The sequence below is a fragment of the Martes martes genome (genome assembly GCF_963455335.1).
Source record: "Martes martes genome assembly, chromosome: 1".
Lineage (NCBI taxonomy): Eukaryota > Metazoa > Chordata > Mammalia > Carnivora > Mustelidae > Martes > Martes martes.
In genome coordinates, this window is record NC_137888.1 from 209,704,171 (window position 1) to 209,840,762 (window position 136,592).

At 53.5% G+C, this 136,592-nt stretch overlaps 8 protein-coding genes across 20 annotated transcripts in view; 5 read left to right on the forward strand and 3 right to left on the reverse strand.

Moving 5' to 3' along the window:
- Positions 1-4,241: 4,241 nt before the first annotated feature.
- Positions 4,242-32,488, reverse strand: ILF3 (interleukin enhancer binding factor 3). 6 transcript variants are annotated; one of them, XM_080823426.1, is made up of 20 exons: positions 32,278-32,488; positions 19,862-19,960; positions 19,276-19,505; positions 18,941-19,118; positions 16,845-16,992; positions 15,318-15,409; positions 14,833-14,928; positions 14,029-14,140; positions 13,511-13,608; positions 12,831-12,942; positions 12,612-12,722; positions 12,105-12,304; positions 11,564-11,731; positions 11,005-11,127; positions 10,746-10,922; positions 10,495-10,648; positions 10,293-10,346; positions 6,558-6,923; positions 5,542-5,670; positions 4,242-4,921 (listed from the first exon to the last, which is right to left on the reverse strand). In XM_080823426.1, the coding sequence occupies exons 2-20, from the start codon at positions 19,862-19,864 to the stop codon at positions 4,785-4,787; spliced, it is 2,688 nt and encodes an 895-aa protein (XP_080679552.1). In that variant the 5' UTR covers positions 19,865-19,960; positions 32,278-32,488; the 3' UTR covers positions 4,242-4,784. The 6 variants fall into 6 exon arrangements, with proteins under 6 accessions (XP_080679552.1, XP_080679551.1, XP_080679550.1 ...); XM_080823425.1 differs by having other exon boundaries at positions 11,005-11,130; XM_080823424.1 differs by having other exon boundaries at positions 11,005-11,142.
- Positions 32,489-43,448: 10,960 nt separating this feature from the next.
- SLC44A2 (solute carrier family 44 member 2 (CTL2 blood group)) lies at positions 43,449-70,219 on the reverse strand. Of its 5 annotated transcripts, XM_080827874.1 has the most exons (23): positions 56,932-57,148; positions 56,367-56,415; positions 54,590-54,663; positions 54,388-54,472; positions 53,761-53,845; positions 53,454-53,564; positions 53,316-53,376; positions 53,092-53,215; positions 52,886-52,969; positions 52,666-52,778; positions 49,932-50,063; positions 49,737-49,836; positions 49,557-49,649; positions 49,286-49,370; positions 48,436-48,698; positions 48,258-48,352; positions 47,480-47,583; positions 47,300-47,373; positions 47,141-47,211; positions 46,871-46,959; positions 45,651-45,735; positions 45,071-45,197; positions 44,154-44,804 (listed from the first exon to the last, which is right to left on the reverse strand). In XM_080827874.1, the coding sequence occupies exons 1-22, from the start codon at positions 56,966-56,968 to the stop codon at positions 45,076-45,078; spliced, it is 2,136 nt and encodes a 711-aa protein (XP_080684000.1). In that variant the 5' UTR covers positions 56,969-57,148; the 3' UTR covers positions 44,154-44,804; positions 45,071-45,075. The 5 variants fall into 5 exon arrangements, with proteins under 5 accessions (XP_080684001.1, XP_080684003.1, XP_080683999.1 ...); XM_080827875.1 differs by lacking the exon at positions 56,932-57,148 and adding an exon at positions 70,101-70,219 and having other exon boundaries at positions 43,449-45,197; XM_080827877.1 differs by lacking the exons at positions 45,071-45,197; positions 56,932-57,148 and adding an exon at positions 70,101-70,206 and having other exon boundaries at positions 43,449-44,804.
- An 8,396-nt stretch (positions 70,220-78,615) lies between these two features.
- AP1M2 (adaptor related protein complex 1 subunit mu 2) lies at positions 78,616-88,128 on the forward strand. 2 transcript variants are annotated; one of them, XM_080827019.1, is made up of 12 exons: positions 78,616-78,732; positions 79,846-80,002; positions 80,200-80,267; positions 81,381-81,511; positions 81,621-81,768; positions 81,859-81,985; positions 82,480-82,628; positions 82,709-82,780; positions 86,090-86,248; positions 86,815-86,940; positions 87,280-87,355; positions 87,733-88,128. In XM_080827019.1, exons 1-12 carry the CDS (start codon positions 78,691-78,693, stop codon positions 87,753-87,755), a joined length of 1,278 nt encoding a protein of 425 aa, XP_080683145.1. In that variant the 5' UTR covers positions 78,616-78,690; the 3' UTR covers positions 87,756-88,128. The 2 variants fall into 2 exon arrangements, with proteins under 2 accessions (XP_080683145.1, XP_080683146.1); XM_080827020.1 differs by having other exon boundaries at positions 82,486-82,628.
- Positions 88,129-89,469: 1,341 nt separating this feature from the next.
- CDKN2D (cyclin dependent kinase inhibitor 2D) lies at positions 89,470-92,048 on the forward strand. The gene is made up of 3 exons (XM_080827717.1): positions 89,470-89,611; positions 89,884-90,039; positions 91,079-92,048. Exons 2-3 carry the CDS (start codon positions 89,899-89,901, stop codon positions 91,436-91,438), a joined length of 501 nt encoding a protein of 166 aa, XP_080683843.1. The 5' UTR covers positions 89,470-89,611; positions 89,884-89,898; the 3' UTR covers positions 91,439-92,048.
- Positions 92,049-92,385: 337 nt separating this feature from the next.
- KRI1 (KRI1 homolog) lies at positions 92,386-100,746 on the forward strand. Of its 2 annotated transcripts, none has more exons than XM_080829725.1 (19): positions 92,386-92,632; positions 92,748-92,821; positions 93,601-93,706; positions 94,033-94,132; positions 94,398-94,452; positions 94,531-94,580; positions 94,876-94,972; positions 95,050-95,127; positions 95,391-95,524; positions 95,827-95,953; positions 96,067-96,162; positions 96,253-96,423; positions 97,384-97,459; positions 97,554-97,639; positions 97,731-97,857; positions 97,942-98,072; positions 98,926-98,990; positions 99,088-99,186; positions 99,811-100,746. In XM_080829725.1, the coding sequence occupies exons 1-19, from the start codon at positions 92,539-92,541 to the stop codon at positions 100,148-100,150; spliced, it is 2,106 nt and encodes a 701-aa protein (XP_080685851.1). In that variant the 5' UTR covers positions 92,386-92,538; the 3' UTR covers positions 100,151-100,746. The 2 variants fall into 2 exon arrangements, with proteins under 2 accessions (XP_080685851.1, XP_080685852.1); XM_080829726.1 differs by having other exon boundaries at positions 92,529-92,632; positions 94,534-94,580.
- Positions 100,376-106,676, reverse strand: ATG4D (autophagy related 4D cysteine peptidase). Its single transcript, XM_080829751.1, has 10 exons — positions 106,269-106,676; positions 105,635-105,718; positions 105,384-105,557; positions 104,817-105,093; positions 104,678-104,742; positions 102,810-102,940; positions 101,821-101,899; positions 101,677-101,753; positions 101,473-101,592; positions 100,376-100,940 (listed from the first exon to the last, which is right to left on the reverse strand). Exons 1-10 carry the CDS (start codon positions 106,498-106,500, stop codon positions 100,758-100,760), a joined length of 1,422 nt encoding a protein of 473 aa, XP_080685877.1. The 5' UTR covers positions 106,501-106,676; the 3' UTR covers positions 100,376-100,757.
- Positions 106,677-127,514: 20,838 nt separating this feature from the next.
- Positions 127,515-131,494, forward strand: S1PR5 (sphingosine-1-phosphate receptor 5). Its single transcript, XM_080820671.1, has 2 exons — positions 127,515-127,691; positions 129,396-131,494. Exons 1-2 carry the CDS (start codon positions 127,533-127,535, stop codon positions 130,608-130,610), a joined length of 1,374 nt encoding a protein of 457 aa, XP_080676797.1. The 5' UTR covers positions 127,515-127,532; the 3' UTR covers positions 130,611-131,494.
- A 4,876-nt stretch (positions 131,495-136,370) lies between these two features.
- Positions 136,371-136,592, forward strand: part of KEAP1 (kelch like ECH associated protein 1) — a 7,827-nt gene continuing 7,605 nt past the window's right edge. The window contains exon 1 of one of the 2 annotated variants that reach the window (XM_080806646.1): positions 136,371-136,592. This exon is cut by the window's right edge and continues 12 nt beyond it. The gene's annotated coding sequence lies outside the window, so the exon portion shown is untranslated. The other variant, XM_080806644.1, reaches the window with a different exon arrangement.

The following is a 136,592-nucleotide window of genomic DNA, read 5'->3' on the forward strand; positions in this document are numbered from 1 at the left end:
GGGAGTTGGGGATACCGAATACCCCTAACGTTGAGATACTGGAGCCCGGTGTTGGCAGTTGTCCCAGAAGGCTGGAGTGTGTGTTCTCTCCGGTTTATCCAGCCAGGGATGAAGGCTATCATTCCGTGATATTCTCACCCCCCACAGCCCAGTACCAAGTAGGCTGAGCTTAGCTGTCAGCTTCTTGGGAAACGCTGGGAAGGGCATGGGACCAGGACTTGCAAAAATGACTTCCGTGGCGTTTTAGGCTTTTCTGCTTGCCTCCCAACCACAGAACAGAGTGCCTGCAAACAGGGGCCCTCTACTTCTTGTGGCCCGAGGCAATGCAGTGTTCCTCTCTCTGAGCCTGTCTGCCCCATCTGGGGCATACAGGTGTCACCCCTCTCAGATCTGGGAGCAGTTTCCTCACTTAACCCAATGTCCTAAATCACCCTGAACCTCAGTTCAGATGCTCCACAACTCGAGTCTCTTTGGTGATCAGCTGGCCTGCATTCTCACCTCTCCCACACACCTATTCTCTGCCCAACAGCCAAAATGACTGTTCTGAGGCACGACTGAGCCTGGGTTCTCCAGAGCTCAGAATCTTTCCATGGCTCCCCACTTCCCTCAGGATAAACGTTAGAACTCCACTCCATGGCTGCCAAGGCCCCTGTAGTGGTTGCCCCCTCGGACACCAGCCACACTCCTTACCTTGCAACCGGAATGTCCCACCCACCTGACTTCAGCTATCTGAAGTCACTTCCCAACACACAGCTGAGCTTCCCCGTGCACCCCATAACCTGGGCTCACCCTCCCTCACACACCTTCTGGTTCCAATTTAACTGTCCTGTCCTTTGAAACACAGGAAGCCTTCCCTGACACTCCCTGCACAAGCTGGGCCAGGGCCCTCTTGGAGCCTGGAAGCTCCATGAGCGCAGGACCCAGGTTCATACTCGCAGCACCCCATACAGGACTAATACATACATGCCACCCAATAAATACATGTGGAGTGAATGAAACAATGAACACATGAAGTTTCCATTTATTCTGGGATGGGTTAGAATGAGCATCCAGGCCAAGAAGGCTCGCTGGTGTGTGGCCCACAGTCGTGTCCAGAAGTCTCAGGATCGGTTTGCAAAGGGCACAGACCGTATGGGGCTCGCACCTGCAGACTGAATCCTGAGGCTGAGCCCAGCTGCAAAAGGCCAGGCCGGGAGGACCAGGTCAGTCCTCCGGGGTGGGACAGGCCTTGCTGACTACCCAAGAATGGTCAGTGGTCAGAGGGACGTTTCCCTGCCGGAGTGGAAGCAACTGGGTGTCGACTTCCAGGCCGGACCGGACCCCAGACCACAGGGACACCACCAGGACCCTGGTGATTCTGCTCAGTGTAGAAAAGGTGGAAATCCTGAATCTGTGTCCCATTACTGCTTAGGGGCCCCTTTGGTCCCTAGGTCTCAACCACCCCCCACCTCCCCCGTGGGATCAGCTGAAAGTCCCTGCAAGGCCCTGCCCCTCTGATGACATCTCAGCCCCACCCCCCAACGTGTCCAGCTGTTCCCTCAGTCATGAGGCCTTTCTCCCTCCCTGCCGCCGAAGGCTCCCGGGCCCTCTGGGGTAGTGTCCAGTCCTGGGTCACTGACCCTCGTGGTCTATCCACCAAGTTAAGTACCCTACCCGGATCAGCTTGCCGAGTAAGCCTGTGGGCCAGTGGCTCTTCCTGCTGAGGCTCCTGGCGATCTCTGTTCATGACTGAAAGACGCAGGACACCCTCCTCCGGCAGCACGCAGGCTGAGACCTCTCTCGGTTGCCCGCCGTGTCCCTGGCCCAGGCGGCCCTGGAGAAGCACCTCAGTGAGAACCTCCTCCAGGCTGGCTTCCTGCGTGTGGAGGGCCACACGCCTGGAAAGGCCTCGGTCAGCTCTGAAGGAGTGCCACGCTGGCACCCAGGCCTCGTCCATGCTCAGTGTTGGCCACATTTTCCCGAACCCAGCTTCCGGGTACGACAGGTCTTGCGGGCTGCGTTAGTGTTGCTGGCCAGCTGCATCACAGTGCCATTAGCACCAACGAGGTCTCCAGTGAGGGTGCCAAGGGGTGTGTGCGCTTGTGAGCTGTCACCTTGGGACAGGTCCCCGCTGTGCTGACCACGTGATCCTGGCGGTGGCCGACAACCTCCTAGGGCTGTGCTGGCAGCACCGGGTAAAGCCTTCACCCAACTCTTTAGTGGGCTGGTGTCCCCCAAAAATGTACATCCATGTCCTAACTGCCGTTACCCATGACCGTGAAGGATCTCGGGATGTGCTCACCCTGGGTTAGGGTGGGGCTGAAATCCAGTGACCTGTGTCCTTGTAAGAGAGGAGATCTGAGACACGGAGGCTCACAGGGAGGTCCCGTGAGGGGGGCGGAGCCTGGAGTAAGGCTGTCAAGAGCAGAGGAATGCCCAAAGTCACCAGAAGCTGGCAGAAATACGGAAAGATCCTACTTCTCCCATACTGCTGTTCTTGGAAACGAATGTCGCTCAGGTCAACACAACTTGGCCCGCCTTGGGGAGTGCTCAGACCAGGCCCAGAGATCAAGATATGCATCCATCTGAGTCAAGCCACCCAGGGATCTGCCCTTTTTCACAAGAGCAACATGGCACCAAGTCACAGCTCCCTGAGACCTCCACCTTCAGATGGCCTGGGAGTTTTTCCCATGGTCTTGAGATTCCTGCCCTTGTGAAGGGCCAGTGTTCAGAAACTTCAGGAATGGCGGTGAGTGATCCATGCGGAGAACACAGGCCCACAGTTCGAAGGCATTTGGCAGGCGGGGCGGGGCTTCCCCCTCCGTGGGTTTTGGGTGGTACAGGCACCAACCACAGCCCACATCTCATTTCAACACAAGGTCCTACTCATCTCGAGGGGCTCTTTGTCCCAGCCCCTTGGAAGTGTCTAAGAGAGACGATGGGTCACAGATGTTGTCACATCTCATCAAATTCTGGGTGGGGACCACCTCTCAGGTCTACCTCGTCTCCACTAGTACACACACACACTCAAGGGATGCCAGCTTGCGGCAGGCCGACCCGGATGCTCGCGCTGCGGACCACCTCTCGGGCGGGCAACACATCATCCCTCCCTCTCCTCGAGCTGGACCACCCGGGTCTTCCTATGCTCCAGCGAAGGCAAAATTCTTCTCGTGTTTCCTTTTGTCTAGCGCAGAACACCTTCCTTTCACCTCTCCAAAGCAGAGCTTCATCCTTTGAAGGATCACTGGATTTTCTGACTCAGCAGAAGAGTTCTGAGGCAAAAAAACTTTGATCTTCTTCCAAAGCATATGGCTAACCAAGCACGAGAGGCCAAGGGACTCCTCAGGGTTCAGAATTCAAATGAGCCTGGTCTGAGAGACAGCAAAGACGGCAAAGAGAAGGGCCCCTGCAGAAGTGCAGCCCCAGGGCTCAGCCAAGAGGCTCTCCCGAGAAAGAGCTGAAGCCGAGGCAAAGGCAGTCAGGGCGCCAACCCGGGCCCCCTCCCCCGTCACAATCCAGCCAGAGCTGGAAAGCGCTGCTCTCACCGCAGGTTCCTCCACCTCCTCGTAGCTGACACTTCCGTAAAGAACGGTCAGTAGTATCCTTGGTCTCTGCCCACTGGGTGACTATGTCCCCCATACAAGGCAAAACTGCCTGGGAATGAAAAGAACCGCTCCAGGGAAACCTGCTGGAACGGGGCTGGGTCGCGACAAAGCCCCAACCACTCAGGCGCACTCTGAGCCTCTGGGCAGGGGCGGCACCAGGGAGGAAGGCGCGGCTGTCCGAGACACAGAACCACGCCATCCTGACGTAGAAGGTTCTGTGGCTGGGTTCCCCAGATCCTGGGGTGCTTTAGCCAAATTCAATCGGCCTTTTTCAGTCAGGTTACACATACCAAACCTAGGACATTTCATTCCATGGTGATTTGAAACTGCACTTAAAACGACACCAGAATTCACGGAGCAGAAAAGCAAGCATGCGGAATTGTGTGATCAAATCCCCGAACACCAGCGTGGGCCGCTCATAAGCCACTCTGCACACCACCAGGAGCCCCCTGGGACACCAGGAATACGAAGTCCCACGTAACCGGCTCGCTGGCCCCAGTCAACCTTGGACTACAGGCATCTAGAGGCCTGGAGCTGGACCTTTTGGTGACAGGGGACTCCCCTGCCACCCCTGCCCTGCCTTCCCGTGCTGGGAACAGTGGAGGAACCTGCCCTTCACACTGCTGGTGGGTCAGACACCCAGGCCTACGACAGGCACAGAGTTTCTTTTTCTTTATTTGTCTACATTCAGCTTAATTCAGATGTACTGCCTGAATGATCCAGACATACAAAAAAAACCCCACTCTTTCCCACTGGTTTTTAAAATAAAATCTTCACTTATAAAACTGAAACACTAAAGCATTAAAATACAGAAAGCTCGTTTAACTCACTTCACAAAAGCATTAACAGATGATGTATCCCTTCCGTAGCTATTTAAAGACAAACTGAGTTAACACGAACACCAATCGTAAATAGACAGAGGGATACGGAACTGCAAGAACTCAAAAAACTCTACTCGGACAAAGTTGTGATGGCAACTAACAAACCATTGAAGACACAGAAGTCCCAAACACGGCTAAATATGGGTCACAGGACGGGCCACGGGGGTGACCAGCTGCACCTCACGACACGGCAACGTGGACAGGTTGGGGCGGAGGGGGCCTGGAGGGGCCAGCTGACATGTTAACTGTGATGCATAAAACTGAATCTTACAACGAGGGGTAAGTGCAGAAGGTACAAATCTTCACCCCTCGGGGGGCTTTATCTATACTGGTAGTTCATGCTGTGGTCTGCGTTTCTGCCGTAGCCGCCCTGTGAGGACTGGTAGGAGCTGGGAGGGCCGCTGTAATTCTGGCCGGACCCCGGGGAGTTGTAGTTTGATTGTGACGAGTAGCCTCCTGGGGAAGAGAGGGGTGGGTTAGAGGTGAGGGGCACGGGGCCCGCCCTGCGAGCAGAGCTCAGGACCACGGCCAGCACCCGAACTGTGTTGTGTCCACATCGTGTCCATGGGTGAGACCACAGCAGGAAGCAATACGGGCACGGCCTCTCTCGCTCAGTGCCTTTCCTGAGTCATCGGGGCTGGCAGTCACCAACACCCTGTGAGGCAGCCACCGGACCTGGTTCGTAAGCAGCGGGGATCTGTCCTGTATAGACCGCGGCAGTGGGAGTAGTCTTTGGGGGCCGCCCAAGTCCAACGCTGTGCCTGAGGCCCCCAAACCAGAGACCACACAGCAGACTGTCTGGGCCTCAATGTTGCCAGCATTTTTCCATACAGGGCATTTTCCATAAGACCAGGGCAGCATCTGGACATCTGGCTTCTAAAAAGCCAAGAAGGGGGAGGTATGCCTAAGCCTGTGTGCCCGCGTCTCCCTTCCTGTTCCCCCACACAGAAGCCAGATGGCAGGTGCCACCACAGCCCCACCTACGCTACCCACCTGCCCACGCCAGGCAGTGCCCCTCATCACCAGACCTCCTCCCTCCACCCCCCGCACTGCACCACCTGCTGATCCAGGCCCACCTTGTTTGCCTTGGTATGAGGAGCCGCCCCCAGAACCGCCGCCGTAGCCCCCGTGTGACCCTGGGTTGTAGGACGACCCGCCTGAGCCGTAGCTGTTCCCGCCGCTCCGGCCTCCACTACCACTGTAGTCTGGGGGAGAGAAGATAGTGTGGTTAAGGAGCCTTGGCAAAGGCACAGCTGGGGGGTGGTCCAGGATTCTCGTACTATGGCCCAGGAAGTGGCAGGCCCTAGATTAAGACCACAGGCCTTTACAAATCTCCCTGTCCTGTCTGCTTCGTCTGGCACACACCAGTTGGACCGAGAACTGCCAACGGCCGGCTGTAGCCCTGCAAGGCCATCGTGCCCTGGGTCAACCCGCTCACCAAGCCTGGAGGCCCAGATGCATCCCGCCTTCCCACTTTCTCCTCCAACCCAAGCTTCCCAGCAAGTCAGGAACCACACAACAGCTCCCTTTCCTCCCACCCAGCTGTCACCAGGCACTCAGTGTCCCCTGGCCCCCACAAAGAGAGCACGGCTTCTTTAAAGTCCCTGGCCCGCCTGCAGACCAGTGTCCCATCACAGAAGACAAGCGCACACCTACGCCTTCCTAGCTCGGCCACCAGCTCAGCTGCGAACTGCCGGGGGCGTGGAGGAGGCAGAGGCCCAGGCAGAGTGGAAAAGTGACTTGGGCACCTTGGGGGCTGGAGACAACGCTGTCACCAGAGCCCATTCCTAGAGGTCCCCTCACAGCAGCTGGCCCAGACTCACGAACTCCACCCTCGTGCCCCAGCCTCAACCCACAGGCTTCCTTGGCAGAGGAGTCTCTGCTAGTCCCGCCTTCAGAGAAAGCGACAGGAAGGGAACGGCAAGGATCTGGGCCAGGGGAACTCTGCCTCCAGGATTTTCCTAAAGCCCGCCCGGCTTCCTTCCAGTCCCTCAGCAAGAGGTCAGGGCAACGGCTGGGCTTCCGCCACTCCACGGGATGCGCCGCTGGCCTGGACTGCGGCCAGGCCTCGGGGCCCTGGAAGCCAACTCACTGAATTTGCTCTCGTAGCTGTAGTCTGATCCGCCCCCGCCCCCGGGGGAGCTGTAGGAGTTCGAGTAGGAGGAGTAGTTGCCTTGTCCATGGTTATAGCCCTTCTGCTTGCCCTGTGGGGGGCCATAGTTGCCGTACTGGCCCTGGCTGTAGGACTGCTGCTGGCCTTGGTGGGACTGGTAGCCCGAGCCGTAGGAGGGCTTCTGCTGGCCCCCATGGGGCTGCTTCTTCCCAGCGTGTTTCGGGGGCACTGGTGAGTTGTAGTTGTCGCCTTGGTAGTAGGAGCCGTAGCCAGAGGAGCCACCACCGCCCCCGCCGCCGCCACCACCGGCATTCCCCGAATGCCCTCCGTTGCTGTAGAACTGACCTAAACAGGAAGGCAGCGGGTCAGGCGGAGGGTGGGGGACACAGGTTGGGGGGGGAGACAGGGAGGGTGGCAGCTGTGGGTCCTGAAGGCTGACCCACAAGCCCGCGGCCCGGGCCGGGGCGGAGGGACAGAGGCAGGAGAGTGAGGAGCTGCGGCTCCAGTCCTTCAAGCAGCCTGGTCTGGATGGGTCCAGCCTTCAGCGCCACTCCCCCAGCAGCTGATGACAACAATGGATCCTTGCCAAGCAGCGGCAGGACAGCGCGCCCACAGCAGCTTTCGCAGCGGATGTCAACATTACAATGAGATGAGCTCTGAGCGCGAGATGACATTCAAGACTAGCCGACTGTTACCCAAATGTCCCCAACGGTGACAGGGAAAGCAAAGCCCCAGAGAAGCAGCTGGCCACCCCCACCATCCCCCCTGCTGTGCTGGGAAAAGGTCTGCAGTCACAGGCCCGCGGGAACCCCGAGAGATGCTCTCTGACAAGGCCCCAGAAACTGGTGTCATTCCTGGATGAACAGCTGGTCTGACATGGCTCTTGGAGGAGTAAACGGAGAGTCGGTCAAGTGACCTGGGGTATCTCCCTGGTGTGACCTGCACAAACATAGGACTTAAGGAGAGATTCTCATGGCGGGAAAGGAGGCTGGCTAAGAAGCTGGGGTCTGAACATCCAAGCCAGGCCTCCAGCTACAGCCGCAGAAGGCCCCCCCAGAGGGCCCCTCTGTTCCCAGCACAGCTGCCAGGGGCAGGCGGACCGAGCGTGAATTGACAAGCGTGCAGGGAGGCCGCCACATTCTCAGACCCTGAAACTGAGAATGTCACAGCAAGACCCTCCCTCTGGCCCTACGTGTCGATCCCATCCCACGAGAACAGGTATGTCCTCACCCTGCCCCCACCAGACACTCAGGTGGGCCGATGGGGGATGGGTCAGCTAAGCAGAGGTGGGAGGAAGGGGAGGCCGGGCCACGTGAGGGCTCTCAAGCCCAGCAGAGCAATCCCCAGCGCTCACACGCGAGCAGTGGGGCTCCTGGCTCCTGGAGCAGGTAGGGGGGCCTGTGGGCACACCTTTGCTGGTTGGTGCCGCCTCTTGTCTACAGACAGCCCAGAGCTACCTGCTGTGCCCAGGGTGGGCGGGAGGGGGAGGGGACCCTCCCACACAGCCTGTCCTTCCTTCCCATGTTTAGTACCAAGGGTTCCCCCCGCCTTTTGGGTAGCGTGAATTTGGGAGTCATTGATTGCCTCCCACCTGCGGGAGATGTGCACCCCACACTGCCAGGTCTTGGGTTGCTGGAACAGTAATTTGGATAAAACTGATCTGTGACATCAGTTTATTCTCTTCAGGCGGCCTCCTCCACCCCTCCACCCGCCCCCATCACAACGCCAAAACACCAAGGAGAGAGACACAGTCCACAATGCAAGAGCGCACACATGCGAAGGCCTGGCAAGGGGGCTGGAGGACAGGAGGTCCGCCTCAGACCCCCTCTCAGAACCCCGCCACCTCAGCCGCCCCACGGCCTGAACTGAGCACCTCAGCGCCCCTCCTCAAGCACAGGAATGAATGAAGACGCCAAGTACTGAGGACTTGTTACTTTAACATGTATTGATTAAAAAAAAATAAAGGGAAGGAGAAGTTTTCAACGTCATTTCAGGATAACTATTTCCTGGTATAAAAAGACATTATTCTCAAACAATAACTTTCTAAAAAAAAAAAATACATCATGCAAAGTTTTAAAAAGTTTCACTGAATGTTTCAAACCTCTGGGAACAAATTATATAGTAACCGTTTTGACCATTTTTTGCCTGAAGAAACGCAAAATCTTGCAAGTCAACGCAAAGACAGGCTTTGCTGCACAGGACTGCTGCTGACCAGAGCCCAACCGCGCTCTTTCCAGAAGGGCCTGCCACTGGGAAAAGTTAGAAACCCCAGGCTGCACCCTAAGGTGAGAGGGCAGAAGATTCCAGGCCTCCTGGAATCTATCATAGCTGCACACCCAGCAGCATGGACCCTGTGAGGCTGGCTCCTCACTGGAGAATTGGGCTACGTATTAAGTCTTCCTGCTTAATTATTTTAAAGCCCCATTACAACAAATAAACTCTAGAATCCCATGCACTTGCAGCTGTGATTAGGACTTGCAAAATTCCACGTTCTCTCTCCCTTAAAGCCTGTCTGTTTCCTGCACTAATAATGGAAGCACAGTTTTGATACCTTTGAGAGTTCACCTCTAACTAAACCAGCCACAAAATACCGCACCCCCAAACAAGAACCCACCAGAGCATTTACAAAAGGCGGGAGAGGTTAACTTAGCACAATGTACAATTCCCAATGTTCCCAACGTTTTACAAGCTTATTTAAAAAAAGGAAGAAAAAAAAAAAAACCAGTTGCTCTGGATTCAGATGTGATAAAATCGTTTTCATTACTGTCAAAGGCATCAACCAGATGTGGGAATTTGTTAAAAGGTTAAAAATTCATACAAAACCTGCTGTAAATTAAGACAAAGGTAGATTAAAATGCATCATTATCTGTCTCTTAAATAAAGTAATGCTTTCCATAAAAAGCAAAGGTGGGCTTTTGCCTTGATGCTGACCAACGCTGACTCTAGAATTCTGTGCAATTCTGCACAAAAATGCGTTCTCTGAAAATTGCTTTCCACTTATTGTGAACTTCAATATGACCAAGTTCAAAGGCAAATCACGATAAAAACTGCCATTGTCTTAAATTCTGCAGGCTAAGAGTTTCAGACAAGCTGCGGTGACAAGCCACGGTTGAGAAACCCAGTGAAGCACAGGGGCACAGCACGGACACTTTGGGTTTTGGAGTTCGAGAAAATTGGAGTAAAAAGTTGATTTTGTGTGCAATACTTTTAGATGCTCTAGGAAGACCCAAAATCATGATAGCCGTAGCAGTCTGTGAAAAAGTCACCTACAAAAGGGGGAGACAGAGCAGAGAAAAAAAATTAGAATTCTTTTGAAAAATGGCACAGAGCGCCACATTTGAAATTCATGTTTTAGATTTCTCTGCTCCTGTAACCCCCCAATGAAGGCTCCTTCTCAAGACAAGAGCTGTGCACTGTCAGGAAAAGCATCATCACAGGACTGGTGCTTCACATGGCTTAAAGCAGAGAAATTTAAAATTCTGACTCTTAAGAAAATTTCAAAGCACACAAATACGTGTGTCAACATTTAAAGCACAAATTACACTTCTGCAGCACGGGGCTGGAGGACCGTCTGCTCTAATTACTGAGAAAAGCTGTGGGCCACTCCTCAACCTCGGGGAGGCTGCTGCGGGTGGGCCGCCCTCTCCTAACTCAGGCGTGGGAGCTGAGCTGTAGCTTCTCCCCAACCTCAGACAAAGAGAAACACACACTTACTGTAGCCTGCTGTCGCCGAGTTGCCTCCATACCCATAGCTGCCATACCCAGCGCCTGGAAAGGAACACACAGGGTCATGGGGGTGGCAGGTGAGTCTGCCCTGCCCCTGCCTCTCCCACCGTCTCGGCCCGACCCCCGGGGCCCCACGTGTTCCAGGGAGCCAGTGGGGTCCGCGGGGACAACACAAGGCCAGGGTCCTCACCAGCGTTCATGTAGCCTCCATGATTGGCGCCACCAAATCCTCTCCCTCGACCTCGACCTCGGATGTTCCCTCCTCTTCCCCGCCCTCGAAGGTTCGGGGGCGGGGGCACTTCATTGTGCATGGGGCCTCCCATGCCGAACCCAGGGTTATGTGGCTGCGGGGGAGAGAACAGAGACGAGCGGCGTTCACCTCGCACTCCGACTACAGGAGAACTCGGGCTAAAGCCAGAGACGGTGAGGCCGACCGCTTACCTTAGCAGCAAATTTCGGTCCCCCCCTGACGGGCACAGGGGCTCTCTTCTTCTTGTTGGCTTCCAGGGCGAGAGGAGCATCAGGGAACAGCTTTTCTAGTGCTGCAAGAGCGGCATATGCTTTTGCCACCTTTTTGTTCGAGCCAGCACCCTGAAATTTCTGTCCATCCACCTCGACCTGGGAAGAACAGGCACGTGTCAGGGTGGCCCCGCGCCTCCCCCCGGGGCAGGAGTTAACTCCTGGGGAGCTGGCTGCTCACCTCCATGACAAAGCGCTTGTCGTGGCTGCCCCCGGTCTCGGAGATGAGCTCGTACTTGAGGCCACGCCTCTTTTCGTTAAGTTCCATAACAGGGTTCTTGCCATGCTTGGTCAGGATCGGCCCCTGCTGTTTTACGTTCTCAGGGAAAACAGAAAAGAAAACCAAAAAACTCAGCTAAGGGCTTTCCGGCATGTGGAGGAGGACAGCTGCCCCCAGACACGACAGAGGCCCTCCAACCCACCTTCCCTCGCCTCCCAGCCTCCGGAAGTCATCGGAGGGTGTCCAGCAATGGGACCACCTCCCCCGGCACCCTATCTCTGGGGAATGGCCTGACTTCGGCTGAGGACCATCCCACTGCAGCCCCGGGGGCTAGGTCAGCATCGGCAGGGGCCCTCGTGGTGGCAGCTCAAAGGCTCACCCTCGGCTCCCTGTGCAGGCCCCTGGACTGGAAGCTACCGTTTTGGGGGAAGTAACGAGAACCAGCAACCACGCTGGCTCACAGGACACAGAGCTGCCCGCGGCATCCCGTTGGGCACGCCGGCCCCCACCACGTGCTCACCTCGGCGGTGGGATCGGAGGGGAAGGCAGTACTGGGGGTCGAAGCAGCTTCCACCACAGGCGGAGGGGCCACCACGGCCGGCTTTGCTTCCGTCTCTTCAGCGGAGTCCTCCCCCTTGCTAGAGTCTCTGCCTTCTGCGCCGGTAGGCAGGCCCATGTCCTGTAACACCTGCCGGAGGGACACCCGCGAGACTCCCCAGTTAGGGATGGGGACTCAAGCACCAGAGTCATCTACGCAGACCTCGTCCCATCCCCTGGATCCCGAACCAGCCATCGGAGGCTGCCCCTCACCCCCCAAATCCTTGACGCCCAGCTACATTCAGGGACTCTGCTGTCCACCACAATGATGAAGCTATCCTTCCACTTGTGACTTGGAAGACATTTAAAAACTACTCATCTCCATGTTCACACGCCCTCCCTAAGCCTGGTGTTGTCCACGCTGACAGTTTCTATGGCCCAGGATGGCTGGACAGGAGGCCTGATGCAGAAGCACTCGCTGCATGGAGAGCAAGCACACGGTGCTTGACCCCGCCCATGTTTACCTTAACAGCCACGTGCAGCTTGGCAGTCTTCTTGGACGGCCCAGAGGCCTCAAATGAGTTGCCATCCACCTCCACAGACATGGTAAAGATGGGGGCGTGGACCGGACCGGTCTGGGAAACCAGCTTATACTGCAATCCCGGCTTCAGCTGGTTGAGTCTCATGAGTGCGTTCATAGCTTGGGGAGGCTCTGCCTTCTCCTCTGCAGAGACAGAACACAGGGTTCCAGACCATCAGTCGGCGCTCCCCAGGGTGGGGGAAGGAATCACCCCGAACCCGCTACCGCGGCGTGTCACAGCACGGCGGCCTGGAAGCCTGCTCTGGCCACAGCCTCACCCGCGCTGCTCCCAGCACGTCCACCCCCACTTGCGTTCCAGACCCACACTATAGTCAGTCAAAGACGGCTGCCATATCCTGCCATAACTAAGGCAAAAAGCAAGCATCTCACCACTTTGGGACTCTTAATTGAGCCTGAAGACACGCTACGGACTAAAAACAAACACCAATACCTTTCTTCTGAATCTTCTTCTTCTTTTTGCTAGGAGACTTCTCCTCCCCATCTTCTTCCATCGGGCGTTTCATGGGCGTAATGGCATAGGTGGTGCTGGGGGGGATTTGAACTGAAGGGAGAGATCACGACAGAGAAGGCTGAGACTCCCTCCTGTGCTCCCGCCAGCAGATCACGCCAACACCAGCAGGCTGGGGCCAGGCCCCCGTGGTGAGCTTACCTGTGTAGTCCACTGGGTTTTCATTCTTTGGTTTCTTGGGCATCTTAGAAGGCAGAGGATCCATACCCAGAACTTTATGGAGCTGGCCAAATGCAGCAAGTCGCAGAGCATGCTGGAGAAGGGGAAGAGGACCTGACTCAGCCGCCCTGTGCTCCCCACCAAGGTGTGTGCGCTCGCTAATGCCTTCTGGAAGGGGTGGGAGCTGAGGGGATTGCTAACGGTCTCCCCTACAACAGCAAGGGGTCCCCCAACAGCCAGAGGAGGGCCTGACTGCCAGGGCCCAACCTTGCTGTGGGGGAAAGCCTGCCTGTGACCACCCCCCTCGAGAGGAATACAGGAGACCCCAACCTGGGGACTGGTTGCCACACGGAGCCACGTGGTGGGCCTGCAAGGGAAGGACCCTGGAGCAGGGCACACAGCAAATACATCTCCCCGCTGAACTCGGTGTCCAAAAATAGCACTCGAGCAGGCTGAGGGGACAGGAGACAACCACGCGTGGCGCCAAGGGAAAGAAGCAGCCCAGATTGGGGCGCCCTGTATCAGGCACAATCCCTTCTCCTTCGGTCCCCAACCTGAGCCTACGAGTCCAGTGGCTACCCTGAGAATACCCAGTAACGGAACTGGAAGCCAGTGATTACAGACTGGGTAAGGGCTCACGTTGGCAATGGCGATGACTATACCTGCGCACTCTGTGTGATATCTTCCCGTTGCTGTCTGTCTAGATGCCCAATAGCATCAGTGGCTTCTTTTTCACAAGGGTCATAAATGCCAGAACCATCTGAAGGCAGGAAACAAGGAAGATATGCAGAGGATTATCTTTTAGCATCTCGGAAGAGTTGTGCTGGCTGAGGGGACCAGGTGCGTTACCCCCCACGCCCCATCCACACCCAGCTCTGGAAAACACGCTGAGCTCGGTGACCCACTCGGCGTCCAGCCCGTGAGAGAAATAATTCACGTGTCTCAGAGCAAGGAGCTCGCGTGGGAGTGGGTCACCACCGCCCCGGATCCGCCCTGAGTCTCAGCTGCGGAGCCGGCACAGGGCTGGATATGATGGCGCAAGAGGGGAGTCGCATGCTTCGGCCCTAGGGGGACATGGGGCTGCTGCTGCCCTAACCCGGTCAGGGGAACCGCCAGGAAGTGGCCTCGGGGCCTCGATCCCTGTCCTTTCCCTGCAACCTGCAAAGCACAAGGCCCCAACCTGGCATCACGATCCCTGACGCCAGGCACTCCAGCACTCTCCGCAGGGCCTCGCCGGCACCCATTGGTCTGTTAGCTGTGCCGATGGATTTCTCACAGAGAAGCTCAAGGGGCTGAAAGGCAAGAGGGACAGTTAGCGCTGCTATCCAGGAAGTGATTGGCTGACGCTGAGGAGCTGTCACTGGGTATGTGTTTTTGCGGGGGGAAGGGGTGTCTAAGCCCTCCAATTTCACAAGTTGGGGGGGGTCACGCCCTCAAAGATCACAAGCTAAGGATGAACCAAAGTCAGGACAACTAGAACCCGGCTTGGTGACTTTTCCTTAAAAGGATGAACACTGACTCTGTCAGACTGTGTGAGCCAAGAGGCAAAGCAGAAACTGTTCCCTAGATACTTATGCATTTACTACGCAGTCACTTCAAAATATAAAAACCAATCTTAACTATGGGCTGTTGATAGGCAGCTGGCCAGAATTGGCCTATGGGCCCCATTATATCCCCGTCCACGAGCAGATATAAAAATGCTTCTTCACAGTAAATGCGCTACCTGGCTAGTGCCCTTTCCTAGGCTGAGCTACGCGTGTCCACCATGGCAGGCAGTGGGGGGTGGGGACGGACATCCTGGTCTAGCTCTCATCCCTCACCCGAGGTGTGGCACAAAGTAGTTCTCAATAAATGGCTAATAAGGGATGCAATGGCCACAGCCCAGAGGGCCACTCCGGCCCGGTTACTGTAACATATTCCTGGAATACGGGAGAAGTCTCCACACACACAAACCCCAAGTGGCCACAGCTATAAGATGCCTTACCCATCCTCTGAGGGGACCCCAGGTGGGCACGCGGGTACACAGGTCCCTCAGAACCCGGATGACAATGACACATGACTTCAGCCCGTTGGCTCTGGCCTAGAGAACAAAGCACAGGCTCTTTACACCAAGGAACCTCCCTTAAATACAAGGCAAACATGAAAAACACAAGTCTCAGGGTGCTACTTTGTCAAGGGTAAACGGTGAACGGTCAAGACCATCAAGTGTGTGGTCAGCAGCAGTTTCACCGTGTGGACAAGAACAATGTTACTCTTGGCACAAAGCAGCAGCAGCCCACCTACTCAGTCACAAGCCTCCTTTGGGGACGTCAAATTTGTCTAAGCGCGCTCCGTTAGCAACTGCACTCCAGCAGGTGCTAAGTTCGGCACAGCGGTCTTCAATGTTACCGAAACTTTATGGTGAAAGTTAGCCAAGTTAAAACTTAGGAATTCTCTACCAAAAGACAAATAGAAGAACAAAATGCAAACCTGGAACCACTTGGCGTGTCGGAGGGACGCCAAGGCAGCAAGGCATTTCTGCCTGTCCAGAACGTCCGGGGGATCGTTGACTGATAGCGTTTCTATTCATGGATGGAATAAGAAGACAAGGTACAGTTTGACCAAGGGGTTTCTGTCAGGTGGAAAGGGGATGTGGCAGCTTCCTAAAGGGCAGCTGAGGCTCCCAGAATCTCAAGTCATCTCCACCCTAGACCAGGGAAGGAGAAGCTAGAGTGCGTTTAACTCTGCCCTGAGGAGATCGTAAAAATCGGAGGCCCCTCCAAAAAAAAAACAAAAACAAAAACAGAAGTGGGAAGTTACTCTAAAAGGAATAATCCCATGGAGGGGAAGGGGACAGATAGGTGGATCCTATCTTCTAATAGACAATTACCTTGCTTCCTCCCCATGAGCTCCCAATAAATTAGCTATGCTAAAAATTTCAATAGCAAAAATCCCCCCCCAAAAAACAAAACAAAAACAAAACAAAAAAAACCCCAAAAACAAAAAAACCCCAAAAAATAAAAACAAAGCAAAAACCCCCAAAAACAAAAACAAAAACACCATAATAGGTGGGGGGAGTGGAAATGAACTCCCTCTCTGCTTCCCACAACGGCCATCCCCTGAGGCATCTGCAGCAAAGGGGACCACCTCCGCCCACCAGGCGGGACTGCCCTAGCCCCAGCCCTTGACAGAGAGAGTCCTGTTGGTCAAAGGTCCAGCGTCCCTAAATCGATAATTGGAATCAGGTATGAGAACCAAAGGTAATCAAAGAAGAGCAACAAGGGCGCAAGGTGTGAGCCTCTGCTGCAGCAGAACTGGGGCGCATCACCGCCGCCCCCCGCGTGTCAGGGGTTTGGATAAGGCCTGCGACCTCCGCTCTGCACTGCAAGAGCTCGGATTAAAAACAGTTTGCACGCAGAAGAGACACCGGAGGGGCCCTTGGTGGCCTCTGAATTACGAAAGCGTTATGAGCCTCTGAGATTTTCGGTTTTGCAAATCACACAACTGTTTACAACTTTATCCAAAACTCTGTACCGGCTCTTTGCATTCCAATCCCGGCAGCCGATTGAAGCGGCCCCTGGAGGCGGCCGAGCGAGGCGGCCCTCGGTTCTGCTGCAACACAAGCTGTCTGCACGACTCCAACGTGATGTTCATGCAGAAACCATCTGGTTGTCTTCCAGAATTTACAAGCCATATAAAATCACCAGGGACACACTTTTCCAAGGCCAGAGAACGCTCAACAGAAAAACCAAGTTAACACTGATGAGAACACTCAAGGATTCAGATAAAAAAAAAAACGGTGCAATCCTCTAAGAAAAGTGCTACTCACTTTTAGTGCAACTGTTTTGTCAAACTCCCAAGTGCTGAAACTGCACGGGAGACGGGGTCTCAGAGTACAGGTGGTCAAAGCTACACCGACAGCCTTTTAGCAAAGCAGTCTAAAACTGAATAGCACATTTGCCTGGTGAGGGCACACCAAGTTTCCACAGTCCTGCTGGCCTTTTTCAGCCTCCCTACCTCCGGCTAATACTTTCTCCATTTCTTCTCTGACAACGGGAGATGTCAGGTGGATGGTCAGGGACAATGGAGGCTCTTTTGTGTTTTTTATCACAATTGCAGCATCGTCAACAGACTGGAGTATTTCGTACTTGTCTTCTGTGACCGCCTACGAAAGAAAACGCAACTTTCAAACACACTTCCTCCCCAAGGCAGGCCATCGACAGCTCTGCCTCGCGGGTTACCCCAGCACATGTGGCAGCTTCTTGGGTGGAGACGGGACGGCGGTGCCTTCATCTAGGGGATCGGGACCTCCCTCCTGCCCACCAGGTCTCTGGCCATTTTCTGGGTACTCCAGAGCCGAGGGTGTGAATCCTCATTGTGTTGTGTGGGAGTTGTGTTAACTCTGGGCAAGTCACTTCACCTCATTGAGATACTGGTTTCTAATGTGTAAAATGGAATTCGTGACAAGACCGACACCACTAGGCTGCAGGCTCACACCGACACCGCGTGCAAACACAACCCCCAGCACAGAGGAACCCACTACTGGGGGCCGGGGGCAGCCATCAGTGTGGAAAGAGACGGTGTAGTAAGGGATTTGTGTCACAGGACGCACACACAGAAAAACATGTACTTGCGGCTAATGCGTGTGTCTATAAAACGATGTTCACCTGGCTTCTGCTTTCTCCTTTATACCAGCTTATGTGCCTTAATCATGAAAATTCAAACTATTACGGTTTTTGTGAGGGGAAATATGAAGGCACTAGCACGCTGAGGAGAGGACAAACGCAGACTGAAGAACCTGGGGTTTTTCTCCACCTCAGCACCAGGGAGCCCGTGGGCGACGGGGACAGCCTCTGCCCTGCGGACACTGAGCAGCCACCCCTGGCCCCCACCCAGCAGAGATCAGCAGCACCCCACTCCCCGGCTGCTGTGACAACCAAAACTGTCTCCAACTTGCCAAACATCCTCTGTGAGAGCCAAAATCACCCCAGTCAAAAACCACTAATCTGAATCAATAAAAATACACTCTATTTGCACCTTTCTTGAAAGACTTTACGAAAGAGAAAAGAGGTCTTTCCTTCGGAAACATTTATAACAATGCAATTTTCATCAACAAATATACTATTTATAGACATGGATTAAAATTAACACAAAAATGACCACCAAAACAGAAAAGTTAGGGCTTCATTCACCCAAAACCTGGCTCTCCAGAAGTACCTACTGTACTGCATTAGCTCCACACTCAATTCCGACCTCTATCCCAAATCCCAAGTTATCAGGCACATGGGGAAAAAAAAAAAAATCTATGTTTACATTTGAAAATGAACAGTGCCTTTCCCTAAGGAATTCCACTTCTTGGTTTTGTTTTGTTACTTATTCTTCTGCTAATCCTGTTGCTGAATCGAGGGTGAATGTGTCCCAAAGAGGCAGCACACGGTGGTGACGCATGGAGGTCCTGAAACCCCCGGACCCACAACCAGGGGTCCTGGGATCAACTACTCAGCTCCTCGCACCCCAGTGACATCTCCTGAAATACTCGGACAACAAAATCCCATCTTAAAGGATCATTACAAGGAGAAAACTTATAAACACATATAAATAAATACATATACGTAAGAACACCAACAGCACGCCTGGCCCAGAGTCTGGTATAGTAAATAGTAAATGCACAAGAAATGTTGAGGGTATTATTTATGCAACACTTTGGTAACAAAACACAGAAGCTGGTTTTTAAAAACCTCTTGTGTCCAGTTTTGGATCAGGGAGGAAGAGTTAATCATTGTACCTTCTACCCAACCCTCCGCATACCCGCCCATCCACCCCACTGGATGGAGCATGGACTTAGGGCTCCAGTCCGGTACGGCCCAGCACACAGTAGGCACCAAGTCTTTCCTGGCTGATAGCGTCTGGGCCCATGGTGGTCAGGTGCCGTCCCAGAACCTCAGCAGCCCTGCGGCATCCTGCTGTCACCTCCGGGCCAGGCGTGCGCAAGCACGTGTGAGGGGGGCTTTGCGGCGCGCCTCCCGATGCACGGCACAAGTGGGCCTCTCTTCTGTCCCGCCGTCCTCGACAAGCATGACCCGACCCCACCCTGGGGAGGCAGTCACACTCACAGCGAGCTGGATGGCCAGGTTGTCAGCCACCTTGTCCAAGAGGGCGGTCGTGGGCTTCTCCTTACAGAGCAGCACCAGCTCTAAATCCAAGTCCCCCTTGAGCAGCAGGCCCTTTGCCACGAGGCCCACGCGCATCACGCCGCGCAGGGTTCTGGTCATGTGCTCCGTCTTCTGCTCCCTGAGGGACACACAATGCATGCTCAGTGAGGGAGTCCACGCAGCCAGAACCCAGAGTCCCTGGAAAGGCTGGAGTTTCTTAGAAAAGGAGATGCTCACTCTGATGCTGGCCAATCTCTCTCGGAAGGCTCCCCACCCTCCCGAAACCTCACACGTACCCAGCCCCTTCTTTGGCCTCATCCTCCGGGGGCACGTCCACATTCTCAGACTCCGCATGCTCACTGCTGCCTTTCTCCTGTTCATCTATCCAGTCGGACACGGCCTTGAGCGCCCTCTCTGTGTGTGACACCATGTTCTGGACCGCCTCCAGCTCCTCTTGGGTCGGATAAACAGAAGAATGCTTTGCCATCACATGGCGATCGTCATTCACAAAAATTCGCATTGGACGCTGGAAATGTGAACACTCAGTTTAAAACCTTGCACAGACACCAAGCCCCCCTCCGGGTATCTTTCAGGCTGCCCAACTCAGAATTCTGCCTTATCACTTGTGTCAGAGCAGGCTGAGAAGCAGGACAACCAGATGGAACAGCTGTTCATTCCGGAGGCAGCTGAGAGGGGCCACACTCAACCTAATCTAAAACATTTGTATGTGTGTCTGTAACTGTATGCGTGTGAACTCTGACATGATGTAGTAGTATTTGTAATTCAAATAGTCTAATGAAAAAACAGGAGAATCAAATGCCTTGGGGAAATACCACATCTCTGAATATCATGAATAAAGAAGTATGATTAAAAAAAACTTACCATCTTTACTTCTTTTTTCTGTAGTGTCTGGAAATCAAATGTTTGCTTATCTTTTCAAATTGTGACAGATTTCCTTGGTGTTATCAATACTTCAACTATCTATAAGATCAGAAAATCTTTTTAGTTTCAAGTATTTCATAGATAGATGAATTTTAGCAGCCAGACACTGAACAGGATGAAGGACAGTGACGCAGCCACAGGAAGGGGCCCTGTTAACCCAGGAGGACACATTTTTATTCCAAGTAGTCACTGCTAAACTGAGGTACAAACAACGAATTATAAAATCCCGTAATCCCGTAAAAAAATCCCGTAAAATCCCGACTTCCCACCCACATCCAGTAAATTTCTATTTCATCTCCTTTCATCTTTTTTTAACGTAAAATATGCCAGTTTTTACAAATATAGACAAAAAAATCAAAAACCTATGAGCCTCCAATAAATGTTCAGCAAACTCTTGGTGCTTGAAGAAGAAAAAGAGAGGGGAGGAGCTCTGCTCTTTGAAGGTAATGAAACAGACGAAGGAAAGCAGGACACAGAAAGCCAGTTTCTGCACTGGAAAGACAAGAACCTTCTGCAACATCAGGTGGACCTGACCGTGGCTCCACGTGGCCACACCTGTGCGTTCCATTTTGGAGAGGCAGAGAGAACGCAAGTGCGCGACAGAAGTCCTCAGGACAAGCACAGCTGTAATTACCATCTCGGGCTCTAAATAACAGGCTGACTACAACCTACTCAATTCCCACTCTGTGCAAACAGTCTGGTCCACACTGAAATCTTCCAAATGAGTAAACAACAACAACAAAATCCATCAGAGTAATACACAACAGAAGAATGCACGCATCCCATCCAACCACACAACAGCCAGCAGCTTCAGTCTTGGTCAGTCACCAGCCAGGGCAGCAGGCCCCACTTGGAAAGGCACACATTTCAAGGACAAACCTGGACGTGATGGGCCAAAACAACAATGTCCCACAATGCTTCAGGACTACCTCACAACCTAACTGCAAATCTGCAGCTTTCAAAGCAGAACTATAAAGCTGAAAGGTGGAATTAGAGGGGGCTACAGACAAGCGGGGGTCAAAGGCTATGCTGTGGGAGGGCTGGGGAGAGGAGTGAATCTCTGGGCTCCGCTCTGGTCTCAGCTGTTCACTGCGCCCTTGATGAACCGCTTCTGCACACACCTAGGCTTGCCTGTCCAGCCACTAGCCCAGGTGGCCCTCAAGTTTCCTTGCAGCTTCCTTCTACACCTGTGACACAGATACGGCCCCTCTACCTTTGCAGGAGGAGTGAAAATTAAACAAGTCAACCTACAGAAAGCAAGCAGCACAAACCCCATGGACCCTTCACAACGGCACCAACTTCTTCCACCAACGAGATCTTCATTTGCCAGGTTGCCCTGGGAGGCTAAGCAGTGAGTGACACACAAAGTGCATCCCGTATGAAAAAGTTCCCATTCCTTCACTTAGGAACACGGATATCAAGGCTGTGTTCAAAAAGAATGTTTTATTGTTACGCATTATTTAAGATAAATTACGGTTGCAAGTACATTCCTGGTATTTGCTTTAAAACACCCCAGGGAGGCAGGCGGTAGAGATGGGGACGGAGATAAAATGGGACGATGCAGGGGCACCTGGGTGGCTCAGTGGGTTAAGCCTCTGCCTTCAGCTCAGGTCATGATCTCAGGATCCTGGGATCGAGCCCCACATTGGGCTCTCTGCTCAGCGGGGAGCCTGCTTCCCTCCCTCTCTCTGCCTGCCTCTCTGCCTACTTGTGATCTCTCTCTCTGTGTCAAATAAATAAATAAAATCTTGAAAAAAAAATGGGACGATGCAGTGCTGACAGCCGCTGAAGCTGGGAGACGGGTATGTTGGGATTCACTTGTGATGTCTGAAAACTGCCATTCTGGTTTTTTTTCCCTTTAACTGCAGAACGGACTTACGTATTCCTAAGAAAAGCGCAGCCATGGCAGGTCATCCAAAAATTCAACCAACACTCAGATACCCAGAATCTCAACCGAGAAGCAGACTCCGAGAAATCACAGCCCACTGGAGACACGGCCATGCCAGACGGCCCCCACTCCTGGCCACGTTGACGCCGGAACCACATCCCTCTGAGTAGCGAAGACTGATGCTCCAACCATGCTGATTTACTCAACACGTATTTAGCACGTACTTTCTCCACACGAGGCCCCGGGGTTGGCTTCCGGGACAGTGACAGACACGTCAGACAAGGGCCTTGCCCCCGCAGACCTGGCTGGCTGGCACAATGTAGAGAAGAAACTCCAGCTTTCCGAGCCCAACAAGGTGCCAGGAGCCAACATCTCACCACACACTTACCAGCTCTTTGTGCTATGCTCCGCCGCTGCCACGAACATCAAATGCGGAGACTTTAAAAACAACAGAACTTAAACCAAGGCTTCAGAAAGCTAAGAGTTTTTCATTCCAGGTTTTACAGACCTGATATTGTCTAACTTTCTAAAAGGAGCTCCCCAGAGAGATGGCTGATTCAGCACCTCACCCCGGAACTGTGGGAGCCTGGTCATTTGCCCATCAGAAAGCAAAGAAGCGGGGTGCCTGGGTGGCTCAGTTGTTTAGCACCTGCCTTCAGCCCAGGTCATGATCCCGGGCTTCTGGGATCGAGCCCCACATCAGGCTCCCCGCTCGACGGGAGACCTGCTTCTCCCTCTCCCACTCCTTCTCCTTGTGTTCCCTCTCTCTCGGTGTCAAATAAAAAATAAATACATTTTTAAAAAAGCAAGGAAGTGCCTGGACATTAACGCAAGTCCAAAGGACAAGGAGTTGACTTGTAAATGCTCCCATCAGCTACATTTGGAGCAATGGAATACAAAAGAAAAAAAAAGAAACATAAAATGCGGGGCGCCTGGGTGGCTCAGTGGGTTAAGCCTCTGCCTTTGGCTCGGGTCATGATCTCAGGGTCCTGGCATCGAGCCCCGCATACGGCTCTCTGCTCGGCGGGGAGCCTGCATCCCGTTCTCTCTCTGCCTGCCTCTCTGCCTACTTGTGGTCTCTCTCTGTCAAATAAATAAGTAAAATCTTTAAAAAAAAAAAAAAGAGGGGCGCCTGGGTGGCTCAGTGGTTTAAGCCTCTGCCTTCAGCTCAGGTCGTGATCTCAGGGTCCTGGGATCAAGCCCCGCATCGGGCTCTCTGCTCGGCAGGAGCCTGCTTCCCCCTCTCTTTGTCTGCCTCTCTGCCTAGCTCTGATTTCTCTCTGTCAAATAAAATTAAAAAAAAAATAAAAAAAAAAATAAAAAAAAAAAAGAAAGAAAGAAAGAAACATAAAATACTGCCATATATATGAAGTTCCAGAACAGCCAAACTGCTCAGCAGTTGCCCTGGACAGGTGGTGGCAGGGACACCTGGGAAGGGTGCTTTCAGAGTGATGGTCACAGTCTACATCTTGGTAGGGATGGAGCGTACACAGTGGTCAAAACTAAACGGTATAATGAAGATGTGTGCATTACTTAAAAAAAAAAAAAAAAGAAAACAACTGTAACTAAATACTGGACTCTAGTTAATACTTAGATAGAGACCGTAATTTTCGGCCACTCTGAAAGGCATCATAAGGATAAAGTGGATTATATGCCAGAGGCATCCAGCAGATGCATACATAAATAAACGTGAACTGAACGACGACCAGAACAGACAGATGTATGAGACAAAACCGGAGCCAAAGGTCCACGGCTGAACCTAGGCTATACCCACAGGCAGCTGCTCACTTTAAATCTGTCACCTCCAGTGTATATTTGAAAATTCTCATCCTAAAACATTATAAATATATAATCAAAACTGATTCCGCACCAAAAATGTACATAAAAGCTTGAGTCTGTAATAATACTTAATAAAAACCCCAGGGGCGCCTAGGTGGCTCAGTGGGTTAAAGCCACTGCCTTCGGCTCAGGTCGTGATCCCAGCGTCCTGGGATCGAGCCCCGTGTCGCGCTCTCTGCTCAGCAGGGAGCCTGCTTCCTCCCTTCTCTCTCTGCCTGCCTCTCTGCCTACTTGTGATCTGTCTGTCAAATAAATAAAATCTTTTAAAAAAATAAATAAAATAAAAATAAAAACCCCAGAACCTAACTTGCCACCACGGGAGGGGTCCATTCCAGCTCCCTACTCTGAAAACGGGGAAGAGGGACTGAAGCCCCCCCCACAGCTGAGGTGGGCATCGCAACTCAGAACTAACGCCGTCTGACAAAGAGAAACGGGGAGTAGAAGATCACTCTTCTACCAATGGGTAAAAAGATACTGTGTCACGGGACGCCTGGGTGGCTCAGTGGGTTAAGCGTCTGCCTTCAGCTCAGGTCATGATCCCAGGGTCCTGGGATCGAGCCCCACATCAGGCTCCCTGCTCACCGGGGAGTCTGCTTCTCCCTCTCCGTCTGCCTGCCACTCCCCCGCTTATGGGCACAGGCAATCGTTCTCTCTCTTTCAGGCAAATAGATAAATAAAATCTTAAAAAAAAAAAAAAAAGATTGTGTCAAAGGAAATGAGTCCATCGAAAGTACCTCACAGACAAATGCACCTGCCGTCCTGCATGTAGGCCTCCATGTGCCGCCTTCACCATTAAAACTCGAACGTGGGTGCGCGTCTGCTGCAGGCGGCTGCAGCCCCTGGTCTTCCTCTGCTCCAAGCGGCAGGCCCCAGAAGGAACCCTGAAGAGACCCACTGGGCTGTGGCTGGCCGTGACCACCACACCTGGCCCCCACCTGCGGAACATTCAGCCCCAGAGCCCTCCTCCTTTAGACCGGGCCTTGGTGGTGATGCCTCCTGACTCAGGGGCACAGAATTATGTGAGCTAAAAGAAACGCTGAAAACTGGAGACAATGCTCCTTTGCAGGCCAGCAAATCTGGTCTCCGTTGTCTCTATGAACCCGGATCCATCATCCCAGCCCGCTTTTTCAGAAGCCAGGTGCTCTTGTCTTGAATACCAGGGAATCCAACTCATTAACAGACATAGGGGTCTTCTGGGCAAGCAGAAACCTCCTTTCCAAGATTTTTAGCGAAGAACACTGTTGGCGAGAAGCCCCCAACACTCACCTACCCATAAGCAACACTCCACTGGCCCCTGCCAATCAAACTTTAAACAGAAGCCGCTCCTGCAACCACCTTTATGATTCAAAAATGGGGCATAAGGAAGCCCGATTTTTATCAGCCCAGCTTCTCTGAAAAGAAGCCAAAGCAAGGAACGGCTGGAGAGTGAAAATCCGGGGTTTTAAACATGAACTTTGTGTGGCTTGGGATGTCCTAACAGGGATCAGGTTTCTTTCTTCTCGAATCCAGCCCACTCACAGCATGTAGAGTTATGGAAGTTTAAACCACAAAACCTTTCTCTTGCAGTATGATGACCACCTCTTTGACCTCTTGCTAATTAGAATGTGACATATGTGGCACTTGCTGTTGGAAAAAGAAACACACCCACGTCAGCATGCGTGGATCAACAACCGTTTATAGAATGAATGGACAGGTGTAGTGGCAACACCCTCACAGGTACAGCCCCGCCTATCTTCCAGAGCTGATACCTCCTCTGCCAGTATACTTCCCCGAGTTCCTACTGCTATTCCAGAGACTCTGGGGGAACTGTCTTGAAACAGACGCTCCTCTAAGAGACTGAAGAATTAGGCTTTGACATGTGCAAGGATCCAAACTCCACACCCAACTGCCCCATCTCTGGAGCTGTCCTGTCCTGGCGTGTGAGGTGAAGTAATAGACATGTGCTCCTCTTTAGTGACCCTACAAAACTCTACAGACTGACATCATCAAGGACATGAAAAGTAACTTTAACAAAGCACTTCAGTCAAAAGACACCTATCTAGGGGCGCCTGGGTGGCTCAGTGGGTTAAAGCCTCTGCTTCGGCTCGGGTCATGATCTCAGGGTCCTGGGATCGAGCCCCACGTCGGGCTCTCTGCTCGGCGGGGATCCTGCTTCCTCCTCTCTCTCTCTGCCTGCCTCTCTGCCTACTTGTGATCTCTCTGTCAATTAATAAATAAAATATTTTAAAAAAAAAGACACCTATCTAAAACCTGGTTATGAATGCCACTCTGAAAGATTTTAAAATCCAGCACAGATCTAACACCTAGTACAGTGATTCCCAAATCTGTCTGCAATGGTATTTTTACTGATCCACAAGGAGATATAAAGTTAGGAATAAAGATTTTCACAAATATTTTCTATTTTAAAAAGCATGTCTTTCTTCCTCAAGAAAAGACGGACACGAGGTACACTAATTAATTACAAAGATATTTTCCTTGACTAAATAAAAAGTTGACAAATACAGATTTTTTCCCCTCAAAAGGTTTCTGGAACTACACTGGTGAGACCCCGGACTCTAGGGCCATTGGTACTGTACAGCATTCACGGATCTTGGGAGACAGAAGCCCCAGGTTTGTGCCCACCAGGGCTCTCCAACCTAGCACCTATGGGACCTTCCAGCAAATTACCTACCTATTCAGAGCTGGGTCAAACATGAGTCAAACATGGGTCAAACACTAGCTAACATAAGAGCTGCAAATAGTAAGGATAAAACGTGACTTTATGGAAAGATACTTCATCGATCATAAAACCGCAAATGCAATATATTAAAGGAGGAACTTCAACAACTCTTCGACGAGCCAACAGAAATGTTTTTCAAGTCTGCCTGTGAGAGGACCTGACAGTAAAGTGTGTACCATGACTCCAAGTGGGAACTGCCAAACCTCCTTTCCAACATCCTCTTCAAGAGGCAAGGGGGCAAAGTAAGTTTAGGAACTCTTCCACACCTGGCTGGGGAGGGGGACACCCCCCACCCTGGGCAACCCTTCCTTGTTGGATTTTTTTAAGTAGACTCTACACCCAGCGTGGAGCCCAACGCAGGACTTGAACTCATCACCCTGAGAGCAAGACCTGAGCAGAGATCAAGCGTCAGATGCTTAATCACCTGAGCCACCCAGGTGCTCCAGATTTTTAACTTGGCATGCAATCTGTTCACTTCCCCCAAAGCATCCCCCCCTCCAACCACTGGAAAGAAAACAAGACCATTCCTCAAAGGAAGTGATGTATACATGCAAATTCACAAACACGAATTATCTTAGTGGGTGAGGACAGCACTTTTCAGTTTTTAAAAATTTTATTTTATTTAAATTAATGTATACTGTATTACTAGTTTCAGTGATTCATCAGTTGCGCGTTAACGCCCCGTGCTCAGTACATCACGTGTCCTCATTAATGCCCATAGCACAGTTACCCCCTCCCTCTTCCAAGGGCCACCCTCTTTTAAATAAAACTTTTTTATTTTGAAGTAACTGTAGCTTCACATGCAGTTGTAAGAAATAACAGAGATCGGGGCGCCTGGGTGGCTCAGTGGGTTAAAGCCGCTGCCTTCGGCTCAGGTCATGATCCCAGCGTCCTGGGATCGAGCCCCGCATAGCCCCGCATCACATCGGGCTCTCTGCTCAGCAGGGAGCCTGCTTCCTCCCTTCTCTCTCTGCCTGCCTCTCTGCCTACTTGTGATCTGTCAAATAAATAAATAAAATCTTAAAAAAAAAAAAGAAATAACAGAGATCAAGTGTCCTCTGTAACCAGCCCCCACCCTCACCCCCTGCAATGGTAATATCTTGCAAACTACATAGTATAGTATCACAACCACAACAGACATGGATACAGTCAGACACAGGCCACTGCCAGCCCCACAAGGATCCCTCCTGTTGCAAGTGACTGGCCACACTCCCCTTCCACACACCCCATATGCCTAAACCTAAAAACCACTAATCCATTCACCAGTCCTATAATTTTGGCATTCCAAGAATGTTATGTATGTGGAATTGCGGAGCATGCAACCTTTCAGCATTGGCTTGTTTCATGCAACATAACTGCCTCAAGACTCATCCAAGTTTTGTTATCAACAGCTTGCTGCTTTTGGTTGGTGAATAGCATTCCTGAGTATGGAGGCACCACTGTTTAACCATTCACCCACTGAAAGGCATGGCTTCCCGCTCCTGGCTTCAAGAATAAAGTTACTATGAACATTTGTGTATACATTTTTATGTGAACATAAACATTCATTTCTTCGGGATAAATGCCCAAGAGTGAACTTGCTGGGTCATGTGGTAGTTGCCTATATGGTATTCCAAGAAACCGCCAAGTGTTTCTCCAGAGCCGAGATTTTAAAACAAATTCAAGTTAACTTCATCAAAATCAACTCAGTTCACCTTCTCTCCACTCCTGTCAGCTCACACATCTGCTCTGTGCTGCTCGGGTCACTGGTGAGCCCTCACCGGGCAGCCTTTATTCCTTCCTGCAGACATTCTGCACAGGTCACCCACAGGACAAATGCTTATTAAGGGCTGCTACGAGCCATGGGGCTGGGCTGGTTATTTCCACATTGTTAACATTTGGACTGCTTTTCTGAATTATGAGTACATAGCAAGGATTATTAACTAGGAAAAAACCTAAATGTACCAAGAAGAAGCCAACCTAACTTGCAACATTTTATTCTTTAAACACACATAGACTCAGGTAAGAAAAGGAATCCAAAGGAAGCAACAGAAAACCAAGTGGCCTGGATGATTATCCTAGTAAGACTGAGCTTGAACCAAAGTCCTAATGAAAACAGTAGGAAGGATGGCTGTTTGGGACGTTCAAGGAAAATTACAATGGATCTCAAATTGCAAACAGCATCACTTCTCACTAATCACCTAAGATTATAAAAATAATTTGGGGGGCGCCTGGGTAGCTCAGTGGGTTAAAGCCTCTGCCTTCAGCTCAGGTCATGATCCCAGGGTCCTGGGATCGAGCCCCGCATCGGGCTCTCTGCTCGGCAGGAAGCCTGCTTCCCTTTCTCTCTGCCTGCCTCTCTGCCTACTTGTGATCTCTATCAAATAAATAAATAAAATCTTAAAAAAAAAAAAAGAAAAAACTTAAATTTCAAATTTCAACTGGACATTGCTTTCTCGAGACATGTGAAAATAGCTGATGTTAAAAGTCGCTTCTAGGGGCGCCTGGGTGGCTCAGTGGTTTAAGCCTCTGCCTTCAGCTGGGGTCGTGGTCTCAGGGTCCTGGGATCCAGCCCCGCGTCGGGCTCTCTGCTCGGCGGGAGCCTGCTTCCCCCTCTCTCTGTCTGCCTCTCTGCCTAGCTCTGATTTCTCTCTGTCAAATAAATAAAATCTTTTAAAAAAAAAAGTCACTTCTAAATTTCCAATCACAATTTATAACGGGATCGCCTATAAAGTGCAACCTTGGGGCAATATCACAGGCATTTAATAGAGCATAAAATGGCAAGAAACAATTTTTAGAAATCGGTACATTGAAAAGGCTCCCTAACAAACACCTGTCCACCCCGCTTTCAATATTGTTTCTCTAATGCTGCTAGCGCCACAAGAAGTCAGCACCCACTTACCATAAGTAACAGAGCAGAGAGGGAAGCTGGTCATTTCAGACAGAACTGTCAAGTGCTGCAGCAGGAATGTGAAGGAATCTCATCCCTTCAGGGCCCCTAACCTGCTTCACTGTGTGTAGACTCCTGTCAAACCACTATCTGCCTTTAGTTTCAAACCCCTTCGCTGGAAATAGAAATCAAAATTTTTTCTCCCAGGACTTGGCTAAGATAAAAAGCACCCAATACGCATAGCCTGGAAAATCCTAACTCCCGGGGCTCCTGGGTGGTTCAGTGGGTTAGAGCCTCTGCCTTCAGCTCAGGTCACGATCCCAGGGTCCTGGGATTGAGCCCTGCTGAGCAGGGAGCCTGCTTCCACCCCCCCCCCCCCGCCTGCCTCTCTGCCTACTTGTGATCTCCGTCAAATAAGTAAATAAAATCTTTAAAAAAAAAAAATCTAACTCCCATGAAGGTTCAGTCAAAGCGATATTCAGATAAAATGTCATCCCTCTGTGAGACACACATACATTTAATACCAGATAGTGACATTTACAGTTCAAAACTGCACAAGGTTCATCAACTTACTGACAAAATGTAAAAGGAGGGCAAATCCAAGGAGGTATAAACCCAAGTTCCTTGGGTAAGGGAATTATTCCTCTGAGTCATAAAAGGTGAAATCAGGAGGAACTGGGGAGAAGGATGAGAGAGTTGATCCAGCCCAAAGAAAACTTTTTTCCTTTTTTAAAGATTTATTTATTTGAGAGAGAGAGAGAGAGAGAGAATGAACACACAAGCAAGAGAGCACAAGCAGGGGCAGTGGAGGAGGGAGGGAGAACCAGGCTCCCCATCCAGCAGGGACCCAGAATCACAACCTGAGCCGAAGACAGACACCCAACCAAGCCCCCACAGAAAACTCATAAAGAAAGCCTTTTTCAGAAAGTCATTTCCAAGCCCCACATCTTGCTACGGACAAGCCTACTGCTTACTCAAACAGAAGAGGCTTAAAGACTTACAGAAAGCTCTTTCCTCATTACTGACTCCACCTGTCCCTACCTGGAGAACTTAAGCAGGGGAGCATGGAAACGAGCGCCGAGTAAGTGACATCCACGTATCAGCAGCCACTCTTGACAATGTAGGTTTTTAACAGGAAGAATTTAAGAAAAGGAAGAAACAACCTTAGATTCCTCACTCTCTGTAATATGGGCCTCAAAAAACAAAAACAGAAACAAAAAGCCTCTAAAATATACTGGAAGAAGCTAAAGAAAGGAATGTCTGCCTAAAGGCACTAGACAAGTTCAATCAGGAAAAGATAAAAAGGGCAAGCGATTAGGTACCACTCCGCTCCAGAAAGAGTGTGATTCCCAGGCTTGCCCAAGCTCTAGGAGAGTAGGGAAACTCTGATACACCCGCACTCGGTGCTGGCAAGGCCAAGCCTGGCGCTAACTGCCAGCCTCCAATCAACTCCAAACACTAGGGCCTGCAGAGATTCCATTCACAAATCCCAGGGTTCAGGATCTGCTCACATGGCCAACAGACAGCTCAGTGGGAAAGACCCCAGGACTAGGGACAGTAGACCTGCCAGTACCCCGGCGCCTGTTTTTCTCTTTTCCAGCTGTTAATGAGTTTCTGGTTTCCCACACTTCATTCACAGCCTCACTGGCTGCTGTTACCTACATCCCACAAGACCACACACAAAGCATCACACACAAAGCATAGTGGCAGCAATGTGAGCAATCCACGGAGATTCCCAACCACAACTCTCTGAGAAGAAAAAAAAAAAAGAGTCTGCAGCCCTAAATTTGAGTCCTAACTCTGGGTGGCACCTTAGGTTTTCCTGTGGAACCCAAATCTGCCACCGGGCCACTCACTTTAAAGAGAGAATCCTAAGCAATCAGAAAAAGATTCAGACCACTGAAATACCTAAGTCCTGAAAAGGAAGGCTTCTCAGGGAAATGGGCACTCCCTTACTTATTCATCATGTCCCCTGAGCAGAATCCCAAGCAACGGGTCAATCAATTTTGGAAATACTGAGAAGAGATGGCTTATCTCCCCCCAAGTTCTGAACTGGGGGAGAGCATGCTGATCACTGTATATCCCAGATAATTCATCCAGGCGCAGTATTAACTGGGGCAGAACTTTAACTCAGTCCCTCAACTACTTGAGAAAATAACGTAGAAAATCGTTTTAGGCTCTCATGTTTGGGTCACAATCTTGCAAGTTTCAGCGTACCCAAGTTTCAGCGTACCCAAATATCGCACCAGATCACCATTTTGAGGAAGGATGCAAACCCTAAGCAATCTGGAGGAAATTCATCATCAGTGAAACACCTGAACTAAAGAAAGGGAAAACTTAAACCCACCGCCAAGAATGGGTCCTGATCGGGGGAGGCCTGGCTGACTACAGATTTGGGAACCCCATGCACCGACAAAGGCCTCCTAGGCAATCAGCGTGGGAACGGGGTTTCTGGGAGGAGGTCGGCGTCTCCACGCCATGTAAGGACAAAGGCGGCGACATTTCCCGCCTCGGGAACCTGGGACTCTCCTGGAACCCGGGACAGGGCTGGGACAAAGACTAAAAAGGAACGAGGAGGGGGGTCGCCCCTGCCGCGCCAGCCAGGATGCTACCGGCCAAGGGGGGTGTGTGCTCACGGCACGTGCGCGCGTGCGCGCGGGGCGCCGCAACAGACAAAGCCGGGCCCGGGGGACTCGGCGGCGGGGGGCCCGGTGCGCGCGCACCCCCCGCGCGAGGCGCCGCCGCCGGCCGAGGGGCCGCGAGGGGGGGCGGATGCGCGCGCACCGGGCCCTCGCCGCCGCCGCCGCCATTTTGTTTCCTCGGCACAATGGGGGAGAGTAACGGCCGAGCGCGGGAGCGAGACTGGCCAGGGAGGAATGAGACAAGCGGTGGGGCGAGGGAACCGGGCGTAGGCGGGGAGCGCGGGGCGCCTGAGGCCCTGTCACCGCGACCCCTCAGCCCGGCCCGCGCTGAGTGGGAGGACTAGCGGGGGGAGGGGCAGAGGCGGGAATGGGCCCCGCCGCCGCCACATTGACGCTTACCTTGTCGGCGTTCCCTTCCCCGACCGCAACCGCCGCCGCCGCCCTCCTGCCACAGCCCGCCGGGGTCTCCCCCCAAAAGCCACGCGGTGCGCACCGGGCTGCTGAGTCCAACTGCAATGGCGAGAAGAGGAGGAGGAGGAGCCGGGGCCGGGGGCGAGCGGGCGGGCGGGCGCGCGCCGGGGAGGTGCGGGCCACGTGATCGGCTGGAGCCCCGCCCCCTGCCGCCGCGTTGCCGCTTGACGCAGGCCAAGCCCCGGAGGGAGGGAGCGACGAAAAGAGATAAGGCGGGCTTCAGTCACGTGGCAGGAGCGCAGCCGTTGCGTTGTTGGTCACGTGGCATAGAAACGTTTACCTCTTTTCGAGACCTTGATCATGTGACAGTGGCATACGCAGAGGTTTCCTTGGCCACGTGACAAGGACTTCGGCCCGTCCCTTTGCTGTATTGGTAGGTCTGCATCATGTGATGTGGTCGCCGCTCTTTTTTTTTTTAAATGGCGATTTTTAAGCGGCATTACCACGTGACGGAGGTCGAGGGGCGGAGTCTCCCCTGCTGCGAGTTTATGCGCCTGCGCGGCTGCCATCTTACGCCAGTCGCTCAGTGTACGTTGGCGGAAACGGCTCGTAGAGCCCGGCACGTGAGTATCCTCAAAGTGGCCGGATTTCGGTCGCGGAGGTTCACCTTTATCCGAGGTTACCTGGCGCAGCTTCTTCCCCTCTCCCTGTATCTCTCGCTAGAGGCCGAGAAGACCCGAGATGCGCGTGTCAGCAACAGCCGGACAGATCTTGTTGCTGCCCCGGGACCGGCGCCGGTGAGCGTTACAGTTCCTTGGTCCTGCAAACCCCGCAGTGTAGCGTCTGGCCGCCCTGCCGGGCCCGGCGTCCAAAAGGCAGAGCCGAGCTGCTAGGGATCTTCTAGTTCTTTTACAGGTAGGGAGACTGAGGCCCAGCTGTAGGATTCACATCCCGCTCGTGGGAGAGCGGAGTCTGCGATCACACGCTCGGCCAGCCACAGCTCAGGGTTGTTAAGTAAAGGCACCAGGGACCGAGCGCCTTCTCTTTTCAAGCCCGTTGTTGTTGCTTCCTCCCGGCGTTTCGTGAGATCCCCGATGTACGTACAGTCTGCCTAAAGTCAGCCCCGCTCCCCTCCGGTGTCAGAATCAAGCTGGCGCTTGACAGGCGTCGTTACTAAGCACGTTGTCCTGTTCGAGGCTGTTGTTCAGAAACTGCCGGGACTTGGAACAAGGACTTACTGAAAAGGTTTCCTTCTTGAAAGTGAAAAGCCGTTCAAGAGTTATCGGCGTAGTAACCGATTTTCCTAGCAAAAATGTAGGATGTAAGCGCCTTTGTTAAGGATGCAAGACCCACTGTCTGCTCTGGGTTTGAGTCCCCTGATGTCACCAAAAACAGCCCACTTCTCTTGACCCCGCGTTTCCTTATCTACAAAATGGTAATGATTTTTCATTAAAGCACTTGGCACAATTCTGTGTGCAGAATAAATGCGTCAAAATGATAACTATTATTAAAAAGGTAAAATGTAAAAATGTTACAGAAATGGGTACATACTGTATCTACTGCTTTGCTTTTCTATTTACGTCTTATTTAGGGTTTTGAGCAGATAATCTGTTCACCTGATACAAAGTGTCAAATATTCAAGAGTGTGAGAGAACTATATCTGCCTCCGCTCCTTAGCAGCCAGTGTTAAGCTTTGTGTGTATCTCTACAGCGGTGTTCTATTCACGGAGAGGCTTAGATTTGTTATTTATCTTTGATGTTTTTCACACAAATGGTATACATTTTGCATCTTGCTTTTTTCTTCCCGTATTTGGAGATCTTTCCTAAATAGAGCTTGAGACTGAAGAAAGTTTTGGTTAAATTAAGGGGCAATGCATTCAGGTAGAATTGGTTAAAGTAAATTCAGATTGTTTACAGTCCTCATGAGGAGCAAGGTGATAACTGGCTTTAACCTGTTAAGAGACCAGCCGTTACCCACACTTCAGGGCACGGCTCAGCTGGGCGTAACTTGACTAAGCTAACAGCGCTACCAAGTGGCAGAACAAGGAAGGTTTCTAGTTTTCTGACTTCCCAAGTCCATAGATGGTTCTTGGGAGGGTCCAAAGATTAGATTTCTCAAGAACTTGCTTTTGAGGCTCTCAAGGCAGGCCCTGTCACGACAGCCCCAAACACAGAACGGAGTAGATAGGATCATGGTTATAACCAAAGGCTTTAGATCAAACTGCAGTCTTCACAGAGAGCCAAGGACAGCTTTGAAGTGTTTTTCAGTCTCAAGGCTTTGCTAAGTATGCACGAAATGAGTGCCGGGGAAGCTGGTGTGGTTCTGATTGTTAACCTGTTGGACTGGTGGCTCATCCAACCTCAATTTTGTAAATAAGAGCTGCTGGACGGCAGTTGAAGTGTCGAGGAAACCAGACTCCCTTAGATAGTGCGTTCTGGGGGCGCCTGGGTGGTGCCATCAGGTTTCTGACTCTTGGTTTCCACTCAGGCCATGATCTCATGGGTTTTGAGATCAGGCCTGGAGTCAGGCTCCACACTCCACGGGGAGTCTGCTTGAAAATTCCCTCCCTCTGTGCCTCTCCCAACTCTCACATGCATGTGCGTGCTCGTGCTCGCTCGCTCGCTCGCTCTCTCAAATAAGTAAAGTTAAAAAAAAAAAAAAAGTATTCTGCTGGAGCCACCCCAACCCCATCCACCAGGAGTGGCAGGATAAGTTTTCAGCCCCATCTTCTGACAAGCCACATCCATCCTGCTCCTTGTCTGTGTTCTCTCCTTGGTCACCATGCAAGATTGAAGTCCCAAGGTGCCACCTGTCCCCTCTTGTTCCTTCATCTCCACCCTGACCCAGCCTTCCACTACCGCCCTTGCCTTTCCACCACTACATGTTAACAACCGCTGTATGCACAACCATTCTCTGACTTCCCTGCCATGCCCTGTCATCTAGCTGTGCACCCCCTGTCCCCGCTACAGCCTCTCCCATCAACAGCTGGAGAGTAAGGTCTGTCCCCTCCTCTTGCAGTCCCTCTGCCTAGCCAGGTTCTGTCTTCATCAGGGACTTTAGTGTTCTCGTGAACATGGTGTCCATTGCTTGCCTTCCTCCTCCTTCCTGCATTTCAGCACCCCCACTCCCAGTCACACTGAGGAACTTTTCACTCTGAATCCTTTTTGACCCATGCCTGTTGCCTTCTTCCCCTTTCAGTGAAGTGGACATGGATGGATCACAGTGCTCTGGGGATCTTCCCTTCTTCCTTGCTCAATCTGGAGTTCAGTTGACGAGTCCCTGCTATCATACTCTGAAACTAGGCCCATGGCTTGGCCACAGTGATTGGCTTAGGGGTAAGGGACCCAAATCTAGTCAGGCAGGGCCACTGAGCCCCAGGCAAGGAACTTGGGCAAGAGAAGCTCTTGTTCCGATCTTGAAGCCAGGGAAATACCAGGGGAGGGGAGGGGAGGGGAGGGGAAGGGGGGGCAGGGAGTAGACCTTGATGAAAGAACTTGACAGAATGAAACCAACCAGAAGGCTCAGCTAAAGGTTGGAGCAAGAAGACAGCTTGGCGGGGTGCCTGGGTGGCTCAGCGGGTTAAAGCCTCTGCCTTCAGCTCAGGTCATGATCTCAGGGTCCTGGGATCGAGCCCCACATCGGGCTCTGCTTGGCGGGGAGCCTGCTTCCCCCTCTCTGTCTGTCTGCCTCTCTGCCTACTTGTGATCTCTCTCTCTCTTTGTCAAATAAATAAGTAAAATCTTAAAAAAAAAAAAATGGGCACCTGGGTGGCTCAGTGAGTTAAAGCCCCTGCCTTTGGCTAAGGTCGTGATCCCAGGGTCCTGAGATCGAGCCCCGCATTGGGCTCTCTGCTCAGCCGAAGGCCTGCTTCCCTTCCTCTCTGCCTACTTGTGATCTGTGTCTGTCAAATAAATAAATAAATCTTTAAAAAAGAAAAACAACACGGTGTTTTCTCCCAAAATTAAACAACATATCCAGCAACTCTGCTTCTGAGAATATGCCCCCCAGAAGTGCAAGCAGGGACTCAAGATGCTTACACACCCCTGCTCATAGCATGACTCACAGTAGCCAAAAGGTGGAAACAGAACCCAAGCATCTGTCAATGGAGGAACACACAAACAAGTTGCGATGTATGCAGACCATGGAATGTTAAATATTCAGCCCTAAAAGAGAAGGAAATTCTGACATATGCTATGATGCGGATGAACCTAGGGGATGTCATGTTAAATGAAATTAGCCAGACACATAAGGCTCAATACCATATGATTCCACTCCCGCAAGGTCTCTGGAAGAGTTAGATTCACAGAGGCAGGAAGTAGAAGGTGGGTGCTTATGAGTAGGGGAGTTTGTGATTAATGGGAATGGTTTTTGTTTGGGAAGAAGAAAATTCCTGGATGTGGAGGGTGGTGATGGTTGTACAAGGGTGAAGGTAAATGTCTCTGAGCTGCACACTTAACAGTGGTTGGGGTAGTAATTTTTATGTGTATTTTACAGCTGCTTATATGTTTTTTAAAGGTTTTGTTTGTGGGGCGCCTGGGTGGCTCAGTCGGATAAGCGTCTGCCTTTGGCTCAGTTCTTGATCTCGGGGTCCTGGGATTCCCTGCTCAGCAGGGCATCTGCTTTTCTCCCTTTTCGTCTGCACCCCCTCCCTGTTCATGCTAACATGCTCGTTCACTCTCTCTTTCTCTCTCTCAAAATAAATATTTATTTATTTGACGCAGAGAGAGATCACAAGTAGGCAGAGAGGCAGGCGGGGGGGTGGGGAAGCAGGCTCCCCGCTGATCAGAGAGCCCGATGCGGGGCTCGATCCCAGGACCCTGAGATCATGACTGGAGCCGAAGGCAGAGGCTTTAACCCACTGAGCCACCCAGGGGCCCCAAAATAAATATAATTTTATAAGTAAATGTATTGGGGCGCCTGGGTGGCTCAGTCATTTAAAGTGTCTGCCTTCAGCTCAGGTCATGATCCCAAGTCCTGGGATCAAGCCCCACATTGGGCTCCCTGCTCAGCGGGAAGCCTGCTTCTCCCTCTCCCACTCCCCCTGTTTGTGTTGTGTCTCTCTCTGTCAAATAAATAAAATCTTTTTTAAAAAAGTAAATATTTATTTTGAGTGAGCACACATGCTCGTGCACTTGTGAGCAGGGGGACGGGCAGAGGGAGAGGGAAAGAGAATCCCAAGCAGACTTCTTGCAAAGCGCAGAGCCCAATGCAGGGCTTGATCTCATGACCCTGAGATCGTGATCTGAGCCAAAACGCAAGAGTCCCGGGGCGCCTGGGTGGCTGAGTGGGTTAAGCCTTTGCCTTCGGTTCAGGTCATGATTTCAGGGCCCTGGGCTCGGGCCTGCATCAGACTCTCTGCTTCCCCACCCCCCCCCCGCCCCCCGCTTGCTGGTCTGCCTACTTGTGATCTCTCTCTCTCTCTGTCAAATAAATAAAATCTTTAACAAACAAAACCGAAGAGTCCAACACTCCACCAACTGAGCCACCCAGGCACCCCAGCAATATTTTACATTAAAAGAAGGAGATGGAGTGAACGTGGAGCCATATCATGGCCACATTAATTTGAGCCCCAGGACGTTTAAGACGTGGAGAGAAAAATTGGCACAGCCGCACAGCAATGCTGTCTTACGGACCAAGTGTATGTAGGAGCCCCAGCCACCTGGAGTTTATCATCTTCACCTGCCGGGGCCCTCTTGGCCATCCTCAGGTCCCTGCTGTTCTAGTTTTTGTTCTTGCTCTTGTCCCACAGAGCCGCTGGCCACCTGTGGCTTTGGCCTGCTGGGTCTCCATTCCCCCTTTGTTCTGGGAACCAAGGTTTTCCCTTGGGGAGCCACCTCGCACCCACTGTGTTCCCCACCGCCCAGCCTCTGCCTTGGATCTGGCTGATCAAAACCCCACTTCTATCCCGGTCCCATGATTGGGGGAGATACCGTGTTTCACCAGAACTGGCCAAAGACTGGGTTGCTTCAGGACTTGCCTCCAGTCATGAGAGAAAGAGAAGATCTTTCTGCTCCGGCAGCTGGACTGGGAGGGTGTGAGCCTGGGATATACAGTTTGTCCTTTCACAACTTCCTCCATTCTTTCAAGCATCCTGTCACCTCAGGGCCTTTGCACTGGCCATACCCACTGCCTGAAACACTCTCTTCCCTCAGGTATTCAGAGCTCCCTCCCTCACTTCTCTGTGCTCCAGCTGCCTTCACCACCATTTCTCCAACAGCACTGTCAGATTATCCTGCTTTATTTTTCTTCAGAGTGTCTATCGCTACTCATTACATATTTAGTTATTATCTGTCTCCCTTGCCAGAGAGTTAACTCAGACCAGGGAACATGGTTCTGGTTCACCCTGGCTTGGAGCACTCGATATAGTGAGTAAATGCATGATTGGGTCCCCCACCACACCTGGCCTCCACTGTGCCCAAGTCAGTCCAACCTCAGGGACAGCAGCCAAAGAGGAACTCCCCATTTCCTTTAAGGCACTTTTTTTTTTTCAATGAAGGTATAATACAATCATTTAAGCGTACATCTTGGTAAATGTTTACACATACATCTGTGCAACCACCACCCGAATCAAGATAAGGAACGTTGGGACTGCCCCCCACCCCCTACAACACCCAGGAATCTTCTTCCTGCTGTCCTGAGCCAATCCTTGTTACATCCCCAGGATTAGCTTTACCTGTTCCAGAACGTTAACAGAACTGGAAGACCTCTTCGTGTCTGTTAGTTGCCTGAACCACTTTGTTTCTTAAGTAGCCCACACGCCTGTGCCCGCACGCCTCCTCGCCTCCTCTCCGCTAGGGCAGCAGGCTCCCTCCCCTCGGCCTGGCCACGCCCCTTCAAGTATTCTGGATTGGTACCTCTCCGAGCTGCAAAAGGCAGAAGCCAATGCTGGTCAACCGGAGCCAGAAGAAAAAGCTTGCGTGTAGCCCGCTGGTGACACAGACCATCCGGGAGGATGGGAGGAGCTGGCCTTGAGTTGTGCAGCCCAGAGCTGCTGCTGGAGACACAGTTAACGAACCATCCCAGGGCCCTGCGCGCTCCGAGCTGACCTAGCTGGGGAGGCAGGTGATAATAAAGCAGCACAGCGGTGATGTGGGGCTGGGGCAGGTGCAATTTTGAGTCAGGCAGCACACAGTGAAGTCTTTCCAGGGAGCTGAGGGACTGAGGCCAAGCAGCTCGATGGGAGATGAGCATTCCACGCAGAGGGAACAGCCAGTACAAAGTCCCAGAGGTTGGCGGTGCTTGTGGAAGGAGCAGCAAAGAGGTCCGAGGGGCTGAAAGGGGGCCGGGATGGGAGGCGGGAGGAGGGCCATCCAAGAAAGGGTGGATAGGTCCTTCAGGGCCCTGGAGACCCACATGGAGACCTTGGCTTTCACCCCGAGTGCTTTGAAAGCTATGGGCGGGTTTTTGGACAGCAGAAAGCTAGCATGCCTCCCGCATCTCCCCCTGCACATACCCTCAAGCCCCTGCGTCTTTTTGTCAAGCCTGAACTAAACCCACCCTCTGCCTGCACCTCCCACCTTGTGGGTTTGGGGGAGAAAAAAACCCACAGCCCCAACATTGCTCATTCATGCAGTGTTCTCCCAATTTTCACACCTTATTACAGCTTCCAACATCACACGTTCTGCCCTCTGCTGACGTCCTTTCTTCCTGCACTAGAAAATAGTCGCTCCACTCAGTTGCTCCCACACTAAAGCCAGGAGCGCTTGTGCCCACACTTCCTGCCTTCAGCTCCAGATGCGGCTGCTCTCTGGCTCTCCCCTAAGTCCCCTAAATTCTTTTTTTTTTCCTTCTCCCTGGAGCTCAGACCTCACCTCTCTGGACACTTAACTCCCCAGGTGATCTCAGCCAGCCCCACGACCTCAAAGACCATCAAAACACTGACACTCCCGATTAAATGCCTCCAGCCTGGGATTCTCCTGTGAAATCCGGACACATCCAGCCACCTACATCACCACTTCCTTTGGAGACTTTGTATAAAGGAGTTCCAAAATACACCGACCTGCCCGGATCCCTTCAGTTCTGCTAGATCATCTCTTTGCCTGGGCTCTGTGGGCTTTTCCACAACGGCCTGCCCACCACCTCTTCTTCAGAGAACTACCCTGGGCTCGGGACCATGAGGCCAACACTGTCAAGAAGATCAGGCTGGGGCACACGGACACTTTGCCCCCGCACCCACGAGAGTCAGACGTACCTGGGATTGTAAGCTCCTGGGCCACCTTTAGTCCAGTTCAGGAGGCTCTGAGAAGTCACTTATCCTCTCCAGCTCCCTGCAGGCTCAGGTAGCAGGTGCCCTCCGCAGGACTCTGAGCTTGACCCCCCAGTCCTGTTTCCTCCTCCTTCCTCGAGTCCTCTCTCTTGCATGTGCAGTCAGATAAGTCGAGCTCCGTCTTCAAATGACGTGCGAAATCTGCACGCTTTTCATCATCTTCACCAAGACCACCTGAATCGTCCACCAGCAGCACATGCCCAGATCAGTGCAGTAACGTTTTTTTAAGTTTAAATTTTTTAAAGATTCCAGCATGCTCGAACACACATAAGCATGGGGGAGGGGCAGAGGGAGAAGCAAACTCCCCACCGAGCGGGGAGGCTACATGGGGCTCCATCCCAGAGCCCCAAGATCATGACCTGAGCTGAAGACAGATGCCCAACTGACAACTTTTTTTTTTTTTTTAAAGATTTTATTTATTTATTTGACAGAGACAGAGATCACAAGTAGGCAGAGAGGCAGGCAGAGAGAGAGGAGGAAGCAGGCTCCCCGCTGAGCAGAGAGCCCGATGCGGGGCTCGATCCCAGGACCCTGGAATCATGACCTGAGCCGAAGGCAGAGGCTTTAACCCACTGAGCCACCCAGGCGCCCCTCAACTGACAACTTTTTAAAAAAAAATCTTTTCTGGGGCGGGCGCCTGGGTGGCTCAGTGGGTTAAGCTTCCGCCTTCGGCTCAGGTCATGATCTCAGGGTCCTGGGATTGAGCCTGCTTCTCCCTCTTACACTCCCCTTGCTTCTGTTCCCTCTCTTGCTGTGTCTCTCTCCATCAAATAAAATCTAAAAACAAAAACAAGGGGGGCACCTGGCTGGCTCAGGCGTTAAGCGTCGTCTGCCTTCAGCTCAGGTCATGATCTCAGGGTCCTGGGATCGAGTCCCGCATCGGGCTCCCTGCTCAGCGGGGAGCCTGCTTCTCCCACTCCTACTCCCCCTGCTTGGGTTCTCTCTCTCTCTCTCTCTCTCTCTCTGTCAAATAAATAAATAAAATCTTAAAAAAAAAAAAAAAGGGCTGCCTTTGTGGCTCAGTGGGTTGGGGCCTCTGCCTTCGGCTCAGGTCATGTTCCCAGGGTCCTGGGATCGAGCCCTGAGTCTGGCTCTCTGCTCAGCAGGGAGCCTTCTTCCTCCTCCCTCTCTCTGCCTGCCTCTCTGCCTACTTGTGATCTCTGTCTGTCAAATAAATAAAATCTTTAAAAAATAAAAATAAAAACACCTTTTTTTAAAGTAGCCTCCACACCCAATCCAGGAGCTCGAACTCACGACCCTGAAACCAAGAGTCACAGGCTCTACTGACTCAGCCAGCCAGGCGCCCCTGTGGTAACCTCTTCACTGGTCTTCCTGCTTCTACTTGTGTATGGTACAGTCTCTGCACGCAGCAGCCGAAGAGTTTTGAGCGTGCATGGAAGACTGGAACTTAAACGCCGGCCTAGGCTGATACACCAGTAACAGTGGTTCGTACGGCACTTCGCCCAGGCCAGGCCCTGTGCCAAGCCCTTCGCAGTCATTCAGCTGTTCTGTGCCTGTACACGGAGGGCCTGCAGTGTACCACGCACTCCGTCCTGCTCTGGGATAAGGTGGTTAAAAAAAAAAAAAAAGGAAAAAAGAAAAAAAAGGCAGCCAGATCTGGATCCCCTCTGAGTTGACATGCTCGGTGGGGAGGCTGACAATTATGAAGTGAAAACACAAATACTTGCAGGTTATGACAAGTGCCCTGAGAAAAATAGTGTGATGTGTGGTCATCACCAAGAGGAGCCATTCTTCGATGAGCCCAGAAGGCTTCCTGGAGGAGGGGATCCCTGAGCTGAAAACCAAAGGCCAAGGAGCTAGCCGCACAAAGAGCCAGGTGGGGAGAATTTCAGGCACAAGGGGGAGCTGAAGGGGCAGGAGGGGCAGGACCTCGAGGGCCGCAGTGAAGACTTCGGCTACTACGCTGAAGAAGGTGGGAGCCATGGAGGGTTCTTGAACAGAAAAGGAGTTTGAACTCACTAGAATGTTCACAAGCCCCCTTTCACACCTGTGTCAGGAACCGTGGGGGAGGGGAGGGGATGGCGGGAGCCAGGGACCTGGGCAAGGGACTGCGTCGGTTCAGGTGGGTGATAATGGGGGCTGGGAGCTGAAGACGGGGTGGGGGGGTGGGTACGTTTGGGAGGTGTTTTGGAGGCGGAGCTAACAGGAACTAGGGATAAGGAAAAGAACAAACTCAGATAATCTCTCGGGTTGGTACAGGGTAGCGGGGAGGGCTTGGAGTCCAGGAGACCTGGGTTCAAATGCCTTCTAAGCCACTCTCCCCCTGGGCCACTTTCAGGAATGTAACCCAACCTCCCAGCCTCAATTATTGAGGGGAGTAATAGAAGTGGTATATGTGGTATGCGTAGGGAGTTCTCAAGAAATGGTGGCCATTTAAGAAAAAATTCCTAGGGCGGGGGTGCAGAGAAAGGCAGTGACACCCATTGTCACCCAGCAGTGATAATGACAGACAGCGACAGCAGGGGGCAGCACCAAGCCTCCAGGCAACAGGGCTGCCGCTTTGCAGGTTCAAAGAGGCTGGACTGGACTGTGGACGCCTCAGGTGCCTGGGCCTGGGGACAAAGCAGGCCTGGGAGCATGTGTCCAGGTCACAAGACTGAGGTGCGCGCAAGGTGCACCGGCTGTGCTGCCTTCCGGAGTCTAGGAATCAGACCCTAATAAGGGGCATTTTGTTCAGGAGCAACCTGAGCAGCCTGCGTGGTGGGACTCAGGCAGAGATGGGGCCCTGCAGGCCAAGGGCTTCCTGCCCTGCCTCCTTCCCCGCCCCCCCGGGAGACTCGCCCCAGCTCAGACACCCAATCCCCGGGCAGTCAGAGCTGGGGTTCCCCCCCACCAGCCTCCTACTCCCTCCACAAACACTCCAGGCCCAGGCTCTGTACAATAGGCACTTTATTAGTGGTTGGAATGCATTTAACACGCAAGAGTGTGCAGACAGAACGGCGGTGGGGGGGGGGGGGTTTGCTGAGGGCTGGCGGCAGGCACAGGAGACTGGGACCCCAGGCTGGGTTTTCTCCCTCTCTGGGATGCTGCCGTGGTGCTGATGAGCAAGGACATGAAGTCAGGGGCCCGGGGATATGGCGAAGGGGGAACCGGGAGACCAGGTCCCCAGAGTTCAACAAATTTGGCCAAAGGATCCTCAAGGTGAGGTGACGGGGTGAGAGGGTGGGGCCCAGGGTGTCCACAGCATCTGCCCCCAGCCCCTCCCCTGACAGTGTCCCTCAGGTGGATTCAGCGGCGTGCTCTCTTACAAAGAGAGCTGTGTCAGTAACTGGCAGAAAAAGGGGGGGAAACCGGGCCCGACTCTGCCGGCCAGCAGGTTTCCATTAAGCAGCTATTACCGGACCCCTCCCTCCTGCTCTGGTCTGTCCACACCGGTCCGCTCCCCGCAGCCCTCCCCCGACAGACTCACTACTCCCTCTCCTTCCACGACACCCCTGCTGTGGCCTCCGTGCCAGGAGCCACTCCCACCTGGCCACACCACTCCCACCCCAGCCAGGCTCCACAGGGAGGGGACACTTGGCAGGGACAACAGAAGGCACGCCTCAGCTGGCCCCATGTCAGCCGTGGAGACAGAAAGAAAGCTAACAGACCCTTTAATGCATGTCCAGGTTTAAAAAAAATAGTAATAATCAACACGTGCGGCAGCCCATGAGACAGCTGTTCAACCGTGAAGGGGCTCGGTCCTGGCCAGAGCACCCACGAGTCAACAGGGCCTCACTTTAGCCAGAGCTTACATTGGCCATCACTCTTGCAGACACAAATACCGCCCCATCCTAAGAGGGGAACAGGCCCCCAAAGGCTGGGGCCCCCCTGCATGCCAGACTTCAAGAGGCCTCACCGCCTACTCCCCATCCTAAGGCCTGGAGTGACCTGTGCGGTCTTGGGGCACTGCCGTGAAAACTCCCAACGGCCTCTTGGCACAGGGAGGAGAGGCCCCAATTCCTCCAAGTGCCTGGAATCCAGCTGTAACTGGACGGTTGGGCGGGGGTAGGGGGAGGCGGCAGTGATCGGACTTCCTCGGACTTCCGGTGAGCCCAGGGGGCCAGAGGTTCGGACCCAGCTGGCGAGCACCCAGAGACTTCTGGAGAGATGGGGGGGTGGTGGGGGAGAGCGGGGGTCTTTAGGACTCCGCCAGCTTCTTGTTGGTCTTGTTCAAGAGCCTCTTGAGGTTGGGCGACATGAAGTAAGGCCTCTCGGCTGAGCCATCATTCCTCTCCAGGTCCTCCACTGCGGAGAGAGGCCCCAGAGACGGTGGCATGAGGGGAGCCCATGGGCAGGGGACTCCGGGGACAGGGCGGGAGAACGGGGGCCACAGAGAAGCCTCAGAGGGTTAGGAAGCAAGACACACTGGGACCGGAGAGGGGCAGACTGTGGTGGGCTCAGGACCAGGACACACACACGCTCCCCACACTCCCCAGGCAGGGTAGCCCCGCATGCACCCCCGGTCTACAGGGAGGAAACGAGGAGGCCTGCCTGGCCCCCACGCCTCCCACCCTCTCTACTCCTCGACTTCTGCCCGCTTCCCCTCCTCCGCACTCCCCTTCAACAGGATGTCTCTCAGCTCGGGCGACATGAAGTAGGGTCGCTCCTGAGAGCCGTCATTCCTTTCCAGGTCCTCACCTGGGCTCCCCCCAGGAACCGGCAGGGGGAAAATGGGGTGGTCAGGAAGGGAGGGAAAGAGGGAGGCAGGGAAGAACAGGGAAGCCAGCAGGCATGGAGTAGAGGAAGAGAAAAGAAAAAAAGAAAAAACAAAAAAAAGACAGATGGAGAGACCAGAGTTAGTAGCGGCCACAGACCCCCGCCCCAACAACGCCAGAAACTCCAAGCCGAGGGCCCAGGGGCACAGCATTCTAGCTGCAGCCTGGACCAGGGGACAACAGGACGGAGCAGCTCCGAGCGGAGGGAGGAGGCTGAGAAGGCATGCCAGGGCCCTCTGATGCGGAACAGCCAGTCCCCTGGGGAAGCTGGGGGCGCGTGGCCATTGAACACATAGCCATAGCCCCATCAGATGTTATGCCCAGAGGGGAGAAGGCAGTCAGGGCCTGGCAAGGGCTGGGCTGAGGGGTCACTCACAGAAGCAGAGGAACAACGTGTCCACACACATGCCGTAGACACTGAAGAATCCATGGGCAATCAGGTAGGAGCCGATGATCACCGTCTAGGCAAGGGGAGCCAAGCTGTTTCCACCCCAGCTCCCAGATCCACTCCCGTACCGCACCCTCCCAGGCTCGATCCTGTTATTTCCCTGCTGATAAGCCCTCAGAATAACATCCTAAGTTCAGCCATTCACTCCTTGTTTTCTTTAACCCCAGGGCCTTTGCACATGCTGCTGTCCTGACTTAGTCTACTTTTTGTCTTCTTATCCTTCTGTTTTCAGTTCAAACATCAAGTCCTCAGATACCACCTCCTCCAAAAAGCTGCTTATGACATCTGGAGCCCGTTTTATGCTCTCCTAGCACCGCATGCCTGTCCCCTGAAACCTTCGTCTGGTTGCAATTTCATGCATGTTTAGGGCATGACAGGCATAATGCCCTCATCCCCACTAGACTGTATCTGTCCCACTTACAACCACACCCCCAACAATCTGGAGACTCACAGGCCCTTGGCAGGTATTTAATAAACATTTACAGACTGAAATGAGTGGACCAAGGAGAGATTAAATAACTTGCCCAAACTGACTCATCTTAGAGTGAGCAAATAGAGAACTCAGATAAAAATCTAGGTCACGGGGCTCCAAGGCCTGCAATGCTCTCAAGGTGATGACATTACCCCTTCAGGGCCCCACCACCTCCCTGTCGTTATCCCCACCTCTGCCCCTCTACACCAGTCTCCTCACTGTTCCTGGCATAGGTCCGCCTCAGGGCCTCCGTATTTGTTGATCCCTGTGCCCAGAGGCTCCCCATATCTCCTTCAGATCTTAGATCTGACATCCAGATCCATGGTGAAGACACCCGGCCTTCCACAGCTGTCCGCATCCTCCACCACAAGCTCTAACAGTTCCCTGTACCTCTCCCCTGCGGCACAGATCCGCACAGATCAGTTCGTAATCACACACCCACCCAGGTCACTGTTCCCGGAGATCTATTTGCCTCTGAAAGATAAGGTCCTCTTGAAAGAACCCTTCCTCTCCCCGGGGCCTGGTACACAGTAGGTGCTTACTACATGTCTGTGGACTACCTAAGTCATCAATCCCCCACCTCTGACCTCCATCCATATCTGTCTAGTCAAAAGAGACCAGGAGACCCCAGCACCTCCTTCTCCCTGGACCCCCACCCATCCCCGAAAATCCATACCAGTATAGGGACCCAGTAATAATTGAGGGGCGGTGCTGTGTCTTGCACAATCCTGATCCGGTGGGTGAAGAAAAAGAAAGCCAGGATCCCTAAAGAAGAGAGGAAACCAAGGTGGATGAGAGTTCTGGCTAAAGGAAGCCCCCCTCCCCCCACCACGAGACCTCAGAGAACATGGCACTTGTCACAAGTGAAGACGTGTGGACCCAACAGCACCTCACAAGTCACCCTGACAGGCTCCCAAAGCCCCACAGGCTGGCCAGCGGCACTCACCCACGCTACCCACGATCAGAAGTTTGCCCAACAGGAAAAGGAAGTCGGTCACTTTGTCTAGGACCGCCACTCTGCAGGGGACAGTGAGAAGCAGGTATGAAGGCAGCCTCAGGACCTGGGGGAGGAGGGAGGCAGCCCGAGGGCCGTGCTTTCCCTGACCTGATGATGTTTCTCATGAGCAGGAAGAAGGCATTCCTGGCCGAGGTGCAGAAGTTGGTGCCGTAGATGGCAATCTGGAGGGAGGGGGAGGGGGGATCAGGCCCGCTGGCTGGAAAGGAGGGTTCCCTGTTCCCAGCGGGAGCTGGCGGTGGGCCGGTTCTGGGTCCCAGGCCTCCTCACCATGATGTAGGCGTTCCTGTTGAGGAATCGGATGAACTTCTCCAGGCACCAGAAGCAGCATTTGAGACAGGTCATGAGGAACTTGGCAAACTTGTTCTCGGCAGCTAAGAGAGAAGGGAGGGAGGCAGAACTGAGGAGAGAGGAGAGAGCCCCCCCTGTAGGGACACCCCACCTCCCCACCCTGCCTACTCAAAAGACAGGGAGAGGACACTTGATCCAGAACCCCCGGGGTCCTGCCCCTCACTCAAGCAGGAACCAACCCGGCCCAAGACTCTCAGCCTAGACCCCTGGAAGGGGCCTATCGTGAAGCCTTTCAACCCAGCCTCCAGGGAAGAACCAATCACGACCCACACTACCGCCCTGGCCCCACCTCCCAAGCAGCAGCCAATCCTCGCCTCCTCCTTGGCCCCACCCCAAAGAATAACCAATCCCAACCCCACGCTGCCAAAAAGAAACACGCCTTAGCCCCGCCCTTCTCTGCACAGACAAAGCTTTGCCTCTTCAGGAACCAATGGGGGCTCAGGCCTCTCGGGCCCGTCCGGCCCCGCCCCGCCCCGCCCCGCTCCAAGTAAGAACTCCACTCAATGGGCTCCCTCCGCCGTTCCTCCACCTTAGGAACTAACTGCTCAAACTCCCCACCCCACCCTTCTCACCCCAGGCAGAAACCCATCACAGTCCGACTGCCTTAACCCGCACCCCCACCCCGCTGTAAACCAGTCCCCCACATGCCCTCAGCCCTGCGCCCCAGCAGCCGAAGCAAGCCACCGGTGGGCCGCACCTTTCAGGCGCTGATCCAAGTACTCCAGCATCACTCGGATAATCTGCACAATGGCCAGAATGAGGGCACCAAAGGCCAGGGAGCCTGTGTGGTACCTGAAGGCCAAGGGGGCGGTCAGTGGCCACGCCACGGCTCCCCGACCCCATCTCGCCCCACTCTAGCCCAGCTGGAATCCAACCTGAGCGCCCGACCGAAGGCAGAGAAGAGTGGGAAAGCAGGCAGGTCGTCCGGCTTGTGCAGGGCCCAGTAGTAGGAGGCGAAGGCCCCAGCTAACGTGACCTGGCCCAGGGCCAGCACGAAGTTGGCCAGCCAGAAGAACATGAAGGCATTGAAGATCTGCAGGCCCAGCAGGGCCCGATGGTAGCCCGACTCACCCCCGTAGAAGGCAAACTGGCAGTGGGCACCAGGGCACAGGCGGGACTCATTGGAGGAGGCGAAGGTCTGTGGGAGGGATGCGAGGCCGGGTCTCAACACTGGGGCCAGGGGTTCAGAGTGGCTTCTGGGAATCAGGTCTGGGTCCGAGAGACCGTGGGGTGGGACAGGAGTCGTGAGAGTCACAGGTTAAGTCAAGGGACGGGGGTTTAGCATAGGGGCTTCTAAAAGCAAGACAGGATCATTGATTCCACGGGGGTCATGAGGCAGGATAAGCTATCCTGGAGATCAGGGTGGGGTCATGCGAGGACAATGCCCACGTGGACAGGACAAGAGTGGCAGAGTTGAGTATGAAGACCACAGGGGTCAGCAGAGGGGCTTGTGAGAGGCAAGGAAGGGGTTCTAGAGGCAAGACCTGGCCATCACTGGGTTAAGGGAGGGGTATGGGGCAGGAAATGAAGACAAAGGGAGAAAGGCAGGGGGTTCAGGATTCAGGGTGGGCTGGGGGCTGCCAAGTTGGATCTCTTCCCCTCCCTGCTTCCCACATCTAGCACCAGGCATACAGAAGGCACCAAATGTTTGCTGAATGGTCCCCAAGTGGGGAATGAGAGGTTGCAGATGGTCTGTGGGGTGCTGGGGAAAGAGGCGACCCCCACCTCAGGGTTACAGGTTTTCCCGGCAAATTGGCAGGTGCCGTCATCAAAGATCTTATAGACGGCTTCATTGGAAGTGGACAGGAAGCTGGAGGTTCATTAAGGAACCTGAGATTTGGGATTAAGGACCCCGGCGGCTTGTGAGAAAGGATCCATTCCCCCACATCGGGTTCTGGCCCGGCCCCACCCCCACCCCCAAGCTGCAGGTTACTTCTAGGCCAATTCGGCCCTTAGCCACCCCCGGGGTCAGGGATCCGGGTCTCAGGGTGGATACACAGCAGTGCTAGCCCAGTAGGCGATGCAAAGGCACAGCAGGAGGAAGGTGACCAGTGGGTACAGCAAGGAGCACATCACGTAGCCCACAGCCCTGGGGAGGAAACGAGACACAGGCATCAGGGCCTGAGCAGCCCCAGGACCAGCCCGCCCAGCCCCCGGGGGGCACCCTGGCACCCACCTGCTGGCTTCCTTGATGAGCGCGATGGCGATGAGGATTCTTTTCCGCAGAAAGATGAGCAGCAAGATGATAACGACCTCAAGGATGCTCAGAATGACCACTGTGGGAGGCAGAGGGGGGCCGAGTCTGCCAGCCGCCTGTCCCCGCTCCCTCCCAGGCCTCTCCGGGGCAGGATGGGGGGGTGCTGGGACTCACTGAAGGCCATCCATGTCTGCCGCAAGTGCAGGTACACGCGGAGATCTGTCTGGAAGCCAAGGTCCACCAGGGAGATGTCAGAGCCGGCCTCGCCCCGCAGTCTCATGTACTCCATGTAGCAGTGAAATATCCCTGCACAAGGGACCGACCTTAGCCCACCGGATGCTCACCCCACACTGCAAAGCAGGTGGGAGCATCCCCATTTAGCAGAAGCAAAAACCAAAGCTGCTCCTGCCTCCAGCCTTTGCAAGGATTTATTATTTGTGAGAAGGAGAGCACGATGGAGAGAGAGAATCCCAAGCAGACTCCCCGCTGAGCATGGAGTCCAATTCGAGGCTCGATCCCAGGACCCCGAGATCATGACCTGAGCCGAAATCAAGAGTCAGATGCTTAAGCGAATGAGCCACCCAGGCGCCCCACCTCTGAGCCTTTGTACTTGCTGTTCCTACTGTTTAGTACTGGATTTCTCACACCCTCCTGTCTCTACTCAAATGTCACATTCTTTTTTTTTCTTTTTAAAGATTTCATTTATTTGTCAGAGAGAGAGGGAGAGCACAAGCAGAGGGAGCGGCAGGCAGAGGGAGAAAGAGAAGCAGGCTTCCCACTGAACAAGGAGCCTAACGTCGGGCTCGATCCCAGGACCCCAGGATCGTGACCAGAGCTGCAGGCACATGCTTAATGGACTGAGCCACCCGGGCGCCCCTCAAAGGTCACTTTCTAATGAGATCTATTCAAACAGCTTCTCCCATTTCAAACCACGCCCCGCTTCATACTCAGTCTCTTAGCCCCTTCTCTCTGCTAGGACCTTCTAGAGGGTTTTCTGGCTTATTTATTTACTGTAAGATTTTACTTTTAGGTAATCTGTACACCCAACGTAGGGCTCCAACTCATGACCCTGAGATCAAGAGTTGCAAACTCCCCTGAGCCAGCCAGCCACCCCCTGGTTTAGTACTTCTTTCTTTTTTTTTAAAGATTTTATTTATTTATTTATTTATTTTTAAAAAGATTTTATTTATTTATTTGACAGACAGAGATTACAAGTAGGCAGAGTGGCAGGCAGAGAGAGAGAGGAGGAAGCAGGCTCCCTGCTGAGCAGAGAGCCCGATGCGGGGCTTGATCCCAGGACCCTGGGATCATGACCTGAGCCGAAGGCAGAGGCTTTAGCCCACTGAGCCACCCAGGCGCCCTAGTTTATTATTTCTTGTCCATCTTGCCCACACCCCCAGGACCTAGAAAATGGCCTGGGACACAGACACTTGATCCAGGCTTGATGCACACAGGCGTACATGAGTGCGTGGCTAGAGGCCAGGATGCCCTGGGGCCTGAGGTCTTCCTTGCCACCCAGTTACAATTCATGAGTGGGCACTGAGGATGTGGGTATTAACATTCAGTGGGGTGGCATTAAGGATTTTCAATATTCCCTTTAGCTCTTTGTAGAGTGAATCTGTAAAATGCAGATTAAGTAAAAACAAAAACAAAAAAAACCAGGGACGCCTGGCTGGCTCAGTTGGTAGAGTATGAGACTCTTGATCTGAGGGTGTTGAGTTTGAGCCCCACGCTGGGTGGAGAGAGAACTTAAAAATAAAATCTGGGGTACCTGGGTGGCTTAGTGGGTTAAAGCCTCTCCCTTTGGCTTGGGTCATGATCCTGAGGTCCTGGGATCAAGCCCTGCATTGGGCTCTCTGCTTGGCAGGGAGCCTGCTTCCCCCACCCCCCCACCTCTGCCTACTTGTGATTGCTGTCAAATAAATAAAATCTTTTAAAATAAATAAATAAAAATAAAATAAAATAAAATCTTAGGGGCACCTGGGTGGTTCAGTCTGTTAAGCATCTGCCTTCGGCTCAGGTCCCTGGGGTCCTGGGATCGAGCCCTGTGTTGAGCTCCCTGCTCAGCAGGGAGCCTGCTTCTCCCTCTCCCTCCCTCTGCACCTCCCAACCCAGCTCATGTTCTCTCTTTCTCTCTCACTCACGCTCTCTCTCTCAAATAAATAAAATCTTACAAAAGAAAAGAAAATCTTAAAAACAAACAAAAACCATTTGCCTAAAATGCTAGCGCCCAGCTAGAAACCACCATTAGCATGAATATTTTAATATCTGTGTCCTCACGTTGGGCTGCCTATGAGACATCCCCTGGAATGTTTATCTGAACAATCAGAACGCGAAGCCCTGGGTTTTGTGCATTGCCTCTGGGTTCCACAGACCTGAGATCTACAGGGCCTTCCTCCACCTCTCACCTGTATACTTTTTCTCATTAAGCCGCCTAACTAGTAAATACTCATTATCCCCAGTTTATAGAGGAAAAAATTGAGGCACGGGGAGGTTGAGTCACTTGCCCAAGGTCACAGAGGAAGGATGGGGCAGAGTTAGCATTTAAACCACTCCCCCGCCCCTGCCCCCCCCACCCAGCACCCATCCCCCAGTCTGGTGCCAGGCACACATCTTTAACCATTGTGCTAAGTGGTCTGCTTGTGGAGGCAGACAAAATGCAGCTCCGGCTCCCACCTGTAAGGCTATGATCTAACTCATACCCCGTCGATACCCACGGAGGTTATTTCCAAGTGCCTACTCCCATAAACAACGCTGAGATGAACATCGTCACAAATATGCCCAATGAAAGACAGATGGCTTAGGACAAGCTTCTCGAAGGCCAGGATCCAGGATCGGGGCAGAGGGCAGAGGCATCCTGCAGAGCGCAGGGCTGGCGGGGGGAGGGTGCAGGCAGGGGGAGACGCACCGTAGCCCAGCACCAGAATCACCATGATGATCATCACCCAGACCATAATGCCGGCCAGGAAGCGCAGCAGGACGATGAAGAGAAGACTCAGCAGCATGGCGATGACCAGGCCGCTGGGGAGAAAACGGGGAGATGGGGGGGGGCATGAGCAGCCGGCATCCTCTCACGGGCCCCAGACGCCACGGACCCGGGGAGGGGGGTGCTTTCCCTCCCCACTTACATGACTATCCAGTACCAGGAGACCGTGTAATCTTCAAATATCCGCATGGCCAGCTGCCGCGCCTCGAGGACGCCGTTGGCCTTCCTGGGGACAGGCAGACAAGGCTCGAGCCGGAGCCCCTCCCTGATTGGGCCAGCCCCAGGGCACGCCCCGGCCCACCCGGGACAGCAGGACCCCGAGGTGGTGGGCCGCGCTGTGGTCCTCACTTGGCACCCTCCACCAGCTCTGTGACGTTCTTCCGAGAGCCGTGCCCGTCTTCGTAGGTCGTCTCGTTGCCCACCATGAGGACCCCCTTGTGGGCGTGGATGGCTGGGAAGCATCGGCGGGCCACTGCGTGCAGCAGGGAATGAGACCAGTCAGGCTGAGCCCCTGAAACAACCCCCCATCCCTGCTGACCACCCCCCCCAAGTTTGCAGAACCCCAGACTCACAGGGTTTGCTGGGGATGAGCACGGCAGGGCAGTCGCCATCCCGAAGCACCTCAGCCACACCCTAGCAAGAAAGGGAGAGGGGTTCGTGCCCCAGGCCAGCACCCTCCACCTCGCCCCCTCCCTAGGCTCGCCTCACACCTTGTTGCTCTGGAAACCAGGCACACAGAACTGCTTGTAGTACTCAAAGTCCTGGGATGTGTGAGCGTTCAGGTAGGTGAGGTAACGGTCGGGGCATTTCTCCACGCAGATCTTGGGGGGACAGGAGGCAGGGGTTGGGTGGGATCAAGACAGACACCCGATCCCCACGCAGGACAGAGGCCCTGCTTCCCATTCACCGGGGGAAAAGAAAGCTTCTGCTCCGAGAGAGAAGTCCCGGGGAAGGGGGGGGAGGACCCAGTGATGCAAAGCAGGGGCAGCAAAAAAGATAGGGGCGCAGCCAAATTACCTGGGGGGTGGGACACTGGAATTCCAGCAGGACCAAGGGGCTGGCACACTTCACAATGTTGAAATAGAACAGGAAGGGTTTGTTCCTGGGGTTGGGGAAGGGAGATGAAAACTCAGGATTTCTCAACCTCGCTACATATAATATCTAATGCAAGCAACCCCAAGCGATTCCAAGCTCTGCCGCCGGCTGGCTCATCTAATCATCCCAACAGCCTCACGAGGGTGGGACAGTGATGATCCCCATCTCAGAGACGAGGAAAATGAGGCCCAGAGAGGTTGAGACACTCGTTCTAGCTCACACAGCCAGGGAGTGGCACAGCCTGGACTGAACTGGCTTTTAGCTCACCTGCTTAGCTCACCCCACCTGACGTCAGATCCAGGACGGTCACCTCTCTGTCCCTCCCCTCTCTTGTCCTCCCAGAGGACAAGACTCTTAATATCTCATTTAGTGCAGTGTCCTCGAGGCCTAGAACAGCGGCTGGGGATGGCGGGAGCTTTTTAAGTACTTGCTGACTGGACGAACAGAGGGATGGAGGTGGGGGAAGCCTAGAACCTTCTCCCCAGTGCTCATGAAGCCATCCTGCCCACACCTCTCCAGTCCCACCTCCCCCCAAGGAGACAGACTCACGCATTTTTTGTGCCCTTCTGCCCGCAGAACTCGCCTCGGCTGTCGGTGGGGTAGATCACCTTCCGAGGGTCCCCATGGGTCCAGGCTGTGGAGGGATCCAGGGACACTGAGGCACTGCCATTCCTCAGCACCATGTCTGCCCTAGAGGCTGTGGCTTGTCCTCCCACCTTGGAACCCCAATCCTGTGCACGGCTCCACTCACCTATGATGCCTACCGCCACGTAGCCCACAATGGCCAGGAGGAGGAACACACAGCAAATGATGTCCGTGCAGCCCCTAGGGAACGGAGAACAGCATCAGGGTGGCAGACTTGGGGCCCTGGGGTCATGGATCCCATCCTGCCCGGCACACATGCCCACGTCCATGTGTTATTTGGACAGCTGTTCCTTAGTGCTATGCTGTACCAAAGAACCTGTACATTTTACTTCTTTATTTTTTAAAGCAAGCTCTATGCCCAACACCAGGCTCGAACTCACAACCCTGAGATCACGAGCCCTGGTGTGCTCTACAAACCGAGTCAGCCAGGAGCTCCTTACATTTTGATACCTAATGCTACACTGTTCTTGAAGCAGCTGGCCACAATGTTCAGTTCTCTTTTGATTGAGAGTGCCCGTTTCCCCCCACCTTTAATAGCAATGGGGATTAATGTTTTTTAAAGTTTAAACTATTTTATTTTTACTTTTTGGTAAGAGTTTATTTATTTATTTGAGAGAGAGTGAGCGAGAGAGCACAAGCTGGGGGAGAGAGAGAAGCAGGCTTTGCTCCGGTCATGATCCCAGGGTCCTGGGATTAAGCCCGGAGTTGGGCTCTCTGCTCAGTGGGGAGTCTGCTTCTCCCTCTGCCTCTGTCTACTGCTCTGCCTACTTGTGCTCTGTCAAATAAATAAATAAAATCTTTTTAAAAAATTCGTATTTTGAAGGGCGCTTGGGTGGCTCAGTGAGTTAAGCCTCAGTCTTCAGCTCAGGTCATGATCTCAGGGTCCTGGGATCAAGCCCCTCATCAGGCTCTCTGCTCAGCGGGGAGCCTGCTTCCCCCTCTCTCTCTGCCTGCCTCTCTGCCTACTTGTGATCTCTCTCTCTCTCTCTCTGTCAAATAAATAAATAAATAATTTTTTAAAAAATTCATATTTTGAGGCACCTCAGCGGCTCAGTCAGTTAAGTATCACACTCTTGGTTTCAGCTCAGGTCATAGTCTCAGGGTCATGGGATTGAGCCCCAGGTTGGCTCCCAGCTCAGCACGGAGTCCGCTTGGGATAATCTCGCTCCCTCTGCCCCTCCCCCACCCACATGCACCTGCGCGCAAGCTTACCAGCATGTACTCTCTGCTCTCTCTCAAATAAATGCTTTTTAAATTTTTTCATATTTCCAAATTCCCTCCAAAATATACCGAGCCACTTAGATTCAGAGCAGCATATATGCCAATTTTTTTTAATCTTTGCGGGTCTGTGATGGGGCCATTCTATTCTGCATTGTTTCAAATCCCATTCCTTGATGTTTCGGTGAATTTACACACTTCCCCATTAACTTCACTGTCTACAGTATTTCTTGTTCTAGAAATTATCTCTTCCAGTCTTTTGCCTGAGTTTAACAATTCACTTGTGAAGACTCTCTGGGGGTGCCTGGGGGGTGGAGGGTGGCTCAGTTGGTTAAGTGTCTGCCTTTGCTGTCAGTCATGATCTCAGGATCCTGGGCTCGGGCTCCAAGTCAGGGTCCTTCCTCAGTGGGGAGCCTGCTTCTCCCTCTCCCTCTCCCCTCCTGCTCTCTCACACTCTGTATCTCAAATAAGTAAATAAATAAAAATCTCAAAAAAATTTAAAGACAGCCTCTGCATATGAAAGAAATTAGTTCTTTAATTGTCAAGTCACAAATACTGATCACCAGTCTGCTGGAGAGGAAAGAGAGAGACTAGGGGGTAAAGAAACAGGGGTGAAGGCAGTGCGAGCAGAGACCCCTCCCCTCCCAGGAACCCAGAGCCCTTACCTGTGGTAAATGGGTCCTTTGAAGGTAGGGTCATACTTCTGTGGTGTTCCTGAAAGTCAGCAAGATCGAGCAGGGTGACCGAGAAGGGACTGGGAGACCCCCCTCCCCAGAAGCCCCCAGGGGCGTCTGGCACCCTGGGGAAGAGTGAAGTCCAGAGACCCAGCGGCATTTCCCGCCTCACCGCACCTCCAGCCCCCAGGGCGGGCAGGCCAAGGCAGGGGGAGCCATCGTGGCTGTCGGAGAACAGCCCCGAGTTATCAGCTGACGGCCACCCACTGGGGAGGGGGCAGGACTGGGGACGGAGAGCCAGGGAGGGAGGCGAGGGTCCAAGGTGGGATCTGGAGAAGGTTCCCGCAGGGGTACAGGGCGGGGACCTCCGAAGACGGGGGCCCTTCAGTGGAGGGGGTCTGGAGGGAGCGCGGAGAGGCAGCTCCCGGAGAGGGCGAGGGCGAGGGGCGACCCGCAGGGATGGGCAGTTCTGCTCCCCGCTCTTGCTCGCGGCCGGGTCGTCCCGCTGCCCCCTCGGAGAGGCCGGGGCCGGGTGCGGGAGGGGGGCGCTGCCTACCGTGCTTCCCGTAGTAATGCTGCCGCTCGCCCCCCATCCCCGCGGGCGTGCAGCCCCCGCGGCCGCCCGCCTGCTCCGAGCCCCCTCGGCGCTGGGTCTGCAAGCGCGAGTGTCCCGTGGGAGGGCCGGACGGACCGACCGCGGCGGCTCCTCCCAGCCCGGAGCCAGGCGGGGCGGCCCAAACCGGTCTGACCGGCCCTAGCTGAGCGGCAGCCTCCGGACCGACTGGCCGATGGGGGGGGGGGGGGAGGGCCGGGCGGGGCGGCAGTTGCTCCCGCCACTCACCGGCCACCCGATTTAGCCCTCTCCGCCCCCCCCCCACCTCCCAACTACCCAGCCCCCACCGGGGAACCCTGGCCTCACCCCGCGGCCCGGGCGCTCCCCTACGTCCCAACTAGGCAACGCCGCCTACGCCCCCTCTCAACCCGGGAAGGGCGCCTCTTGCTGCCCTATTCTCCAGGTATGGAAACTGAGGCACGCGGGGAGGTAACTCTAGAGATAGGCCCCGCAAAACAGGCAGATGGCTGAACCCAAACTCCCAAATATAGAGTATTGGCGCTGAAAACTCTCAAGCCGGTGGACCCGTTTTATTTCGGTCTGCATTTAAAAAAAAAAAAAAAATGAAATGCCAAATGAAACATCGGGAGAATCCATATAAAAACCCACATCGCGGGCGGCCTGGGTGGCTCAGTTGGTTAAAAGGTCTGCCTTCAGCTAGGGTCATTATCCCGGAGTCCTGGGATCAAGTCCCACATTGGGCTCCCTGTGCCTCTCTCTCATCTCTCATGAATAAATAAATAAAATCTAAAAAAGGAATAAAAAAAAAAAACCCACATGGCTAGTCTCTTGAAGACTGGCAAAATGAGACTGGCCACCAAGATGCCCCATCCCCGCCTGGCACTTTGCGGCCCCCAAGACTAGACACCTGAGCTCCCCATCCCTTCACACAGCCCAATTATGAATCTTGAAGCCACTGTTTCCTAGAGCAAGTATTTATGGAGCATGTACTGGGTGCTGGCCCAGGGCTGGGCACTAAGCATGGTGGCAGACGAGAGACCCAATTTTATGGGTCCGTTCTTGTGGAGCTGACATCCTGACCAAACGGCCCGAGATTCCAACATTCCTTCTGCCCTATCCAAGCCAGAGGACAATTCAGCTGGTGTCCTGCCTACCCTGAGCCCCCTCAAAAGTAGCAAACCAAGACTGGTCACAGACCCATCACAGGATATCAGGAGGTATACAGCTGACAGAGCAATTTATAGTCAGCGCAGATACACCGTAGTCAGGGTTGGGGTGTTTAACTGCTGTGGGGGTATAGGTACGTGGGGACCGCCAGTATGGGGCACAGCTGGTGTGGCAGCATACAGCCAACAAAGAGGTAGACAGTTGCCATGGGGGTGTTTAATCAGTGTGGGGTACACAGCAGGGGTGGGGGTATACAGCTGGTGCAAGGTATACAGTTGGCAAAGAGTCGTATAGCCAGTGTGAGGGTATACAGTCAGCATGGGGGCACACAGCTGGCTATACCCCCCTTACTGTATTCTTACACACCAAACATCCACTCCCCAAGCCAACTGTATGCTCCCTCAATCCCGGGGCCGTGGTCACTGCACCCCCAACAGCTTTGGAGGCCAGCGATATACTTCGTAGTGTGGTCGATGACTGTTGGTGCCGTGGCACAGTCACCCACAGGGTTCGATAGTGTGGTCATATACAGTTGGTGTTCAGTAACTGTGCTACCTCAAAGTCAAGCATCCCCTGGTGGGGCTCTCTGGTCACTAACTCAGCTTGTCCCTAGAGCAATGCGCCTCCCCCCCAACCCCAAGGGCCTCCAGCTATGGTAGCCCCGCCTGACCCCTGGCCCACAGGCTTTAGCAAACAGGGGAGGTTCAAGGTGCCAAGCCACGCCCTTGGGTGACCAGGTCTCCCAAAGAAACCCTGTGATTCCCGTAGTCTCTGCCAACCCCAAGGCTGGCTGGTCCTACCCACCCAGCCCAAGCAGTGGACCACAAAAATAAATAAATAAATAAATAAAACAAGCCAGGCACAGGCTACAGCCTCTTCCCAGCTACACTAGGTCCCTTGGGGACACTCCTGCCGACTCAGGACTCCAGCCACCACCTCCACCCTGACGATCCATCAACGTCGGTCCCCTGCGCTGTGCACCCCTGTAACGCCTGTCTCCCGGAGGTCTCGCGGGTGTCTCACATTCACCACAGCCACATGCAAGCCCCTGGTGGTCCCCACCCTGCCCCGGCTCAGAAAAGGCAGCTTCGTCTTCCCAAGTGCTCAGACCAGAGACCTGGGGTCCCTTGGCTCTGCCTTCAGAATTTATCAAGAACCCAAGCCCTTGTCACACAGCTGTGGTTTCCTGCCTGGACCAGTGCAAGCAGCTCCCTCCACCCTGCTCTCTCGGCTCCCACCCTCCCCCTCCCCTCACTGTCTGTTCCCTCCATAGCAGCCAGAGAAGCCTGTTAACACTTCTGCCCAGAACCTTCCACGGTTTCCACCACCTCACCATGCCCCATAAGGCCCCATATGCTCTGCCAGGTCCCCTCCCTCTCTCCCCTTCGCTTGCTTGTTTCAGCTTCACTGGCCTCATTCACCAAACCACAAACTCACCAGGCAAGGTCGCACCTCAGGACCTTTGCATGGGCTGTTCCCTCTACCTAGAAAACTCTTCCCAGAGATGTCCATGTGGCTCCACTTCATTCAGGCCTCTGTTCAATCATCCCCTCCTCAGAGAGGCTTTCTCTGACCATCCTATCCAAAACAGCATCCCTTTCCCCTTGACCCCATCACCCCATTTACATATGGCTTGTTTATTGTCTGCCCCCTTGCCTATTCCCAGCACAAGGACAGGGATTTGTCTGTTCTGTTAACAACTGTTCCCGGGGCCCAAAATACCACCTGGCACTCAGTGTTTGTTGAGTGAATAACCACATTACACAGACCATTTACAGACAGCTAAGACTGGGGGCGCCTGGGTGGCTCAGTCGGTTAAGTATCCAACACTTGATTTCAGCTCAGGCCATGATCTCAGAGTCCTGCGGGGCTCTGCACAGCTTGGAGTCTGCTTGGGATTCTCTCTCTCCCTCTGTTCCCCCTCCCTCCCTAGCCCGTGTCCCAGCGTGAGTGTGTATGCACACGCCCTCCTTCACATAAATAAATAGTATCTTTTTAAAAAATTTTATTTATTTATTTGACAGAGAGAGAGAGATCACAAGTAGGCAGGGAGGCAGGCAGAGAGAGAGAAGGGGAAGCAGGCTCCCTGCCAAGCAGAGAGCCTGATGCGGGACTCGATCCCAGGACCCTGAGATCATGACCTGAGCCGACGGCAGAGGCTTAACCCACTGAACTACCCAGGCGCCCCAATAAATAGTATCTCAAAAAAAAAAGAAAAGAAAGCTAGCTAAGGCTGAGAGTAAAAACACTGCTTAGAGGTTTTTAAGAAACTAATCTGTGAATTTTATATATGAAGTATTTAATACATGATAAATGTGGAATTTTCGGTGGGCAGGGAAAGCATAAATCAATTCGTCATAAGCCTTGATTGCAATAGGAAGGAAAAAAGTTAACCTCAGCCCCAACACATAGCAAAATAAATTCCACATGCATTAATCACGCAAAATAGATAAAAACTCGGAACTATTACGAGTATGAAGGGAAAACACAGGAACGCATTTCCACCATCCGATAGGAGAGACCGGTAAGGGTGGAGAAGAGATAAGGGAGTACAGGAGGCTTCCTGTGTCCCTTGAAAGGCAGCCAAACTGGCAGAGGGGAAGCAACCATCAACAGCTGGGGCGCCTGGGGGGCTCAGCTGGTTGAGCGTCTGCCTTCTGCTCAGGTCATGATCCCAGGGTCCCGGGATCGAGCCCCGTGTCGGGCTCCATGTTCAGCTGGGAGTCTGCTTCTCCCTCTCCCTCTGCTCCTCCCCTCACTCGTGCTCGAGCTCTCTCTCACGGTCTCTCTCTCACTCTCAGATAAATAAAATCTTAAAGAAAAAAAAAAGTGGCTGGTGCTGGCTGAGGAGTGCCTATCAGACTCCAGCTCTGTCCTCATTATACTGGACGTCCTACCATCAACCCATTTTACAGTGAAGGAAACCAAGGCTCGGCAAGGGGAAGCGGCTTGCCCAGCTACCCAGCAACAAGCGGAGGGTCCCTACTCTAGGTCTGATGGGTGAGTGGGAGCCACTGAGAGTCTTTTGAGCAGGAGCATGACCTGGCCAGGCCGGGCAGGGCAAGACACAGAGAGAGGTTTCAGCTCAGAGAAGTTGGTGGCTGTGGATGGGACAGTGGGGCCATGATCTTGCTGCGTGAAACTGAGTTGTCCCTCTGTGAGATGGAACTAAAGATACAGAGCAGCACCTGCCATAGGCTTGGCGTTGGTATTGGCATCTTTCAAGAAATACCAGAGGGAACAGCGGTAAAGCCATCTGAGGGGTTCCAGGAGCTCTCATTAACATTAGCAAGGAGAGGGGGGTAGGAGGGGGGGCAGGTTGAATACTCCTGGATTCTGATCATTGAGTCTGATCCAAACCCGTAGGATGAGAACTTGCTGAGTCTTTGCAACAACACTGCAAACTAGTAACAGGAGAGATGCCCTGATTCCTTGGTTTCACCGTCCCTTACTACGTGCCGGGCACTTTTCCAAAATGTCACAGCGACTTTGCTAGATGGATCCTGTCCTTACCTCCGTTGGAGGGATGCAGACACAGGGGCCCCCAGCGAATCGTGTACCCGTGGTAAGCCACAGAGCAGGGCTACCCACCCAGCTCGTGGGTTAGCTTTGGATGAGATGCCCAGGGCTGCTATAACCAATGACCACCCAGGGGCACCTGGGTGGCTCGGTGGGTTAAGCCTCTGCCTTTGGCTCAGGTCATGATCTCAGGGTCCTGGGATCAAGCCCCACATCAGGCTCTCTGCTCGGTGGGGAGCCTGATTCCCCGTCTCTGCCTGCCTCTCTGCCTACTTGTGATCTCTCTCTCTGTCAAATAAATAAATAAAATCTTAAAAAAAAAAAAAAAAAAGATCCTACATTGAATCTCATCTGCAAATTCCCTTTTGTCCTGTAAGGTGACATAGTCACAGGCTCCAGAAGTTAGATCGTGGACATCTTTGGGGTGTGGGGACTGTTACTCTGCCTGCCACACAGCATAACCAGGGGTTGACAAACTGTCATGGGACGGTGGTGGGGAGGAATCCGCCCACGGCCTGTTTCCAGATGACCCAGAACTGAGAATGGTCTTTATATTCTTGAAGGGCCAAAAAACATCAAAAGAGGAAGACTATTTTGTCATGTGCAAATTATATGGAATTCAAATGTCGGCAGCCGTGAGTTAATTTTTCTTGGTACCCGGCCATGCTGGTTCCTTCTCATGTTGTTTGTGGCTGTTTTCAGGCTTCAGCAGTAGAGCTGGGTGGCAGGGACAGACCGTACGTGGCCTGCAGAACTGAAAATGTCTACTCTCTGGCCCTTTGCAGAAACAGTTTGCCACCCCCTGGTCTCGAGGCCCTGAACCGAGTGTTGAGCCCGATTCTGTGCCAGTGGATTTCACATGCTTTCTTTGTTTTGTGTGTGTGTGCGTGTGTGTTTGTTTTAAGATTTTATTTATTCGAAAGAGAGACAGACAGCACAAGCGGGGACAGACAGCAGAGGGAGAAGGACAAGCAGACTCCCCGCTGAGTGGGGAGCCCATCTCGGGGTTCGATCCCAGGACCCTAAGATTATGACCTGAGCTGAAGTCAGATGCTGAACCCACTGAGCCACCCGGGTGCCCCCACATGCTCTCTCTGTAACAACCAGGAGTGGTTCTCATTGCCCACAGGAGGGCTAGGGGGATGCACACGCCCTTTCCCTCTCCAGGCTGCCATCTTCCTATCTGGAGAGTGGAATTAATACTGACATTTTGCTTCGTGGGTGTTGTCAGAATTCACTGCTCAAAAAGCACTTAGCACAAGTCTGAGGTTCAACAAACACTAACAAGGGGCGTGGTCCCATTTGACAGAGAGGGCAAAATGAGGCCACAGGCTCAGACCACATAGCCGGCGAGGGACGGCGCTGTGTGAATCGAACCAAGGCCCTTCTGGATCCAACCCAGGCCTTTTCCTCGCCAGATACCGAGGGAGGTAGAACTGAAGACGGAACAGTGAGGGGAGAAGGTGCGGGAAAGCTGGGCCAATACTCCAGGCTGGGTGGGGGAGGCAGCCCTCGGGTCCTGGCCTCGCTGGGCACAAAGGCCGTCCCAGCCGGTGCAGTGGCTGTAGAAGATAAGGAAACCGATCTAGGCTGCTCAGTCATAATGCCGGGGCCAGGGCGTCAAGTGCCACCCAGCCCCCACAGCCTCCAGATTCTGGCCAAGTCTCCACGGCCTACAGCAGCCCAGGGCCTCACCCACACAGCCGGGCCGGCTCACCACTGTGCCTAGGGAATGGGATCCCAGCCACCCACATGAGTCCCTTTGACAAAGACTCTAGGGATAGCTTCCAGGTAAGAAAGCCAAGAGTGACATTCCTGGTCACAATGCTAAGAGTAAAAGACAGAGCCCCTACTATGTGCTGGGCCTGCACTGGGCACCAAAGCAGACATTTATTTCTAGAAGCTCCTGTCATCCTCACAAGGCTCTGAGCATATAGGGCCCAATACAGAAACCAAGGCACAGGGATGCTTCATGACTTGCCCCAAATCACACAGCCAGGAGGAGCTGGGATTTGAACTCTGCTCCTGACAACCATGCCCTTGAACGCTATGCTCCTTGGTGCACCCCCACACCCTGGGCATTTACCAGGGACCAAGCTCTTGGCTAAGTGTTACCTGCAACAGTTCACTGAACCCTGGAGGTGGCCTCAAGAGGGAGCCAATACTGTTGTTAACCCCATTTTATGGATGGAGAAACTGAGGCTTGGTATAGGAAAGGTTCAGGGACACAAGGAGTACAGGTGGTACAGGGCAGGGAAGAAGACAGAGGAGCAGAGGCGATGCTGGGTTCTAGAATCTGGCTGAGTCAGAACTCTGTGGTAAGCTTTTCTGTAGATGTGCTTGTTTGCTTAGCACTTTGGTACCCGGTGATCCATGTCCCTGGATAAGTGCGATCAACTTGGTCCTGGTCTCCTGACTTCTGCCATTGCACCTTATGGAGGCCAGAGGGCGCCTGTGAGCACCTGAGTCAGGCCAGCTCCCTCCTCTGCGCAGAACTCTCAATGGCTCCCATGGTTCCCGGTACAGAAGCCCAAGTCCACAGGCGGTGCCCTCTGCCTGAAACATTCTACACGGCTCCCTCCCTCCCACTTCTGGTCACCTTTGCGTGGTCTTAAAACTTTCAACTCTGCCTCCAGGCCCTACAGATGACTCCTACCCCTCTTTCCTGCATCATGTTTCTCCTGAGCCTTTCTCTGCCATTCTAAGACTATCCCTCCTGTATCTTAATGCTCATACCTTGTCTGCTTCCCTCTCTAGAACGCCAGCTCCACGACTGCAACACCTGCTCTGTCTCCGGGGTCTAGAACACAACCTGCCTCACGATGCCCACACAGTAACCTTTTGAAGGGGGTTACGAACAAACTCGCTTCTGTTAAGTAAATCCTACGCTTATGGGGTAAAAAACTTCAACCAGAACAAACCTAAAGACTAAGGAAAATCACTCTCCCTCTTACCCTTGGCCCAGAGCCCAACTTCCTCTCCCTGGTTTCCCTTTCCTACTTCCAGGCAGAGTCTAAGTACACATGCATAAGCAATTTTGTAGCTCTTTACCGCCCCCCCCAACACACACCCTGTTTTGTTACACGCACTGTTCCTAACTTTGTTCTTCCACACGCTAACATAATCCGTCCTTGTTTCCCATCAGAGAGGTTGCTTAGACCTACTTCAACTTTTTTACAAGGCAACATAGTATCCCACTCTGGGAACAGTACCATTTGTCATTAAACCAGCCTGAGGAACTTTTAAAAATACACAGAAATTAACAGGCTAAGCTCCGGCAAGGGGCTTCGTGGTCGCGTCACCTCTGGGATGAGGACAGCGGGCCGAGGGGATGCAAAGGGCTCTTTTACTTGGAAGGCTAAAATATTCCGGGTGGTTGAGGGCTTATTTTTATTTTATTTATTCTTTTTTAAGATTTTATTTATTTATTTGACAGACAGAGATCACAAGTAGGCAGAGAGGAGGCAGGGAGAAAGAGGAGGAAGCAGGCTCTCCACGGAGCAGAGAGCCCGATGCGGGGCTCGATCCCAGGACCCTGGGATCATGACCTGAGCCGAAAGCAGAGGCTTTAACCCACTGAGCCACCCAGGCTCCCCGAGGGATTATTTTTAATTTTCAGCACCCCTCTGCCCCTATAGAGAGAATATATTAATTTTATTATATAAGAGATTAAAATCTTATGTAAAAACAAGTCTCCTGGGGCGCCTGGGTGGCTCAGTGGGTTAAGCGTCTGCCTTCAGCTCAGGTCATGATCTCAGGGTTCTGGGATAGTCCCTGGGTTGGTCTCCCTGCTCAGCAGGGTGTCTGCTTCTCCCTCTCCCTCTGCTTGTGCTCACTTGCGCTCTCTCTCAAATAAATAAAATCTTTAAAAAAAATTTTTTTTAAATTAATAAAAACAACTCTCCCTTTGGAGACTGACTGGGGAGGAGCACAAGAGAACTTTCTGGGGGTAATGGGAAGGTCCTTACTTAAGCTCTGCAGATTTTCTTCTGTTAAAGGCCACATATTTAAGATTTTAAGCTTTGTGGTTCACATATCATCTTGGTCACATATTCCTTTTAATTTTTTTTAACAACAGTTTATAAACAATGGAGCCATTCTTAGTCTATTGGCTTTATAAAAACAGGCCTCAGCACAACAATGCAAATAAAGTTAACACTATTTTTTTTTTTTTAAGTAGGCTCCACCCAGCATGGAGCCCAACACAGGGCTTGAACTCAGGTGACCCTGAGATCATGACGGAAGCTGAAATCACTTAACCGACTGAGCCACCCAGGCGCCCCTATACTTAAAACACACTATTGAAATGTACAACTTCAAAAATGATTAAGATGCTACATTTTTTTACAAGATTTTATTTATTTATTTGAAAGAGAGAGAGTGAGAGAGAGCCTGAGAGGGGAGGTCAGAGGGAGAAGCAGACTCCCCATGGAGCTGGATCCTGATACTCCGGGATCATGACCTGAGCCAAAGGCAGTCGCTTAACGAACGGAGCCACCCAGGCGCCCTAAACTGCTACATTTTATGTGATGTTTCTTACCACAAAAAAATTAAAACTAAAATAATAATACTGATCGTCCCCTCCCTAGGTATGAGGGGCTTTTGGGCTGCTGGTAATATTTTTGTTCCCCCTGATGTGGGTGCTGATTCCATGGATGTGTTCACCTTGTGAAAACTTCTGGAGCCTCATACATTTAGGATCTGTTTCCTTCTATGCATGAATTGTCTGCTTCAATAAAAAGCTTAAAATATTCCCCTTGATTGGTTAACTATAAGATCGGTTCAATATAAGATGGTTTATCCATGGGCTCAGGGGGTTAAGCCTCTGCCTCTGGCTCAGGTCATGATCTCAGGGTCCTGGGATCGAGCCCCGCATTGGGCTGTCTGCTCAGCGGGGAGCCTGCTTCCCCCTCTCTCTGCCTCTCTGCCTACTTGTGATCTCTCTCTCTGTGTCCAATAAATAAATAAAATCTTAAAAAAAAAATAAGACAGTTCATCCACAAATGCACTATTTTTATGCAACTGTCAGAAAACGCTGCAGAAGCTTTCCAGGCACTGACATGAGACATGTCTCCAAGACATATTAAACAAAGAAAGCAACAAAAAACAAAACAAAAAAAATCAACAAAGAAAGCAACATGTGAAACAAACATCTTTTCATGTGTAAGTGTCTGTTGAGTACCTACTAGGTCCCTGGCACTGCGGACATACCTTCAGACACACAGACACACAATCCTGCCTCGTAGAATTAGCACACTAGAGATTTGCTGATATTTTTGTAAAAGGAAAAAAAAAACCCAGCCATTAGATAAAGAATATGTATGTAATTGCGCGCGAAGTTAAGACTACTCTTGCACGCCTAGACTCCATTTGGAAGAAAGCACAAGATGCTGGAACAGCGATGTGTGCCAAGAAGAAGGGTGTGTCACGCTGGGAGAGGAAGCAAGAGGGAGACTTTTCATGATAAAGCTATGCTGTCTTTGTATCCTTTGTATTTTGAAGCATGTGAATGCTTTTGAAGCATCCAACTTTCCGGGGGGGAAAAAAACACCCATAAAACGAAAATAACAAAAAACAAAAACAACAACAAAAACCCAACTTTCAATTAATAAGTAAATATCCCTTCCCAACAATTTTTTTTTTTTTTAATCAGATGCCAGATTCCCACGGCCACCTGAGTTGGACTCTCTAGCAAATGGGGCCAGGGAATCTGCTTTTTAAACAAGCACTGTTGGGGCGCCTGGGTGGCTCAGTGGGTTAAGCCTCTGCCTTCGGCTCAGGTCATGATCTCAGGGTCCTGGAATTGAGCCCCGCATGGGGAAATCTCTGCTCAGCGGGGAGCCTGCTTCCCCCTCTCCCTCTCTGCCTACTTGTGATCTCTGTCTGTCAAATAAATAAATAAAACCTTTAAAAATTTTAAAAAATAAAAAAATAAACAAGCACTGTCACTTTGGTCTCACCTCCCACCCACCCACCCCCAAACCCCCGGAGAGAGTCTGTTGTTTTGGGTTCTAGAATCTTTTTCCATGATCATGCCCAGGGTGGGTGGGAAGGATGGCAGTAGCCATTGCTGCCATCCATCAGGGCCAGGAGCCATTTCTCTAGATATGGTGTCTGCTGAGGAGGGAGCTTCCTGCCCTGCCCAGGCCAGCCAAGTCTATTTTTAGAGACGGCTACTTTTCCATCAGCTCCAGGAAAATCCATTGTCCCCAGAGGCCTCCTGAGCAGGTAGATACCACCAGCCACTGCGGAAAATGCTGCCCACCAGTGAGTGTGGTCTGCCCAGCCCCGCAGACAAGGATCCAGAGTCTCCGAGAGGTCTCTAACATGCCCATGGCCACACAGTCCTAAGTGTCAGAAGCAGGATTTGAACCTGGGTGTCACCACCCCTAAATTCACGGTAACAGGCTGGACCGGAAGGCATTGGGATACGAGGGATATGTGAGCACTGGGATTTCTCAGCAACTCTTGCAACATTATTCCCAAAGGAAAGCTCTTCATTTTCAGGCAGGGACTTCTTGTGGCAGCCTGGGGGCCCCAGGGTTTTGGTTGATAAGAACGGACAATTTACAAAACAAGTGAGACCTGCCCCTCCCCGCCCCCCACTTCAAGGAGTCAAGCCAGGTGGCTCCTCTAGAAGCTCAGATGATGGCCTGGCTTTAAGACCAGCTGAGGTCTCCACCTCAGGCATCCTTGTGCCCTAGAGCAAAACAATTATGTGGTTTGTTTGCTGTTCCTTCTGCCTAGAACACACTTCTCCCAAATCATCCAGCGGCCCTTGGCTCCAACACCAGCCCTTGGTCACCTAAAATAATCCCAGATGATTCTCCCACACACATGCTGTCCTGTTTTCTGCTCCACAACACTTACAACAACCTAAAATCATGTATTTATTCAAGGGTTTTTCTGCTTTGTTCAATGTCTAGACCCTGCCTGTACCACACTCAGTAAATGCTTGTTGATGGAATGGGCTCCTGGCATCCAGCGCAACCTCTGTTGGGCACATAGGTCCCCTGTCTGGAGTGTGGGTCTGGCCGGGCCTGGGAGGGTTTGCTCAGGCCCACCCACGGCTGGCTGGCTCCCTTTGGCCAAATTCAAGGCTTGGTGAATCACACCCCTGTCCACTCTGCCATCCCCAGCCCCCAGCCCTGCCTTACAGAGACCCAAGATCCCTCAGCTGCTGCCCACAGGAAGGCAGGCCCTGTCCAGGATTCTGGGTTGAGATTCCCAGACCAGAGACAGCCAGCCACACCCAAGGGATGCCCAGCACCCCTGACCACAGGGTCTGAGGCTTGAACCAAAACCAAGAGCAAGGAGGCCCCTGGAGGTTGGGCCAGCAGCTTCAAGCAGGGAGGGAAGTGGCTGGGCGGTGGCCAGGTCCCTGTGTTTCCCTCTAGGCTGGGCTGGGCAGGGAGGGTCCCAGTCTCCCCCACCTGTCTCTCTCTCTCTGCCCTGCTGAGGCCACTGTCCCTGGTGGCAACAGCCAGGACGAGGCCCATCTCTTGTCAGCTTTGTTTTTCTTGATTATTTTTGAGCCGTTTCCTGCCCCCTCCCCAAAGCTTTCTGTCTCACAGTTTCCAGGAAGTTCTTGTCACACAAGGAGGGGCAGCGGCGCCCCTTTGCCCCAGGGGAGTGCTACGTGGGACCTGTGCCCAGCTCAGCCCTGGGACCCAAAATGGAGAAGAGAAAGGAGAAACTGAGGATGTCACTCCCCTCCGTGGGAACCCGGGGAAGGAAGGCACTGTAGGGCATGGGTAGGGAGGAGCCTCATCTTGGCCCCAACTCCTGGGCCCTCAGGCGAAAGCCATCCGCCGAGGTTCGCGGGAGGGGAGTCCGCGTTGCAGAGACCTCGCGAAACGGTAGCGGACACCCCCAGTCCCTTGCACGCGGCCGGGAAAGTTTCTCAATGGTTTCCTGCCTCTTTACTGCCCCCTTGGTGAAGGCGCCCTTCTTTCCGTCCTTCCAGGCCGCTTGCAAGAACCGACTGGCTTCCACCCCCCGAGCATTGGGTCTGCCCAGGCCTGCCTCAGTTTCCCCATCTCGCCAGAAGCACGGGAGGGCTACTTCTCGGGAGATGCGAGCAGGAGAAAGAAGTGGACCAAGGCAACCAGAAGAGGGGGATTTGGGGAAGTCGGGGCCCTATCCCTTTTCCGAGCCCCGGTCTCCAAGCCTCCCCTCCCCCGCCTGGCATCTGAGCCGCCCAGATAACGGGACCTCCCCGGGCGGAGCATGCGCCGTGTGTCCCGGCCCATCAGCCGGAGGGGGTGCGGGGGCTCCCGGGAGAGCGGACGCGGGGATACCCGGCGGGAGCAGGGGGGCGTGGGCTCGGCGCAGAGCGGAATGCTGGGCCGGGAAGCAGGAGAGGGCCCCCAGCTGCAGCGCGGGTGTTTATAATCGCGGAGGTACCCCTCCCCCAAGGCCCCCCAACTCAGCAGAAGCGACCCCGGGCCCGAGGCGGCTCCTACCGTAGGCTCCGTCCTTCCGCTCGTCCTCCATGGCCGCGTCGGGCGGGGAGGGGAGTCCGAGCCGGAGCGACCCCAGCCCGCGCGGGCGGGAGGCTCCGCGGGCTGCAGCGCCCCGCCCCGGGCCCGGCCCCGCCCCGCCCGCCTGGCCGGCCCCGCACGCAGCCTCCAATGGGAGCCCGGAGCAGCCCGGGGCGGGGCATGGGGCGGGGCCGGGCCCGGGAGAGGGTGGGGCCCCAACCTTTGTTTCCCATCTGGGCTCAAGGGAGTCTCTCCCCGGGCGTTCGGTGGGCCAGGAGCAGTTGTCACCGGTTCACTCATCTACCCACCCACTGACTCATTATATAGATATTGAGCGCTGACTGTGTGCCAGTGCACGGACCAGAAAATGCCATTTTTCATTCATCAGATTGGCAAGAATTTGAGAGCCCGGTAACAACCAGTGGGGTGAGCACATGCTGTGGGTCGAAATGTTATCTGGCAGAAAAGATTAAATCCAGCCGTGTTTGCCTTGCGCGATTCATCTCTGCCTTTGACTCTGGAGAAGCCCTCATACGTGTCTGTGCCTGAGGACTATCTATCAAAGGTTGCTACCTGCGGCTATGATAGTTATTGTGATAAAAGGGGGGAGGCTTAGATGTCCACCAACAAAGGAGGGCAAGGATCACCATGAGCAGGAGGGAATACCATGCAGCGAATAAAAAGAATGAGGCCGTCGAGGAAATGCAGATTAAAATTCAATGATATACCACCATAGACCCACCAGAAGAGCTAAAACTAAATGGTACCAAGTATTAGGAGAGGATCTGGAGTAAATGGGACTATCCTGGACTGTTGGTGAGAATGTAAAATGAAATGACCACTTGGAAAAAGATCTCTTAGGGATGCCTGGGTGGCTCAGTGGGCTAAGCATCTGCCTTCAGCTCAGGACATGATCCCAGATTCCTTGTTCAGAGCCTACTTCTCCCTCTGCCTGCAGGCAGCTCCCCCCGCTTGTGTCCTCTCTCTGTGTGTCAAATAAATAAAATCTTTTAAAAAGAAGAAGGAGGAGAAGAGAGCCAAAATCTTGTATACAAATGTTCATAGCAACTTTATCACAACTTTGGGAGCATCTGGGTGGCTCCGTCGGTTAAGCGTCTGCCTTCCGCTGGGGTCATGATCCAGGGTCCCAGGACCCACCCCTGCATCAGGCTCCCTGCTCAGTGGGGAGTCTGCTTCTTCCTCTCTTCTGCACACATGCTCTCTCTCTTTCTTTCTTTTTTTTTTTTTAAGGATTTTATTTATTTATTTGACAGAGAGATCACAAGTAGACAGAGAGGCAGTCGGGGGGGGGGGGGCAGGATCCCCGCTGAGCAGAGAGCCCAATGCGGGGCTTGATCCCAGGACCCTGAGGTCATGACCCGAGCCAAAGGCAGAGGCTTTAACCCACTGAGCCACCCAGGCGCCCCTCTCTCTTTCAAATAAATAAACAAAATCTCTAAATAAAACAAACAAGCATTTTATCACAGCTCTATTCATAAGGGCCAAAAATTGGAAGCAACCCGAATGTCCACAAATGGATGACTGGCTCAGCACACTGAGGTCCCTCCATACCATAAAATAGTCTTCAGCAAAAGGCATCAACTAGGGGTGCCTGGGTGGCTCAGTGGGTTAAAGCCTCTGCCTTCGGCTCAGGTCCTCATCCCAGGGTCCTGGGATCGAGCCCCGCATTGGGCTCTCTGCTCAGCGGGGAGCCTGCTTCCCCTCTCTCTCTCTGCCTGCCTCTCTGCCTACTTGTGATCTCCGCCTGTCAAATAAATAAATAAATAAAATCTTTATAAAAAAAAAAGGCATCAACTACTGATAAGTACAATATAACACTGATGAGTCTCAAAAAATAAATAAATAAATAAATAAAAGGATTATGCTGAGTGACAGCGGAGGCCAGGCACTTTTGAATGAAGTTCTAGGGCAGACATAGCTAATCAACCCATGGGAAATGGCAGATGTGGATCAGTGCTTGCCCTTGTGGGTGGTAGGGCCCCTGCGGCGGCAACTTCCGGGGGTGGGGGAGGAAGGGAGGCAGGAAGCAAGACTGTGGTTACACAGGTGGGTTCAGTTTGTGGCAGTCGCTTCACTTCTGACCTTTCTTAACGTGTTTCGTTTTAAGAAGGGGAAAATTGTTGATAGGTTACAGGTTGTAAGGAGAGTGAATGTTTATAGGGAGCTTCCTCAACCTCAGAAGAGGGATTACGTGCCTTGTAGTCCATTTTTATTATCATTTTCCAGTTGGTGAAAGTGACACACAGGTTAAGCCATTTCTTAAGTGCTTCGTATTAAATCCTGGCAACGCTTTTCCAGGTGGAGAAAATGACACAGAGAGGTTAAGTAATTTCCCCACAGTCACCCAGGTAGTGAGTGTGGGGCTATACAAGGATTTGAACTCATGGAGCCTGTCTTCACAACCCACAGGCTCTCCCCATAACCCTGCCAGGGGGCTGGGCTAGATTTTCAGGTCCCCGGTGTGAGTAAAAATAGCAAGTTGAGGGGCGCCTGGGTGGCTCAGTCTGTTAAGCGGCTGCCTCAAGCTCAGGTCACGGTCCCAGGGTCCTGGGATGGAGTCCCTGATCTCCCTGATCGGGCTCCCTGCTCAGTGGGGAGCCTGTTTCTCCCTCTGCCTCTGCCTGCCTCTCTGCAGGCTTCTGCTTGCTCTTTCTCTCTCTCTGACAAATAAAGAAATAAAATCTTAAAAAAACAACAAAGTTTTAAAAAAGAGCAAGTTGAAAAATACAAAGTTGTCCTTAATTGATTAGTTGTGCATGGTCTGGGAAAAGAGAGATACGATATCACACACACACACACACACACACACATCTGCGTGTAACTTAATAGAAAATGATCTGAACATGCCCCAGTTGTTGACAGAAAGACCAGGATGGGAGGGGTGGGGGACGGAAGGGACTGTTTCCTGATCTACAACGTTCTCGTTCCTTCCCTTTCCCTCTCTCTTTTTAATATTTTATTTATTTATTTTTTAAAAATTTTATTTAGGGCGCCTGGGTGGTTCAGTCGGTTAAGCGACTGCCTTCAGCTCAGGTCATGATCCTGGAGTCGTGGGTTTGAGCCCCACATCAGGCTCCCTGCTCAGCAGGGAGTCTGCTTCTCCCTCTGACCTTCTCCCCTTTCATGCTCTTTCTCTCACACAAATAAATTAAATCTTTTAAAACAATAAAGGTTTCATTTATTTATTGGTCAGAGAGGAAAAGAAGAGAGAGAGAGAGCACAAGCAGGGCGAGCAGCAGGAGGGAGAAGCAGGCTCCCCGCTGAGGAAGGAGCCCGATGCAGGACTCCATCCCCGGATCCCAATATCATGACCTGAGCTGAGAGCAGACGGTTAACTGACTGGGCCATACAGGTGTCCCTTTCTCTCTTTAATAGGAGAAAATACTCATGAGGGTAATCAAAATTCTATTAAAAATAGATTTAGGGTGCCTGGCCCACGATCAAACCCCATGTCAGGTCCCTTGCTCAGCATGAAACCTGCTTCTCCTTCTCCCTCTGCCTGCTTGTGCTCTCTATCTCTCTGTCAAATACATAAATAAAAATCTTAAAAAAAAAAAAGGGAAAGAAAAGAAATAGATTTAACGTGGAAGAAAAGGAACCCTCGTGCACTGTTGGTGGGAAAGTGAATTGGTGCGGCCACTACAGAAAACAGTACAGAGGTTCTTCAAAAAATTAAAAATAGAGGGCACCTGGGTGGCTCAGTCATTAAGCATCTGCCTTTGGCTCAGGTCGTGATCCCCGGGTCCCAAGATCAAGTCCCACATGGGGTTCCCTGCTCAGCAGGGAGCAGCCTGCTTCTCCCTCTCCCACTCCCCCTGCTTGTGTTCCCTCTCTCACCATGTCTCTCTGTCAAATAAAGAAATAATCTTTAAAAATTTAAAAAATAAAATAAAATGCTTACAGCAGTTAAGATATGGAAGCAACCAAAGAACCCACTGACAGTTGACTAGACAAAGATGGCGGCATACATGCTTGATGGAATGTTACTCAGCCATAAAAAGAATAAAATCTTGCCATTCTTGACAGCATGCACAGACCTAGAGGGTATTATGCTAAGGGAAATCAGTCAGAGAAAGGCAAATACCATGTGATTTCCCTTTCATGTGGCATCTCAACAAAGGCACAAACAAACAAAAAAATCGGAACAGAATGATAAATACAGAAAATGGGTAATGGCCAGAGAGGGAAGAGTGGGTACGTGAGGGACATAAGGGAAGGGGGTTTAGGGGTACAAACTTCCAGTTATAAAACATCTACATCATGGGGATTAAAAAGGACAGCCCAGGAAATACATAGTCAGTAGGATCGTAATGACATTAGATGGTGACAGATGGCAATGCCACACTTACTGCATAAGATACAGAATTGCTGATTTGCTGTGTTGTGTGCCGGAAGCCAATATAACATTGTCAACGACACTTCAATTAAAAAAACCATAAAATTAAAATATATTTTAAAAATTGGGTTAATCAGGCCGGTCACCAAAGGATAAATGCTGTCTGATTCCACTGCTATGAACTCCCTAGGGGAATAAATTCAGGGAGACAGCAAGTAGTTGGTGGGTGCCAGGGGCTGGAGAGGGGGAGGGGGTGGGGGACTTAGGGTTTTAATGGCCCAGAGTTTTAGTTTTGCGAGATGAAAAGAGTTCTGGAGGCGGAGGGTGGTTAAGGGCGGCACAATGCTGTGAATGTGTTCATGTCTCTGCACTGTACACTTGAAATGGATAAAACGGTCAAGTTTATGTTAGATAGATAAAGTTTAAAAAAAAATAGATTTTTTAAAAAACGGTGCAGCACAGCTGTGACAGGGGAGAAGGGGACAGCGGAGAGAGCCCAGAGGAGGGACGTGACCTGCACACGGGCTGAGAGATCAGAGAAGCCTTCCCGAGGAGGAGCCCTTAGCTCGGCTTGAGAAAAATCCTAAAAAAAGCAAAGAGGAGCAGGCAATTTTGTGCCGTGCGGTTAGGTGCCGGAGGAATGAGAGAAAGAGAGAGAGGAACTGAAATTTAGGAAGTCAGTGTGTCTGGGGGCAGTGGGTTCAAGCAGCGGTGGCTCGGGAGAGAGGTCAGCCGGGGCAGTTTCTCACTGTACTGGCCTCAGCCGCTCAAAGGCGATGGGAGCCGTAGGGGATAGAAGAGGGAGGGAGTGTCAAGTTTCAGACCACGCCCTTGAGTAACGTGGAGAAGGCGCTGAAGGGGGTGCAGGGAGGCAGAGTGGCAGAGTCCCAGAGGGGAGGCTGGGGCGGGCTCTAGGCCTCTAGGAGGAACTGGGGCAAGGCCACAGCCCCTGGGGACAGCGGAGGCGGGGCTCTGGGGCACACAGAGCTGCTCTGTTCTCTGCCCCCACTGAAGCTTTCGGGTTCGTGCATTTTACAGCCAAACAGACCTTGAGTTTCAGATTCCAAGGCTTCTGGGCCCTGGCTTTTGGGTTCTATTTACTGCCCGGAAAACATCTCGGGGAGGGGCACCTGGGTGGCTCAGGAGGTTAAATAAAGCCTCTGCCTTCGGCTGGGGTCAGGATCCCAGGGTCCTGGGATCGAGCTCTCTGCTCAGCGGGGCGCCTGCTTACCTTCCTCTCTCTCTGCCTACTTGCGATCTCTGTCTGTCAAGTAAATACATAAAATCTTAAAAAAAAAAAAAAAAACATCTCAGGGACCCAGAAGGTTCAGTGACTGTGGGCTGGGGCAAGGGCCCGGTAGCCTTCGCCATCCCCCTGAGTCACCTTCTGAGCAGGGGGCAGGTGGGAAGGAGTGTGGTGGCAATCCCCCTCTTTTGAGCAAAGACAACATAAAACCTTGGACTGTGCAGGGCTGGAAATCCCGTTCCGCCACTGCTGACTGAGTGACTTTGTCCAAGTCGGTCTTTTGCTCTCCTCCCCTTGGCAATGCGATCTGTCAAATGGAGATAACAGTCCTCCCTCACTCAGGCATTGTTTCTAGAAGGATTCCCACAGGGGAGACATTTAGGGCAGGGCCTGGGTAAGGTGAGCACCCCACAGGCGTGAGCTATTGTTAGTAATAGGAATACTGGTACCTGGCAATGCTGCTGGGAGTGGGTGGGGATTAAGCGCTTGACCTTCAGGACTCAAGTGCAAGTTCTGGCCCAACTGCCTCACAGCTGTGTAGCCCTGGGCAAGCGGCTTGACCTCTCTGGACCTCTACTTCTTCCAATGGAAAAAGACATAGAAGGTCTTCTCCCTCGGGTCCTGAATTACTAGGAAAAGCAAAGATGGGAAGACCAGAGTCAAAGAGCAAAAACAAACAAACAAACAAGTAAATAAAATAAAGAAAAAGAAAATTGCAGAAGACAGATGTATCAGGAGAGCCGTGCTTGCGATCGAGTGTGCACTTAGGCTGGGGAGCCGTTGCTGTGATATCATCCGCGTTAGAGGCCCGTTGGGAGAGGAGTGGGTAGTTCTGATAGCAGGAGCTGCTGTCCTCGCCTCCCTCCCTCGAGTCCCCTCTGGGGACACCCACCACACCCCCAGAGGCTGATAAAGTTGTGGGGCTGGGTTTGCAGGAGGAAGGAAGGATGAGTGTCTGCCTGTGTCTTTTTTCTTTTCTTTTCTTTTTTAAAAAATTATTTATTTGAGGGAGAGAGAGAGAGCAGGAGCAGGGAGAGGGGAGGAGGGAGAGGAAGAAACAGACCCCCTGCTGAGCAGGGAGCCCGATGTGGGACTGGAACCCAGGACCCTGGGATCAGGACAGAGGCAGAGGCAGACACTTAACGGACTGAGCCACCCAGGCATCCCGCCGCCGTCTGTATTCTTAACTGCTTCACAGTAAATAATAATGGCAATGATAGCAAATAATACTGACAACACTACTGAGTGTTGGCTGCATCCCAGGTCTGTTCCAAGAGTCGTGCTGGGGGTAATGACCCAAGCATCTGCATGATAACCTAAGGAGGTAAGAGCAGTTGACCCTCTTTCACAGATGTGCGGCAGGGCAGAGCAGATGCCCGAGGCCACCAGCTGGCTGGTGGCAGAGCCCGGACTTGAGCCCAAGCAGCTGGTTCCCAAAGCCTCGTGCTGCACTAGCACATATAAACAAGACAATAAAAACAATATTAGTACTCGCTTTGTGCAGGTTCTGCCCGAAGACTCTTTCCGCTGTCTTCTTCCTGCTCTTAAGGACATGGTGGGAAATTTTCAAATGTCAGCCCCTTCTCTGATCTCTCTGTTCTCACAGCGTCCCCTGAACCCTGCCACCAGCTCACTGGCCTTCTTCCCCCCACCCCCTTTTTTTTTTTTTTTAAATTATTTATTTATTTATTCGACAGAGAGAGAGAGAGAGCCCAAGTAGGCAGAGCAGCAGGCAGAGGGAGAGGGAGAAGCGGACGCCCCACTGAACAGGGACCTCCCCCCCAACCAACATGGGGCTCGATCCCAGGACCCCGGGATCATGACCGGAGCCGAAGGCAGAGGCCCAACCAACTGAGCCACCCAGGTGCCCTCCCCTTGCCTTCTTGATCAGAGATGATCACGATTGAGACAATCAAGACGATCTCTGGTCATGATCAGAGGTTATCTTGTCTTTTGGTTTTTACGCTGTGTGCCTCTCACCCTCCCTGGCAGAGAGCAGTGGCAGGGCTTGGTCTGTTTGCCATCCATAGTGATCCAGGGCTGCTTGATAAATAGTCACTCACTGCATGCTTGCAGCAGTAGCAACAGCAGCATTACCAGCCTCCATGTGTTCGGTGCAGTACACAGAAGGTGCTCAATAAATGCTTGCTGAGTGAATAACTTTATAATACAGTCACAATAATAATGACCGTTGATCTTTTCGACAGTTTATCAACATCTTATAAATACTGGAATGACTAAGAGTAACATTAGGAATAATAATAAAAGCGGTTACATATGTTCTGCTCCGAGTTCCACCCACAGTTCCTCGGTGAAAGAATGTAGTAATCAGTAAATATCTGAGGGAAGAATACATTAATTAGTAAATAGTTATTGTATGAATGAATGAATGAATGCATGCATGAATGATTTGCACACATGTATTTTTTTTTCCTCCCCTCTCCACGGAGCTGGACAGATATTATCGAGTACCCAGTGTGGGGCACTGGGGACACGGACATAAACAGGGCACAATCTCTCCTCCGTTGGGCCAGGTGTGCAGGTGGGAGAGACGGAAGAGAAACAAGATGAGTGCTTGAATGGGTGGATGGATGGAGCCGGATGAGTGGGTGGGGGGATGAAGGGGTCGGGGGTGGGGGGAGTGAGCGGGTGGCTGGGTGGACGAATGGATGGGTGGGTGGCTGGCTGGCTGGGTGGACGAAGGGATGGTTGGTTGGTCTGGAGACTCCTCCCATCAGCTCTCCTGGGTGCCACGGGAAAGTGAGGCGGGGCAGCTGGCCCCTCCGAGGCCCCGCCCTGCAGCCGTCTTCGCGTCGGCCAACAGCGCCGCTCACCTGGAGGCCTCCCCTTTAAGACGCTCTCACCTGGGCGCTCACCTGCGCGGGGCCGCTTCCGCAGGAAGAAGGAAGCGGCGCCGCCGTCGCCTCCCGGCGCTCCCTCCCCGCCTCCCGGGTCCGCCGGTTGCCACCATGTCTGCCTCGGCTGTCTTCATCCTCGACGTCAAGGGCAAGGTGGGCCGGGCGCGGGGGATGGGGGTGGGGAAGGACAGGTGAGGCTGCGCTCCCCTGGACCCAGGGGCGGCCCCTCCTCGCGGGCGGGGAGGCTCCAGAAAGCTCTGGGAGCGTGGGAACACCCCTCCCCCAATCCCTGCAAGTCCCGGGTGGAATCCCACCTCCACTGTTTCCCAGCCGCGGGCCAGGGGCTTTGCCTCCCTGGGCCTCAGTCTCCCTGTCCGTAAAAATGGGAATAACAGAGGTCCCCACCCAATAAGAATGAATACAGCTGGATGAGTGTAAACTACTTAGCACAAGAACCCAGCTGCAAACAGGAGATGTTCAGTTCGTTGAAATTCTTTCTATCACCGTCTCAATCATCCACACAGTTCATATTTGGGGGAAGACAGGGGCATATTTGGGGCTGCCTAGTCCCTTTCTGAAGCCCCCTCTCATTCACTTTGTCATTTTATATCCATAGAAACGGTGGTGGTGAAAGTTAAGGTATTTGAGGACCAGCTCTACCCCCTCGGGGTTCTCAACCTTGGACTAAACCAGCTCAGGAAGTAGGGACTGTTAGTATCGAGGGCTTACTGCCTGCCGAACAGCACCTATAAGGGTATTGTCTCTCTCTTTCTTTCTAGAATCTTTCTCTTTTCTTTGCCTCCATCTTTCCTTTCCCCCCACGCTTCCCTTCCCTTCTGTCGTCCCCACCTCACCAGTTTGGTGCCGGTGAAACCTTGGGCAGGAGCTGGAATGCTGGACCCTTGTGTCTTGGTTCCATTCCTGGTTTCCCCACCTGTTAAGAGACATGATTCACACCTTGGGGTCTCCATCCTTCAGATGAAGACACATGAAGATGGTGATGCTGCCTGCCCCGTGCAGTGAGATCCAAATCAGTCAGCAAACGTCCGGTCTGTAGTAGGACACGGCTGGTCCGCACTGAGGACTCTGGACACGTTTGCTGTTGTTATCATGCTCCCATTTTACAGAGGAGGAAACTGAGGCACAGAGCGGCAGAGTCTTGCCCCTGCCTGGCAGCCAGGAAGTAGAGTCAGAACCAGGCACTCTCTCTGATGCCCCTGGATGAAGGGGCCCCGTGGTGACCGGGACTTCTCTGCTCACCCTTAGCCCCTGATCAGCCGCAACTACAAGGGCGATGTGGCCATGAGTGAGATCGAGCACTTCATGCCTCTGCTCATGCAGCGGGAGGAGGAGGGTGCCCTGGCCCCACTGCTGAGCCATGGCCGGGTCCACTTCCTGTGGATCAAACACAGCAACCTCTACTGTATCCGGCCCTTAGCAGGATTCCTGGAGGCCTGGGATGGTGGTGGCTCAGGCCCAGAGAGGGCGGACGGAGGACAGAAGTTGCACTGCACATCAGTGGTTCGGGTTGGGGAGGGGTGGACAGGGTGAGGGGAGGGGAGGACGTCTCCCTTTGAGACGTCCAAAATGGCACCTTTTCCTTAACTTTGCTGCCCACAGTGGTGGCCGCCACACCGAAGAACGCCAATGCCTCCCTCGTGTACTCCTTCCTCTACAAGACGGTGGAGGTAGGTTCTGCCTTCCCATTGGCCAGCTGGTCTGTCCATCCACTCGATTTGCCCTTCTCTTTCAGGATCCATTTCTCCTAGGAAGCTTTCCCTGACCTCCGTCGAAGCCCCATCTCTGTGTTCTCGTTAGCTGTTGGGGCATCGTCTCTCTCCCTGTAGGGCAAGGACCAAGGAGGTTTCTAAGACAGTGCACTGCTCAGATCTGAGCCAGAAAAAACTGGGTTACAATCCCAGGTGCCCCCCCCCACCGCCCTCCCTGCTCCCTGGCCATGTGAACTTGATCAAGTCATTTCTCTCAGTGTCTCTAAACTGGGAGTTACAACAAGTCCTACCTCGGGGTTGTTGGACAAATTAGTCATATTTATATTTATGGATGTCTAAAACAGTGCCTAGTATACAGTAAGTGCTCAATAATAGTTTGGTATTGTTAGCATTAGTACTGCTTATAGAGTCATATAATAACTTGAGTCCTTGCTAGATGCCATTCTCAATGACTGAGAAAGTGTCCAGGAAATACTTTTCAACAAACAAGGAATGTGTATTGATCTGTCCCCTGCTAGGCAAAGAGGGGACACAGCTGTGCATAAGAGAGGCACAGTCCCTGCCTGTCCCAAGGAGTCAAAGGACACGAAGGAGGTGCAACAGGACATTATGAGAACTGGAGACTGGGGTGCTAGTCTCACCTTGACACTCAAGGTGGGGTGAGGGGAGGAGGGACGGTTGTGGCTTCACTGAGGAGATGACATTTGAGCTCAGTCCCAAATGACAAGAAGCCCACTTCTTGAGAAGAATGTCCCGGGCAGAGGGGAGAGCATATGCAAAGACTCCCAGGTGAGAACGGAGAGAAGGTCGGTGGGGCTGGGGCAAAATGAGGAATGGAGGGTTTTTTGAATGTCAGATGACTGGTTAGGTTCCTGCTGTGGTTATGCCGACCACTTCCCAGAGGCTCTGAACTTGGGGGTCCCAAACCCCTAAAGCTCATGGAGTCCCTGAATTCTTAATGTCCCAGTGCTGGTATACAGTAGGCACTTAGTAGTTGCCTGTTGGGTTGCTGGCTGGATGAATGAGGCCCCAGCCATACCTCGGCTGGTGTCTGTTTCCCTGCACCCCCAGGTGTTCTCTGAGTACTTCAAGGAGCTGGAGGAGGAGAGCATCCGTGACAACTTTGTCATCGTCTATGAGCTGCTGGATGAGCTCATGGACTTTGGCTTCCCACAGACCACGGACAGCAAGATCCTACAGGAGTGAGTGGGCCATGGGGACAGCCACGGGGGGACCCACTCATGGAAGGAAGTCCGGGAGGGTCTGGGAAGCATCCCTGGGTCCAGCTAGTCCGCCCCATCCTCCTGACAGGTACATCACGCAGCAGGGCAACAAGCTGGAGACCGGCAAATCTCGGGTGCCACCCACTGTCACCAACGCTGTGTCCTGGCGCTCCGAGGGCATCAAGTACAAGAAGAATGAGGTCTTCATTGATGTCATTGAGTCTGTCAACCTGCTGGTGAGCCCCCTCTTCTCCCCCACTCCTTCCATAGCCTGGAGGCAGCAGAGGAGCCCCTGTGCTTGTTGACCCCCATTTGTGCGTCCTCAGGTCAATGCCAACGGCAGCGTCCTGCTGAGCGAGATCGTGGGCACCATCAAGCTCAAGGTGTTTCTGTCGGGAATGCCAGAGCTGCGGCTTGGCCTCAACGACCGAGTGCTCTTTGAGATCACTGGCCGTAAGCTTCTGGAGGAGGGGAAACGGGAGGGAGACGACCCTATCCCATCCCGGGACCCAGAGACACGCAGCCAGTGCTGAAATAAGCACTCGAGTGCCCTCTGCTGGTCATGGCCAGTGCTGCAGCTGTTGGCTCATTGGTGCAAACAGTGCTTCTTTATTGGGTGTCTGGCTCAAGTACAGGGCTGAAAAAGACAAATCACTGTCCTAGTGGAGCTGACATTCCAGTGGGAGTAGGAGGTCGGAATAGCATCCTATTTAAAAAGCTGACAGCAAGAGCCAGATTGCCTGGGTTCAGATTCTAGCTCTGCCCCCCTGCTTCTGGCCAGCTGGGTTACCCCCAGCAAGTTACTCACCCTCTCTGGGCCTCAGTTTCCTTACCTGTAAAATGGCAGGTAATGGCAAGTGGTAGGTAGGGAAGGCAGGGGTAGCGATCTGGGGTAGGGTCTCTGGGCCAGGCCTCCAGGGTCACCTGCCCACCCGCTTGGCTCGGAGTTTCAGGGAGCAAGAACAAGTCCGTGGAGCTGGAGGACGTGAAATTCCACCAGTGCGTGCGGCTCTCTCGCTTTGACAATGACCGCACCATCTCCTTCATCCCACCTGATGGCGACTTTGAGCTCATGTCCTACCGCCTCAGCACCCAGGTGAGGGAGGGGAAAGCCCCATTATGGGGGTGAGAAATGGCCCTAGAACCTCCAAGAACTCCCTCTTCTGCTGTCTGCAGGTCAAGCCATTGATCTGGATTGAGTCCGTCATTGAGAAGTTCTCCCACAGCCGCGTGGAGATCATGGTCAAGGTAGGCCCAGGGGAACAATTCTTCCAAGTGCGTGGTCTGCACCCCCCCCCAACCCCGAAATCACCAGCCTAACCCCATCTCTCCCATCTCCTGGCTCCTCGCTCCCCTCCAGCCACGCTGGTCTCCTGGCTGGTTCTCAAACATGTCAGGCACAGTTCCCTGCAGGGGCTTCGAGTTGGCTCTTCCTTCTGCCTGGGCTGCTGTTCCCAGCGGCCATGCCCACAGCTTCGGCTGCCACCCTCTCCCACCCCCTCTGGTCTCTGCTCTGCTGACCATCACATCTACTTCTTCCTGGTGTGGATGTCTTTTCTCAGGGTCAGACATGTAGGTTCTCAATAATATGTGAATGATGGACAAAGTATTCGCTATTCGTATTATGATTTTAATGGAGCCTCTACTTTGTGAGGGGTCTAAGGGACAAGAGAGAAGAGATAAAAGATAGGGTATCCTCCTCGGCTCAGCAGGGAGCCTGCTTTCTCCCCTCTCTCTCTGCCTGCCTCTCTGCCTACTTGTGATCTCTGTCTGTCAAATAAATAAATAAAATCTTAAAAAAAAACAAAAAAGATAGGGTGCCCTCAAGGAGCTTGCAGGCCAGATGGGGAGACAGACAAACCATCAGCAAATCCTGGGCAAGATAGGTCTCTAATCGGTCCCACTTCATACTCCCTCCTCTGCCTCTGCCCGGTCTCCCAGCTCCTGTCTTGGTCCCCCACTGTCTGTTCCCTTAGAGGCCACCTGTGAGCACTTCAGTCCAGCTGTCTCTCTTCTGCCTACAACCTTTCATGGCTCCCACTTCACTGAGAGTAAGAGCCAAAGTCCTGGCATTCCACAAGGCCCTATGACAGTCTGCCCTGTCACCTCCCCAGCTTTACCTCCCTCCACTGTCTCCCTCCCTCCCTCCGTTCCAGCTATATCGGCTTCCTCTTGATTCACACCAAGCAAGGTCATACCTCAGGGCCTTTGTATTGGCTGTTCCCTTTGGATCGTACCCCTTCCCTGCCCCAGATATCCACATGGCTCCTTCCCTCATCTCCTTCAATTATTTTGCTAAATGTCACCTCCTCAAAGTCCTTTACTGATTTTCCTATTTAAAATTGCAACCCCCATGGGGCACCTGGGTGCTTCAGTCTCGGTTAAGTGTCTGCCTTTGGCTCAGGTCATGATCCCAGGGTCTTGGGATCGAGCCCTATGTCCGGCTCCGTGCTCAGTGGGGAGCCTACTTCCTTCCCCCGCCAGCTCATGCTGTTTCTCAGTCACTGTCTCTCAAATAAATGAAATCTTCTTTTTTTTTTTTTTAAATAAATGAAATCTTTAAAAAATAAAATAAGGACGCCTGGGTGGCTCAGTGGGTTAAAGCCTCTGCTTTCAGCTCAGGTCATGATCCCAGGGTCCTGGGATCGAGCCCCACATCGGGCTCTCCGCTCTGCACAGAGCCTGCTTTCTCCTCTCTCTCTCTCTGCCTGCCTCTCTTGCCTACTTGTAATCTCTGTCTGTCAAATAAATAAATAAAATCTGGGGCGCCTGGGTGGCTCAGTGGGTTAAAGCCTCTGCCTTGAGCTCAGGTCATGATTCCAGGGTCCTGGGATCGAGTCCCACATCTGGCTCTCTGCTCAGCAGGGAGCCTGCTTCCTTTCCTCTCTCTCTGCCTGCCTCTCTGCCCATTTGTGATATCTCTCTGTCAAATCAATAAATAAAATATAAAAAAAATTAAATCTTTAAAAAAAAATAATAAAGTTGCCGCCCCCTATCATTCCCCATCTCCCTCTTTGCTTTATTTTTCCCCTATGACTTAACACCAACTGACATGTTTCATTTATTTTCCTAGCGAATATATATATATATATATATATATATATAATACTTACATGTTTTAAAGAAAGTCCTCAGCGTATTCCCTTTATAATTTTGGCACCCACATTTTTTTAAAGATTTAGAAAATTTTAATTTTTATTTTAAGACTGATTTTTAAGTGGTCTCCATACCCATTCTGGGGCTCAAACTCACAATCCAAAGATCAAGAGTTGCACATTCCACCAACTAAGCCAGCCACACGCCCTACTGCCTACATTTTTAACCATAAATATTTTGTTCTGCCGGTTTCTGATCCTATCAGTGGACCGACTAGCTTTGTTTGCCTAAGCTTGATTTGAACACGAGTCCCAGAAGCTGTAGTTTCGTGCCTCCCTTTCTACAGCTGTTGAGTATCCCACCATGGGGATCTTTTCTGTTCCTTCTCTTGCATGATTTTTTCCAGTTCTTGGCCACTCTAGTTCTTGTTGCTGTGAACAGCTCCTGGGGTCCCAAACAAGAGCTTCTCCACAGTTTAAGAGTCAGCCCTCTTCTACAGATGGGGAAGCTGAGGTTCAGAGGCGTGCCGATGTCCCCTATCTAGGAAGGGGGGTGCAGTAACCTACCTTGAACTTGGGTCTGCCTGGCTTAAGAGTCTCTGTTTTTCGATTTCACTATGTTTCCTGGTCTCAGGGTGTCAGGGAAGCTGCAGGGTGAATGAATGGTCACGTGGGAGGATCTTGACACCACTCAATAAAGGGGAAGGGGCCATTAATGCTGATTCTTCCCGGAAAGAATATGTCCTCTGGTTTACTTCGAGGTCCTCTGCCCCTGATGTCACCTCTCAAACATCCCTCCCCAAATGATCAATAGTGGTAGTAATCATAATGCTAACTACTGCACACAGAACACTTAAAATCCCTGTGTTCAAAGTTTGTCCCATGTCACATGTCAGATACAGGTGATGTAACTTCTTCAATGACTTGTAAGTGAGACATGCGATCGTTGCCAACCCAAGCCCGATGCAAGTCCCTGCTGTGTCAGATACCAGCTAATTGACTTGGACAGAGTGCCTCATTCTCCTCATCTGTAAAATGGACCTCAGGGATGGATCCTACTTTAGGGAATTAGCGAGAGGACCAAGTGGTTGGCTTGGGGCCCAGCATGTGCTAGGGGCTCATTCAATGCCAGCTCTCAAGCGAAAACTCCTCTGTGATGGGCATCATTTGCATTTTGGACCAGGCAAAAGAATAGGACACTTTGCAAAAAGAAGGCACTAAGAACAGCCTCTGGAGTCTTCTGTGGGTGTAAACCCCCCCAGCTTGCCACGTCTTGGCCGTGCATCTCCAAGCAAATGCCTCAGCTTCCCCCGTCTCCATTTTCTCATCTGTAAAATGGGCAAGCTGTTCACACTTCAGGACTGAGGAGGCTCTCCCTGAGGTCGTGCGGGGAAAGGGCTTGCTGAATATTTGCAGGATGCAGGAGTGAATTCTCCACACCCCACACCCTCTCTTCTGACAGGCCAAGGGGCAGTTTAAGAAGCAGTCGGTGGCCAACGGCGTGGAGATATCCGTGCCCGTGCCCAGTGACGCCGACTCCCCGAAGTTCAAGACCAGTGTAGGCAGTGCCAAGTATGTGCCGGAAAAGAATGTCGTTATTTGGAGTATTAAGTCTTTCCCGGTGAGTACTGGGACAGGTGTGGGATCTGAGGGACCTGCCCCTTCGGCTTGCAAGCAAGCCAGAGAACAAATAGCGACCCATGTGTGTATGCACATGGTTATCCTTTAGGGATCATAAAGCTGGAAACCAGGCCAGCGTGGTGGTTAAGCTCCCCGCCTCCCAGGTCTTGAGGAAACCAGCCCTGGGTTCAAGTTCTCCTCCCTTCCCTTCTCGGCTAGACAGTCTTAGGAAACCCACTTCCCTTCATGGAGGCTCTGTTTGCCCATCTGTGAAATAGACAGGATCATGTTACTCTCATCCTTGGGCCGCTGGAGAATTTGGTCAGTCCCTGCGAATGGGATGGTGGTGGGAGGATCCGTTAGGGCCTGGAAGTGGGGAGGGAGGTGGTCATCAGAAGCCCTCTGACCAGGCTTTATAGTTAGAAGCTTCAGCTGTACCTTGGCCAGGAGGCTTCACTTTCTGGTCTGAAATGGACAAAGAACAGAGCCTGCTCTGGGGGCCGCCGGGAGGATGGTCTGGGCAGAGGGAGGCCTCTTGGTGTGTCTGATGCCCCCATGTGCCCTCAGGGGGGCAAGGAGTACCTGATGCGAGCCCACTTTGGCCTCCCCAGCGTGGAGAAGGAGGAGGTAGAGGGCCGGCCCCCTATTGGGGTCAAGTTTGAGATCCCCTATTTCACCGTCTCTGGGATCCAGGTAAGTGTAGTGAGCAGGTGTCTTCCCTCCTTGGCCTCAGTGGGTTCCCCATTCTCCTATGCCTTGGCTCAGGTCACATTTGTTCCCTGGCCTGCACCACCTCATCCCCCCAAAACTGCTCTGCGTCTATTCCCTTACACTGTGCCATCTCTTTCCCAGTGTCCTGGACTGCCTCCCCATTCCCCTCCCCCCGCTGCCTGTGCCATACCTTTGCCCCAGCGCATGTCACTACTCACAGACCATGTCCCCACATTCCCCCCTAGCTGTGTTACATATAGTTTCCCTACCACAACCAGGCTCCCTGCACAACCTAGGCCACCTTGTTTCATCCCCTTTCAGGTTCGGTACATGAAGATCATTGAGAAAAGCGGTTACCAGGCCCTGCCATGGGTTCGGTACATCACCCAAAGTGGCGGTAAGGCAGCCCGGCTCCCTGGGACGCTGGGGTCAAGGAGATCCAAAGGGTGGTCTCGGGGCTTTGGACACACCTTGGGTCGGAGGACACCACAATTCAACAGACCTGGCCGCAGTTTGCCCATCTTTAAAATGGGGGCAGTTGCCAGCTCTAGGGTATTGATAGGGTTTGGACAAAGGACTGAACACACAGCACCCCCGTCTGTACCTGGAGACAAGCTTGTTGCTATGGTTACCTTCCCTGGGTTGAACCCCCTTCTTACATACCCATGGGGTTGATCGTGAGCACTGGGGTGGGGAATAAAGGCAGGAGGGGTGCTTTCCCTCTGTTCCCTTTCCCCAGTTTGGAGATGGTCCCTGCTTATTGTTTCCCTGCAGATTATCAACTTCGGACCAGCTAGGAGAGAGAAGAGGTGGGGACTTGGACATGAGGCCTTCCCTCTCCGCAGGCTGGGACTGTAGACTTGAGAGGAAGATGGGGGATGTGTACGAGGGAAGGCCCCTGACTTAGCAGTTTCTTGCTCCCAGCACCCAGCACCTGGCTTCCTCCCTGCCTTTCCCTCCACACATAGGCTGGGAGGAACAGTCTCCCTACCTCCTTTGCCTCCGGGCTCCTCCCTCCTCCAATTTTATATGAAGAAAAGAGGAGGGTCTTGAAACCCCCCTCATGAGTGCCTTCTTGCAGTGACCTGCCTTCGGGGTGTCGGGACCCCTCCTTCACAGCTGCTGAGCCCAGAGGCCATGCTGGCCCACCCACAGTTTTAGGATGGTATTAAAAAAGAAAAATGAATCTAGCTGCTGCGTATATTCTTGGCTGGGGACTGGGAATGCCAGGAACACCTGCTGAAGGGCTGGGATGGGAGTGGGCAACGCAGATCCTTCCTCAGGCGGAAGCACGGCACATCTGAGGCAGTGCAGTTTGCCCCCAGCTCCTTGGACCCGGGCTCCAACCTTGTTCCGCCAGCATCAGTTTCCCTTGTAGCAGCCAGAGGGCGCCTCTTCTAAGCCAGATTGTGGCGCTCAGAACCCTCCCAGGGTTCCCTCTTGAGAAGTAAAAAGTAAGTGCTCAGTGCGGTCCCCAAGCCTTATCTGAGCTCCCGGTCCTTCTGGTTAACCTGTCTTCAGCCCCTCCCACTCTCCGCCTCTAGTCCTCACGCTTCCTGTGCGTGGCAGGAGTGCTCCCACCTCCGCCACTGCAACTGTAATGCCCTTCACCTGCCATGTACCTCCCCCCACCCCGCCCCCAGATATTCACAGGGCTCCTTCCCTCCCCTTCAGATTGCAAACGTCACCTCCTCGGGGAGGCCCTCCCTGACCTGTTTCAACGGCCTGCCTTTCCCGAGAGACTATCACTTATCTGTTTTATCACCTCCGTTGCGTTTACCACCCTGCAAAAATCACATTAATGTCTCCTCCCGACCTAAATGGTGGGGGTCCTGCAGCGGGAACCACCTGGCTGGCTCGCTCTCCAGTTGTGCGCCTAGTGCACAGAGGGAGCTCAGTAAGTCTGAATGCAGACGTCTGTAAGCGCCGCCTGCGACCTCGACTCTCGCCTCCCGGGCTCGTCCACGTGGCGGCTGCAGCTGGCAGCGTGAAATTTTGTCTCTGCTATGGCATTTGCAGTACCAGGTTTGGTCCAATCTGAGCCCAACCGTGATTCCTTCTCATCCACTCCATTTCCCCGTTTTATTTTCTTGACGGTGCCTAACGCTACCTAAAATTATGTAGTTGCCCGAACGTGCGCTCCCCAGCGCGGAACGGGTTCCAGCACACAGTGGGCGAGTGAGTGAAATAAAGCTCTCCGCACAGACTAAGGGCTAATAAGTGCTTATCGCGTGACTGAATGGTGAAACTCCAGACTGGACTGCCCGCGCCACCCTGCCCCTGACCTTTCTCCCGCGGGTCAGTTAAACCGGCTCCCTTTCCCGCCCGCCTGGCGAGTTTGAAAACCGAAAACCCCGCCATTGCCGGCGGCTCACCGGTCGCCGCGGCTCGGCCAATCAGAAGCGGCACCGCCCATGCCGGAGCGTAAAACTCCCCCGGCGACGCGCGGCCATTGGCTGCGCGGGCTGCGTGGGCGGGGCGCCGGCGGGTCGCGCGCCGGGCAACGCGGCTGGGCTACAGTGTAGCGAGTTCGTAAGAAAACAAATCCGCAGCGTTCGGGGCGGGGCCTCCGGCGTGCCGGCACCGCCCCCTGACGGCCAGCTTGGCAGCGGCTTCGACACCGCCTCAGAACAGACGTCGCGGAGGAGGGAGGGTGAGTTGGGGGGAGACCCGGCCCCCAAGGGGCGGGCGCCGGGCCGGGCGGTGAGGGCTGCGGAGGGTTGGGCCGGGCTCCCAGCCCCCGGCGACCCGCTGGCCGACTGGGGGAGGAGCCCGCCGGGAGGGCGGGGGTCGCGCCGGAGAGCCGAAGGGCGAGCAGAGCTGGGAGCCTCGTGCGGGCCAGGTGCGCCTCGGAGCGGATCTTCGGGCCGGCTTCCGTGGCTTTCCCCGCACTGACGGCGCCGGGGTGGGGCGGGGGCTTTGCAGGCTGCCAGTGTCGACATGCTGCTGGAGGAGGTCCGCGCCGGCGACCGGCTAAGCGGGGCGGCGGCCCGGGGCGACGTGCAGGAGGTGCGCCGCCTTCTGCACCGCGAGCTGGTGCATCCCGACGCCCTGAACCGCTTCGGCAAGACGGCGCTGCAGGTGAGGCCCGGCCGGCGCGGAGCGAGGACGGGGCTGGGACTCCAGACCCTTTCCCTTACGTTTTCTGGTCGCGGTGGTGGCGGACTGGGGGTCCGGTCCTTTTTTTCCTGGGCCGATGTTGCTCCCTGATGTCCCTTTTCGTGGGTGGGTGGTGGATGGATGAGGTTAGGTTGGGGGGAAGGGAGGACTTTCCATCTTCTCTGGAGGATTTCTTATTCTCTGGATGCGGGGGATTCAGTTTCCCTGGGGAGATTCTTATTCCGTGGTAGGAGTTCACCTTCTTTGGATCCTGGTTTCATAGGGGTGGCTCTTGTTTCTTGGACCTTCCAATTACAGGAAAGAAGGATTTGTGTTTCCAGGGGGTCCCCATTTAATGGAGGGTTCTCTGAGAGGAATCCAGTTACTTGGGGAGATCTCCATTCCTGGGTTTGTTGGTTCCCCAGATTTCTGGTATATTAAGGAAAGTCCTAATGGGGGCACAGTTACACATTGCTTGAGCGTCCTTATTCTCTGGGGGGGCATTTTACAGGGGAACCCCATTTCTTAAGGGGCCCAAGCACCCTCTGGAGCATCCTCACTATATGGGAGGAGCTGTTAATTAGAGAAGGGGTTTCAAATTCCCTGGGCACTTCCTTTCCCTTCAGTCCTCTGTCAAGTTCTTAGGGGGCAGTTTTCATTCTATGAGGTTGATTTCCTGGGGTGGGGGCCACACTTCTTAACGATCTCCTCTATGGGATGGGGCATGTCTCTGCTTCTTTGGGGAGGGTTTTAAGTTCCTTGAAAGTTTCCACGGAGGCTACTCCCTAGACGATTTTCTTGTCCTTAGGGGATGACCATTTTCTTGGGGAGGGGTCCCTCTTCCCAGGAGATGTCTTTCTCTGGGGTATCCAACAGCTGTCTGAGAGCTTGCGTTCTCTGGGGTTTCCCGATTCTTTGGAAGATCTCTAGTGTTCCCTATGTTTGAATGACCCCTCTCTTCAGTGACCCCCTTTTCCTGGAACCTCTCCCTTGAGACCCCTTATCCTTGGCCCCCACACAGGTCATGATGTTCGGCAGCCCCACCATTGCTTTGGAGCTCCTCAAGCAAGGTGCCAGCCCCAATGTCCAGGACGCCACCGGCACTACTCCAGCCCATGATGCGGCGCGCACTGGATTCCTGGACACCCTGAAGGTCTTGGTAGAGCATGGTGCTGATGTCAACGCGCCTGATGGCACTGGGGCGCTCCCCATCCACCTGGCGGTGCGAGAGGGCCACACGGCTGTGGTCAGCTTCCTGGCTATGGAGTCTGATCTCCACCACAGGGACGCCAGGGGCCTCACACCCCTGGAGCTGGCGCAGGGGCTAGGGGCCCAGGATCTCATGGACATCCTGCAGGGGCACACGGTGGTGCTGCTGTGACCCAGGGCCACCCACTCCAGCCACAGGACCCAGTGGGGTTCTTTATCAAGAGAGGAGGAAAGAAACACTTTCTCCCCTCACTTCTGCCCACTGTCGAAAGGGGAGGGGCACCCGTTTGTGGCTTGTTGGTGTTGATTTGCGGGGTGTGTGTGTTTGAGGGACATTTCTCATTTGTTTTTCTCACCCCTTTTGACGTGCTGGGCAGAGAAGGGCTCTTGCCGACAACAGCCATCTAAACGGTTCCGTTTTCTCTGCGCCTCAGATTACTGGGGCTGCAGACGCCCAAGAGCAGAGCATTTAAAGCCCCAGCCCCAGAGTGAGGTCATCGCTTCCAGGACTCCTGGAACCTGGCGACCTTGGCTGGCTTGTACCCAGAGAGAGACCTCAAAGTGTGCACACTGCTTTCAGGCATAGGGTGGGAGGGGGGGAGAGTTTCGAATCAAAGGGTAGTATGAGTTCGTTCATATTTGGTTGGAAGCTTGTTTTCCAGTCTCTTGTACAGCGTTTAAAAAAAAAAAAGAGATTCTATTTATTAAGCTTTGTGGAAAAAAAATTGTTGTGTGATAACTTAATGTTTTTACCCATTAAATTAAGACTTGTGCATGATCACAGAGCTGGTGGCTTCTGATTTTTGAAGCGATGGAGAGCCGCGCGTCCAGTATGTTTGTAGGGGGTCGGAAGAGGGGTCGCAGGTCGTGGATGCTTTGGGGGAGGGGGGAGGGTGGTAATTCCCAGGGTGGGAGAGGTGAGTGAGCTGGGTGGGGCAGCGGTTTACGCTGTCGGAACGGAAGGGAGGCAGGAAACCGCGAGTGGAGAAAGGGCCCCCAGATGTCAGCTGGGTGCCGGGAGCCCCGGGCGGGCGGGGGTGGGGGGGGAGTGGGCGGTGGCTGGAGTCTGACTCGAAGAGGCGTGATCCACGGGCGGGGATTGTGGTCGCACGGCGTAAGGGATCCCGGAAAGCTTGGGGACAGGATTAGGCGCGGCCCGCGAGGCTCCGCCTCCCCTCGGGCTCGCGGGGGCCGGGAGTAGCCCCGCCTTCCGGGGGGTGGGGGTGGGGAAAACACTCGCTGCACGCACGCGCAGTGGGCCGCAGAGCCGCCATGCCGGAACCGCGAGGGTCGTCGCCTCTGCGGGTCAACGCGGCGTTTGCCGCGCGGTACGGCCGCTACCGGGAGCGCGAGGAGCTGCAGCGGCGTGAGTGCGGGGCGCATGCGCGCGGGGCGGCGGCGCGTGCCGGGTCGTCGGGAAGTGGGGGCTCGTCTGGTCCTCCACGCTTATCTGGGGGGGGGTTCCCATTTGTGCCCCGCAGTTAAAGATCGCTACGGGGATCGGGACAGCGGCGGCGACTCCAGCTCTGACTCTGACTCTAGCGACGAGCGCGTGGTGAGCTTTCTCACCCCGGTGCCGTACATTCGGGAAGCATCCAAGTCCCCCCCACCGCTTCCCAACCCTGATACACAGAGGGCGGCTAACCCCCAACCCCATTTCACCCTACGGGAGTTTCCATCCTCCTCTTCCTAATCCCGTGAAGGACACACAGCGCTCTCTCCATCCCCAGGGGGTGGCCGCATGCCCTCCTACCTCCCCTCTCCGGCCACCATCCACCTACCCATCCCGATGTGTGAGGTGCGACCGCTGTGTCCCCTCTTTCATTCCCAAGAGTTTAACCATTTGTCAGGGTCAGACTCAGCCCCTGAAGTGGGGCATCCCTCTGCCACATGGGGTACTCAGCTTCTCACATCAGGCCTGGTCTTTTGGGGGCCTCACTGTGCCGCCGAGCCCCTGCTTGCTGTCCCACCTCTGTCCTCTCTGCTCACCTGCCCCCACCTCAATCCTTTGTCCCCAGGTAGTATCCTCCCCTTGCCCATTACCTTCCTCTAGCTCAGATCCTGTACCTCTGTGTGGCCTGTCCCAGTCCACCCCCATTGAGGGCCCCTCTTCCTCCGCCACCTGTTTCACAACTTCCCACCACCCCTCTTACCCACCCTCCAGCCCCCAACCTGCCTCTGTCCAGCTGGATCACTTCTTCTTACTCCTGGCTCCACCCTAATTTCCACACCCTCTCAGCCCACCTGCCCTTGTTATTTAGTGTCTCCAGCCTCCACAAGGGCTCTCATCCGTCTCCCTTCTGAAGTCTATCCCCGATCCTTCTCGTGCCTTAGGAATTTGACCCCCAGCAAGAGCGTGACTTTTACAAGACTCTCTCCTTGTTGAAGAAGAAGGACCCCCGCATTTATCAGAAGGATGCCACTTTCTATCAGAAAACAGGTCTGGGGCTGCTCCTCCCTAGGGCCCAGGTTCCTCGTTGCTTTACTGGTTTGTGTGACTATTTAATGAACCGTCATGCTATGAATGTTCTACATTCTATGCCGCAAGTGCTTAGCGGAGTGTGTTACGTTATTATTCGTTAATAATGACTGTGTGCTTGGCCCTGGTCAAAGCACGTGTTACTGAGTGAGCACAGCCAGCTACTACCGAGTAGTTTTAAGTGTGACATTTGAAATCGGGACCCCGGCCCTGCCCAGTGGGAATTCTCTGCCTGGGGAAGGAAGGGGGTTGTGGGTGATGGCAGGTGTCTTCCGGCAACCCGGCAGTATCGTCCTCGGAGAGCGAGGAAGCTGAAAAGAAGCCAAAGAAGATGCGTCCTATGTACCTGAAGGACTACGAAAGGAAGGTTATCTTGGAGAAAGAAGGGTGAGGAGAGATCCTGACTTCCCGTCGCATCCCTCCCCACCCCACCGAGCCTTCCCAGGGCAGGCTGATGTGTGGGGGTCTTAGAAGAGGTGGGAAGAAGCTGGTGGTGATTCACCAGGATTGAGGGGCTCCCAGAGAACAGGAGGGTCCGTGATCCACCTGCACCCCGCTGCCTCCCAATGGCTGCTCGTAAGAGCTCCCCACCCCAGGGGGACCGACGAGCCGTGGGGAGTCTACTCTGAAGCCCCTGTTTGTCCTTGCCCAGCAAATATGTCGACGAGGAAAATTCAGACGCAGAGAGCTTGGATCAGAGATTCCCGGTAGGTGGGGTGGAAGGCCCGGCTGGGGGCTGAGGGGCCTGGCGCTGGGCCTGAGGTCCACTGTCGCTCTCTCTGCAGCAGATCTCGTCGCAGAGTTACGTAGAGGAACAGAAACAGCTCAAGGAAAGGTGAGCCTGGGCCTGCCTGATGGCCAGATGGATGGGACTTGAGGCTCTGGGATTAGACAGGCCCAGCCTGGGTTCACATCCAGCCCTGTTACTTCATGGCTGTGTGCCCTTGGGCACGTCCCTTAGTTTTTCTGTGCCTCAGTTTCCCCGTCTGTTAAATGGGGTTGACAATACCTTCTGTGTCACAGCGCTGCTCTGAGCTTGTTGAGGAGAGCCCAGGACTTAGTAAACAGGGTTCATCTCAGGACTGTGGGCAGGGCTGTGTCTCCTGAGGCGTTTTCTCTCACATGGGCAGCTTCCGGGCATTCGTGGAGGACAGCGACGATGAGGACAGTGCCGGGGAAGGTGGCTCTGGGTTGCTGCAGAAACGTGCTCAAACCAAAGAGGAGAAGGTGGGAGCTGGGCCTGGCTGGCTGGGGCTTGGCGGCGGGCACGGGTCCCCAGGCCCTTAGAGCTGGCGTCCCCTCAGGCCCAGGAGGATGCGGACTATGTGGAGTGGCTGAAGGGGCAGAAGGAGATTCACAACTCTGACACCCTGAAGGAACTGGTGAGTTCTCCTGTCTGGTCGTCCTCAGGCTTTTTCTGGAAACCAGTTCTTGAGGGAGTAGCCGAGAGCCCATCGTGTGAAGACTGAGGTGTGCCCCGTTCTGGGCGCCAGTTTCTACTTCCGTAAGATGGCGATTGTCCCCCCTTCTTTACAGATGGGCTGTGAAGTTTTAGTTACTTAAGTCCACGTGGAGCCGAGCCCACCCTCCTTCCCTGGCCACAAGTCCCTGACCTGGGTCCTGTCCCCTTCCCCCTTCCCCCCAGACCCACCTCAAGGAATATTGGAGCAACCCAGAGCTGGATGAAGGAGAGCGGTTCCTGCGGGATTATATCCTCAACAAACGCTACGAGGAGGAGGAAGGCGAGGAAGAGGAAGAGGAGGCAGAAGAGGAGGAAGGGTGAGCAGCCATGTCCCCCAGGAGCCTTGAACCCTGCTAGCCCAAAGGCAAAGGGCACCACGTGTTTACTTCTTCACACAGATGGTGGCAGAGTTACTGTCCTGTGAGGAAGAGCTGCGGCGTTTGGGCTCTGGGGCTACGTGGCCCTGTCCCTGGACTCTGCGCCTCAGTTTCCCTATCTGTAAAATGGGGGTGCCCCAAAAGTGGGGCTCTTATGCGGATTCCATGCATTAATACGGCAGTACACAGGGGTATGGGGGCTCGGCTGACCCCCCCGGCCCCGCCCCATTTTTGTCCCTCAGGGGCCCCAGCCTCCCCGTCCAGTTAGCCGTGGACGATTCCTCAGACGAGGGGGAGCTGTTTCTGAAGAAGCAGGAGGACTTCGAGCACAAGTACAACTTCCGCTTCGAGGAGCCGGACTCGGCCTTGGTTCGGGACTAGGGCTGGGGCTGGGGCTGGGGAGGACCCGGGCTTTGGGGCCCCGGGCCGGGCGAGCCCAGGATCATCCCTGTGGCCCTTCTGGGCTCCCCTGCTGCCCACAGGTCAAGACCTACCCTCGGAGCATCGCGTCCTCCGTGCGCCGCAAGGATGAGCGCAGGAAGGAGAAGAGAGAGGAGACGCGGGAGCGGAAGAGGAGGGTGAGTGGGGGGGTGCCAGTCGGGGGAGGGCGGCCCACGGTGCAGGGGGAGCAGGGGGAGCCCGCGCTACCCCCGGCCTGCCACCCGCAGGAGAAAGCGAGAAAGCAGGAAGAGCTTAAGCAGCTGAAGAACCTGAAAAGGAAAGAGATTCTGGCCAAGCTGGAGAGGCTGCGGCAGGTCACAGGCAACGAAACCTTGGGGTTTGAGGAGCGGGACCTTGAGGACGACTTTGACCCCACCCGCCATGACCAGCTCATGCAGGTGCGACCCCTGGACCCCACCCAGCCATGCATGCAGTGCTGCCTGGGACAAGGCCGTGCAGTCTGTGCGTGTTCCCAGGCCGTGTGGCCTCAGAGAAGTGACTTGATGTCTCTGTGCGTGTGTCCTTGTCTGTAAAGTGGGTTCAGCCATACTGTCTACCTCAGGATAGCTTGGGAGAAACATGCATAAAAATTGGTAACGCTCAAGGGACAGGGAGTAGTTGTGTTTCCTTGAAACTTGTGGGGTTTGAAGGGACATAGCATCAGACCACGGAAACAGGCGATAAGGCTGTATGGGGAGAGCAGTGGGGACCTTGGGGACCCCAAAGAGACCCCTGACCAAGCCTGGAGGTGAGGAGAGGAGACCGAGGATGCGTAGGCTTTAGTTCCTCAGTGAAATGGAGGTCGTTTTTGTCTCTTGGGGTGCTTGTGAGAATGCAGTGAGTTGCAGCCCAGCATTGGGCATACAGTAGGTGCTTAATAAATGACACAGTCAGCCTCGTAGTCACCGAGCACCAGGCCACGGAGCGGCCCCTGCCCTCCCAGAGCTCCGGGTCTAATGGCAGGCCCTTAACTGTACAGTTACAACCCCCAGCGATCAGAGTGGTGATGGGGACTTTCAGGGGGAGGTGGGGTCTGAGAGGAGTCCCCAGTCGACTGTCGGGCGTGGTGGTGAGCGGGTCAAGGCGGGCAGCTGGGGCCTGAGCCGCAGCTTGGCAGCCAAAGAGGGAGGGGTACACCAGGCAGGGGGTACTGGGGGGGCAAGGGCCTGTGGGAGGGGAAGAACCCCGGCTCTGTGAAGCAGCGGGGGGGGTTACTGGGGCACAGAGGGGCCTGGACACACCGGGCTCCTCTCACATCAGCAGCGAGGTCTGGGGGATGCTGGGAGCCATGTAAGGTGTGAGAGTGAGGCGGTCTGGGGGAGTGGGCCTTGCTGAGCCTCCTGGCCCTGACCCTGCAGAGATGTTTTGGGGACGAGTACTATGGCACCGTGGAGCAGGAGAAGCCGCAGTTTGAGGAAGAGGAAGGGCTTGAAGGTGAGGTCCCTGGGGGCACCAGCCTGGGGGAGCTGCTGTGTCTGAAGTCCAGAGTTCCGCCCTGACCCCCTACCTCTGTGTCCTCCGGGACCAGATGACTGGAACTGGGACACATGGGCTGGGACTGAGCAGGCTGGAGCTTGGGACCAGGAGCTGCACTGCGAGGACCCCGACTTCAATGTAGGTGCCATGGGCGGAGGGGGGACCCCGAGGGGTGAGCCCACCCACCCCCCGCCGAGTGAGGGCTGGCCTGACCTTTACATCTTGGCAGATGGATGCTGACTACGACCCCAGTCAGCCGCAGAGGAAGCCGCGCGAGGCCCCCCAGACGGGCAAGAAGAAGCGGAAGTCCCCCTTCGCTGCAGCCGTGGGGCAGGAGAAGCCAGTGTTTGAGCCTGGTGAGGCCCGGGGTGGGGGCGGGGGCGGGCAGGAGCTCGGCGGGGCCCGGCACACCCCAGCAGCCTGGCTCCCTCCCTGTGCAGGCGACAAGACGTTCGAGGAGTACCTGGATGAGTATTACCGGCTGGACTACGAGGACATCATTGACGACCTGCCCTGTCGCTTTAAGTACCGCACCGTGGTTCCCTGCGACTTCGGGCTGAGCACCGAGGAGGTGGGACCCCACAGTGGTGCTGCTGGGGGGTGGGGGTGCGCCTTCCGGGCAAGGGAGCGTGTGCAGCCAGCAGATACTGCGACCCCCGTTCCTTCTGCGGAAGACACCCGTACAGATACCGTTACCTGCCTCGGCCGGCATCTGAGGCCCACAGGACACGCTATAAATACTACTTTTAAATCTCTTACTGAATATCAGCAGGTGGGTGGCCGTTAGGACTGGGTGGGCTCTGGAAACAGATGCCCAGATTCAAATCCGGCTGTGGCCACTCACCAACTGTGACCTAGAATGCTGTGCCTCCATTTCCCTGACTGTAAAATGGGCTAATAACAGCCCCCCCCGCCCGGGCTATGGAGCCAAGGGGTGTGTGTGTGTGGCTCTTGCAGTGCTGCTGGCCCCTTAGCCATGGGGGCTGTGGGGGCCTCACCCATCATGGCCAGCCAAGCCCACGTTTATGCAGCTCGGGCCTGCTGCACTTGCTCAGTCTTCCCGGCAGCCTCAGTAGTTCCTGTGGGTGAGGCCTCACCTGTCATTGGCACACGTGGCCATCGGCGCGGAGCCCCTGCCTGTCCTGAGGTTACTGGGACCGTGGTGCCCGAGTGAGGCGCAGGCATCCCGGGCCCAAACTGGAATCTGAAATCAGCCTCAGTTTCCCCATTTGATCCCCGCTGCCAAAACCTTCCAGTGGCCTCCATAGAAATCAGTCCTCTCCTGCTATGGTCCGTGCCGAGTAGGAGTAGCATGACCTGCCTTTGACTAGTGAGGTGGCCAAAGCTGAGAGCGAGTGAGCTCGGCCCCCCCCACCCCTGACCCGGGGCTCACACGCGGGCCCCCACCCTCCCTTCCTGTGCAGATCCTCGCTGCCGATGACAAGGAGCTGAACCGGTGGTGCTCCCTGAAGAAAACCTGCATGTACAGGTGACAGGGCCGGGCCAGGTGGGCCAGGGGGAGGGCCTAGCAGGTGGGGGCACCTCCCAGAGCTCCCCGTGACAGGCGTGTCTGCTGGACGCTGCAGGTCAGAGCAGGAGGAACTGCAGGACAAGCGGGCGTATAGCCAGAAGGCCCAGAACTTATGGAAAAAGAGGCAGATCTTCAAGTCCCTTTGCCCAGAGGAGTGAGTATCCCCCGGGATGGGAGCCCGCCGGGCCTGGGCTTGCCACGAGCTCTGTCAGCCATTTGTTGTGTGGCCCCGGGAATGGGGCTTCCTTTCTCGATCCCTGGGTTCAGATTCTGGCCAGCCACAGCTGTGTGGCCTTGGGCAAGGCCTTTGCCCTTTCTGGGCTTGTTTCCTTATTTTAAAAATTCAGGTAGGGAGTAAAGATGGCTCGTTTCTTGTTGGGTTTTTGAGGATTAAGTGAATTCATTCATGTAAAGTGCCTAGAACATAGGAAATACCGTAAGGGTATTAGTAGTATTATTATCGTGCCCATTATTTCCTGATCTATAAAGCAGGCTGTTAGACCCTCCCAGAGCTGATTTAAAGCTGCTTTCCATGAACAGCTTAGTATAGGCCCAGGCTGAAAATGCCACAGTGATCGGCAGTACCATCGAGTCTTGGAGTTCAAGAGGAAAGGGCCAGTTTTGGTGTCAGACTTGGGTTTGAACCCCAGACAGGCCCCTGATTTGGCGCCTTGCCTCTGTGAGCCTCTCCTTTCCTCATCTGTAAAATGGGGGATGTGTACTCAGGAATTGGCTTAATCGTGACCAGCTTGGGCTGAGCCCCCACTTTTCTCCTCAGGATGGAGACACTTTCGGAAGCCACAGGAAAGCCACAGAGAGACAAAGACGGCCCGCAGGGACAGCTGCTGGCACCTGATGGGGCTAGCGGGAAGCAGGCCCAGCCCGGGAGCCCCCCAGCACAGGAAGAAGCAGGCCCCGTGTCACACATGCAGAAGCCAGTCCCCCAGAGGCGGAGGAGGGGCAAGAAGGCGCGTCTCCTGGGCCCCACCGTGACACTCGGGGGGCGGGAGTTCAGCCGCCAGAGACTGCAGGCCTTTGGGCTCAACCCCAAACGGCTGCACTTCCGCCAGCTGGGCCGGCAACGGAGAAAGCCCCAGGGTCCCAAGAGCGGCCCCTGAGCTCCAGGAAGCAGCCAGAGGCCCTGGGGTCCCTCCCTTCCAGTCAGCTCCTGGATGCATCTCCCTCACGGACTGTGTGGACTGTGTGTCTGCCCGTGGGCAGAGAAGTCTTGCTGTCTCACAGATCTGGAAGCCGAGGCCTAACTATCAAGCTTTCCCCGCCGTCTCCCCTTGACACACACCTCGGACCCCGTCCCTCAAATGCTGGGCCAGCCACAGCCACAGTCAAGTTAAACGGCTTTATTAGCCCCCAGTGGCCACAGTTCCCCCCACCACCCCTAGACCTCAGCAGGGTAGGGGCTTTGGGACCAGCGAGGGGCACGGGTGGTCCAGTGCAAACTACAGTACTAGAGTCAGGCCCTGAGTGGGTGTCTGGGAGCCCTCCCTCCCTGCCCTGGGCGGAGGGCCCAGCTGGCCAGAGGCAGGCGGACTGCCCCTGCCCCTGCCTGGAGGGCCCCCAGTTCCGAGGTTTCCTGGACTGGTCTCAGCTGCACTTTGTCAAGGGGGTGAGAAGGGGAAGACCCATCACCTCCAGGTTTCAAGCTCCCACACCCAGCATGACATAAATAAAAAAATAAATAGTGCTCATCTCCCCCAACCCCACCCGTTATAAAAACACGAAGTCCTCCGAGCTCGGGCGTTTGGCCTTGAGGAGCCGCCCTGTGCGAGGGAGCCGCAGTGTTGGCTGGGAGAGCTGGGAGCAGAGGTCGTCCAGGCTGTGGTCCTGAGCATGGCCCTCAGCCAGGGTGAACATGGGGTAGCGCTCGGTGGCTGAGGAGGAGCTGAGGACCTGGCGGGAGGAGGGAGAGTGTGGCTTAGCCCAAACCATACCTGTTTTCTAGGTGTAATTATCCTAACGGGTGCATTTACCAGGTGCTTCCTGAGCTCAACTCTCATCCCTCCAGGGCAGTGATCCAGGCCAGCCAATCAGTGCCTCCCGTTCCTGGACCACCATGATGGGCACGTGATCCAGAGTGACCAATGAGCAGCAGCCCTAGGATTTTTGCTGCAACTCTGGGAAAGTAGGGCTCCCTTTCCACTGAACAGGGGGGTGGGTGCCCCTTGCCACACCAAGGGTAAAGCCCTGATGGGACAGTTTCTACTGCTTGAGCTCATGGATGCAGCTGTCCTTCAAGCAATAATGTCCCCAACTTTGCATCTCCTGCCCTTGTTTTGGTCCAACCAGTCCTAGCTGGCCTTTTGTAGCTTGTGGGCAGGGTAACGATCTTGATTCCCCAGGTCTGCTGGACTCGAGTTCTCTCTGTTCCTCTTCTCCCCCGTCACTGCCCTTTGCCCTCCGCCCTCCACCACTCCTGGCTCACCCTGGTCAGCTCTGAGCAGAGCGTCTCAAACTCCTTCTGGTCTCCAGCATAGAACCCCACCGTACAGCTCGGGTCCATCTTGGCGAAGGCCATCTTTCGGGGTGAGGTGCAGTGGAAGGACTGGGGCGTACAAATGGGGGAGGCTCAGGGCCCCAGCCCCCTCCACCTTCCCCAGCCCCACCCTGGGGATTCCACCCGGCTCACCTCCAGGGGGAAGTCAGCCTGACTGACATCCACGGTGGGCTGGCAGTAGTGGGGGTCCAGGTAGAGCAGGAAGTCGTCTGCAGGGGTGGAGGCATGAGGGGGGCTGAGGAAGGGGGGGTGGGGGGTGGAATGGGGTGGGCTTACCCTGGTAGCCGATGAAGTACAGTGAATGCCGTGGCTTGCCCCCTATGATGCCCAGGCACAGCTCAGAACGCAGGAGCTCCTGCAGGGAGAAAAGTGAGCAGAGGAGTACGCTCTGGTCAGGCCCTAGAGAAGCGCTTGGCAAACCCCCAATGTGTGCAAACCCAGCCCCCTCTTGAGGAGCTGATATTCCAATGTAGGAGATGAACAAGGAACAAGACAAGTTTTGCCACGTGTCCATAGGCAGTAACACTGGGATAAGAATAAAGGGAAAAGGGCTTTGCAATTTTAAATAGGGGAGTCAGAAAGGCCTCACTGAGGTGACATTGCAGCAAAGACCCGAAGGAGGTAAGAGGGAGTTAGGAGTGCATCTCTGGGGAAAGAGCACTCCAAGCAGCTAGAATAGCGAGTGCAAAGGCCCTGAGGCCAGTGTATTCTGAGAAAGGTGAGGAGGTTCGTGTGGTGGGGGCAGAGAGAAGTGGGAAGGAGAGTGGGGGCACATGAGGTCAAGGCATGGGCAGGGGCATGGTACAAAGCCTTGCAGGCTGTAGGGAGAACTTTGGCCTTTATTCTGAGTGAAAACAACCCAGGGTTTTTCCAGCTTTGCCATTCCTTTTGCCTGGAGCGCCCTGGCTCCTCTTCTGCCTTGGCTGGAGAGGGGCTTTCCTAGGCTGCAGCCAGCCCCCTCTGCCCCTCACAGTGTTAGTTTTCATTTCTCTAGCATCTAAGGCGTAATGCCACAGCTGTCAGTTTGGTTTCAGACCCCCAATGTCTGCCCGTCCTCCAGTAGAATGTCTAATCCCCAAGGGCACGAACGTTGGCCTCTTCCCCTCTGAAACCCAGCCGCTGGGACAGTGTTTGGCACGAAACTACGTGCTCCCCGACTACTGAACAAACAGATGGACAGATGAAGGCAGCAGAAACACCTCACCCAAGCTACAGAAGCCGGCGCGGTTCTCAGAGGAGGCGTAGTGGAACTTGACGGCACCCACCTTCACACACGGCACGTACACGGGGTTGAGAGTCTCGCCGCCCAGCCGCACCGGCACCAAGATGACCACAGACTTCCATTCAGCCGTGGGGTCCGGCCTGGCCACCAGGCGTGCCACATCTGCCTTGTACACTGGGAAGATGATGCAGCAGGTCACGTTCCTACCCACCCTTCAGGCCTTGGAGAGTGGCCCTCCACGTGCCTGTGCCACTTCATAGGGTGCCACTCCGGTCGTCAGTGGAGAAGGAGGTCTTTTGGGTGCCCCACCCACCCAATCTCCCCCCACCCCTACCCGTGAGGAATCCAGGGCCTCGGGGCAGGTGTGGACATCTCCATTTTATAGAGAGGACAACTGAGGCCCTAAGATTTAGATGAAGAACATAAAACCAGGGGGAGGCAGAGAGCCTTCCCCACAGCCCAGAGCACCTCCCCAGTTCCAGGGCCTGGTTAGTATTTACTTACTCAGCACATGACTTTGCCAATATGGAAATGGGAGCTCTGGGTACCTCTTCCCTCACTGCTAAGTAAGCTCCCTCCTGGCTTCCAGAAAAGGAGATTCAACCCCTTCTGGAAACAGAGCTGCTATGGCCTGAATGCTTGTCCCCAACATTCAGATGCTGAAATCCTAATCCCCAAAGTGATGGTATTAAGAGGTGGGGCCTTTGGGAGGGGACTGTGTCATGAAGATAGAATCCTCATGAGTGGAGTTAGTGCCTGTATAAAAAGGACCCCAGAGAGCTCACCTGCCCCTTCCATCATGTGAGAAGGCGGCAAAATGAACTAGGAAGTAGGTCCCCACCAGACACCGAATCTGCTGGGGCCTTGATCTGGGACTTCCCATCCCCCAGAACAATGAGAAATAAGTTCCTATTATTTATAGGCTGTCCCGTCTGTGGCATTTTTGGTACAGCAGCCCAAATGGACTAAGATACTGGTCATCTGTGAAAATCAAATATTGTCTACATGTCTAAATGTCTACAATTTTATATAAAAATTTATAGGTTTTGTAGATTCTCTGACACCATTAAGGCTCCTATTAATGAAGACCCCATCTAAACTGATTTGGAAGAGGGGCACCTGGGTGGCTCAGTCGGTTAAGCCTCTGCCTTTGGCTCAGGTCATGATCCCAGAGTCCTGGGATCGGGTCCCAAGTTGGGCTCCCTGCTCAGCAGGAAGTCTGCTTCTGCCTTTCCCTCTGCCTGCCACTCCCCCTGCTTGTACTCTCTTTCTTTCTCTATCAAATAAACAAAATCTTTTTTTTTTTTTTTAAGATTTTACTTATTTGACAGAGAAAGATCACAAGTAGGCAGAGAGAGAGGGGGGGAAGCAGGCTCCCTCTGAGCAGAGAGCTTGATGCAGGGCTCGATCCCAGGACCCTGAGATCATGACTTGAGCCGAAAGCAGAGGCTTAACCCATTGAGCCACCCAGGCACCCCAACAAATAAAATCTTAAAAAAAAACACCACCAAAAAACTGATTTGGAGGAGAGTGGGGAACAATAATAATATTTAGCTAACACTCACTGTGTGACAAGCCCTGCTCTAAGAGTTTAACTTGTATTATTGACTCACTTAATCCTCACGACAATCCCTTGCGGCAGAGAGCAGACTTTTGTACGTGTTAGAATTGTTTACAGAGTAAGAGTAAATTGGACCTGAGAGAGGGAAGCCCTTATATCTTCTCTTCTCCACTTCCTGAGAAGCCCCTAACATTTCCTGTCCTGGCTCCAGAGGCCGTGGGGGATCCTGAGCACCTCCCACCTCCCCTGTGTGGGTCTCAAATCCTTTCCCAGGCTTCCTCTGCCCCAGGAAGGTAGGTAGTGACCGGCTCAGGGTGACAACTCTGGGATCTTGGTTTCCAGTCTCTTACCTGTGCAGTCCTGAGAAACATACACCACCAGGCGGGTGACCTCCGAGCAGCTCTCCACAGCCTTCCTGGCGGGTGACAGGGAAGGTCTGAGTGCCTGTGGGAACCCAGTGGCTCCCGTGTCCCCTGCAACAGCCCTCACCTGAGTATGTGTGCCACCAGAGACGGCCCATACCAGTCCCCCGCCTTCTTGCCTGAGCTCTGCCCAAGCTCCACCAGCCGGTGCAGGCCAAAGGGGGCCCGGGGGTGGTCGGCAAACCAGGACACGATCTGCCGGTGCCGCCGCTCCTGCTCCAGCTCGGGGGTGCCCTGGGCCCAGCGCGGGGGCACCCAGCGTGCAGGCCCACGGTAACGGTTGGGAGAGGCCAGCCCTGATGGCTCAGAGGGTCCCGGGCCTGAGCCCTCAGCCCAGGTCCAGTCTGGTGGGGATGGAGAACAGAATCAAAGGGTGCTGGTGGGGTGGGCGTGGGGGTGCGGGCACCGTTCCCATTTGCTCATGCTTTCTGTGCAATTCTAATGCTCCTGCCGCCCCAGCTTTACCAGCAATTTTCACAATCCAGAACCTTATTGTATCAACTCTTGCTCCCCCCAGAAACCTACTCGGCACACCATCTCACAAACCTTTAAGCTTAGTCTACAAACAGTTCTGACCCTGCTGCCCTGTGTGCCTGGCACAACACTGCCGGGCGCCCTCCCTTCCGGCGCTCACCTCTGGGCAGGAAATGCAGCAGCAGGCCCTGGGCCAGCATCATCTGCCCACTGCGCAGCATGCAGCCCCAGCCGCAGTCTGAGGTCAGGCAGCCTCCAGCGAGGGGCGGGAAGTCCCGGCGGTACGTGAGCCACAGGCGGGACACGAAGTCCCGCTGGAAACGCTGGATGTCACCTACAAGACGCAGGCTTGTCAGCGGCCACCTAGAGCACCAGGTCTCCCTCGAGCCTGGCCTGGGGTCCCCAGCTCACCCTCGCCCTCGAAGCGGTAGCGGCGGCCGCAGAGGTGGACGCTGGAGATCTTGCTAAAGCTGGTCCGGCTTTTGACTGCCCAACCTGGGGAGACGTGGGGCAGCACCCAGCCAGATGAAGCACTGGCTTGACAGACATGTAACGTGACAGTTATGATAGCAGTCATGCTTCCATCCACCCCCCTCCCTCACTCCACCTCACGGTCTCCCAGGTCCCAGCTCAGGGCTGGCACGGGGCAAGCCATGCCATATTCCCCTCCGATGGAGGCAGGGACCCTAGCAACCACCACGTAAGTGTTTGCTATCAATTCAGGATGAATAAAGCAGTTCGCTTCTTGTATCCGTTTTACAGAGGGGAAAAATGAAGGCACAGTAGAGGAAAAAACCTTGCCCAAGGTCACACGGGAATGGCATAGACTTGAAAACACATTCCCTTTTGGACCTGCTGCAGGTCTGCCCGGGGCAGGGCGGGGGACCCACAGGTGACTCACAGGAGGAGAGTAAATGGTAGAATACTCGGCAGGGCCAGGGTTGGCCACCCGTCGACTCCCACCGGCCTCTAAGCCCCCTGCCTGCCGGAACCCTCGGCCAGCTCCTATCTCAGAAACCAAGCCCCGGGCCCGCCCCCTCCTCACCGTACTTGACGTTGTTCCAGGCCGTCAGGAACTTCGCCTTAAACTTGTCCACTTCGTCCGGCTCCCCAGGGGCGGCCGCGGGCGAGCCAAGAGCGGGGCCGCTGGCTCCAGAGGGCCTCAGGCCGTTGGGGTCCGGAACCCGGGGGCCCCGCGGCCTGCGGCCCTCGGGGCGGCGCGCGTCCTCCGGGCTCCCGCTCCGGTACTGCGCGGCGGCCGGCGACACGGAGTTCATGGGCGCACGGGGAGGGCGGACCGAGGGCCCGGGTGGGGGCCGCGAGCGAGCGCCCAGGGGGCCGGGCCGCGGCGCCCGGGAAGGCGCTAGTCGGCCCCCGACGCGGCGACCGGGCCCCCGGGCCCGGCGCGGGACGCTGTCACCGCCGCCGCCGCCATTTTAGCGGCCCTGGCCCCGGGAGCCAGGCGGGTCGACACGGCCGGACGCCCCGCCCCGCCCGGCCCGGCCCCAGCCTGGGTCGCCGGCCCCGGTTCCAGGTGGCCGCGCCGGGACCTTCGGCCGCGGCGCCTCCCCGCGGCGTCCCGCGAGCACGCCCCGCCGCCCTATCGCAGCGCCCAGGCGCGCCCGAGCCCCCCTGCAGGCCCTTATCGGAGGCCCCAGAGCCGCGAGGCCCCGCCCCGGTCCCGCCCTGGCCCCGCCCCCGACGGCGCGCTGGGAAAGGCCGGCCCCGGGGCGGCTCGGTGCCCCTGTGCACCTGCCCGCCGCCCACCCGCCGGGGTGCCCCTCGGCGGCCTGCGCCCCCGGGACCCGCGTCGCTCTGGGGCCAAACCTGCGCGACACCTCCTGCTCCTCACACCCCCAAGCCACACCTCTCTGAGCCTCAGTTCCCTCAGGAGCAAAAGGGCTCAAGTACAACCACACAGACGAATCTTCGTGATAATTCTGCGGAGGAAAAGAAGCCAGATAAAAAGGACGAGTATAGACTCTCTGGTGCCCGGTACCTAAAACTCCAGAAAATGCAGCCTCATCTCTAGGAACAGAAAGCAGATCAGTTTCGGGGTGTCTGGGGGTGGGGTGGGGAGAGGCTAGAGGGAGGGACAAAAGGGGCTTAGAATATAACTTTTTGAGATCAAGATACGTTTAGTATCTTGATCGTGATGCTGGGTTACAAGATGTGGAAACTCATCAGATCCTACACGTGAAATGTGTGTGATTTATTGTATGTCAGTTATAACTCAATAGAGCTGTAAAATTTTTTAATGCATGTAACTCAGGAATGTTAGTCGGACGAGCTGAGCTCATCCGTGTAAAGCACCTTAGCATGGCATTTGAGACAGTCAGAGGAAACCAAGCAAAACCTCAGAGGCGGATGACAGTGTTTTGACCCTCTGAATGGCAGAGAGGGTGGCCTCTAGTGGCCACCCTGAGGGCACTGTTCTCAGCCAGCTGAAGGAACTCAGACGAGGCTGTGGGATGTACAGAGGCTGGAAAAAGACAGTCACTTCCCTGACTTTCCCTCCGCTCTCTCCTCACTGCGCCTCCCTTCAGCCACACCTGCCTCCTTTCTCAAACCCAACATGTGCAATCCCACCCCAGGACCTTTGCTCAGACAGTTCCCCCTGCCCGCCTAGCCTTCCCATCTTTGAGATCGCTGCATGGCTGCCTCCTCCTGAACCTCCATCAGGAAATTATTCAGATGTCATCCCCGAAGGCTGACAGTGCTCAAAATCCACCCCACTCCCACCTTTGGACTCCTTTCCTCTTCCCTGTCTCCCCCTGTCCCCCCCCCCCCGCCGCCCCAGAACAGTTACCACAACCTGATTGATTCAGCTCAGGCTGCTCTGTAAATACTGCACACTGGGTGGCTGAAACAATGAACATGTCTTTCTCATGATCCTGGAGGGCGGAAACATAAGATCAGGGTGCCAGGATGGGCGAGATCTTCGTGAGGGCCCTGCTCCTGGTTATGTCCTCACATGCCCTTTCTCTGCTGTATGCTGGCTGAGGGACGCAGAGAGAGAGAGAGAGAAAGAGATCTCCTGTCTTCTTCCTCTTGGCATTAACCCCATCATGGATTCTCTACCTTCATGAGCTCATCTAATACCTGATCATCTCCCAGAAGCCCCATCTCCTCATACCCTCACATTGGGGGTTAGGGTTTCAATATGTGCATTTTAGGGGGGGATACAAACATTGACCAGAGCACCAATTTTATATATATATATATATATATATATATATATATATATATATATATAGTATATTTATTACCTCTGTCCCTACCACACCACAAGGCCTAGGGACTCTGTCCATCTTGGTCACTGCTAGCTTCTCAACACTCAGCCCATGGCCTATATATAGACAGTCAGTGCTCAACAATGCAGTGTTTTTTGTTTTTGTTTTTGTTTTTGTTTTTTTAGATTTTATTTTATGTATTTATTAGAGAGACCGAGAGAGAGCGTGTGCATGACTGGGGGGAGAGGGGCAGAGGGAGAGGGAGACAAGCAGACCCACCACCAAGCAGGGAGCCCCACGTGGGGCTTGATCCCAGGACCCTGCGATCGTGACCAGAGCCGAAGGCAGACGCTTAACGGGTGCCCCGATGATTAACATTCTTATCCCCAGACTCCCCTGCCAGTCTGGCCCCCATCACTAGTGGCCGGCTGCCTCCTCTGATGCCTCTAATCCATCCAACAGCTGAAAGAACCTATTTATCAAGTTATTTATTTTTTATACTTTCAGAGAGGAATGGGGAGGGGCAGAGGGCAAGGGAGAGAGACAATCCCAAGCAGGCGCCACGTCCAGTGCGGAGCCTGCAGCAGGCCTCGATCTCATAACCCTGAGATCATGACTTGAGCGGAAATCAAGAGTTGGGTGCTTAACCAACCGACTGAGCCACCCAAGTGCCCCTATCAAGTCATGCTTATGAACAGTTTCTACACAGCAAACAACAACAACAACAAAACAAAAACCTAGAGCGGTGGTGTTCAGTAGATACATAACGTGACTATAATATTTGAAATTCTAGTAGCCCTGTTAGAAAAATACAATCTAATTAAAAAACGGGCAGAGGATCTCAATAGACAGTTTTCCAAAGAAGACTCGCAACTAGCCAAGAGCTACACGAAAGGGTGCACAATATCATCAGTCACCAGGAAAAGGCAAATCAAAAGCGCTAGGAGATGTCGACTCACACCTGTCAGGATGGCTATTATGAAAAAGATGGTAAGTGTAGTAACATAGGAAAGGGATCCCCAGGGCACCGTTAGTGGGAGTGTATGCTGGTGCAGCCACTGTGGGAAACAGTACTGAGGTTCCTCCAAAAATTAAAAAGAGAGCTACCACAGGATCCAGCAATCCCACGTCTGCGAATTTACCCGAAGGAAATGGAGACAGGATTTCCTAGAGATGCCTGCTCTCCAGTGTTCACGGAGCATCGTCTACAACAGTCAGCCCCCGGAAACCCCCAGACTGTCCGTTAGTAGCTAGAGGAGGAACACATTGTGTCTATCCATATAGTGGACTATTGCTCAGCCTTAAAAAGGAAGGAAATTCGGGATGTCTGGGTGACTCGGTCATTAAGCGTCTGCCTTCAGCTCAGGTCATGTTCCTAGGGTCCCGGGATCGAGCCCTGCATCGGGCTCCCTGCTCAGTGGGGAGCCTGCTTCTCCCTCTGCCTCTCCCGCTACCTGCTACTCACTCTGCGTGTGCTCTCTCTCTCTCTGTCAAATAAATAAATAAAATTAAAAAAAAAAAAAAGGGAAGGAAATCCTACCATTCGCAACAACGTGGGTAGACCTTGAGGGCATTATGCTGAGTGAATTAAGTCAGACAGAGAAGCACAAACACTGTGCAGGCTCTCACAGGTGGAACCCTAACACGGCCAAACGTGGGGCACCTGACTGGCTCATCAGGTGGAGCTTGGGATTCCTGATCTCGTGGTCACGCGTTCGAGCCCCACATTGGGTGTAGCTATAACTTAAATAAATAAAACTTTAAAATAAATAAAATAAAAAGATCTTAGGGGTGCCTGGCTCACTCAGTGGAAAGTGCAGCTCTTGATCTTACGGTTGTGAGCTTGAGACCCCGGTTGGGTGTAGAGTTTACTTAAAAAAAAAAATAGGGGCGCCTGGGTGGCTCAGTGGGTTAAGCCTCTGCCTTCAGCTCAGGTCATGAACCCAGGGTCCTGGGATTGAGCCCCACATCGGGCTCTCTGCTCAGTTGGGAGCCTGCTTCTCCCCACCCCGCCTCTCTCTGCCTGCCTCTCTGCCTACTTGTGATTTCTGTCAAATAAATAAATAAAATATTTTTAAAAATTAAAAAAATGAAAAAATAAGTAAAATCTGGGGTGCTTGGGTGGCTCAGATGGTTAAGCATCTGCTTTCTGCTCAGATCATGATCCCAGGGTTCTAGGATCGAGTCCCACATCTGGCTCCCTGCTCATCGGGGAGCCTGCTTTTCCCTCTCCCTCTGCCTCTACCCCTGCTCATGCTCTCTGGCTTGCGTTCTCTCAAATAAATAAATAAAATCTTATATATATATAAAAAAAGGTTCTCGGGGCTCCTGGGTGGCTCAGTGGTTTGGGCCTCTGCCTTCGGCTCGGGTCATGGTCCCAGCGTCCTGGGATCGAGCCCCACATCGGGCGCTCTGCTCAGTGGGGAGCCTGCTTCCTCCTCTCTCTCTGCCTGCCTCTCTGCCTACTTGTGATCTGTCTGTCAAATAAGTAAATAAAAATTAAAAAAAAAATTTAAAAAAAGGTTCTCATAAGAAAAACAGTTTGTAGCTATGTGAGGTAAAGGATATTAAGTAAACTTAATGTGCCAATCATTTAGCAATATATACAAATATCAAATCATGCTGCACACTTGAAACTAATACAATGTTATATGTTGATTATATCTCAATAAAAAATAAATATAGGGGCGCCTAGGTGGCTCAGTCAGTTAAGTGTCTGCTTTCACCTTGGGTCATGATCCCGGGGTCCTGGGATCAAGCCCCACGTTGGGCTCCCTGCTCAGCGGGGAGTCTGCTTCTCCTTCTACCTCTCCCCCTGCTTATGTGCTCTCTCGCTCAAATAAATGAATAAAATCTTTTTAAAAAAGTTTTAAAAACAGGTAAAATTAATTTTATTTTTATTTATTTTTAAAGATTTTATTTATTTATTTGACAGACAGAGATCACAAGTAGGCAGAGAGGCAGGCAGGGATGGGAGGAAGCACGTTCCCCACAGAGCAGAGGGTCCGATATAGGTCTCGATCCCAGGACCCTGAGATCATGACCTGAGCCGAAGGCAGAGGCTTTAACCCACTGAGCCACCCAGGCACCCCCTTTATTTTTAAGTAACCTATACAACCAATGTGGGGCTCCAACTCACAATCCGAGGTCGAGAGTCGTGCACTCCACCCACTAAAGCAGCCAGGCCCCCCAGGTAAAATTAAGCGTTTATTTGTTTTTTTAAAGATTTTGTTTATTTATTTGATAGAGCGAGCGAGCACAAGCAGGGGGACCAGCAGGCAGAGGGAGAAGCAGGCTTCCCACCAAGCAAGGAGCTTGACACGGGGCTCGATCCCAGAACCCCAGGATCACAACCGGAGCTGAAGGCAAATACTTAACCAACTGAGCCACCAAGGCACCCCTAAAGTTATATTTAACAGTACTTTTTATTTAACTCCGTATACACAAAATATTATCATTTCAGCATGTACTAAGTATAAAAAATGATTATCGAGCTATTTTACCTTTTTTGGCACCGTCTGCAAAAGCTGCATTGTGTGTGTTTCACGCCCATAGCACATCTCAATTTGGACCGGCCACATTTCAGGTGCTCCCCAGCCCTGTGTGGCCAGCGGCTCCTGGATTGGACAGTGCAGGAAATACAACCACAGCACACGTCCAGACACGTGACATCCCAGATGCACTTGGTCCCCTGGGTCCCTCCCTCCCTGGACAACCTCTGCCTGAATCCCGGTTGGCCCCCGGGAGCTGTTCAGGGCCCGCTCTGTATCTCCATCTGGGCTAACCCTCCTCTTCCTACTCCTTCTTCCCTTCCTCTCCCCCTCCTCCCCCTCCTGCAATGGCCCATCCTCTTAAGCAAACCAGTGGCCAGCCACCCCCACCCCAACCCTGGGAGGTCCATCCCAGGACCTCCCCCACTGGGTTGCCCCAGACTTGTCTGCTGCCAACTTCAGATCCAAAATCCCAGTATTGTCCCAGTATGGCCTGCCGTTGGGCTATATTGTGTCTCCCAGAAAGATATGTTGAAGTCCTAACCCCAGGAACCTGAGGTCATATTGGATTAGGGTGGGCCCTGGATCCAAGAAGGCTAGGGACCGGTGTCCCTGTAACAGAGAAGACAGACAGACAGACACAGACACCAGGAAGAAGGCCAAGGGACCATTCAGGCAGAGTCTGGGGTTATTCACCTATATTCACCTATAAAACAAAAATGCCAGGGGCGCCTGGGTGGCTCAGTGGTTTAAGCCTCTGCCTTCGGCTCAGGTCATGATCTCAGCGTCCTGGGATCGAGCCCCGCATCGGGCTCTCTGCTCAGCAGGGAGCCTGCTTCCTCCCTTCTCTCTCTGCCTGACTCTCTGCCTACTTGTGATCTGTCAAATAAATAAATAAATAAATCTTTAAAAAAACAAAAAACAAAGATGCCAGTTACGGCCAGATGCTAGGAAAGAGGCAGGGAAGCAGTCTCTCTTCTCCCCTGGTGCCTTCAGAGAGAGCGTGACCCTGCTGACATCTTGACTGTGGACTTCCAGCTCCCAGGACTGTGAGGGAATCCATTTCTGCTTCAAGCCACCCCTTTGTTGTAGTTTATTACAGGAGCGTGGGAAACTAGTATCACCTGTTGATGCCTCCGCCCCTTCAGGCCTCAGCTTGCCCATCATCCGCCCTGAGGCCTATCCTGACCTCCATGGGGCTCGGGCCCTTTATTTATTTTATATTTTTTTAAAAGATTTTATTTACTTATTTGAGAAGGAGAGAGAGTGAGCGAGAGAGAGTGAGCACAAGAGCTGGGAGGGGGGAGGTGGGTGGGGAGGGACAGAGGGAAAGGAACAAGCAGACTTACCGCTGAGCAGGGAGCCTGATGCGGGGCTCCACCCCAGGACCCTAAGATCATGACCTGAGCTGAAGGCAGAGGTTTAACCCACTGAGCCACCCAGGCGCCCCGGGCTAGGGCCCTTTATCTGTACTCAGTCTCTCCCGACCACAGTTGTAATAACTCCTGATGCATTGTGTCATCGCTCATGAATCCTGGGGCCCCTGTAAGAGTGAAAGCCCCACAGACAAGACCTATGACTCTCCTGATTCCATTATTCGCTCAAGAACATCCATCATCCCTTGCAACACGAAGGCACCTAGAGCTAGCGATGACAGGAGAAACCAGACATCCCCATTCCCTTGTGCCTCTTGTGCTGGAACACAACTAACGCACGATGGCTGTTTGTTGAATGACTAAATGATTGTAGCACTTAGCCGTCCTCAGCTGTTTCTGAGTCTTCACAGCTGATTTCTCTAGGGCTCCAGATCAGTTCCCTACTGACTTTACCTGTCTCTTTTTCTTTCTTTTTTTTTTTTTTTGATTTATTTATTTTAGAAAAAGAGAGAGAGAGAGGGAGCAAGAGGTGGGGGGAGGGCAGGGGGAGAGAGAGAGAATCTCAAGCCGACTTCCAGCTGAGTGTGGAGCCCACCTTGGGGCTCAATTTCATGACCCTGAGATCGAGACCTGAGTGGAAATCAAGAGTCGGTCGCTTAACCGACTGAGCCACCCAGGTGCCCCGGACTTGACCTGTCTTAAGTACTTAACACTCAGCACTACCCTCCAAGGTAGGCACACTTATTTATCTCCCTTCAGATATAGAGGTCATACAGCAGGGGATCAACTATTACCTATTATCCCCAGGGTTAATCTTCAGAGTCACCAGACTCTTTTTTTAAATTTTATTTATCATTTTTAAAGATGTTATTTATTTATTTGACAGAAAGAGAGTGAGAGAGCACAAGCAGGGGGAGCAGCAGGCAGCGGGAGAGGGAGAAGCTGGCTCCCCGCCGAGCAGGGTAACGGACTGAGCCACCCGGGTGCCCCACCACGCACTGAAAACGTGGAAAGCGACCCAATAAAAACACTGGCAAGCGCTTTGAACAGACTCTTCATAAAAAAAAGATATGCAGACGCCAAAGAAGCAACAAAAAAGATTGTCAACAAACAGCAGCCTCCTGGGAAATGCGAAACGAAGGGACAACCAGCTCCCTCTACAAACCCACCCGAACAGCTGTATGAGGGAGGCTGCCCATCCTGAAGGCTGGAGAGGACGCGAGGAACCAGACACTGGAAGTACGAGCGGTTTGTTGTATGTCGGTGATGGTCCAGCAAAGCCGAAGGAGCGAATCCATACGCTAACGTTAGGGCCCAGACGCCAACCTGCACTTGCGCAGAGTCCCGTAAGGTGGGACTTTCTGGTGACTGCATCTCGGTCTTGGTGTCGCCGCATGAATTTCCTCCTGGGTCTCTGAGCAATTCCAAGCATGCCTCTGGGCCTCTCTCTCCCCTGTTCCCAGGCCCCTCAGTGAACTACATCATGTCCTGGACATCCCTCCCGGGCTGAGCAGTTACTAGAATGCATTAGGCGCTCTTGAAGAAAACGAAACACGCAGATGCTTTTTCACCGTCAATCACGTTCCTCGTCAAACCTTCTTCTTCCTTGAGGCCGTCCTGGGCTGCCCCTCACGCCGCTATGACATCAAGAGTTGTGTGAGTGAGAGGGACGCCTGGGTGGCTCAGTAGGTTAAGTGTGTGCCTGCAGCTCAGGTCATGATCCCAGGGTCCTGGGATCAAGTCCCACATCAGGCTCCTTGCTTGGCGGGGAGTCTGCTTCTCCCTCTGCCTCTCCCTGCTGCTCCCCCTGCTTGTGCTCTCTGTCTGTGTCAAATAAATAAATAAAATCTTCAAAAATTGGCTACAAGTAAATTCGACAAATGGATCCTGAACATCTACTATGGGCCAGGCTCTGTCTGGGTTCAAAGCTCCAGCACTGGGTAAGTAAACCAAATACCACTCTCTCCTCTCGGGGTCTTGGGGAGGGGGGGGGATGCGGGAGATGGATGCTGAACTTGGTACACAAATAATTTCACGGTTATGATAGCAGTAAGGGTCACATCGGGAAATACATGCTAGCGATAGGGGGAAGTAATCTTAGTTTAGCCGCTGAGACCCAGGAGGACCTCTCTGAGGAAGCCACGTTCACGCTGGACTCTGTATTAGCATCAGTCAAGTTTTGCTGCAGGAACAAACACGTCCAGGGAGACCGGAGAAGCGTGTGTGGGCTTTTCCGAGGCCTCGGCTCAGAGGTGACTGATGTACAGAAGTGACCCTGCTTCCAGCTGGATTTGATGGCCAGAATCGGTCAAGGCAGTCACGGACTTGGCTGAGTTTTTCCGTCCAGAGCTATTGGTTTATCCTCGAAATGGCCATTGTGGGATCGAAAGGATGAGGAGGAAAGGAGTGCATTCCTGGTGGCACAAGCAGCAAATTCAAAGACACTGGAAATTGAGAGACAATGGATCTGAAGCCTCAAAATTCTGACAGAATAGGATTTCGAACCCAGACCCCTATTTCCAGCCAAAATAGTGACCAAGTGCAAGGAGCAGGCAGAGACATTTCAAAACACAGAGGGGCTCAAAAATGTCATCTCCCGTGCTCCTATGTTCTTAGAAGGTTATTGCAGGATGCACTCAACCAAAACAAGGGAGCAAACAAGCAGACAAAAAAAAAAAAAGATAAAAAGAAAAAAGGAAGACTCAAGATCGAGGAAACAGGTGTCCCAATATGGGAATTGAAGATGATTCCCAGGACAGTGGCAGGAGAAACTGCCCAGCAGAAAAAACCCTGGAAGAAAAGAGCACGCTCCCTCTCCATTCTCTGGACGGTGTGATCGTTTGGAAAGCTGAATTGAGATGTGCTGCCAGAACTTCTAAGAAGGGGGGGAAAAAAGGCAATTATCTCCAGGTGGAGAAATTATACATCATAATAATTACACTTTCCAATTGTATCCTTCAAAGGGAGATGAAATTACCTTTCCATAAAAGCAATAAAAAGAATGCGAGCCACCAAGACACCCGGTGACTGGTGTCTCCTACCCAGTTGATGACTCAGGGGCACCGTGTGATGGCCTAGAGGCACCTCAAACTCAGCTATCCCAAACGGAACTCCACAAATATAACTCCTGACCTTTCCGACGCCCCACGCCTTCCCATCTCAAACGCCTGAAACACAGCCTACCGAGGATCGAGGACTCATTGGCTCAGATGGAGGTGTGCTGACAAATCTGGAATGACCTCCTCTCTGACCCAGCCAATCAGAGCAGTCCATCCCCTAGGTCGTGCGATTGCTTTGGTTGTGTCATGTGATCCCAGCTGGACCAATGATGATGCAGTACAAGGACTGCTGTTGAAACCTTGGGGCAGTTGGGTATCTCTTTCCAAGTAGCTGCTGAGTGGGAGTGACGGATCTATGGTGCCAGACTCGATCTCTGCTGCCCCACGGGAGCCTGATGAGATGAAAGCCCAGGAGAGCCAGGAGGCAGCAAGTTAGATTCCCAGTGACACTATATAGCTTCTTGATCCAGCTGTGCCTGAAGTCAACACAACTCCTAGATGCCTAGATTTTCAGTTACAGGAGCCAATTCATTTCTTCTTTTTCTTCACATGAGTTTGAGTCGTTTTTCAGTTGAATATAATTTTGTTTTATTTTTTTCTGGAACTGCCAACTAAGCAAATCTTGATCGATACAACTCCTACTCAATGCTAGACATTGGACTAAAGAGTTGACATGGGGGACGTCTGCTGGTTCAAGCAGAAGAGTGTGACTTTTTTTTTAAAAAGATTTTATTTATTTACTTATTTATTTGAGAGAGAGAATGAGAGAGAGAGCATGAGAGGGGAGAGAGTCAGAGGGAGAAGCAGATTCCCCACTGAGAAGGGAGCCCAATGCAGGACTCGATCCTGGGACTCCAGGATAATGACCTGAACTGAAGGCAGTTGCTTAACCAACTGAGCCACTCAGGCACCCAAGTGTGGGACTCTTGATCTTAGGGTTGTGAGTTTGAGCTTAATGGGTGTAGAGATTACTTTAAAAAATAAAATCTTAAAAAAAGGAGTTGACATGAACTGAGTCATTGAACCCGAAGAGAGAGGGAATCATCTGATTCCCATTTAACTGACGAGCAAACTGAGGATCACAGAGGTGAATCCATCCACCCAAGATCATCAGAGCCAGGATTCCAGCCCCCACCTGCCTGACCCCACAGCCTGCCTCTCTCTGACCTTGAGAAGCAGTTGCCAGATTTGGAGATTCAGAGGCAGGAACTAAGTTATGGGGTGAAGCGGGGGGAAGGAGAGGTGGCAGTGGGGAGAGCCAATGCCAATGGCCAGGACTCTCTGAACTTTCTTCAAAGGGCACCAAGGAGTAGTGGAGGGTTGTGAGCAGAAGGACAGGCAGAAGGATGGACTGCGGTGTGAAGAGTGGATCATTAAAAACAGTAGCAAAACAAAACAAAACAAAACAACAACAACAACAACAAACAGTAGCAAAAAGTAATAACTATCAAAACCACGACTGGATGCCAGTTCGCCCTGATTCGGATGGCTGTCATAATAAAGGACGGATGGGACGCCTGGGTGGCTCAGTGGGTTAGGCCACTGCCTTCGGCTCGGGTCATGATCCTGGGGTCTTGGGATCGAGTCCCGCATTGGGTTCCTTGCTCGGGGCGGGGTGGGGGAGGGGGAAACCTGTCTCTCTCTGCCTCTGCCTGACTCTCTGCCTGCTTGTGTGCTCTCTCTTTCTGACAAATAAATAAAATCTTTAAAAATAATAATAATAATAATAATAAAGGACGGACAACAAGCATTAGCAAGGATGTGGGGAAGTCTGAACCCGTGTACGTTGCAGCTGGAAATGCAAAATGGCGCAGTCGATCTGGAAAAGTCTGGCAGTTCCTCAAAACGTTGAAGAGTTACCATCTGACCCAGCCATTCCATTAGGAATGTACCCCGTGGAGACAAAAATAGATCTCCACACAAAAAGCCTCCACCTGAAGGTTCATAGCAGCATTTTCCTAGCTAGCTGAAAAAGGAGAAGCAACCCAAATGCCCACAAGCTGATGAGTGGAAAAACGAAACATGGCCAATCCATACCCTGACATCTTATCCAGCCATAAAAAGGAATGACGTTCGGATTCCTGCTGCGACATGGCGGGGTCTTGAAAACACTCAGCTGAGTGAAAGAAGCCATGATTCCATTCATAGGAAATGTCAAGAACAGACATATCAGCAGAAACGGGAAAGTAGATTCGTGGTTTGCAGGGAGGACGGCAAGGAGGGGAGAAATGAGAGTGATGGCCAGGGGGTACGGAGTTCCCTTCGGGGGTGATGCAATGTTCTACAATTAGATGTGGGGACTGGGAACACGCTCTGCGAATCCACCAAGAACCATCGAAATCCAAAATCACACTTTAAGTGGGTGAATTGTATGGTAGGCGAATCGTGTCTCAGTAAAGCCGTTAAAACATGCTGACATTTATAGAGTGGTTTGCTGTCAGGAGAGGTGTCAACACGGCCCCCGATGACTGCATTCGCATTCACAAGATCACTGTGTGAAAGACCCCAGTTTACCGAGGGGGGGGTGACTGAGATCAGAGAGGTTTGGCCCGTCATCTAGGGAGGTGGTGGTCAGACGGCAGAGGCTTGGCATTTCAGGCCCCGCTAGACCTGACCCTTACCCCCACCCCCAAACCACCCCGACCCCTCCCTTCTTTCCTCTCCCCTAAGCCAAGCTCCCACCCAACTGACCTCATTTCCTTTTCTTTTGCACACCCATTCTTTGTGGTCTCCAGGCCTTTGCCTGTGCTGATCGACTGCTTCTGCCCAGCTGTTCTTTCTCCTTCTCTTCCACCTAGTCTGTAAAATGAATGTCTAAGTGTGAGGGGGCCGGAGAGGGGAGGTGCTGACTCCCAGTTTCCAAGCCTAGGGCTTGGGAAGTGAGAGAGTGTAGGGAGGAGGGTACCTCGAGGGGTGGCCTGGGGTAAAGACCAGGGCCTGCCTCCTCCTGCTCCCCGAGGACTTGACCCCCACCCACGTCAACAAATTTTGAAGTCCTTGGCCTGAGTTTAACCCGAGCTGTAACTGGGGACGCGGGCAAGGGAGGATGAGGTCAGCTTCTCCCCCTGGCCAGCAGGCCAGGCCTGGGGTGAGCAGGTGAGGAGGGGGAGTTGTCTGATTGCCCAAGTCCTGCCCAGCATCTCGAGACAAGGTGATGCCCCAGCACCAGGCTGCCTTCTCCGCCCTTCCCTGGCCAACCGGAAGTCTCTTCTCGGAGCCTTTTAGAACCTTTAAGAAGTAGTCCACAAATGCAATAAAATACTATTGAGCCATAAAAAGAAATGGACTCCTGCTGCCTTCAACAGCTGGAAGGACCCCAAAAAACAGGACGCCAAGTGAAAGAAGTCCGATAAAAAAGGCCACAGGGTGCCTGGGTGGCTCAGTGGGTTAAGCCTCTGCCTTCGGCTCAGGTCATGATCTCAGGATCCTGGGATCGAGGCCCGCATCCGGCTCTCTGCTCAGCGGGGAGCCTGCTTCTCCTCTTTCTCTCCCTCTGCCTGCCTCTCTGCCTACTTGTGATCTCTGTCTGTCAAATAAATGAATAAAAAAAAAATCTTTGGAAAAAAAAAAAAAAGGCCACAGATCGCATGATTCCATTTACATGAAGTATCCCAGGAGGGGGCAATGAGGAATGGCTTCTTAATGGGTGTGGTTTCCTTCTGCGGTGATGAAATTTTTTTTTAATGTGTTTAAACTAGACAGAGGTGGTGTTTGCATACCCTTGTGAATGTGCTTAAAGGCACTGGACTGTTCCTTTAAAATGGTTCATTTTATGTTATGTGAATGTTGCCTCATTTTTAAAAAAATAAAAGGAGTGGGGCGCCTGGGTGGCTCAATGGGTTAAGCCTCTGCCTTCGACTCAGGTCATGATCTCAGGGTCCTGGGATCGAGTCCTGCATTGGGCTCTCTGCTCAGCAGGGAGCCTGCTTCCCCCCACCCCCGCCATCTCTCTGCCTGCCTCTCTGCCTACTTGTGATCTCTCTGTCAAATAAATAAATAAATAATCTTTTTAAGAAATAAAAAATAAAAGGAGTATACTAGGCCTTTGCTCATGATGATTCCTCTGCCAAGGAACCCCCTTTCTGCTGACCTCAGCTCCCTTCACCTCCTCAAGGAGGGACACCCAGCTCTCTCGATCTGAAATGGTCCCCAGTCACTCTCCTACGCCACCATGATATCTGATTGGTTAATAGCACACATCACTGTGTGTGGAATCTGCTTACTACCTTGTATACGGGTTTTTGATCCCCCCACCAGAAGGTGAGACCCTAACAGGGCAAGGAGAAAGCAGTGTGTGTCCCTATTCTCAGGGGAGGAGACTGAATTGCAGACAGGTTCGGGAACCTGAAACGACCCTGCCATCGGTCTGCCCCCAAGACCATGTCCCTGGCATCTCAGCCAGGCGTCCCAAACTCAAATATCTTCGGTCAGGCTGGCAATCCGTATGTCCAAAGCCACCAGATGGCGTGGCCCGGGAGCATCTGTCCACTTGAAATGGCAGAGGGGTTTTGAAAACTTAATACACTTACTTTTCAGAGCTCTGAAATTAAGTGCAAACACCCGAGTCCCCATATACACCCTGATGCCCCCACAACTTCCCCCACGGTGGACATGCCACGTCACAGTCCCACGGCACATAGAACTAGTGAACCTACCGTGACACACGTCATTGTCACCCAGAGTCCGCAGCTGACATTAGGCTTCACTCTTGGGCTGTTCCATTCTCTGGGTCTGGACCAGCGTAAAATGACACGTACCCACCCTCACTGCCGTAAAAATCCGCTGTGCCCCACCTAGGCAGCCTTCTCCACCCCGTAACCCCTGCCAGCCCCTGCACCTTCTACTGTCTCCACCCTTTTGGCTCTTCCAGAATATTCTAGAGCTGCAGTCGAACAGCGTGCAGCCTTTTCTTTTTCTTTTTTTTAAGATTTTATTTATTTATGTGAGAGAGAGAGAGAGAAGGGGGAGGACCAGAGGGAGAGGGAGAGAGAGAGAGAATCTCCAGCAGACTCCACGTTGAGTGCAGAGCCGGACTCGGGGCTTGATCCCATGACCCTGAGAGCATGACCTGAGCAGAAACCAAGAGCTGGGTGCTCAACCGACTGAGCTCCCCAGGCGCCCCCCAGGTAGCTTTTCTGACTGGCTTCTTTCACTTAGTGATATGCATTTAAGTTTCCTCTTGCCTTTTCATGGTTTGATAGCTCTTTTCTTTTTAGCGCTGAATAATGTTCAGCGTATGTGGATGTCCCACAGTTCATCCACTCCCCTACTGAAGGACGCCTTGCTTGCTGCCAACTTTTAGCTGTTACAACTAAAGCTGGAGTCCATTCCCTCTCAAGGAGGGGGCAACCTAACTCTACTGCTTATGGGAAGGAATATCAAGAATTTGTGGGGGGGGGAAGAAGAATGGGGCACCTGGGTGGCTCAGTCATTAAGCATCCGTCTTCAGCTCAGGTCATGATCCGAGGGTGGTGGGATTGAGCCCCGCATCGGGCTCCCTGATCAGTGAGAAGCCTGCTTTTCCCTCTCCCACTCCCCAGGCTTGTGTTTCCTCTCTCAGTGGGTCTTTCTCTGTCAATAAAATAATAATAAGATAAGATAAGATAAGATAAGATAAGATAAAATAAAATAAAATAAAATAAATAAAATAAAATAAAATAAAAAATAAAATAAAATAAAATAAATAATTTTGTGGACAAAGATTAAGGCCATCAAGGTGATTTAAAAAAAAATTTTTATTTTTACGTAAGCTCTACACCCACTGTGGGGCTGGAGACCAAGAGTTGCACGCTCCACCGACTGAGACAGCCAGGCACCTCACAAGACATCAAGGTGGTGGGGCGCCTGGGTGGCTCAGTGGCTTAAAGCCTCTGTCTTCGGCATGATCCTCTGTCTTCAGGTCATGATCCTAGGGTCCTGGGATTGAGCCTCCCATCGAGCCCAGCATCGGGCTCTCCGCTCAGTGGGGAGCCTGCTTCCTCCTCTCACTCTCTCTGCCTGCCTTTCTGCCTACTTGTGATCTCTGTCAAATAAATGAATAAAATCTTAAAAAAAAAAAAAGACATCAAGGTGGTTAAGAGATATTTAGGGGTAGAAACTCTGAGGCTATGCAAATGTCCTGTTCCTCCTTAAAGTTCTGTCCATTAAATTTCTCATCCATCAGTGCCTTCTGCCTCCAACAGTCATTTACTGTGGCATTCTAATGGCGAGTTTCTACTTTCGTCGTTCATTCGACATTTATTTTTTTTTAAAGATTTTATTTATTTATTTCAGAGAGACAGTGTGTGGGCTGAGTGGGGGAGGAGCAAAAAAGGGAGGGAGAGGGAGAGAGACTCACCAGCAGACTCTGAGCTAAGCGCGGAGCCCCACGCGGGGTTTGATCATGACCCTGAGATCACAACCTGAGCCAAAACCGAGAGTCGGACACTTAATCGACTGGGCCACCCAGGCACCTCTCATTCTACATTTATTAATTGAAAGTCTCCTGTCAGGGGCATTTGTCTCTTCTCCTCCATTTTTTTTAATTAATTTATTTATTTTAAAGATTTTATTTATTTATTTGACGGAGAGATCACAAGTAGGCAGAGAGGCAGGCAGAGAGAGAGGGGGAAGCAGGCTCCCTGCTGAGCAGAGAGCCCGATGTGGGGCTCGATCCTAGGACTCCGGGATCATGACCTGAGCCGAAGGCAGAGGCTTAACCCACTGAGCCACCCAGGTGCCTCTCTCCTCCATTTTTAAATGGATTTACTCACGTATTTTTAATCAGTACGGACTCGTGTATACTTTATTTCATCGTTGGGGTCATAATCCAATACTATGGTTATTCACTTTGTTCTCGGATTGTTCCAGCTGTGGCCAAGGAGTGTTCTTTGAGGTTGGCTTCCTCGTCCTTTCAGCTTGTTTTAAGTACTTTCTGCCGCTGGAAGTGTCTCCAGGCTGGTGTGTTACTTTCTCGGCTCTAGCCCTAGAATCAGCCATTTCTCCAGCCCTGGGTCCCTGTATTGGAAAATGGTATTTATTTTTATTAACTTTTCTGAACTTTTTTTTTACGGTTTTATTTATTAATTATTTATTTGACTGACAGAGATCACAAGCAGGCAGAGAGGCAGGCGGGGCGGGGCGGGGGGTGGGAAGCAGGCTCCCCACCAAGCAGAGAGCCCAATGCAGGGCTTGATCTCAGGACTCCGGGATCATGACCTGAGCCGAAGGCAGAGGCTTTAACCCACTGAGCCACCCAGGCGCCCCGGAAAATGGTATTTAGAGAGCAAGACCTGGGGGCTGGGGCGCCTGGGTGGCTCAGTCATTAGGTGTCTCCCTTGCACTTGGGCCCTGATTCCAGAGTGCTCGGATAGAGCCCTGTATCCCCTTCCCTGCTCAGCGGGGAGTCTGCTCTCCCTCTCCCTCTGCTGCTCTCCCTGCTTGTTCTCTCTCTCTCTCTGTAAAATAAATAAAATCTTAAAAAAAAAAAAAAAAAGACCCGGAGGCTGAGTGTATTCATTTTGTCCTAGAGTATCAATGCTTCCGAACTTTCAGCAGACAGTGTCAGGAAATATGTGTGTGTTTACTAACCCATGTATACACACACTTATATTTATTTTCATGTGTATCTTTTTAAAAGATTTTATTTATTTATTTGTCAGAGAGAGAGACAGAGAGTATGAGAAGGGGAAGCATCAGAGAGAGAGAGAGAGAAGCAGGCTCCCCGCTGAGCAAGGAGCCTGCTCTGGGGCTCGATCCCAGGAACCCAGGATCATGACCTGAGCCAAAGGCAGAGGCTTAACCAACTGAGCCACCCAGGGACCCCTTATGCCTATTAAAATAAACACATAAAAAAAAAAAAACCCAAAACAAAACACATCAGGGCGCCTGGGCGGCACAGTCGTTAAGTATCTGCCTTTGGCTCAGGTCATGATCCCGGGCTTCTGGATGGAGTCCACATCGGGCTCCCTGCTCGGCGGGAGGCCTGCTTCTCCCCCTCTCACTCCTGTGGCTTGTGTTCCCTCTCTCGCTGTTCGCTGTGCGTCTCATCAAATAAGTAAACAAAATCTTAAAAAATAAAATAAAATAAAATGCTAACCACAGTCCAGCACCATCTTTCTTTCTTCCTTCCTTCCTTCCTTCCTTTCTTCTTTCTTTCTAGATTTTATTTTTAAGTAATGTCTACACCCAAGGTGGGGCTCAAACCGACAACCCTGAGATCAAGAGCAGGTACGCTCCACCGCCCGAGCCAGCCAGGCGCGCCCACCTTGCTCATTCGCAACTTCCTTCTGCACCAGCCCGAATCTGGCCGTGGGTACCGACCCTATGTACTTGCTGGTTCAACACTGGCATATAAATAGTCCCCGAGTTGTTAGCCTGCACCCCTGCAAGCAACAAATTTACCAGCTAAAGCACAGTGTTTCCGGGCAGGTCCGCCGGTTGTTTGAATGGGAGGCCTCCGAGCTAAGCGAACAGGCCTGGGGTCCTTGGGTCTCCAGTTTGAGAACTGCCCCCCCCCACCAACCACGATTGCTCTGGTCTCTGGCCAGGGCGGGGAGTGCCAGGGGGAGAGTTGTCAGTTTGCTCCTCCCTGCCTACGGCATTCAGGGCTCAAGAATGGGGTGGAGAGGGCGAAATGGAACCTCTCCTCGCCCCAACCCCGGTTGCGGTCCTGCGGTCCTGGGACCCTCCAGGCGGGTGGGGGTTTGAGACCACAGCGCTGGGCATTTTGTCTTCTCGCTGGGGCTGACTCTGCTTTGAGAGTGGGTGCTGACCGGGTGGGGCAGCCCCCGTGGGAGGGCGCCGGGAGCAGAACCTGCTGGGTGGGTGCCCGCCCAGGCACGCATCAGGTGCGCGGGCTGTGGCATGAGCTGCCCTTCCCTGGGGAAGAGACCGGGCTTGACTGGGGCTGTGGGGGGGGTGGCGGGAAGGATGGGTGGGGGGTGCTTAAGGACCATGAAGCCTGAGCTGAGTCCCCTCCCAATTCCTCCTCAGGGACACAGTGCTGACCCAGAGTACCCAACATTTATGGAGCTCTCACTATATGTCCTGGCTCTGCTCTTTTTTTTTTTTTTTTAATTCTGGTTCTGTTCTTTTTTTTTTTTTTTAAGATTTTATTTATTTATTTGACACAGAGAGAGATCACACATAGGCAGAGAGGCAGGCAGAGAGAGAGAGGGGAGGAAGCAGGCTCCCCACCAAGCAGAGAGCCCGATGCGGGGCTCGATCCCAGGACCCTGGGATCATGACCTGAGCTGAAGGCAGAGGCTTTAACCCACTGAGCCATCCAGGCACCCCATCTGGTTCTGTTCTAATCATACCTTTCATCCTCAGTATCCCTCAGAGAGGACACTGTTATTAATTCCATTTTACAGATGGGGCCACTGAGGCTCATTCGCCCACGGTCCTAGACTACAGAGTAGCTGAGCCTAGCGCCAGACTCTGAACCCTTTCTATTTAGATGACATCAGGCCAGAGGGACAGACAGGGTTTCTGCCTTCCCGGACCTGGGGGTCTAGGGCACAGATACACCATGGGCCCTGTGAATAAATAAACAGGGTAGTTTCACACGGTGCCAAATACCATGTGAGACTGGGGAGGAGGGAGAGAGATCAAGGAAGCCCTCTCTGAGGAGGTGACCAGCTGGGAAGTGTTGGGGGAAAGGGTGACTTATCCCCAAGAGCAAGGGTCCTGAATTGTGTGAGGAATTGGTAGGAAGCCAGTGGGGCAGGAGGGCATAGGGTGGCTGGAGGCAGGGACAGCAGGGAAGTAAGTAAGGAGACACAGATCAGGGCCATGTGGACGATGGTGAGCACTTTGGCAGTTACTTTGAGTCACCTTGGGAGCCATGGGAAAATTTAGAGCAGGAGAGGGCCCTGATCTCGGTATTTTTTTTTTAAAGATTTTATTTATTTATTTGACAGAGAGAGATCGCAAGTAGAGAGGCAGGCAGAGAGAGAGAAAGGGAAGCAGGCTCTCCACTGAGCAGAGAGCCCCATACGGGACTCGATTCCAGGACCATGAGATCATGACCCGAGCCGAAGGCAGCAGCTCAACCCACCGAGCCACCCAGGCGTTCCCCATCTGGGTATTAAGAACTGTGGCCACGGGTGTGGAATGGTGGAGAGGGGGGGAGGCACAGAGCTGGAGAAGGCAGGGTCCCAGTCTACAGAAAAGGGGCACTGGGGGTGGACAGTGGCGGTGGGAGGGCCCAGCACAGCAAAGAGCCCAGGGAGGTGTGAAGAGGCCACCTTCCCACGAAGGGTGCGGCTTCCCTTTCACAGAAGGGGGTCATTTATCCAGCATCTGGGTGGGCCCACTGCATCTGGGGAATCTTCAAGGCTCATCTCTGCTGGCTTGGACAGCCAGGTTGTGGAGCACCCCCACCCAGGCGTTCCCCATCCCCCCACCCTGGCCCCACTGGCTGCACTTGCCCTGTGTGTGTCTTTGGTTGCAGCAAGCGGGAACCTTTCTGTCTCCCCAAGGAGCAGTGCGGGTAGAAGCCTCAGGGGTCCCCAAGGGGCTACATGGGGCTATGACCAGGCCTGGGTGCCCCTCTCCATCCCTCACTGGGCACCCCCCAATCCTCCCCTCATGGCTGAGTCAAAGGGCAGCCACCAATCCCAGCCCCCCCCCTTCCTGGCTAGAGCCTCTGGTCGGAGGGTGGGGGAGCTGGGCCTGGCCAGGAAACTCCTGGGAACTGGGAGTGGGGGTGTGGGGCCAGCTGGGACTGGCCCGTTGGAGAAGCGGAAGCCTGGGAGAGGCGTGGGAGAGTGACATAGACAAAGACAGCCAACGACTGAGAGAGACACAAGAGAGACCAGGGGAAAGAGAGACAGACCCCAGATCTGATGAATGAGATGCACACACAGAAAGCGACGGTACACTCATTCATTCATTCACTCACTCACTAGATAACTTACTGGGCCTGGGCTGTGCCCCTGCAGGGGGGGCCCTGCCTCCGTGGGGGCTGACCTTCTGGTGGGGACACAGCCCAGAAACATGTTAAATGAGTAAATCACATTGTTGGAAGCAATAAAGGTAGCAGAGACGGGGTGTGGGGGTGCCAGAACTTCCTCATTTGGGGAGAAGGAGGTTCCCACCAGAATCCTGCCTTCTCCTGCTCCTCCCCAACTCCCTCTAAGCCAGGTGTCAGAGCGGGGGAGGAGGGGATGCGAAGGCCCAGCGCCCGGGAGCCACCCGAAGGTGACTGCTGGGGTCCGGGGACTGAGGCTATCACCGCCTTGCTAAAGACCCCTCCTAACCTGCGCGCCCGGGGTCCGTCGCCGACGGGGCGTTCTTGGGGTGCATCTCGGAGTCTCAGCTGCAAGGTAGGCGGGAAGTGGGCAGGGACCAGTGTCCAGACCCCAGAGCACAGACGGGACCCCTCTGCTGGGGGGCAGGAAGAGGCTCAGGCTACGGCTGCCCCTGCTGAGAACCTCCCCTTCCCGCTTCTCCGGGTCCTCCCACCGCGACGGAGCGGTCCCTGGGAGAGCAGTTCAGGCCCGGAGGGGGGAGCCAAGGGCTCGCCGGTGCCAGTCGCCGACGGGGCGCGCTCCGGTGCCGCGGCGGGTGGCACAGGCTGGCAGCCATGGGCTGGGTGCCCGGGCCCCAAGGGGAGGGGGTTACCGCTGGCGACCGCCAGAGGTCCGCGTCGTGGGCCCTCCCCCTCGCCTGCCAGCTCCGGTCCCGCCCCCGGAGCCGGGTCCGCTCACTCTGCTCGGGGCAAAGCAACTGCCGCGGGCGCACGACCAGGGCGCGGGGGTGAGTGTACTGCGCTGGGTCTCCAGGGGCGCGGGGCTCAGTCCGGCCCGCAGGGGATTGCCCTGACCGCTCTCCCGGCCCCTCTGTTTGTATCTCCCCGGAAGCCTCAGGGGAAAGGGGTGGCGGGGGTGGGAGGGAAGGCGGCGACTCCCGGGCTGGATGCCGGGGGCCGGGGATAGGAATAGGGGCGCCTGGACTCCCTTGGCCTCGCCCTCTCCATCTCCCGGTCACACTGCAAGTTTCGCTACTTCAGTCCTATTTCCAGGAACTCAGAGGCTGTGAGCCTCTGGCTCTGTGTCCCCATCAGAGCGTCACCCGTGTCCGCACGGATCTGATGCCTCCCTCCCCGCAGCGTGGCTGAGTCCGTGACTCCCTGGGTCTGTATTCGCGCCAGGTTCCCCGAGGGCGACTGATGCCAGCCAGGGTGCATTTTTCCTTGCCCTGTGCAAATGAGGCCGTTCCACTTCCCAGCCTCGATTTTCTCATCCATTAAGTGGGACTCCCGCGACTGAGCATTTCTGAGGAGCTGTATTTGTGTTGAAACATGAAAACCTTCGTGTCCCCTTCTTATTCGAGGAACTTTTGAGTCAACGGTTTCCAGTCTGTAAACTGGGACTGAGAGCTGTGAGGGGATTAGAGGGTGAAGTCTTGGGCAGGAAGTATTATTACACTGTAATGACACGTGCGCCCCTCTGCAAAAGCCATCTGGATCCTGTCTGCTGCCCTTAGGCTCTGCCTCTCTAAAATGGGAGGGCAGACAACTTTCTCACATAGACTGTGAGGTTCCGGGTTCCTGGGCTGGCTGTAGGTGGAGGCTGTGAAATTGTGGCCTGAAGGAGTGGGTGAGACCCTCTCTGTGGCTGAATTTGGGTCACTGTGTGACTCTGGCTATGTTGCTCTGCTCCTGTGTGAATATATGTTCTTGTTTCCCCCTTGGGGTGCGACTGTGAGTACAAGTCATTGTCAACGTGTCACCGTATTCGTGTGTGCGTCCCTGTCTGCTTATGATTGAATCTGCCCCTGGATATCCCTGATTATGTGTGACTTACTAGTGTCCCTTTCCTGTGGGACTCTGTCCCCGTGTCCCCTCCTGATATTGGCGTGTCTTTGTGTCTGCCCCTCTCCATGGCCACCTCCTTTCCATCCCTAACTCCCTTTGAGCCCCGGGGTCAGTGTGGAGTGGTCGGCAGGGCCGCCTTCCCCAGGGCTGCGAGCCCCTACCGTGCCCACCTACCTCCCCAGGCCTCACGCTGTCCCTTACCTCTCCGCAGCCTCGGGGCAAGCGGCCCATGGAGTCGGGGCTGCTGCGGCCGGCGCCGGTGAGCGAGGTCATCGTCTTGCATTACAACTACACGGGCAAGCTTCGCGGCGCGCGCTACCAGCCGGGCGCGGGGCTGCGTGCCGACGCCGTCGTGTGCCTGGCGGTGTGCGCCCTCATCGTGCTCGAGAACTTGGCGGTGCTGTTCGTGCTGGGGCGCCACCCGCGCTTCCACGCGCCCATGTTCCTGCTCCTGGGCAGCCTGACGCTGTCCGACCTGCTGGCGGGCGCGGCCTATGCCGCCAACATCCTGCTGTCGGGGCCCCTCACGCTGCGCCTGTCGCCCGCGCTCTGGTTCGCCCGTGAAGGTGGCGTCTTCGTGGCGCTCGCCGCGTCCGTGCTGAGCCTCCTGGCCATCGCGCTCGAGCGCCGCCTCACCATGGCCCGCCGAGGACCCGCGCCCGCCGCGCGTCGGGGCCGCTCGCTCGCCATGGCGGCCGCCGCCTGGGGCGTGTCGCTGCTGCTCGGACTGCTGCCGGCGCTCGGCTGGAATTGTCTGGGCCGCCTGGACACCTGCTCCACCGTCCTGCCGCTCTACGCCAAGGCCTACGTGCTCTTCTGCGTGCTCGCCTTCCTCGGCATCCTGGCCGCCATCTGCGCGCTCTACGCGCACATCTACTGCCAGGTGCGCGCCAACGCGCGGCGCCTGCGGGGCCGCCCCGGGGCCGCGGGGGGCGCCGCGGGCCGCGCACGCCGCACGCCGCGCTCGCTGGCGCTGTTGCGCACGCTCAGCGTGGTGCTCCTGGCCTTCGTGGCGTGCTGGGGCCCCCTCTTCCTGCTGCTCTTGCTCGACGTGGCGTGCCCCGCACGCGCCTGCCCCGTGCTCTTGCAGGCCGACCCCTTCCTGGGCCTGGCCATGGCCAACTCGCTTCTGAACCCCATCATTTACACGCTCACCAACCGCGACCTGCGCTTCGCTCTCCTGCGCCTGGTCTGCTGCGGCCGCCGCCCCTGCCACAGAGGGCAGGACGCCTCCCAGGGCTCGGGGAGCCCCGCTGGGCCTTCGGAAGGCCTGAACCGCTGGCTGCCCCCTGGCTTGGATGGCAGCTCCAGCCGCTCCGAGCGCTCGTCCCCGCAGCGGGACGGGCTGGACACGAGCGTCTCCGCTGGCGGCCCTGGGGCGCCCACAGCCGCCCGGACCCTGGTACCCGCGCCGGCCGCCGACTGATGCCCTTTGGCCTGCCGTTACCCTCCCTAAGGGCCGTTTGGCAGACTTTTTCTTTTTAAATAAGGAATTGGTAGGAAAAGCAGCTGAAGATGGTGGCGGCAGAACAGACAAAGGGAAACGTGTTTTATTTATGCCAAACCTCAGAGCAGTAAAGTGAAACAGACAAAAATCGCGGCCCTCGTGGCATTGACATCCTGATGGGGAACACAGGCAATAACAGAGTGAAGAAATCATGGAGGCAATTCCAGCTACAGTACAGAGATGCCATGGTGGTCAGGGGATGCTTCGCTGCAGAAGTGTGACATATACTGTAAGCTGAGCCGTCATTGCCCTGGGAACACTTGAAAGAAGGGCGTTGCAGGGTGAGGGAACAGCAGTGCAAAGGTCCTGAGGCCACAGCATGCCTGTGCCTTCTCAGAAAAGCAAAGATCTCCTCCCGGCTGGACCAACAATGGAGGGGGGTGGTGGGAGGAAACACAGGCAGGAATATGATGGGGCAGAGTGGGCAGAGCCTTGTGGGCTCCCTGGAGGACTTTGCTTTTACTCTGAGTGAAGTGGGAGACAGACGTTGGACGTGATTTGCTTGAGATGTTCACAGATCTCTGTAAGGGGGAAGGTCGGAGCTAGAACAAGGTGAAAGTGCCTGCACTGGCCCAGAGGAGCAAGGATAGGGGCTCAGGCTATGTGGATTCTGAATAGATTTTGGAGACAGCATTACTGGAGACAGAATTACTGAGGAATTGAGTGTGGGCATGAGAGAAAGAAAAGAATCCAGTTAGGAGGAGGGAATGTTAAAGACACGGCGCCCTAAAGTAAAATTTGACTGTGGAAGACAGCCAGTTCCTATCTGAAACAAGATTTCTTTGAGTGTGGTGTCGTATCATAAAAAAATTAAAAACCTAATAAAATAATAACAATTACAGCTTACTGTGCGGGGCCAGTCATCCCCACAGTGGTAGGCCCAGGACACACCTTTTCCTCACCTTTACTGCAACTTTGCAAGGTAGCTTTCCTCACCCTGATTTGACAGATGAGCAGTGAGTACCTGGCCCAGTGTGGGAGCCAGGATACTAGTCCAGACTGCCAGGCTCCCAGGCCCTAAGGGGCGCAGGCCTAGACTAGTGTCTGGCTCCTTCAGAGGGGCATGGCAAGGGCAGACGCTCCCTCCCTGAGTGGTCTGCATTCTTGTCTGGGGGCGATACCAGGACTGTTTGTGCCCATAAAAGGCTCCAGGCATGCTGCCTCTGGGTACCGGCTGTCCCTAGACGCATTCCTGACCCCAGTGCAGCATTGCGGCCCGGGGGAGGGGTAGGGGGCTTTGGGCTCAAACTACCGCGCGCCACTTGCGGGAGACCCGTGTAACTGCAGGCAGCCGCAAAGACCCCAGTGTGTTTTGGGGGCCAAGGACTCACCCTGGGGGCCCGAGTGTCCACTGGCCACGCTCAGTAGTCCCTGCGGGCCACATGCATGGGAAACCAACCTATTTCCTGGAACACAAACACACTGAAACTGGGACGCTCCCAGGACTAGACCTAATTTCCCACTGGGCCTGGTGCCCCTGACCCCAGGCTCCTTTATCGTCTAAGGGAACCTGAAGCTCACTCCATTGTTTGGTTGTTTGATAGGATGATGGTAAAGGGATTTAGTCTCTTGTTCACATTTTACACAATTCGAAAAGCACCAGTTCCCCTTGTAGGACGTGATCGCTGTGGGGAATCCTTGGAAATTTCCAGAGCTATTCTGTGGATAAATGAGCTGACAGGTAAACACTTCTCTCTTTTTTTTATATATACAATTGTAGCACTGCTTTGCATCTTGCTTTTTCACTTAATAGTATATCTTGGAAACTGTTGCACACCCACAGATTTTGTACTCTCTTACCCTCTTAGTTGGCTCAGGCTGTCATAACAGACACCATTACCTGAGCAGTTGAAACAGCAGAGACTTACTTCTCACGGTTCTGGGGTTTAGAAGTCCAAGATGAACACACCAACTTTATCTAGTGCAAGTGAGGACTCTCTTCCTGGCTTGCACATGGCTACCTTCCTGCTGTGTCCTCTCTTGGCATAGAGAAATCAAGAAGCTCTCTGGTGTCTCTTCTTATAAGGGCTCAAATCCCATCATGGGGCCCCACCATGAATGGCCTCATCCTCCCCAAAGACCCATCTCCAAATACCATCGTGTTGGGGGGTAGGGATTCAACATATATTTCTTGTGGGGGAGCATAGGGGTTGACAATTCGATCCATAGCACTAAAATTTTTTTTAACTTTTTCTAATTTTTTAAATTTTTAAAAAATTTTATTTATTTATTTGCAAACAGAGAGAGAGAGATCACAAGTAGGCAGAGAGGAAGGCAGAGACAGAGAGGGAAGCAGGCTCCCTGCTGAGCAGAGAGCCTGACACGGGGCTCAGTCCCAGGACCATGAGATCATGACCTGAGCTGAAGGAAGAGACTTAACCCACTGAGGCACCCAGGCGCCCCCAATTTTTTTTTAATCGAGATAACATCCATAAGGCAGATGTCTTAATCCCTTTCACTGGCTGCATAATATTTCACAGCAGGGTTGTGCCCGCAACATATCACATCAGGATCCTATGGAGGGCGGTGGGGGTTGAGTCCAAGCCTTTGCCTTTATACACAGTACTGCGGTACATCCTCTTGCACGTGTGCGAGTGTACCTTGGATAAATCTCTACAAGTGGCATCGCTGGGTCACAGGGCCTGTAGGTTTGATTTTGAGGTATGAGAGTGCTTCAAATACATTCTAGGAAGGTGCTGGTTGCCTTAGAGCGGGGGCCACTTGGCATATTCGCTGACTGTGCTATGGCGCCCCTTCTGGAGCATCCTGGAACTGCAGCTTCACTCAACAGCACCCCCTTCCACCCTCTGGCTTGGATTTAGTCCTAGACTGAGTAGAGATGTTGAATCTTTAAAATGCACTCCTAAGGCTGGCAGAATCTTTTCTTAGACCAACAGCTTTTTAGCCTGGCATTTCCTTCGATTATTCGCCTAGTTTTCATTTAGATGGACTCTTTTTTTTTCTTTTAAAGAAGATTTAATATAGAGCATCTTTAGGAAACAGATTTCCCAAGTGCAGTTGAAATTTGGGTCAGTTTATCATCTAGCTTTTCAGGAATGAATGTATATCACATATGGCAAGAATTATTCCTATGAGATACTTGTTTTTTTAAGTTTTTGTGAAGCCATTTCATTAGAAAACTGTAAGTGTTGTATCCTTGGTTATGTCTCTTCAAAGATATATAGTCTTTCTTCAAAAAAAAGGGGGGGCGCCTGGGTGGCTCGATTGGTAAAGCCTCGGACTCTTGATTTCAGCTCAGGTCATGATCTCAGGGCCATGAGATGGAGCCCCACACTGGCCTCCTCCCTGAGCGTGGAGCCTGCTTAAGATTCTCTCCGGGCAGCTGGGTGGCCCAGTCATTGAGTGTCTGCTTCTGCTCAGGTCACAATCCCAGTGTCCTCGGATTGAGCCTGGCATCGGGCTCCCTGCTCAGTGAGGAGCCTGCTTCTCCCTCTCTTGCTCCCCCTGCTTGTGTTCCCTCTCTTGATGTCTCTCTGTCAAGTAAATAAATAAAATCTAAAAAAAAAAAAAAATCTTCCTCTCCCTTTGACCCTTCCCCTTCCCCCACTCATGCTCTGAAAAAAAATTTTTTTTAAGATTTTATTTATTTATTTGACAGACAGATCACAAGTAGGCAGAGAGGCAGGCAGAGAGGGGGAAGCAGGCTCCCCGCTGAGCAGAGACCCCCCCATGTGGGGCTCGATCCCAGGACCCTGGGATCATGACCTGAGCCGAAGGCAGAGGCTTTAACCCACTGAGCCACCCAGGCGCCCCTGAAAAAATTTTTTTAAATTATTTTGATTCCAGTGTAGTTACCATACAGTGTTGTATTAGTTTCAGGTGTTCAGTATAGTGATTCAATAATTCTATACATTACTCAGTGCTCATCATGATAAATGTACTCTTAATTAACCCCTTTCACCTATTCCAACCATCCCCCACCCACTTCCTCTCTGGTAACCAGCACTTTGTTCTCTATAGTTAAGAGTCTGTCTGTGGTTTGTCTCTCTCTCTCTTTTTTTTTTTTTTCTTCGTATTTTTTTAAGATAGGGAAGAGGGAGGGGCAGAGGGAGAGGGAGAAAGAATCTTTTTTTCCCCTTTCTCTCAAATATTTTATTTATTTATTTGACAGACAGAGATCACAAGTAGGCAGAGAGGCAGGCGGGGGGGGGGAACAGGATCCCCGCTGAGCAGAGAGTCCGATGTGGGGCTCGATCCCAGAACCCTGAGATCTTGACCTGAGCCAAAGGCAGAGGCTTAACCCACTGAGCCACCCAGGCGCCCCAAGGGAGAAAGAATCTTAAGCAGGCTCCTCCTCCAGCATGGAGCCTATTCTGGGGCTCATCTGACAACCCTGAGATCTTGACCTAAACTGAAATCAAGAGTCAGGTGCTTCACCAACTGAGTCACCCAGGAGCCCCAGCCTTTGTTTCTTAAGTTCCACACATGAGTGAAATCATATGGTACTCATCTTTCTCTGACTGGCTTATTTTGCTTAGCATTATACCCCCAGCTCCATCCATGTTGTTGCAAATGGCAAGATTTTATTCGTTTTTATGGCTGAATAATATTATAAGCATATGCCAAATCTTCTTTACCCATTCATCTATAGATGGACACTTGGGCTGCTTCCGTAGTTTGGCTTAGATGGGCTCTTTTATTTTTTTTTTAAGATTTTATTTATTTATTTGACAGACAGAGATCACAAATAGGCAGAGAGAGAGGAAAGGAAGCAGGCTCCCTGCTGAGCAGAGAGCCCCATGCCATGCGGGGCTCTATCCCAGGACTCTGGGTTCATGACCTGAGCCAAAGGCAGAGGCTTTAACCCACTGAGCCACCCAGGCGCCCCTAGATGAGCTCTTTTAAAAATAACTACATTAAAAGTTAACTTTATAAAATCAGTATAAATGGCAAATCAGTAGTATCTCTTGCATTGAAAAATAACAATGGTTCCTATGTCCTCCGGATCCCTAGCCGGTAGGTGCTAGTATTATTACCACTTTACAGGGAAAAAAATTGAAGCATAGACAGGTCGAGTTAGGGACCTGCCCTACAGAGCTAGAGAATGGCAGAGCCGGGCTTCAGACCCCTGTAGGCGAGCTTCATGCGCCTCTAGATTGGAGAGAACTAAAAAATTAAGACAAGGAGAAGCCAAGCGGGTATCCTGCGACCACTGGACCGTGAGGCCTGAACTGTGTGGGGTTAAAGGGAGAAAAGCGGGAACGCCTGGGTGGCTGAGTCCGTTAAGCATCTGTGTTGGGCTCAGGTCCTGATCTCAGGGTCCTGGGATGGAGTCTGGCATTGGAATCCTTGCTCAGCGGGGAGCCTGCTTCTCCCTCTGCCTGCCGCACCCCCCTGCTTCTGCTCTCTCCCATAAGGAGATAAATAAAATCTCTTTTAAAAGGTGGGGGAGGCGGGGAGGAAAGCGGGTCGGAGAGAGGAGTCATGCGCTGAGATGACGAAATCGAGCGGATGGAAGGGACAGTGCGAAGTGGGGACAGACCGGACCGCCCCCCCCAACCCAACCCGGGGCCTTGCGCCCTCGCCCACTCTTTGCCCAGGGGTGCCGGGCACCTGCGGGAAGGGCGGGGAATCGCGGCGCCTTCCCCACAGCGCCTCTCCGCCCTCTCCCCGCCTCCTTCCCGGCGGATCGGAGGCCAGCGCCCCCCCCCCGCCCCCGACGTCCAAGACCCCGAAAGCTTCGCCGCCCCAGGGCCAAGGTCCCCCGGCGGCTGACGCGCCATAGCGAAAGTTAAGCGGGAGCCGTTCCCGGCAGGGACGCGGACCCTCGGGTTTCCCGGAAGCTCCGCGCGCGGGTGGCACCACTGTGCCCGGAGCCGCCTTGGTGTCCCGGGCATTCCCCCCCCCCCCCCCCCCCCGCGGCAAGAGCTAGGAGTCTAC

Excerpts from the sequence above, each read along its gene's own strand:
- SLC44A2 (XM_080827873.1), bottom strand. The coding sequence starts at position 56,968 with ATGGGGGGCGAGCGGCAGCATTACTACGGGAAGCACG. Across the intron at positions 53,216-53,315 it reads GCTCATCCCCAGCAAACCCT|TGGCCCGCCGATGCTTCCCA; the intron begins GTGAGTCTGGGG and ends TGCTGCACGCAG. Across the intron at positions 48,699-49,285 it reads GGAAAACCTGTAACCCTGAG|ACCTTCGCCTCCTCCAATGA; the intron begins GTGGGGGTCGCC and ends TCCCTCCCACAG.
- AP1M2 (XM_080827019.1), top strand. The coding sequence starts at position 78,691 with ATGTCTGCCTCGGCTGTCTTCATCCTCGACGTCAAGGGCAAG. Across the intron at positions 81,769-81,858 it reads TTGAGTCTGTCAACCTGCTG|GTCAATGCCAACGGCAGCGT; the intron begins GTGAGCCCCCTC and ends GTGCGTCCTCAG. Across the intron at positions 82,629-82,708 it reads CCTACCGCCTCAGCACCCAG|GTCAAGCCATTGATCTGGAT; the intron begins GTGAGGGAGGGG and ends TGCTGTCTGCAG.
- ILF3 (XM_080823424.1), bottom strand. Across the intron at positions 10,347-10,494 it reads TGGAGGCTACATGAACGCTG|GCGCTGGGTATGGCAGCTAT; the intron begins GTGAGGACCCTG and ends GTTCCTTTCCAG. Across the intron at positions 4,922-5,541 it reads CTCATACCAAGGCAAACAAG|GAGGCTACTCGTCACAATCA; the intron begins GTGGGCCTGGAT and ends TCTCTTCCCCAG.
- CDKN2D (XM_080827717.1), top strand. The coding sequence starts at position 89,899 with ATGCTGCTGGAGGAGGTCCGCGCCGGCGACCGGCTAAGCGGGGCGGCG. Across the intron at positions 90,040-91,078 it reads TCGGCAAGACGGCGCTGCAG|GTCATGATGTTCGGCAGCCC; the intron begins GTGAGGCCCGGC and ends GCCCCCACACAG.
- KRI1 (XM_080829725.1), top strand. The coding sequence starts at position 92,539 with ATGCCGGAACCGCGAGGGTCGTCGCCTCTGCGGGTCAACGCGGCGTTT. Across the intron at positions 95,128-95,390 it reads CTGACACCCTGAAGGAACTG|ACCCACCTCAAGGAATATTG; the intron begins GTGAGTTCTCCT and ends CCTTCCCCCCAG. Across the intron at positions 95,954-96,066 it reads AGGAGCCGGACTCGGCCTTG|GTCAAGACCTACCCTCGGAG; the intron begins GTTCGGGACTAG and ends TGCTGCCCACAG.
- S1PR5 (XM_080820671.1), top strand. The coding sequence starts at position 127,533 with ATGCGAAGGCCCAGCGCCCGGGAGCCACCCGAAGGTGACTGCTGGGGT. Across the intron at positions 127,692-129,395 it reads CTCGGAGTCTCAGCTGCAAG|CCTCGGGGCAAGCGGCCCAT; the intron begins GTAGGCGGGAAG and ends ACCTCTCCGCAG.
- ATG4D (XM_080829751.1), bottom strand. The coding sequence starts at position 106,500 with ATGAACTCCGTGTCGCCGGCCGCCGCGCAGTACCGGAGCGGGAGCCCG. Across the intron at positions 102,941-104,677 it reads TGTTTCTCAGGACTGCACAG|TGTACAAGGCAGATGTGGCA; the intron begins GTAAGAGACTGG and ends TCATCTTCCCAG. Across the intron at positions 101,754-101,820 it reads GTACTTCATCGGCTACCAGG|ACGACTTCCTGCTCTACCTG; the intron begins GTAAGCCCACCC and ends CCACCCCTGCAG.